The 144,179-nt window shown below is 41.2% G+C and overlaps 1 protein-coding gene and 1 long non-coding RNA gene across 2 annotated transcripts in view; both read left to right on the forward strand.

Annotated features, from left to right (window-relative positions):
- Positions 1–35,097: 35,097 nt before the first annotated feature.
- On the forward strand, positions 35,098–102,063 carry ston2 (stonin 2). The gene is made up of 7 exons (XM_078289374.1): positions 35,098–35,117; positions 61,068–61,216; positions 70,490–71,892; positions 72,503–72,835; positions 73,804–74,026; positions 95,018–95,220; positions 99,102–102,063. Exons 2-7 carry the CDS (start codon positions 61,120–61,122, stop codon positions 99,180–99,182), a joined length of 2,340 nt encoding a protein of 779 aa, XP_078145500.1. The 5' UTR covers positions 35,098–35,117; positions 61,068–61,119; the 3' UTR covers positions 99,183–102,063.
- Positions 102,064–138,153: 36,090 nt separating this feature from the next.
- The window catches only part of LOC144542642 (uncharacterized), a 15,122-nt gene continuing 9,096 nt past the window's right edge, over positions 138,154–144,179 (forward strand). The window contains exon 1 of the long non-coding RNA XR_013507347.1: positions 138,154–138,253. This is a non-coding gene — a long non-coding RNA (uncharacterized LOC144542642). The remainder of the gene's footprint in view (positions 138,254–144,179) is intronic.

Raw genomic sequence — 144,179 nt, forward strand, 5'->3', positions numbered from 1 at the left:
TGAAGTTCTGACAGACCCGTTTCAGAGGCGACATTTTATATGATATTGGCAACACAACAAATAGTACAATTTTCACTGTTTTACTATGGACAAGGAACATCCAAGAAGAACAATCTATAAAAGACATTACATTATCAATTTATAAAGGCACTCTCTTTAAAACACTTGTACTTTTGTTTCCCTAAAAAGGCTTGTTAGTGGAGAGAGAGAGAGAGAGAGAGAGAGAGAGAGAGAGAGAGAGAGAGAGGTAGAGGGAGAGAGGTAGAAAGAGAGAGAGAAGGGGGGAGAGAGAGAGAGAGGAGAGAGGAGAGAGAAGGAGAAGGCGAGAGAGGAGAAGGAGAGAAGGAGAAGGGGAGAGAGAGAGAGAGAGAGAGGGAGGGAGGAGAGAGAGGAGAGAGATGAGAGAGAGAGATGAGAGATGAGAAAGAGAGAGAGAGAGGAGAGAGAGAAGAGAGAAGGAGGAGAGAGGGAGAAAGAGAGAGAGAGAGAGCGAGCGCCAGCATGACTAATTGAGAGTGTGTGTATGTGTTCCTACCACCACTATGGCAATACCAGGTGACACTTTCCCTACTGGGACTGTGCCCCGTCTTCCATCAGTTTTTCTTCAAGCTCTCTCTGAGCTCTTACTGTCCTGTTTCCGCCTCTATCACGAGCTATATCGAAAACTATGTGAACTGCAAACAGTGGCCTCTGTTCAGATTTGTTGTGCCCCCTTTCCACCAGTTACGCCAGCTGTATGCTGCGACATGCTTCTACTTGTGTAGATCAATTTTTTTGTCAAACTACAACATTTAAAGTTAGAAAGATAAAGGAAAGGTCAAGGAAAAGTTACATCGGGCAATTAAAAACTCAAATTTACCATATACAACATCAAAAAGACGCAGCTCTCGGAACTTGTTCTTGCTATGACGTCCAAAAAGGTTGTACTGGAGTGCCAATTCATGGGACATGAGGAACGCCATCATTCTTCTGGTCGCATCATCCAATGAAGTGCCTCCTATGTCTCCAACCATGGCAACCTGAGAGTATATGGTGAAAGTCACAGGAAGGAAATTCCATATTAAGTGAGCAGCTAAGATATCAATGCTAAGATATCATTCTATCTTTACCCCTCTTACACTCAATTGTCCCCATTCTCCAATTCTGTTCTACGGCACCACCCTCACCCTTTATGAATTGGTTTACCCTGCTGTTCTTTCACAAGCCCACCCTCCTCTTCCTGGCACTCCAGCCCTCTGCTATCTTCACCCTCCAATAGCAGAGCCCCAAGAGGTCCCGCCTTGTCGCTGCCCACTACCTGCTCCATTCTCCCCACTCACATGTACAGCCAACTCTTAAAGGATAAGGCTGGTGTTTTTTAATGCATTGCTTACCGTCAACAAATCCTATGAAAATAACAAAATCAGCAATGATTTTGTTTTGCCAACAAGTCTCGTCCATGTAGCCAGTGCCCAATAAAGCCATGTCCCACCAGCCATAGAATTCCATTGTATTAAAAAAGTGATTAAAAATACGTCAAAGAGCCATGCCGTTGCTCTGGGCAGCATATTTCATCATCACGATGCACCGGGCCAGCCGACTTTTTCCTCAAACAACTTAATAAGCCGGCTGTAGACACGTTTGCGATCTCAGGAAAGTAGTTCCGTAGCACCGAAAATAGTCCCTGGCGTAATGAAGAATTTGTTCCCATTTGAATTTGATTTGGTAATAACTACAACAGCCTGAGTTTTCGTGGTAACAGTTAGTGATTTTTAAAATTGAAACTATGACTTTGTGAGCTGTATTTCAAGGTTTTTAGCTTACAATTGGAGTCAATGACTTCCGGGTTGACGGCTAAAAACGGTACGTGGGAAGTCAGAAAGTAACGGGAGTAGAGCAAATGCATTGTTGATCTTGTTATTTTCATAGGATTTGTTTATGGTAAGCAATGCATTAAAAAACACCAGCCATATCCTTTAATGTATTAGACTGATCACTGTAGCGTAACTGGGTGGAGGCCATGAATACGGGTTTTCTCATAATTGCAGGTACAATATACAGACGAAAAGGCATCAATAATAATCTATAAGATCTAATAAAATCTATAAAAATGAAAAAACACCTCAATCTATAATGAAAACTAATTGGTATATAACAAATCCGACTGGGACTTCTCTGTACTCACCAGGGACGAGCGGGACAACATAACCATGATCAAAAGCTGTACCAGCAACCGGCAACTGCTCCTCTTGACAGCTCTACCGTCACTGCCAAGCCGCTTTCTGGCTCCTTCTGCTTGTTGTTAGAGCATTCAGTAACATTGCACGTCCAAAAAGATTGCGCCATGGTTGAAATTGAAAAGCTGTGACTGACAGAGAAGTGGAGGTACTTATGCTGCAAGCCCCCCCCCACAGGCCAATGGTTAAAGGGATTCTTGAGATTCTTGAATTAGCATACCGTTAAATAGTAGGCATTAGGAGCTTTGTCATGTAAATTTTCATTTTCGTTAGCTGTCTTCTCTATTTATAGAGATAATTATAATTCAACCATGATGAGGATGCAGCAGTGCTCAATAGAAGATGTCAGTGCATGGTTGAGGACCAATGAGCTCTGTGACCGTATTCCATCATTTGAAGGTTATTCATTTTTAAAAATGTCCAGATTGTTCAACTGTCCCTTGTGTAACATACACACTTTTTCTCTGAACAAACTTCTTAAACATGTCAGCCTTTATCATCAACATCAACCAAAATTTCAAATAACTTGGACTGGGTGGTTGTGGAAAAACAAGCAGATGTTACAGCTCGTATTGCACTCACAGAAAACACAGGGATATTTTAGCCAGTGATGTGGAAACAGATTCACCGGAAAGGAACCCTGAGACTAATTAGGTGGATGACTATGACCATGATGATCATGATTATGCAGCTTTCAGCTTAGAGCCTGAAAAGGTTGTGACTTCATCAGATCTAAATGTTGAGCAATTAGTGTGCAGCTTCAAAAGGAATCTTTGTCTTTTCATATTGAAAATCAGAGAGAAGCACTGCATACCTGCAGTAGTACAGAGCAGTATTGTAGAGGATATCCAAACAATTTTCAACACATTTATGACATATTATGGTGAAGCCCTCAAGTTTCATCTGTCTAGAAAGGAAATACACATAGATGAGGAAGATGATCTCAGGGAGTGGAGTGGTTACTTGAGCATTACTGTGCAGATAAGTTAGGAATGGTAAAGCCAGTCGAAGTAACTCTGACAAACAAAGAAGGAGAGATGACCAGAAGTTTTCAATACATTCCCCTGATTTGTGTTCTGCAGAAGGTTGCAAATAATGAAGAGTTCTGGGCCACTTTGAATAGAGAACAAAAGCCAGCCAAAGATGATATCCTTGTAGATTTCACAGATGGAGAGTTGTTCAACACAAATCCACACCTGTCAAGTGAAAGCCTCCAGCTCCAGTTTTATGTTGACGAGTTTGAAGTTGTTAATCCATTGGTATAAAAAAAAAGGCAGACACAAACTAACAGCTGTGTATTTTAGACTAGGCAATCTGGATTTGAATGAGACATTCGATCGTTTCCTATCCTGAATTTCCCCAAGGGGATTAATAAAGTGCTATCCTATCCTATCCAAGCTTCAGAATATATACCTGTCAACTGAAGTAAAAGAGCTAGAAACACGCAGAGTTAAGTTCAAATGTGGCACAGAAGAAAAAACATTCCATGGCACCATTACATCAATTTCTGCAGACAACCTATCTGCCCATGCTGTTGCAGGATTATCCAAAAACGTCTCTTCTGGTCGGATTTGCAGTTTCTGTCTGGCAACCCAAGCTGAAATCAGTGGGAAACACTCAGAGGATGCATTTGTTATGCGAGACTCACAAAATTACAAGTATCATCTGCAGGCTATTGAAGACAATCCTGAAAGTGCAGCAGTGTATGGTGTGTTGACCCCGTGTTGTTTCTCAAAACTGGACCATATCCCAAGTCCCATCACTTACTTGTTCCCACCTGATGTAATGCATGACCTGCATGAAGGCATAATTCCAGCAGTGCTGAAGCTCACAGTGAAACAACTAATTCAAGATTCAAGGCACATAACACTCACTCAGCTCAACTATGACATAGAACATTTTCCCTATGGAAAACACGACAGATCATCAAAGCCTGTGCCCCCTACCTAAAACATAACTGGGGCTAAAACGTAACCGGGAGCCGGCTGTGTGAGGCGATCTAACCATCATCTCTCCCTAGCTGGCTGTACAGTACCGGGGAGAGCTAGCCACTCTGGCCGGGTAAGTGAGCAGGGGCGGGGTGTGTCCTACCGGCTGCACCACACTTGTTTTAGCAGTTGTTTTTACAGATTTTATCCATTCGTTTTAAACTCTTTTAAACTCTCCTCTTTTATTCGACGGACACACGTCCGATCGTTTTAGCCATGGCGCTGCACAGCTCTCCAGCCGGTCCGGAGAGCGATAACTCGAAAGTGATGAAATGTGAACTATGCGACATGCTACCCGACATGACAACTAACCCTAGTAGTACCTGAAGAGGGTTTTACTGAAAGTGCTTTTACCTATCCAGTTACAAGATCTAAAAGGACAAATCAAGTCGCTAACTGAGCAAATGGCCATTTTAAAGGAGCAATCCAGAATGCAGGACAATTTTAACAGTACAGTTGGTGCCCCTGGGCTCGTACCTCTTCACTCTGGTCTTTTAGCTGCTAACCTCCCACTCCAGGACCCACCTGCCATCACCACTGCACACTCAACTCTCCAGGACCCTCCTGCCATCACTGCTGCTCATTCAACTCTCCCACATCTCCCCCGCTCACCTCCCCATGGCTGCCTCAACAATTCCACCCCCCTGCTTCCCTCCTGGAAGAAGGTACCGTGGCGCCAGGGAAAAAGGTCATAAGGACAGCCCTCATCACACCACCCCTCCCTCCTCGAACCAGTTTGAAGCACTGGTCTCAGATGAGTACCGGCGCTCTCAGCTCCCCTTGCCCTATCCGTCCCACACCTCCCAATGCATCATGCCTCAGCATCACGGTCATTAACACAGCAGACACTAGGGATGTTCCACTACATGCACTACCCAAAGATTTTCAGGCTGCATTATGCTCAAGACTGACTTCAGGAAACACACCTGACTGTGTCACAAAAACAAGATGTATTACCATCAACAGTGTATCCTACAATGATGGAGACTACCTTGTCATTGATTTGGCCCACTCAGAGGAGATTCCAGTGTTTATGGAGGTGCGGGGAATCTACTGTATCTTTGGATGTTGGTACTTATGTGGCAAAGTGCTGGCCCATCCACATTTCACAGTCATAAACACACTTACATTGTGAAGGACATGCAGCGTTGGATTTCTCTGAAGCCTGGTGAAGAATGTAGGCACCATGGACTTGATGGATATAGGCAGTCAGACGAGAGTGTGTCCATTCCCCTTTGTCACTGGATTGCTGTTAGATAAAGTTCTCTTTTATTAAATCTAATTAGCCCACATGTCATAGGTGTTAAATTATGTGATATGTTAAATAGATGTCAATTGTTACTGATATCTCTGAACATTATATTCCTTTACGCAACAATGTGACTGTTTCATGAACACCAAATGTCTTTTGATTCAATATTCCACAGAACACCAAGTTGATGGCAAAACACTAATGGCCCTGGACCACAGGATGTCATAAAAATTAGAGTGAAGTTTATAAAGCTGTTTGAAAGCCTTAAATCTGTACATAGGTAAGACAGCATTTCTAGGATACACAGGCATTGTTTTTTTTTTTTTTACTTAAATTACTTTTAAATTACTTTTTAATTTTAAATGACTTTTTGTAGTGTGAATTATTGTCTCAATTTTTTGTCTTTATTCCAGTTACATCTGTTGTTTTTTCTTTTAGTTCACCACAACCCCAATCAAGTCAGCAGAATTACACATTTGAAGAGGAAGACACAACCACAAATATTGCCATGAAGAAAGAATGGCCAGCTGTCTATAAGTTGCCAGAATTTCCAGCTTTATTAAAGGACAAGCTTGAAAAAAACTCCACTGTGCGTTCAAAGTGGAGGTCTCTCATGGCTGGCTGGCACAGGGGTCGCTGATGTTGTTGTAGTCCAATGGCAGCCGGCACAGCAAAGAACAGTGCGCTGGCTACTACAGACTGGTAAAACATCTGCAGCAGCCTGTTGCAGGACCTGAGTCTCCTCAGGAAGTATAGCTTTCTCTGTCCTTTCCTGTAGAGGGCCTCAGTGTTGTCTGACCAGTCCAGTTTATTGTTGAGCTGCACTCCTAGGAACCGATAGGAGTTCACCATCTCCACCTCCTCCCCCTGGATGGTGACAGGGTTTGAGGGCCTCCTACTCCTTCTGAAGTCCACCACCAGCTCCTTGGTCTTTGTGATGTTGAGCTGGAGGTGGTTGTTGTCACACCAACCTACAAAGCTCTCTACCAGGTCTCTGTATTCCTCCTCATTGTCCTCCGTGATGCAGCCACAGTTGAAGTGGAAGTCCGAGGTGTAGAGGGTGAAAAGAAATGGTGACAGTAGGGTTCCTTGGGGTGCGCCGGTGTTGCCCATCACCACATCTGATAGACGGCCCTGCAGCTGGACGTACTGCGGCCTGCTGGTGAGGTAGTCCATAATCCAGTCCACGAGGTTGTGGTCTACCTGCATCTCAGAGAGCTTCTCTGCCAGCAGGAGGGGCCGGATGGTGTTGAAGGCACTGGAGAAGTCAAAAAACATGATTCTCACAGCGCCCCCTGGCCTCTCCAGGTGCAAGTAAGCCCTGTGGAGCAGGTAGATGATGGTGTCCTCCACTCAAATGCGGGCCTGGTAAGCGAGTCCAGGGAGCCAACCACCAGGGGCCTGAGGTGCTGCAGAATCAGTGTCTCAAAGGTCTTCATGACGTGTGAGGTCAGAGTGACTGGCCTGTAGTAATTTAGAGCACTGGGACGTACGTTCTTGGGCACCGGGACAATGCAGGAGGTCTTCCACAGCTGGGGCACCTTCTTCAGCCTCAGAGAGAGGTTGAAGAGGTGCTGGAACACTCCTAGAAGCTGCCCAGTGCACGCCTTGAGCACCCTGGGGTTGATGTTATCTGGACCCTTTGCTTTGTTTATCTCATCTGGCCAGATGTGATGAATGGGCTGGGGGGAGGGAGGGGGTGTGTTGAACTGTCCTCTTATGTGGAAGCTGCCGTCCAGTGTGGAGGACAGGTGGGGATGGGTGACCATGGTGCTATTGGGGGGGGGGGGGGGGGAGATGACGCTGCTCTCAGTAGTCTGTGATGCAGACTATATCCGCAGACAAGGAGCTGTTCCAGAAGGAACAGTCTGTGGGCCTCCTCAGCCTCCTCAGACCACACCAACATAGTCTTGGTGGTGGCTGACTGCTGCCTGACAACAGGCTTGTACATCGGTACAAGGTGTATCAGGTTGTGATCTGATCTGCCGAGGGGGGGGGGATGGCAGTGCAGCTGTAAGCTTCCTTAACACTGGCATACAGCAGGTCCAAGGTCTTGTTCTCCCTTGTTTTACACGTCACATACTGTGTAAAGTTAGTCAGGGTTCTGGAGAGCGGGACATGGTTGAAGTCACCATTAATTGTCATGAAGGCACTGGGGTGATTTGTCTGTAATCCCGCGACTGTAGAGTGGATGACGTCATTAGTGCGCGCCGCCACTGCCGACGGTGGGTGTGCAAAAACTCCTGGGGCAAGTAGTATGGCCTCAGACCCACAGCCAACAGCTCAATATTTGGAGTACAGATGTGTTCCTTCACAGTAATGAGTCCTTGGTTACACCATCTGGAGTTAACAAAGATGGCTAGACCTCCTCCTTTCTTCTTACTGCTTTGTTTCTCCCTGTCTGCCCACGCTAGCATGTAGCCGTTTAGTTCGAACCAACAGTCTGGTATGTTCCCATTCAGCCATGTCTCCGTGAAGCACAACACACTGCTTTCCTGATACTCACGCTGACTGCTCACCAGGCCTGAGAGTCGGTCCATCTTGTTGGCCAGCGATCTCACGTTTCCCATGACCACCGATGGAAGGCAAGGTTTAAATCTCCTATTCAATTTACAATTACAATTTCCCATTTGGCAGACGCTTTTATCCAAAGCGACCTACACATGAGATTTTAATAGAACACAAGCAAGGATCTAGTCTAGTCTAGTATTATTAATTAACTGATTGAATTAATCTCCATGTTTGGACCCATATCTCACCAATGGTGCATTATTAGGGCCCGAGCACCGACCGGTGCGAGGCCCTATTGAAATGCAAGGAATTAGGGCCCGAGCACCAACCGGTGCAAAGCCCTATTGAAATGCAAGAAATTATTAGGGCCCGAGCACCGACCGGTGCGGCGGCCCTATTGTATTTCAAGGAATTATTATTAGGGCCGAGCACCGACCGGACGGTGCTCGGTGCGAGGACCTATTGTAATGCAAGGAATTAGGGCCCGAGCACCGACCGGTGCGAAGCCCTATTGAAATGCAAGGAATTATTATTAGGGCCCGAGCACCGACCGGTGTGAGGACCTATTGTATTTCAAGGAATTATTAGGGCCTGAGCACCGACCGGTGCGAGGACCTATTGTATTTCAAGGAATTATTAGGGCCCGAGCACCGGCCGGTGCGAGGACCTATTGTAATGCAAGGAATTATTAGGGCCCAAGCACCGTCCGGTGCGAGGACCTATTGTAATGCAAGGAATTATTATTAGGGCCCGAGCACCGACCGGTGCGAAGCCCTATTGAAATGCAAGGAATTATTATTATTATTATTAGGGCCCGAGCACCGACCGGTGCGAGGACCTATTGTAATGCAAGGAATTATTATTAGGGCCCGAGCACCGTCCGGTGCGAGGACCTATTGTATTTCAAGGAATTATTAGGGCCCGAGCACCGTCCGGTGCGAGGACCTATTGTATTTCAAGGAATTATTATTATTATTATTATTATTATTAGGGCCCGAGCACCGACCGGTGCGAGGACCTATTGTAATGCAAGGAATTATTATTATTATTATTATTATTATTTTTCCCTCCAATGAATCGCATTTTTGAGGGCCTAAACGTGCTGGAAAAGTTGCGAAACTTTGCACACACGTCAGAAGTGGTGAAAAATTACATATTTTATGGGTCTTGCGCATGGGTTTGGCTAAATGGCTCAATAGCGCCCCCTACAAAATTTCAAAAAAATACTCATCGCTCTACGTTTCACCTACATGTACCAAATTTGGTAGGCACATGTATCATGTCCAGACCTACAAAAAACATCAATAGGTGCCATGACCTAAACCCAACAGGAAGTCAGCCATTTTGAATTGATTGTGGCATTTTTGTGCGTTTTTGGCCATTTACAGGGGTCATACTTTAACGAACTCCTCCTAGACGGTTCATCAGATCCATCTCAAACTTGCTCAGCGTACATAACAGACCTTGACGATCAAAAGTTATTAAAAGCTTGAGTTTTCCTCCAACGGTGTGGGCGTGGCCTGGCGTTGAATTTCCATGTTTCGCCATGAAACAGGAAGTGCCTGTAACTCCACCGTACATGCTCACATCTGCCCCAAACTTCACATGTTTGATAAGTGTCCCGGCCTCAACATTTCTACATGCCGATTTTCAATCACTGTCATAGCGCCACCGACTGGCAACACAGGAAGTGCTTTGTAACTCGGCTGTACGTGGTCACATCTGCCCCAAACTTCACATGTTTGCTAAGTGTCATGGCCTCAAGACATCGACATGGCAATATTAATTTATAGTCATAGCGCCACCTGCTGGCAATACAGGAAGTGCTTTGTAACTCCACTGTACATGGTCACATCTGCCCCAAACTTCACATGTTTGATGAGTGTCCCAGCCTGAACACATCCACAGGCCAATATTCAGTTATAGTCATAGTGCCACCTACTGGCAACACAGGAAGTGGTTTGTAACTCCACTGTACATGCTCAAATCTGCACCAAACTTCACATATTTGATGAGAGTCCCGGGCTGAAGACATCGACATGCCAATATTCAGTTATGGTCATAGCGCCACCTGCTGGCAACACAGGAAGTGGTTTGTAACTCGGCTGTACGTGGTCAAATCTGCCCCAAACTTCACATGTTTGATGAGACTCCCGGCCTGAACACATCTACAGGCCAATTTTCAATCATAGTCATAGCGCCACCTACTGGCAAAAGGAAATGACTTGTTTTATACTGAAAATTCAGAGCCGCGTCGACCGGTCGGTGTCCAGTAATGATGCCGCGGCTGCGGCACACCCCGACGTGCGCGGAGTGCGAGGGCCCGATCATCGCTGCTTGCAGCTTTAATTATTATTATTATTATTATTAGGGCCCGAGCACCGACCGGTGCGAGGACCTATTGAAATGCAAGGAATTATTAGGGCCCGAGCACCGTCCGGTGCGAGGACCTATTGTATTTCAAGGAATTATTATTATTAGGGCCCGAGCACCGACCGGTGCGAGGACCTATTGAAATGCAAGGAATTATTATTATTAGGGCCCGAGCACCGACCGGTGCGAGGACCTATTGTAATGCAAGGAATTATTAGGGCCCGAGCACCGACCGGTGCGAGGACCTATTGTAATGCAAGGAATTATTATTATTTTTCTGCCGAATGAATCGCATTTTTGAGGGGCTAAAGATGCTCGAAAAGTTGCGCAACTTTGCACATGCCTCCGAAGTGGTGAAAAATTACATATTTTATGGGTCTTGCGCATGGGTGTGGCAAAATGGCTCAATAGCGCCCCCTACAAAATTTCAAAAAAATACTCATCGCTCTACATTTCACCTACATGTACCAAATTTGGTAGGCACATGTATCAAGTCCACACCTACAAAAAACGTCAATAGCTGCCATGACCTAAACCCAACAGGAAGTCAGCCATTTTGAATTGATTGTGGCATTTTTGTGCGTTTTTGCCCATTTACAGGGGTCATACTTTAACGAACTCCTCCTAGACGGTTAATCGGATCCACCTCAAACTTGCCCAGCGTATATAACAGACCTTGACGATGAAAAATTATTAAAAGCTTGAGTTTTCCTCGAACGGCGTGGGCGTGGCGAGGCGTTGAATTTCCATGTTTCGCCACGAAACAGGAAGTGCTATGTAACTCGACTGTACATGGTCAAATCTGGCCCAAACTTCACATGTTTGATAAGTGTCATGGCCTCAAGACATCGACATGGCAATATTCAGTTATAGTCATAGCGCCACCTACTGGCAAACAGGAAGTGCTTTGTAACTCGGCTGTACGTGGTCACATCTGCCCCAAACTTCACATGTTTGATGAGACTCCCGGCCTCAACATTTCTACATGCCAATTTTCAATCACAGTCATAGCGCCACCTACTGGCAACACAGGAAGTGGTTTGTAACTCAGCTGTACTTGGTCACATCTGCCCGAAACTTCACACGTTTGATGACAGTCCCGGCCTGAAGACATCTACATGCCAATATTCAGTTATAGCCATAGCGCCACCTACTGGCAACACAGGAAGTGGTTTGTAACTCCACTGTACATGGTTACATCTGCCCCAAACTTCACATGTTTGATAAGTGTCATGGTCTCAAGACATCGACATGGCAATATTCAGTTATAGTTATAGCGCCACCTACTGGCAAAACAGGAAGTGGTTTGTAGCTCGGCTGTACGTGGTCAAATCTGCCCCAAACTTCACATCTTTAATAAGAGTCCCGGGCTGAAGACATCGACATGCCAATATTCAGTTATAGTCATAGCGCCACCTACTGCCAACACAGGAAGTGGTTTGTAACTCCACTGTACATGGTTACATCTGCCCCAAACTTCACATGTTTGATAAGTGTCATGGTCTCAAGACATCGACATGGCAATATTCAGTTATAGTCATAGCACCACCTACTGGCAAAACAGGAAGTGGTTTGTAGCTCGGCTGTACGTGGTCAAATCTGCCCCAAACTTCACATGTTTGATGCCAGTCCCGGCCTGAACACATCTACAGGCAAATATTTACTTATGGTCATAGCGCCACCTACTGGCAACACAGGAAGTGCTTTGTAACTCCACTGTACATGGTTACATCTGCCCCAAACTTCACATGTTTGATGAGTGTCCCAGCCTCAACACATCCACAGGCCAATAATCAGTTATAGTCATAGCGCCACCTACTGGCAACACAGGAAGTGGTTTGTAACTCGGCTGTACGTGGTCAAATCTGCACCAAACTTCACATATGTGATGAGAGTCCCGGGCTGAAGACATCGACATGCCAATATTCAGTTATAGTCATAGCGCCACCTACTGGCAACACAGGAAATGACACGTTCTATACTGAAAATTCAGAGCCGCGTCGATCGGTCAGTGTCCAGTAACGATGCGGCGGCTGCGGCACACCCCGACATGCGCGAAGTGCGAGGGCCCGATTATCGCTGCTTGCAGCTTTAATTAGGGCCCGAGCACCGACCGGTGCGAGGACCTATTGAAATGCAAGGAATTATTATTATTATTATTATTTTTCCCTCCAATGAATCGCATTTTTGAGGGCCTAAACGTGCTCGAAAACTTGTGCAACTTTGCACACGCCTCAGAAGTGGTGAAAAATTACATATTTTATGGGTCTTGCGCATGGGTGTGGCAAAATGGCTCAATAGCGCCCCCTACAAAATTTCAAAAAAATACTCATCGCTCTACGTTTCACCTACATGTACCAAATTTGGTAGGCACATGTATCATGTCCAGATCTACAAAAAACGTCAATAGCTGCCATGACCTAAACCCAACAGGAAGTCAGCCATTTTGAATTGATTGTGGCATTTTTGTGCGTTTTTGCCCATTTACAGGGGTCATACTTTAACGAACTCCTCCTAGACGGTTAATCGGATCAACCTCAAATTTGCGCAGCGTACATAACAGACCTTGACGATGAAAAATTGTTAAAAGCTTGAGTTTTCCTCGAACGGCGTGGGCGTGGCGAGGCGTCGAATTTCCATGTTTCGCCACGAAACAGGAAGTGCTATGTAACTCCACTGTACATGGTCAAATCTGCCCCAAACTTCACATGTTTGATAAGTGTCACAGTCTGAACACATCTAAAGGCCAATATTCAGTTATAGTCATGGGCGGGGCGTCGCATTTCCATGTTTCGCCACGAAACAGGAAGTGGTTTGTAACTCCACTGTACATGGTCAAGTCTGCCCCAAACTTCACATGTTTGCTAAGTGTCACAGTCTGAACACATCTAAAGGCCAATATTCAGTTATAGTCATGGGCGGGGCGTCGAATTTCCATGTTTCGCCACGAAACAGGAAGTGGTTTGTAACTCCACTGTACATGGTCAAATCTGCCCCAAACTTCACATGTTTGCTAAGTGTCACAGTCTGAACACATCTAAAGGCCAATATTCAGTTATAGTCATGGGCGGGGCGTCGCATTTCCATGTTTCGCCACGAAACAGGAAGTGGTTTGTAACTCCACTGTACATGGTCAAATCTGCCCCAAACTTCACGTTTACTAAGTGTCACAGTCTGAACACATCTAAAGGCCAATATTCAGTTATAGTCATGGGCGGGGCGTCGCATTTCCATGTTTCGCCACGAAACAGGAAGTGGTATGTAACTCCGCTGGACGTGGTCAAATCTGGCACAAACTTCATATGTTTGCTAAGTGTCACAGTCTGAACACATCTAAAGGCCAATATTCAGTTATAGTCATAGCGCCACCTACTGGCAAAACAGGAAGTGGTTTGTATCTCGGCTGTACGTGGTCAAATCTGCCCCAAACTTCACATTTTTTATGAGAGTCCTGGCCTCAACATTTCTACATGCCAATATTCTGTTATAGTCATAGCGCCACCTACTGGCAACACAGGAAATGGCTTGTAACTCGGCTGTACGTGGTCTAATCTGACCCAAACTTCACATGTTTGATGACAGTCCCAGCCTGAACAAATCTACATGGCAATATTTAGTCATAGTCATAGCGCCACCTACTGGCAAAACAGGAAGTGGTTTGTAACTCGGCTGTACGTGGTCAAATCTGCCCCAAACTTCACATGTTTGCTAAGTGTCCCAGCCTGAACACATCCACAGGCCAATATTCAGTTATAGACATAGCGCCACCTACTGGCAACACAGGAAATGACACGTTATATACAGAAAATCAGAGCCGCGTCTACAGGTCGGTGTCCAGCAACGATGCCGCGGCTGCGGCACACCCCGACGTGCGCGAAGTGCGAGGGCCCGATCGCTTTAATTATTATTATTTTTCTTTTTTAAAAAAAAACGCATTTTTGAGGGGCTAAACGTGCTCGGAAAAGTTGCGAAACTTTGCACACACGTCAGAAGTGGTGAAAAATTACATATTTTATGGGTCTTGCACATGGGTTTGGCTAAATGGCTCAATAGCGCCCCCTACAAAATTTCAAAAAAATACTCATCGCTCTACGTTTCACCTACATGTACCAAATTTGGTAGGCACATGTATCATGTCCAGACCTACAAAAAACATCAATAGGTGCCATGACCTAAACCCAACAGGAAGTCAGCCATTTTGAATTGATTGTGGCATTTTTGTGCGTTTTTGGCCATTTACAGGGGTCATACTTTAACGAACTCCTCCTAGACGGTTCATCGGATCCATCTCAAACTTGCTCAGCGTACATAACAGACCTTGACGATCAAAAGTTATTAAAAGCTTGAGTTTTCCTCCAACGGTGTGGGCGTGGCCTGGCGTTGAATTTCCATGTTTCGCCATGAAACAGGAAGTGCCTGTAACTCCACCGTACATGCTCACATCTGCCCCAAACTTCACATGTTTGATAAGTGTCCCGGCCTCAACATTTCTACATGCCGATTTTCAATCACTGTCATAGCGCCACCTACTGGCAACACAGGAAGTGCTTTGTAACTCGGCTGTACGTGGTCACATCTGCCCCAAACTTCACATGTTTGCTAAGTGTCATGGCCTCAAGACATCGACATGGCAATATTAATTTATAGTCATAGCGCCACCTGCTGGCAATACAGGAAGTGCTTTGTAACTCCACTGTACATGGTCACATCTGCCCCAAACTTCACATGTTTGATGAGTGTCCCAGCCTGAACACATCCACAGGCCAATATTCAGTTATAGTCATAGTGCCACCTACTGGCAACACAGGAAGTGGTTTGTAACTCCACTGTACATGCTCAAATCTGCACCAAACTTCACATATTTGATGAGAGTCCCGGGCTGAAGACATCGACATGCCAATATTCAGTTATGGTCATAGCGCCACCTGCTGGCAACACAGGAAGTGGTTTGTAACTCGGCTGTACGTGGTCAAATCTGCCCCAAACTTCACATGTTTGATGAGACTCCCGGCCTGAACACATCTACAGGCCAATTTTCAATCATAGTCATAGCGCCACCTACTGGCAAAAGGAAATGACTTGTTTTATACTGAAAATTCAGAGCCGCGTCGACCGGTCGGTGTCCAGTAATGATGCCGCGGCTGCGGCACACCCCGACGTGCGCGGAGTGCGAGGGCCCGATCATCGCTGCTTGCAGCTTTAATTAGGGCCCGAGCACCGTCCGGTGCGAGGACCTATTGTATTTCAAGGAATTATTATTATTATTATTATTATTATTATTATTTTTCTTTGTAAAAAAAAAACGCATTTTTGAGGGGCTAAAGCTGCTGCAAAACTCACCAAACTTTGCACACGCATCAAAAGTGGTGAAAAATTACATATTTTATGGGTCTTGCGCATGTCTGTAGCAAAATGGCTCAATAGTGCCCCCTACAAAATTTCAAAAAAATACTCATCGCTCTACGTTTCACCTACATGTACCAAATTTGGTAGGCGCATGTATCATGTCCAGACTTAAAAAAAAGGTCCATGGGTCCCATGACCTAAACCCAACAGGAAGTCAGCCATTTTTAATTGATTGTGGCATTTGTCTGCGTTTTTGGCCATTTACAGGGGTCATACTTTAACGAACTCCTCCTAGGAGGTTAATCGGATCCACCTCAAACTTGCTCAGCTTATATAACACACCTTGACGATTACAAATTGTTAAAAGCTTGAGTTTTCCTCGAACGGCGTGGGCGTGGCTAGGCCTCGAATTTCCATGTTTCGCCACGAAACAAGAAGTGCTATGTAACTCGACCGTACATGGTCAAATCTTCCCCAAACTTCACATGTTTGATAAGTGTCATGGCCTCAAGACATCGACATGGCAATATTCAGTTATAGTCATAGCGCCACCTACTGGCAAAACAGGAAGTGGTTTGTAACTCGGCTGTACGTGGTCAAATCTGCCCCAAACTTCACATGTTTGATGAGAGTCCCAGCCTGAACACATCCACAGGCCAATATTCAGTTATAGTCATAGCGCCACCTACTGGCAACACAGAAAGTGCTTTGTAACTCCACTGTACATGGTCAAATCTGCCCCAAACTTCACATTTTTTATGAGAGTCCCGGCCTCAACATTTCTACATGCCAATATTCAGTTATAGTCATAGCGCCACCTACTGGCAACACAGGAAGTGGTTTGTAACTCCACTATACATGGTCACATCTGCCCCAAACTGCAAATTTTTTATGAGAGTCCCGGCCTCAACATTTCTACATGCGAATATTGTTATAGTCATAGCGCCACCTACTGGCAACACAGGAAGTGGTTTGTAACTCCACTGTACATGGTCACATCTGCCCCAAACTTCACATGTTTGATGAGACTCCCAGCCTGAACACATCCACAGGCCAATATTCAGTTATAGTCATAGTGCCACCTACTGGCAACACAGGAAGTGGTTTGTAACTCCACTGTACATGGTCACATCTGCCCCAAACTTCACGTTTGCTAAGTGTCCCAGCCTGAGCACATCTACAGGCCAATATTCACTTATGGTCATAGTGCCACCTACTGGCAAAACAGGAAGTGGTTTGTAACTCGACTGTACATGGTCAAATCTGCCCCAAACATCACATGTTTGATGAGAGTCCCGGCCTCAAGACATCTACAGGCCAATTCTGAATCATAGTCATAGCGCCACCTACTGGCAACACAGGAAGTGGTTTGTAACTCGACTGTACATGGTCAAATCTGCCCCAAACTTCACATGTTTGATGAGAGTCCCGGCCTGAAGACATCTACAGGCTAATTTTGAATCATAGTCATAGCGCCACCTACTGGCAAAAGAAAATGACATGTTTTATACTGAAAATTCAGAGCCGGGTCGACTGGTCAGTGTCCAGTAATGATGCTGCGGCTGCAGCACACCCCGAAATGCGCAAAGGTGCGAGGGCCCGATTCATTTGTATTTTTTTTGGTTTGCAGTGTTTAGTATTTGTTTGGTTTGCAGTGTTTATTTGGTTGTTTTTCATTGTGTAGTGTGCACTAACTGCATGGATTAATTTAGAGTTGAACATTGCATGTTGCCACTGTCTTGCTTGTCTCCTCCCTTCCTCCTAATTAACCACAATGATTCATCCACACCGAGCCCTGCCCTTTGATAAAGGCAAACAAGATTCACCTGTGGGTGGCTCTTCCCAGGGTGAGAACACAGTCGGACTGCAGGGTAGTCCCGTCTCTGGTGGTGCAGCAGCTTCCTTCAACAGGATCAAAGACCAATAATGTTGGGCACATCATTCCCTTTAATGAAGGAAAGTAGTCAATGCACGCAACTGGCGTGAGTGTGTGTTGATGTTGCTATGTGTTTGTGGCACTGAGGATTCCTCGGTTCGTTACAGCCCCGGAGCGTGCGCCGGCCTGCACCTGCTTGACCAGACCAGAGGGAGACGAGGAGAGGGGGACCGAACCGCACTACGCCGACGAGCCTACAGTAAGTTCCCCCGAGATTTGTGTGGAGCCGCGAGATGGAGTGGTTGCCAAGAGGAGGCTGGTACAGAGCTGACGGTACCCCGTGTTTTCACCACACAGCAGAGGGTGCCTGGAACAGAGGCGGACGATCAGCTTGAGTATTACAGCAGCTTTACGATTGATAAAGCTTGAACGCTCATCGCCTGGTATTTCTGGAACTGATTTTACAATACGACAATACGCCCAGGGCAAGGGAAGACTATAGCCACTACGATTCTATGGACTATTTTATATTTTGTCTTTTAATCATTTGATTTTATAGATTGGTCTGAGATAGTGACTTTTTACCTGCATCACTGCCAGTGATAATTTGAATTGCTTTCGTATCTATTTTGTTGTTGTTAATAGTCTTGGTTTTTTTTACAATAAATAACTCCTTGTGAATTTAAACCCATCCCTTGTGTCTGTGTTGGTGTGGCCTCGGAATCTTGCAACCTGTTTGGTGTAACCTCGTGACATATATATATATATAAAACAAAGCTCATATTTTCTGTTTTTGGTACATTTTAAATGATTTAAAAATGACGGGCGCTCTTGGGCGCTATAGTGAAATATAGAAAGGGCGACGGAGCGTGCATGGGGACAGCAAACAAGAGGTTACATCAGACCCACTAGCTGAGAAAAAAGACAAGAGGATATACATATTTTATTTCAGTCGCTCTTTGAATCATCGCGACCAGTAATGTTATTACAGTACTTACAAAAGTAACTGTAATATTATTACTTGATTTAAAACAGTAACTCGTTACACTACTCCGTTACTCAGATAAGTAATAATATTACGTAACACGTTATATTATGTAACTCGTTACCCCAACACTGCCGGCAATATTTCTCCGTAGGTACGTTTATTTTAGCCATTAGCCTTTATGCACGGTTTGTCCTAAAGGGCTTCCGTCGCAGTAGCTTTGCTGTGTGTGTTTACAAAATGTGTTGCGGTTGCTGTCACCCTCTAGTGGTCAGAAAATATCGCTTAGTGTAGCTTTAACCTCTTCCTCCATACTGCCCCCGCCACTGGGTCCAACATTACAAACGCAGGTTGCACGGCCAAGCTTTGTTCAAACCCACAGAACTTCATTTAAAATTCTAGTCAAGATAACAAGTAGGCCTATACCAAAGACACCAAATATGTCATGCTGAATTACAGGGAAATGTGTATATAATGATGCACAAACATCTAGATTTTTTCCATTTGATGTAATGGTGCAGCCATAAAAACATGGCGTATTGTATTTTAATATTTCATTCAATATAAGCAGCTAGAGCTTCAAGAAAGTGTTGGAACAGCAGATACAGAATATGGATGTGTCATTGTTGTACGGTTAGGATTTTTTTTTTTCTAACTTTGAAGCTACTTAAGGGGAAATTTAAGGGTAAAGTCAGGGTACAAGGGGTTAAGCTGGTCACCAGCCTAAACCAGCAAAAACCACCAATCAAAACCAGGTCGACACCAGCCAGAGATGCTCACAAGTCATTTTTTGCAAGTCCAAGTCAAGTCTCAAGTCTTTGAGGGGCAAGTCCAAGTCAAGTCTCAAGTCTTTGGTCACAAGTCCAAGCCAAGTCTCTTATGGTTGTAATGAGCGTTCTATCATCTGCTGCATGCCATCTGGTCTGCTTAGAACACTGCATAGCTATATCTAAGGAATTCAAAGCATGTACTGTATTATCATCACTCCTTTATCTATTAGCATACAGTATTCAGCATTGATTAGTTGTTTGGTTTTTGCCTTGTAACATGAACATACAGCTACAGTATAGACCACGTATTGAGGTCCTACTTAAAGAAGAAAGGACTCGCTTGTCTGTTGCTGAATCATGTGTTGACAGACCTTGCCCCCTATTGTGCAGGCTCAGTGGGCCCATAAGAACAAATATAGAAAATGTTACACCTCACACTGTCAAAGATGTCATAATTAACATCCTTCCAATTAGTGCAAAACATCACACTATAGCTAAATGCAAAACACTATTGCTGCCAAATTATCTGAAATATACTGTAAGTCCACAAACTGGTGATATTAAAACATGAACAGTTTTGTTGTTGTTATCTACCATTTGTGAAAATTGGCACCTTTCTTTGTGTGACAAAAATGATTCCTTGCATAAAACTAAAACTCATGATGGAATATCATTGGAGTTATTGGCTATCTTGAGTCCTTTTCTTACAAAACAGTAACATTTTTGTGGATACAATCGTCTGTGTTGTTTAACAGTGAACATCAGCTAACTTTTATTCCTAAAGGGAATTGTTGTGTTTTGGAATGAAACCCATCAAAACCATGCTTTTCTCTAAGAATTTTTGCTTGCCATCAGTTCTAGGTTTACATGTAAGTAGCACAATGTACTAAACGTGTGTAGCAGCGTTGGTTTCAAGTCACTTACAATTAAACCAATTTGAAATGTAAAAAGACACTGCAGTTTACTTCCTAATGATAGAGCATCAATTATCAGTAATTTACTTATTGGCTGGATAGCACAACCTTCTCATGCTTAACATTTTTCAGTGTTTAAATTTTGAAGAAAAATTCTGAATTGAAAGTGAACTGACCCCAACCATGGTGCAACAAAAACTGATGACAGATAATTTGCCAAGAACAAAATATTTAACAATATTAAATAATAATAAAATAAAATAAAACAATTACAACGATAAAGCCTGCAATAAGATCAGACTGGTTGACCTTCTTCTCTTAATACACTGGGTATGGGCCACAAAACATTTCCGGTAACAAGCTTCGAGGTGTCCTCCAGTGGTCTAAGACCTAGAAAAGTTTTATGCCACAGAATGGTTACATTTCAAAAAGATCAAGCTTGACAGTGTCATTGCACTAAGCCTGGCTTGGTGAGGGCACATTATAAGGCCTCCGTGACTAAATACCCTCTCCACTGGTGCACTGGTAGCAGGAACAGCAAGCACTCTCATAGCCACAAGATAGAGCCTTGGGAAGACCTTTGCATGCCTTTTCCAGAAATCCAGGCAGTCCACTTCTTCTTCATCAGAGGACACCTGGATGTAACGAATAAGCTCAGCCTTGACAGATGAGCCATGGTCTACATTCTTCTTGTTGCTTTTCTTCCGGTAGCCAGAGAAAAGGCGTGGAGTTTTAGCAGGTGGCTCCTCCTGATCGTCTTCTCCACTACTGCTCTCAGATATGGTGACTTTCCGAGCCTCAGCCAAGACAAGGTCTGAAAAAGTTCCACAAATATCATGGTTAGTTAGAATATTATGACGTTGATATACACTACACACAGTGGTGATGGTCAAGTTAATGAATCAATGATAAGTAAGCATAAATAAGATTTTATTGATGTTAGTGATGCATAATGTGATGATAATGTGTTTGGAAATAGTGTGTATTTATACCTACCTATTATCATCTCCTTCACCTCACTCTTGACTTCATCTGGTGTGAGGACATCTTGCTCTAGCCAAAAGAGGCAGAATGATGGGTCTAGTAGTGCAGACATCATGTAGACCATATCTCCAAATGGAAGATCTACTGCGAGTTGAGCTGGGTCATCCATTCTGACATTCGCAAAGATCCCCTGAAAACGGCGTTGGAGTGACTTCTGCAGTGCTTTCACTAAACCGACCAGGTGACGAGTCGTATTCAGCATACTGATGAGGTGGCTGTTGAGTGAGAGTACGCAAGGGAGAGCCGCACTGAGAGTCACCACTTTCTCCCCTTGTGTGAGGTCTGTTGCTTGAAGAAATGGGGCCAAAATTTCCACAAGCTCTTTCAGCTGACTCCATTCTCTGGCTGATAAGCACAGGCCTTTATGTCCTTGGAGTCCAGAAGAGTATTTAGGCTTTGGGGATCCAGGTCAGTGATTGCCTCCACAAGGTGGAGAGTTGTGTTCCATCGTGTTGATACAGCAGAGGGGATGCTGCGATTGGCTCCATATTCTGCCTCAAATGCTTCCTTCAGCCCACAAGTGGAATGAAGTAAACTGCAGAATTTTGTCACCTTTGCCATTGCACTGTTCAGAATTTTTGTCTCCTTCAGTCCATCTTGCACAACAAGCTGCAATGAATGCGCAAAGCACTGTAGCTGCTGTTGCCGGCAGCTGCTCTGGATGGATTCCACATCATCCTGGTAATCCTCACTTATTTCCTCCCATAAGTTGCTGTTTTCCAGGTCATCTTCCCCATCTTCACTCTCAGTTGTAGCCGAGGGGAAACAAACTGTGAAGGCTTTCTTCATATTTGAGGCATTATCACAGATAATGTAATCTAATTTGTGTTTTGTCACATATCTCCTCAAATTTCTCACTTATTCTTTCTCCAGTGTGTGACCCTGTGAATCGTTCGCAACTTAAGAGAACTGTCTGCAGTCTTGGGCTGTTTTTCTCCATTTCCATGAAGTGGGCTGTTACTCCTAAAAAGCCACACATGCTCCTGTTAGTCCAAATATCCACAGTCACAGACACAGTGTCTGTCTTTTCTAGTTTGGATTTTATCTTGGACTCTTTGTCTGCTGCTAGCTCACTCAGACGTCTGGTTACGGTGCTTTGACTTACTGGGCAGTATCTCTCCTCTACCACTGACATGAAATTCTTGAAGATAGGCTTGTCAATCAAAGACAGAGGTAGGTTGCATGAAATGACGAGGTCCTGTATTATGGATTCAGTAATGGCCTTCTGTCTGGGATGGCCCTGGCTGTATACTTGCACACCTCTTGTCTGAGTCAAGAAAGAATCAATGCTGCTCTGTCCCTCTGCACTGGCTACTTTTTTTGCTTCGTTGAATTCAGTAAACCTGTAGATGAACAACATGGAAAATTAATTAGGTTGCTAATTATAGTACTAAGAACTGGATGATATAGCTAACATTTTTTATGTCTAGCAAAACCCATCTGGAACCACAGGGTTCTGAGAGAAGAACTGGTTCTAAGCTAATGTTGCAGGCTATATCAATCTTTTTTTCTGAATATAGAGAGGGTGGCTAAACAATGGATATAGACTAACGTTACTCAGGGTAACAGGAAAATATTGCTAACATTATTAGGCATGCAATAATAACTGTAACCTATTTTTCAATAACAGTTAGAGTACAACAGTATTGTATAATTACACTGGGTCTCCAACTAATGACAGTTTATAATCTACTGTAAATTATCCCTCTAGCCCAGTGATCCCCAATAGGCGGCCCGCGGGCCAGGTCCGGCCCGCGAGAGCCAAATGTCTGGCCCGCGCCGACCCATTGGCACTTACGTGAACGCACCTGTCATAACATGTTGATTTACTGCTGTTCTTTCTGATAAAGCAACAGTTTTATCACAACATACGACTCCATTAGTGTCAGAAAAAGACGTTTTGTTTTGCCCCCCGCACTGACTGGGTCCATTTGTAATTTTCACCACCGTACACCGAAACTGGCCCGATTAGGCGGAGTCAGCACTTGATATAAAAATGGGCTGCGCCGCCAACATCAAGCCCGAATGCCCCAGGGTAAATAACAAGCACATCCATTCAAATTCTCCCGGAAAAACAGAGAACGTAATTGACGTCATCATAACATTTATTTAGCTTCATATGTTTTTGCCAGATTTAAAGATAAGAGTCATTTCAGGTCATGATTCACACTTTCAGACCCATGTTTGATAGTTTGATTAGATGGCATTTTACCAAACTAATCCCATGTCATAACTCAATCCTAAAACATCATAACTCAAAATACAAGTCTTCATTTTCTTGTGTGACCCAATCTACCCAGGCCTAAATTATTACTACTACCACCACCACCACCACTACTACTACTACTAATAATAATAATAATAATAATAATAATAATGGTAATAGCAGCAACAACAACATCTGCACATAAAACAACCTTTATTGGCGCAATGGAAAAACCCCCCCGGACGTTTTGGCCCTTGGCTTGGCATGCTTGACATCATTTGGCCCTTGGGGAAAACTAATTGGGGAACCCTGCTCTAGCCTCTCAAACCCAGTGTAATGGTAACCTAATAACTGTAACGTTACGTGGTCAACAATAAACCTGTAACCTGCCTGTAGCCGACGTTAATAATTAACGTGGTCTTTCTCTCACTTTAACGTTAGCCAGCAGATGGTGGCAGCGGAACGTGGATGATTAAGTTACCCGACCATTTTTATAGTCATGGCAAAGCCGGCACTCTATGCGAACAAGTGTGGCAAGCAAGCAAACACTCACTCATCTTTTCAAATATTAAGCGAACGCCAATCTAATCAAGTTAACCTCCCTTAGCTACAAAGCTAGTAGCAAGCTAACGTTAGATAGCTGATGCTGAGCTAAACATGTTTGCTAACCGTCCATAGGCGCTAACATTAACTTTCACATTACCAAGTGACTGACCTATCCAGGTGCGTTTTCAGGTGCCACATAAAGTTTGATGTGGTCGATCCAGCATCCTTTATTTTGATACCGCAGACGTTGCATTTAGCAATTCTTTTGTTTGGGCCTTGTGTGAAGTTATTATAGCCAAAGGTTATGACAAATGGCACAGCAGCTGCAGGTGTGCTCGCCATGGTGTGGTTGCTGCAGCTTACAGTCATCTGTGGCCGCGCGCACCAGATGCGTAAGGTTACGCATTATAATAAGGGAGGGAATGACATTCAGCTCGTCAGACATTTCCTTAATGTTAATGCGCCAAAAAAAATAAAAATAAAATAAAGATTGTTCACGAGTCCCAAATCTCGAGTCCGAGTCGAGTCTAAAACCCAATGTCCACCAGATGCGGTACGGCTCCAGCACGGAAGCTGTGCGTGTGCCGGAACAGACTCATGCCCATGTGAATCAACGCTGCAATCCCAGCTAGAACATAACGTTCCCATAACATTACATAACGTTCCCTACAAGTTCCGAGAATGTTACAGGAGAAACGTTTTGACTGCAATGTTCACAGAACGTTTTGAGGATGTTTATAACGTTTCTGCAACGTTACATGTTAACAAAGGTGGAACGTTCTCACTGCAACATTCCGAGAATGTTTTGTGAACGTTGTCTAGGGCATAGGTAACAGAAGGTTTTTTACAGAACGTTTCTGCAACGTTACACGTTAACAAAGGTGGAACGTTCTCACTGCAACATTCCGAGAATGTTTTGGGAACGTTGTCTAAGGCATAGGTTACAGAATGTTTTTAAGAGAACGTTTCTGCAACGTTACATATTACCAAAGGTGGAACGTTCTCACTGCAACATTCCGAGAATGTTTTGGGAACGTTGTCTACGGCATAGGTTACAGAATGTTTTTAAGAGAACGTTTCTGCAACGTTACATATTACCAAAGGTGGAACGTTCTCACTGCAACATTCCGAGAATGTTTTGGGAACGTTGTCTAAGGCATAGGTTACAGAATGATTTTTACAGAATGTTTCTGCAACGTTACACGTTAACAAAGGTGGAACGTTCTCACTGCAACATTCCGGGAATGTTTTGGGAACGTTGTCCAGGGCACAGGTTACAGAATGTTTTTAAGATAACGTTTCTGCAACGTTACATATTACCAAAGGTGGAACGTTCTCACTGCAACATTCCGAGAATGTTTTGGGAACGTTGTCTAAGGCATAGGTTACAGAATGTTTTTTACAGAATGTTTCTGCAATGTTACATGTTGACTAAGGTGGAACGTTCTGACTGCAACATTCTGAGAATGTTTTGTGAACGTTGTCTAGGGCATAGGTAACAGAAGGTTTTTTACAGAACGTTTCTGCAACGTTACACGTTAACAAAGGTGGAACGTTCTCACTGCAACATTCCGGGAATGTTTTGGGAACGTTGTTCCCATAACCTAAACATTTGTTTTGAAGGTGTCACCATGGCACTGTCACAGTGAGTGTTCCCCTCAGTTCATCTATAGCGCTTTAGCAGTAAAGCACTACATTATTGTCTAATACCATGCAGCTACTGTGTGGCCATATAGTAGATTTTGGGGCATTGCAATTGCAATTGCAATCAGAGGCATTTTGCATTTTAAAATATGTTTTTGTTTTTGACCTAAAATAATATGTGTTTGCACCTTGTAATTCCATTGTAATTGTGTATTTCGTTTTGTCTCCCATAAGTGCAATAACAAAAAAAGATAATAGGCATAGCAATATTATATAGCCTACGCAATAAGGGCGTACAATAGTGTTTTTATGTTCATCTCACTTTTGTATTTACAAAACTGTTTTGAATATGAATTCGAATGCAATCTAGTATCCCTACATATGTTATCATCTTTCAAAAAAGATAAGCTGATAGGCTTCCACTTTCGTTTCCATTCTCACTAGATTAATGGGTGTGTTAGGTAAGACTATTTTATGATTTGTTTAGCCTTCAGAGGTCTACCTGCTATTTAATTTGCAATATGACTTGCATTCAGTTGTTAGAGTTGACTTAAACAGATTCCAAAATTATTTTTAGATAGGCGTTTTTCTAACGTGCTGTTGGCTTTGAGTGTGTAAATTCTGAGCTGTAAATCCTGAGTTGAGATTCAGGTGATATTGGCTCTGCGTATACTTGTGCTGTTTACTTGTTGCAATCATTTCTTGTTGTGGTAGCATGGGGGTGGGCCTTAGTAGGTATCTGTGCCCTGGGGCCCTTTGTCTCATAATCCGCCTATGGTTGTAGTAGGCCTACTATTAGTTATAGCAGTAATAGTTGTAGTGGTAGTAGTAGTAAAGTTGAAGTTGAAAAATAACAATGACCCTAAACAGGGTGACTCGCTGAGGGAACTATGAGTCTTGTCTTTTTATGTTGTTTTTGCCCGCCACTATATGTGCTGCTGTGTTATAGGCTACTTTACGTATTGTTACTGCCTGGTAGCCTGGGGTTAGGGTTAGGGTTAGGGTCATGGTCAGTGTTGTGTGATGATGTGTGGAAGGTGTATTGTTGGTTCTCCTTGTGATGCACAGTTACTGTCTGCTATTGTTGTGTGATGATGTGTGTAAAGTGTATTGTTGGTTCTCCTTGTGATGTACAGGTTTGTGGAAAAGAATTCCTTATTATATTTATATTTATATATATATATTTATTATATAGTTATATATATTTATAATTTGTCTTTACTTTGTTATTATGTTAGTCTTCAATGTACCAATTCAAAGAGTAATGTCTTGTATGTGCACATGTACTTGGCAAATATATGATTCTGATTCTTTTTTGTCTAAACCCAATGCATTCATTGCAAGTTCATCCTTAATTTTGATTGTTGAAATTGAGCTTCTGTTGTATGTGGGGCGATGGGGGTGGGAGGTTGGGTGTCGGGCCACATTACGTGCAATAAAAAAAGGTTTTCATTGGCTCATTGGCTCCTGATATCAACTTCATTGGCTCCCGATACGTCAATCAAAAAGGACAGTTTAATCCCTCATCATTGGAAGGACACGTCAGAATGGAGTGGAGAGTGGAGAGGAGTCCCTTCTAGAATAAGGTAAGGGTAATATCATGCACTGTATATATAATATAAATGTCATCTGTGTGAGAAATTACAGTTAGATATGCTTTTAGAAAAAAAAAACCATGATTATCGCCTAACACAATCTTATTGCCACCGTGTCTTCTGCATCAGTGAATGGTATTAAATTAACGTTAGCCCACATTAGCTAACCATATGTAAGTTTGATTTTAGCAATCTAGCTGGTTAGCTAACACACGTCAGTGCAGATGAAATTTGGATAGACTGGTCACCAAGCTACAGTGACATTATACACCTGCTATTGTTTTATGACAATGAATAAATGTAAAACTGCTAGCTAGGTAATGTAAGCTTGTTAGCTAAGTTGGCCTAAGCTAACGTTAGCTTGTTAGCTAAGTGGTAGCAATAGTAAAGCTAAGGATTAGTTATAGGCCTATGCGATTATTTTGACCGTCAGTGGTAGCTAATTTATGTAGACACAAGTACAAGGCTGTGTATATAATATATACTGTATGTATGTAGCTAAAGTTATATTAATGTATGTAGCTAACGCTAACGTTTATTTGAATTTTTAAATTTCCCGCTCTGAAATTCCGCTCTAAACCCACTGCGCATGCTCTAACGTTTCACACCGCCTTCTACAAAACGGAGGTCGGATAGGCAAACATCAATGGCTGCACATCTCTCGCTGTCGCTCTGCTTGCTAATGTATGTGCCCTGCTCCACGAACTCTGTTGTAATTGTTCAGCCCTACTTGGTATCAACCAATTTTAGACTTGTTATTGCCTTCCATTATGCTCAAAGTTGTAAGGATTTGTGCTTGTATAATGGGATCGCGCGAAATATAACAGCGCTTTGATGTACTATGATATGCTTTCATATACATATAAATATTTTGGTGACTGTGGGCTAGAAATGAAATTTAAAACGTGTAATAGCCAGGCTGAAGCTATGCGTTATGAGAAACGGAGCTCAGTTAGGCTTGTTGCAAAGCTAGCATGAAAGAAAGGGCACTGTAGCCTGTGTGAAGTGCAATCAAGTGCTCCCAGCTCCCAAACTCAGTCCCCTTTTTTGCAAGAGCTAGGTTTCTCAGGTTATGCTGCCCAACAGACCTATTACTACCTCCCGTTTTATCCGAATTATAACAGTGTGACTCATCTTAGTAAGTGTAATTGCTGAAAAAATAGCTTGTACATCATTTGTAGTGTACATGCAGCTGTTTTGTCTCTTTAAACAGTAAAAGGAAGGGTAGCCTACGTTTTTGAGTGGGCCCAGATGCTTTTGATTCTGGGGTCAGTGGCCCCTTGCCTTGGGTAGAGTTTTAGTTTTTGGTCTTGGATGGATGTTACTCAATGAAGAACTGTATGACAGAAATCTGAGTAGGCTAGGCATTCTTATTAATATTGTAAATAGAAACGTTTACCTTCATAGTGTGTAGATAACCCTCAAAGAAAGTTTGTAATCATTATTGAGCTTTGTTGCTGTGCAACAGAGTCCTTATCGACTACCCACTCTTTAGTGCATGTATATGTGTGTATGTATGTATGCGTATATGTGTGTATGTGTGTGTGTGTACATATATATATATACTGTATGTGTGTGTATATATATGTATGGATGTATGTGTATGTATATGTAAGCTATGTATTCTTGTATGTGTTCCATGTATGCAAATAGATATTTATATGTATATTTTACTCTTTTTATTTAGTTACTTATTTTTCTCTCTTGTAAAGCACTTTGTAACTATGGTTTTGAAAGGTGCTATATAAATAAAGATTTACTTACTAGTGTTACATAGATCAGTGGTTATACAAATGCAGAATAAAGGACAGTAGGCTATGTCTTCTTTTCTTTATCAAAATTCTCCAAAAAGTGCATTTTCTGTTATTTTCAGTTATTGCTCAGCAGTTTACAGTCAGTTATTAAAATGATAATTCATTTACTTCTCTCTTCTCGTATCTCTTTTTGCAGTGCAAGACGGTAATGGACTCGGACATGGTATGACTTTTTTACTAGCCATTTTTTGGAGGGGGTGGGCATTTGCATGCTTTTGCATGTTTCGCATGTTTTGATTGTGTACCTCTGTGTAGACAGCTGTGTCATTAGATTCCAATAATTAGTTTCCAATTAGGTTGGCATTCTAACTTGGTATTGACGTGTTTTATTAATGGTGTGTGTGTTATTGTAGACTTGTAGATGTCGGGTAAGTCTTACACTGCCCATGTAGAAAAAGAAAAAAGTGCAGGTCCTGAAACACTTTCATCCGAGTCTTTGCAACCAAGCAGTGATGATTATCAATGTCATGCACTGCTGTCCCCTCAGAAAGAGCATACACCTGTAGTAGATGGAGATCCTGTGCATACTGCATACTGTGATGAGTATGCAGATGATGATAATTTTACCTCTTTAAAGTAAAAAAAATGCACTGTAGGCAGGGCTGTACGTTAAGTTTTTTTGCACATAGCACTGGTGCTACAGAGGTTGATAGTTTTGTAGCACAGGCCACAAAATTGTAGCACGCGTATAAAATGTCTGTTACCATCTCTAAAAACAACCACAAGTAGTGCAGTTCATCACTTAAACAGGTATGTGACTGGCAAAGGACATTCATGTTGCATACAGGGCACACAAAATCCAAACCTTAACAAGAAATGTTTTCAGACAAGCATTTTCTTTCGTAAATTGTGTGCTCTCTCCATATAATCTTGAGTTGCGCTGTTGTAATGTTTTTTTCAGATCGACTATCTGAGTCTCCTGGGAGGTAAAACTCCTGGGGACTCAGTCAGACGGATCATGCGCAAACTTGGCACCATGCCCTTTGGGCCAACTACAGTCTTAAAGGTCGTAAGGGGAAAAAGAAGTTCCAGGACCTGGATGTATATGAAGTCATAATCCGTAAGTGTTTTTACAGTGTTTCTAGTGTTCTAGTTGTAGTTCAGAGTTCTAGTGATTTATCAAGATCTTTTCTCAGAATTATGAGAAAAGATTTCACTTATCAAAAAGGCAGATTTTTTTTTTTTTTTTTTGAGGCGAGTGCAATACCCTTCCGTACATGAACGTATTAAGTCTTGAACTTTACCTTCTTTAATACAGAGACCGGCAGAAAAGCTCAGGCATTTGGGACAAATTTGAAGATAAGTTCCTGTTTCAGGCACATGACCTGCAACTAGGTCAATAGTAGTTGACTGACAAGCAACAGTGTAAATTGCATATTGTATCTTTAGCTTATGGCACAGGTCATGATATGTTTGAACATTCATCCATAGTAGTTTTTTAGCCTTTAACCCAAAAATGCCCACAATTGTTCTTTTTATTTTCCTTTTGTACAATTGTTCTCTGTGGTCATTTATGCACAAATCTGAAATCAGTTGAAGCGTTTGTCTAAAAAGTGTTTTTTTTTTTTAAACAAACATTCATAAAACTTACCAGCAGGTTTAGCGCGACGTTAGGGGCAGATACCGTCACGGTAGGGTGTTTCCTCATTCATAAACGTGAAATATTGGGACGTTATTCTTCCACCCCTTTTGATCATTTACATATTGGGAAAGCGATTCATAAAAGCACACCGCGCTGCAAAAAATATCACCTGTTCTAGTCAGACGGTATATTGTAGAAATTAATGTTAACTAATGAAATGAAACTAATGAAATTTGTTTCATTAGTCATTAATTAATCATTTTCATTAGAAACTAATGAAAATTAATGTAAATTATTTAAAAATCAATAGATAAAGTCACATTGTGTCCTAGGGGATTAATTATCATTGGAAACGTGAAAATGTTTGAATGTTTGAATGTTGAAATATTGGGACGTTATTCTTCCACCCCTTTTGATCATTTACATATTGGGAAAGCGATTCATAAAAGCACACCGCGCTGCAAAAAATATCACCTGTTCTAGTCAGACGGTATATTGTAGAAATTAATGTTAACTAATGAAATGAAACTAATGAAATTTGTTTCATTAGTCATTAATTAATCATTTTCATTAGAAACTAATGAAAATTAATGTAAATTATTTAAAAATCAATAGATAAAGTCACATTGTGTCCTAGGGGATTAATTATCATTGGAAACGTGAAAATGTTTCATAAATATGACTCGCACACTGGCTCTGATTGCATTTGTAAACGCCAGTTTCCATCTGATTTGATTCAGTTTATCATGATAAAAAGAGAAGATGACAATACACACGTCCCATAAACTTTTTAGCAGGTGCTGGAGTGTAGCAGAGCTTAAGTATTTAAGAAAGAGAACGCTGCACATTGCTGCCAATTCTGCCATATATTTACAACGTTTTGATAGGTCTTCATCAGGTGACGATCACCACCGATCAATTTATAATTTCAGTAAGTGACATCATAAACATTTGGTTTATCATGGCCAACATTGCAGTTAAAGCAGTAGGAGTGACTGAGAAGGAAGAGGTTTATCTGCCATTCTAACGTGTCTCTGCTGCCCATTGACACACAGGCGTTGCATATGTAAATCTTAATTAACATGTTGGTTTTGATTGGTTGTCACCTGGGCTACAGCTGAGGATAGCACAGCAGTAATGTGGCTCCGTCATGGTATTCACGGGTGTGGTAAATTTAACAGAGAAAATTACCGTGGTGCAGATTTTGCGTCCCGCTATTCTGTTATCGCAGAATTTTATGAATTAGCCCCAATATGTTTAGTACATGGGCACAAGGGGTAACTTTTTGAATGACTGCTGTTAATATTCCACCTGTTATATCGGGAGTGGGAGGCAATGCAAAAAGTGATGTTTTCTCCTCAAACAATTATTTTAATTAAATTCAGCTTAAGGTGTGTTTGTGCTGCTAATCATCATTGTGATTTTTTTCAGTAGCTCCAGCCAGTAAAGAATGACTGCTGTTAAAATTTTTAGCAAGATATCTGAAAAACATAAGAGATAGATAATTGTTGAATTACAACAATCAGTAATGGAATTGCTGAGATTCTGAGCAATATGTTTGGGGGGAGAAGAGAAGTTATCAAAATGAAGTTACTCCTTGTGCCAATGCACTAATGTATATAACAATATTTATGATACAATAAATATGCTGATGTAATTATTATTTATTTTATTATTTTTTAAGTAGTATTTTGTCATAGACAAAGACACATAAGGACTGTGTGGTTTATGAATTGCGTTTTATGTTTTTAATTTCTTTCTTTTTTCTAAGATGCCTGCCGTCAGACGCATCCAAAGGTCACAGAGCATGTGTTTGACAGCATCATTGGGGAAACACTAAAGTATTCACCCCATAGAAGGACTCTGGTGAGTGTAAAGGATTCATGAAAGAGCTTCTGTGATGTTATCATGTCATCAGAATTTTAAATAAATATTATTATGATTATGCAGGTGGATAACCGGAATCCAGTGGTGCTCTCTACCTCTGCCTGTCCAGGGGACTCTCCTTGATGGAGCATCCATGGCCGAGCAACTGCTACCACTACACATGCGCACACACACACACACACACACACACCACCTTGCACACATACATTCTGCCACACAGCCATATCCCACCCCATTCCATCCCGCCACCACACGTCCCACCCCATTTCTACACAAAAACACACTCACTCACACATCCCACCCCACCCCCACATACCAAAAAATATATCTTAATAAAAGAAATGTTTTTTTTAAATGATTTGTTTTGTTGAATGAATTTGTTGAAACAAATGAACTTTGTTTTACTGGTGTCAGTTGTAGTCTAGCATAGGTCTGATTAATCTAGGAGATATTTTAAGTTATTAACATTTCATGTACATATTTTGTATTCAAACAAATGTTCTAAGAACCTTTTGGGAATGTTAAGTAAGGTTAACATTAATGGAACGCTATTGAAACCAGGTACAAAGAAGGTTAGGAAAGCATTCAAAGAACATTCATAGAACTAAAGAGAATGTTTTTGGAACAATTGAAAAACTTACTGTAAAAAACATTTTGTCAGAATGTTATAAGAATGTTGTGTTACATTATGTTTTAAGAATGTTTTCAAATAACGTCATAACTAGGGAAATAACATTCTGGGAACATTTAAAAAACGTTTTAATTGTGTCAGAACGTTAGTGGAATGTTGTATTACATTATGTTTTAAGAACGTTTTCAAATAACTAGCAAAAGAACATTGTGGGAACATTTAAAAAACGTTTAATTTTTGGTCAGAACATTAAAGGAATGTTTTAAAAACGTTTTCAAATGTTCTAACAATAGAAAACATTCTGGGAACATTTAAAAAACTTGCCGCAAAAAACGTTTTAATAATGTTGTATCAGAACGTTATAGTAATGTTTTCTTTTAATGTTTTAAGAACATTTTTCAAATAACGTTCTCCTAACTAGGGAAAGAACATTCTGGGAACACTTAAAAAACTTGCTGCAAAAAACGTTTTAACAATGTTCTATCAGAACGTTATAGGAATGTTTTCTTTTAATGTTTTAAGAACATTTTTCAAATAACGTTCTCCTAACTAGGGAAAGAACATTCTGGGAACACTTAAAAAACTTGCCGCTAAAAACGTTATCTGAACATTCCAAGGTAACGTTTTCATAACCTAATGGGAATGTTAGGGGAACATTCTTGGAACCTAAAATTGCCAGCTGGGATGTCCACCGGGTGCAGATGCGTTGCGGTAGCGGCACGGAAGCCATCCAGAACCTGCACAGCAGTTTGGGCCACTCTTTTTCCGCGTCTGGTCTATTTTTGTCGGATCCGCTTGCGTCTGACAAGCGTGGAAATGCACTTTATTGACTTGCGGGTGATGCATACAACTCAATCAAACGCGTGCGGTGTACATTGCCTTCCGTTCCGGAGCCGTTCCGATCCCGTGCCCCGGCCGTTGCGCTTCCGTGCTGCATCTGGTGGACATTGGGCTTATGTCTTTTGAGGACGAGTCTCAAGTCAAGTCTCAAGTCACTGTGTGTGCGACTTAAGTGCGACTCGAGTCCAAGTCGCAAACTCGAGTCTCTGACACCAGTATAAACCATCAAGAACCAAGCTGGTCACCAGCCTAAACCAGCTGGTCACCGGCATAAACCAGCAAAAACCAGCAAAAACCACCATTCAAAACCAGCTGGTCACCAGCATAAACCATCCTGAAGGTGATGAATTTCCTACCTTAAGCTGGTCACCATCAAAAACCAGCATGACCATCATAAACTGGACTAAACTGGGTTTTTTTTTTTAGCAGGGAGATAGCTCTGTTGTACATAATTTCATGATTTTAACCTTGAACAAATTGTTGTTCCAATATTAAAAAAATGTTCATAAAAGTTTAAATTTAGCCGGACAAGCTGTTTTAAAGGTACTACATGATAAAACAAAATAGAAAAACACACAAATCATGTAATCAATGCATTTGTTTATCACTAAACACTATCTGAACATACACAAAAACTCTTTAAGTCATATTTTGTATTTACGGTATTTTTTTAATCCAAGCAACATGTGGAACACACTTTGCCACTCGATCCAAACTATCGTGTATAGTACAGAGCGTGCAATATATTGATGCGGCAAACTGCTGGGGAAATAAACACCTGTATGTTGTGATTGACGTTGCAACGTTAAATACTCAAACAGCAAAGATGCGTTCTCTGTGCTTGTTTCCTTGAGAAGTTAGTTCTCCCGGGAAGAACGCTCTCCACACAAATTTCGATTTATTCTTGGATTTGATAATCAGCCTGTGTAACCCGAGTTTGACTGTAAATATGCAAATCCAGAGCTCAACTCTGACCAATCACAATCCATAACAACAACTCGTGGTTGTTTGTTCAGCCCTGCGTTATGGGCCGGTCGGGCGGGTCTTCCCTCATTCTTACACTGTGGTCGGCAGGAATATAGAGCTAAGTTGATTCGGTACGTAAACATTACTTTTTATTTTTTACGTTGCTAAATGTTCATGGTCTGTAAGTAACTGTCCCGTCGGTTTTCAGAGTTAGGCGACATTTTGTTTTGACTGCAATGATTTCAGACAGCCCAGCAAACTACTAGGTGTAATTTTAGCCCCGACATGTCCTGTTACCAAAATCCGTTCAAAAATCTTGAAGTTTCGTGATTCCTTCCTAAACGTCAAACTTACATACCTCGTAGAACATGATTTTAGACGTTTTACGAATTATAAGGATACATTAGTAAATTCGGCATATAGATAACCCACCGAACACCACTTGATTTCAATCAAATATCTACTTTTAGGATTGGACCAGACTCAGTATGGTGAAAGTGATTTTGGTGGAAGATGATGTTCCGAATACAGGTGAAACAATTCGTAACGTTGAAATTTACCCTAACCCTAAAGTAAGTGCTGCTTGGAGGATTATACTTACGCCGAATTTTCTAGTGGAGCCTAATGATACAGAAAGTGTCTTCGTTTGTGTTTTACATGTATTTGTGTTTGTCAGTAATCAAGGGCGCATTGAATTGCCAGATTTTTAAACGGTCTCTGTTGTAACGGTCTGTCCATACAAGAAAGCGGAACGTGTCGAGGCTATCACTCAACAGGTTCCCTGGAGCCTGGGAGCCTGGAGGATACAGTCTTTGGGCCACTCGTATAACCATGAATAAAGTGAATAGACTGCGCATTTCGTGACTCAAGAAAACATCGATAGTAGTCTACTTTTTAACGTTTATTTATCCAGGAAAGGTTCACCACAGTCTTTTACTGTTGACAATTGGGAGCTGCCCATTACAACCACAGTATTCTGCTGGTGGGCACCGAACAGCTCCAGTGGAGCAGTTGCCCTTGCTCAAGGGCACCTTGACAATAACGTTAGTTATTGAGGGAGGGGAGAGTGTTACTTATTCACTTTACCAGCAGACCAGGGATTTGAACCGGTGACCTTCTGGTCCTAATTAAGCCACTTCTCTAATTGCCTCCTCTGTGAATCACAACTTGATCACAACTACTAAAGTTATAGTAGACATTATAATAGATATAATAGATGGTCAACCAATATCAAAATTCAAACCAATCATCTCAATATGGTTTGAATGTATACAACTGCTCCTTTAGGCCATTTTTCAGTACATTGTGCTGGGAAATTGCTGTATTCACTTAAGCGCGAGTAATGACAGCGTGTTGACATTTTTGGAAAATTGACATTTTTGCCAAATTAAAGCATCTGAATCTTCTTTTACACACACACACACACACACACACACACACACACACACACACACAGAGCATGTCTCATTGCTGGGCATTCACTGTCAGACGTCTGGTGTGTGTGTAGCTTGGCCCTGGAGTCAGTGTTGGACCTATGGTTTGGACAGAACAACCCATCTTTCAGTGCTCTATCTCGCTCTCTCTTTCTCTGTCTCTCTCAATTCTATTCAGTTCAATTCAAATTTATTGTCATTATATTGTGCTGAGTACACATACAACGAAAAATGGACTGGGACCTACCATATATCAACTAGCAATGTAAAAGGATCTAATAAAATAAAATACCCTGGGCAGCAATATATTGTATCTTTATAAATAGTTAAAATACCAAAATATATAATAAAGCCTACAAAGAAAGTAAAAATCTGACAGATGAGGAGGCATGTTATTTAAAAAACAGTAGTGCAAAACAGTATCTGTGAGTGAAGTAGTGTGGGTGAGTGATATGTGTGTGTGGTGCGTATGTGTGTGTGTGTAGGGGCAGAGTTAGTGGGTGGCAGTGTTCAGCTGGGTAACTGCTGTTTGAGCGGTGGTGTTGGTTGAGTGTGGCCACAGTAGACACAGTTTTTAATGTGGGCCCGGACCAGTCTCTCAAAGCACTTCATTATAATGGGGTGGAGTGCAATGGGGCGATAGTCATTTACACATGCCATTGTAGGTTGTTTCAGCACAGGAACGATGGTTGTTGTTTTGAGGCATGTAGGGACCGTCGGCAGGTCTAGTGACAGGTTGAAGATGTTTGTAAAGATCACAGACAGATGGTCAGCGCCTGGCAGTCTTGCATGTTGTCACTCTGTGTAGATCTCTGCGTAGAGCTTATATCATAGGTAGACAGCAGTGTTTACCACAGAATTGAAATCTATTTGTGGTGGTAGGTTGGTTGGCGGGGGGGAGAAGATAGTTCCATTTGTCAAACAAATAACATTTGCCTTTTTATTCTTGTATTCTCTTATATTGTCAATATATAGGCTGTTATCAATAAAGGATCCCATTACCTGGATGACTGAAAATTATCTAATGTATTCAATTTTAAATAGTTCCATTTGTCAAACAAATAACTAACCTGTATATATCAAAAGTGCTCCCTTTCAAGTACTTTGTGTCAAAGATAACATAACTTAAAAATATAAACAGTGCTACAGTGCTACACTGTTCTGTTTGTTGCTTGCTTTTGTCTACAAGGTACAGAAGAATAGAAATGAGGCCCCTTTTACAGAGAAATCTGCTTTTCTGACCCTCTGCCCTACTACATCTCTCTGCTGTCAGTTTCACCTGTATCTTTACATAGTTAAATTACTAGCCTGTTACATTATCTACTCTGTTTTACCTGTTTTTCCTTATTTTAAAATATTTTTGTAATATTAAATAGACTTATTAACAGACGGGTCCGGTGAGAGAGCGAGCGAGAGGGAGAGAGCGGAGCAATTAGGGGCTGAGCGAATCAATGCGCTACACGCAGTGCTACAATTAAATAGTGGAAAAAAAAAACATTGTGGCAGTCAGTGCTGATATTGTGACGGGCCGCCACAAAGTTGTGAAACCCTGGACAGTGTGAGCACGTCTGGGGATAGCAGGGCCTTGGTGGCTGGCTCCCTGTAATCGTTGTCAAAGCGAGGGTAGAAGTTGTTAAGCTTGTCAAGGAGGGAGGCGTTGCTGGCCAGAGGGCAGGTGTTCTTGCTCTTGAAGTCAGTGATGGTCTGAACACCATGCCACGTGTTGGGGGTCGGTGGTATTGAGGAAATGATCCTCAGTCTGCAGGGTGTAGCTGCATTTGGCATTTTTGGTGCCCTTTTTCAGGTTGCCTCTAGCCGCCACAGCGTCACCAGATTTGCTAGGTTGGTCCGAGTTTTGACAAGCTTTAGAAAAGAGGTGAAAACACGGAAATCTCCACATAGCATACATTAGTTTCAGGATTGGTTATAGGGTCTGAAATCACTTAGTGCAGGTTTAATAATTTATAACAAATTAGTACATCATTAGTAATGACATTAGTTAAATCTTTGTATTTGATTTATAAGTCAAGAATACTTTTGCTAATTTGTAAAACATTACCTAATGTACTGTACATGTAACCTCCTAGGGAGCATGTGAAATAATTATTATTCTTAATTAATGATGAACAAATAATTTGATGATAAAGTTGCAGCAAATAACATTCATTAAACATTTGCGAATGTTTAGTAAGACATTTGTTGCCATGACTGTGACAAAGGAAAGACTAACAGAAGTACAATGACAGTAATTATAATTTATTGTTCACTTCCTGCAGGAAAATTACAAGACTGCTCTCAAACCGACTGGATTTGACCAAACAGACCAGTGTAATACCACACCAAATTGACACAGTATACCGTAAATCCTCTAATATTGGCCCGGGCCTTTATTTACCTCAACTGCAGAGGGTACCAGGCCTTTATTGGAAGCAGGCTTATATTAGAGACAGGCCTTTATTTCTAATTCCCTCTGTTTGATGAGTATATTTGCTCATATTTTAGCACGAAGCCTCCTTGTTTTCTGATCTGCTTCTGTTGGGGTACGTTAGGTAGACGTTTTTTTGTTACTGCAATGCATTACGATAATTACGGTAATCGACGACGGCATGCTCCAGAGACTTCCGCCGGCCGAGCCATCTTGTGGCACTTGTACGTTACTACAAACTACAGTTACAAACAGGCACCGGTATCCACCGTTGTTTGCATGTAAACTGAAGCTAACTGAAGCTAAGAATAGAATCTATACAGTTATTTCATATTGCCGTTGGAGGTTTCGGGGCGCCGAGGGCTAGTCTTGTTTCCTTTGTTTTTTTCCCCGGCCTGCATTTGAGGCCGGCCTTTATTTGTTCGTGTCGACCACGCCCCTGGCCATTATCGGAGACCCGGCTTTTACAGTTTTTTCTGAATGCTTAAACACTAACAGTGATTCTTGAAGCACTATCTCTGAAACCATTAACACTTGTAGCCAATGCATTTACCAAGTGTGCCAAACTGAATGCACGTTCTCTGCTTTACACTCAGTTTGTAATTTTATAACACACTTTTTGCAAAATTGTAAACACAACTCACTGCTTTACACTCAGTTTGCAATTCTGTAAAGTTTTGTCATACATGTAGTAACGTAAACACACATACACACAGGTATCCATATGTGTAAAGTATGGATGTGTATTCCGAACATAACACACTATCAATACAAATAAGGGGAAAAAGTTTTTTGTTTTTTTTCTTACAGTAAGAAAAAAACAAAAAACTTTTTCCCCTTATTTGTATTGATAGTGTGTTATGTTCGGAATACACATCCATACTTTACACATTTGGATACCTGTGTGTATGTGTGTTTACGTTACTACATGTATGACAAAACTTTACAGTACTGCAAACTGCTATGCCTGCACACAGAAAAAGCAAAAGCCACAAGTGTTTTTCATACTATCAGTGCGTAGTTGGTGCTTCGTGTGCTTATTCAAATGATGGTTTGTGTGTTTGTATTGACGCAAAAACACAATGTTTTAAAAGAGTTTGAAGAGTTTTGCAAGAATTGTTTACTTTTGCAAGAGATGTATAATGTTTTGCTGGTTTGGTGTAAGGTTTTGTGGTTAGTGTGTAGAGTTTTGCAAAAATAGCCTATAGTTTCAAAGATAGTGCCTAAGCAATCAGAAAAAACTGTAATTGACTACAGGCCACTATTAGAGGATTTACGGTAGTTGACATTTGCACCAGTCTAGAGTTGGACAAGAAACGCTCAGCCTATTCCAGTTGTTACCATCTAAAATGTATCAGTTTAGAAAATCTATTTACCACGAGCCCTCCTACAATTGTAGTGGTTTGATCACCATCAGCAAAAAGACCTACTGGAAATAACTGCACTTTTTACCTGAAATGGGGTATCATTACAAAAAGTGGTGAATAATAAGGATGGAGTACTTTACCCAAACTGGGTTGCTTTCAATTCAGCAGTTTGTGCAAATGTCAACTATACTGTGTCACTTTGGTGTGGTTTTACACTGGTCTGTTTGGTCAAATCCAGTCGGTTTGAGAGCAGTCTTGTAATTTTCCTGCAAGAAGTGAACAATAAATTATAATTACTGTCATTGTACTTTTTTTTGTCTTTCCTTTGTCACACTCATGGCAACAAATGTCTTACTAAACATTCACAAATGTTTAATGAATGTTATTTGATGCGACTTTAGATCGCGGGCTGCAAAACATCTCCAATTGTTTAACAGATTGTTAATAAATATTCTAACAAATATTTTATAATAAATTAATAAAACCTGTGTAAATATTTTGTCGAGCATTTAGATATCATCTGTTGATGATGAACAAATTATTTGTTATTATTTGTGTGCTATGTGGAGATTTCTGTGTTTTCACCTCTTTTCTAAAGCTTGTTGTCAAAACTCGGACTGACCAATAGCTTTTCATTCTTTTAGAACTAGCTTGTCTCCTCCCTCGCTGTTTAGCAGCGGCACTCTCCTCCTCCCATCCCTGAAAAAAATTCTCGTAATGGCAGAATCGATAAAGCAAGCAAGTAAACTTGTTCAAATAGTAAACTTGCTACCTACCTCTTCACTTGTCATTGTGGGACATGTAACCTTCAGTGGGAGAAAAATCTGGCAAAACGAGACTGATAACTGGCGACACTTCTCCGTTCTAGCATTGACTGGAACATGTTTGCTCGAGAGGCCAACCAGGACTCTCACATTGACATTGAAGAATATGCCTCTCGCTCTCTCTCTGTCGCTCGGTCTCTGTCTCTCTTTCTGTCTCTCTCTCTCTTGCGCTCGCTCACTCGCTCACCGGACCCATCTGTGCACCTCGCATTACACATGCGGGCGTGATGGATTTTTTTTTTTCCATGCCAAGAAGACGGCCGGCTGAATTCCCGAAAAGAAGAACTACCAGTTATTAACGTTATTTGGAATACAGCTGGGTTTCCGAGATTAGCATATAGCTGCTAGTCAGTATCCACTGAGTGGACTGATAACGTCAATTAGGGCTGGGCGATGTGGCAAAAATCTTTATCACGATATAAAAAATGTTTATCAGTCGATATCCATATATATCACGATATAAAGTCATTTTTGTCGGGCTTAAAAATTACCTTTTGAATGAAAGCTGAAGATACCAATGTTATTTGGAGGCTTTTTTTATTTTCAATCAGAAGAGAACATGAAAATGCGGTGTACTGTTAAGTGCCTGCCAAAAAACAAATGCAAGACAGTACAATTTAAGACCTGTGAGGTAGAACATTCAGAAAAAAAACTGTAATTTCTGGTCAGCTTATATCCTTTGTGCAAAATAGAATAGAAGATATTGAATGCCTGAAATCTAAAATCTGCCATCTCGCATGATTTATAAAGATTCCTTCTGAGCCGACGCTCTTACCTCTCTCCTACGGTACATTAATTTCTTTCTTGCACGTGTAGGATTTGTACAGCAACCTAACACCGCAATGCAAGGCAGGACTGCGCTTGAAGTGCTGGTGCTGAGCGCTTTGGCAGCGGCAGGTGAGCACTGGAGCGGGGAGCTGACAGCCGAAATACATGGGACACGGACGCAACGTGTCACGTAGGCGGGGCGGAGCAGGGTTTTTTACCTGCTACACAGACTCCATCTTTGTAGCGTGTGGTTGCGTGCCAGCCGTGGTTTTCTGAGGAGATATACATACTATATAAGTAGGATACTTCGGAAAATGGGTGCATTTTCCACTTAAAATATTACAAAAATATGACCTGTCTACATGTGTACTGTTTATTTATTTTCATCTGTGCTTTCAGCTGTGCGTGATCCTATCCATATTGCCTATTAACGTTATGTAAACAAGTTGACCGAGCGTTGCCAAGTTTGAAGTTGCAAAAGACAGAGTACTTTACAGATTACTTATGTTATTTTCACTGTTTTTGTTCACTGTTTTTGTTCCCAACATATTTGCATCCCTCCTGCCGCTACATTGCCAGTATTTTTCCACATAGATGATCGGCTTCACTGTGTGCATATTGAGTTTTGCCAAGTGATAATGCAGCTGGTTATGCAGGGTTTGGAAGTGTAGGCTATATTAACTGGTACTGAATTAATTAACTAGATCGTTTTAACTACAGGATCATGGATACACATTGATTTGATTGATTTATTTTAATGTGCAATGTAAAAACACGCACAAGGTTGCTCTGCTGCATCACATTGCCTCTGGTACAATGAGGTATTTATTTTAATCAGATTGTACTAGTTTTTTACACAGTTCTATGGAGTTTTTTTGAGGACCGCGTAGCCGTGCGTAGAGGGGAAAAAATAGGGGGTGTGACTTTGTTTTTTTTTTTTTTATCTTGACCCTCCCCGGAGCTACAAATATTTTTCCTTGAGCCTCCCTGAGTGACTGGGGGAAAATGCATAACCCTCCCTCCACCATAAATAACCATATTTTATTATATTCACACCAAAGGTAGGTAGTATTGGAGAAAATAAAAAGCAAAGGCTGACCTTTTCCAACCATAGATGTTGATTGTCAAATTATGAATTGATAAAATAAAATTAGAACTGATGACTTTTTAAATATTATTTTTTAGAATATAATAGGCCCTGACGGTTCCCCTCGCGGTGCGCGTGCGTTCACCGCCAACGTAGCCAACGTGCACTCTGGGTATGACAGCTGCTGAGAATCTGAAACACAATGAAAGATAAACGTGGAATTTGGGGCCTCATGTATAAAAGACTGCGTAGATTTCATACTGAAAGATGGCGTACTCACAAAACTTGAAAAGTACGTAAGCACAGAAATTTTCAGATGTATAAAACCGTGCACACCCCAGGTCCTGCGCATCTTTCCTTTATACATCCCAATCAACAATTGAGTGCACATGCACGAGCCTCTCACCCCGCCTTGTCTCCTCCCAGAATTAACTATGCAAATGACTATAAATACGCCCCTCTTGTCACCTTCTTGTCAAAAACGATGGTGAATGTGCATGTGTTCAGTGCTCCCCTCTCCAAATATGTCCAATGTGCTTTTACGCATGCAGTGTTTTTGTAAATAAAGGTGAAATTGCACAATTGAACTGATTCAAAGATTAAAAACAAAACCATATAATGTGACATGTCCAGTGTTCGCAGTGCTGCCGCTCCAAATATGACAATTTGTGGCATTTTTTTCTACACTGTTTTTTTTTTGTTTTACACACGGGTGGCCTTTCCTTTCTTACCATTCAGTCCCGCAGTCGGCGCACAACTTCGGTGGGCAGGTACTACACACAAATCGTTTGGACATCACACAGTTGTTCCAGGACTTATTCCGAGTGCATCTGCCCACCCAACACTGCGTTTTCTTCCCAGGAGAGATGGATCTGTACGCCTCGCCTCCTGTGCGCCATAGATCTCTGTGCGCCTCGGCAACTGTACAGTCCCCGACGTGCGTTAACATCTCCATGTCACATAAACAAAGAAAACTGTCCAGTTTACTGGTGATCTTGGTTTTGGCACTGTGAGTAAGGCCTGATGTCATCTGTGGGAAATTAGTTTGACTAGGTTTTCATTGCGCTCAATAAGTCAGACCTACTTGAAGCGAGCCGGAGGAGAGAGAGACGCGCATTCACACAAACCAACGTGGCGATATAGCAGAGAGTGCCTGTATCTATTTCCTAAGTGGCTTTTTTCATTCATTTAAAACCCTCATATTTAGGAAAAGTCATGGAGGGAGGAAAAAATACCATTTTCCTCAAGTGTTGGAGGAACTAAAAATTGAAAATAACAATGCCAGATGGGTTTAATAAATAATCAAACTATTATGGTGTATCAGCGGAAATAATAATGTTTTTTCATAGACTACTTCATAGACATAGCACAGTGAATTGAGTGAAAACGTTATTTTGAAACATTTGGAGAGTTTCACTACTTCGTAGTTTGGCGTCGCCAACTGACAAAGCCAGACAAATGTGCGTACGCATGGTCTAAAGTTTGCGGGACGGCCCGCACATTCTCACGTTAAGTTCATTTTTATACATCCCGACGTGTGCGTGAAAACCAGCGTACACAACCTTTTTGTACGTGCGCAACGTTTATACATGAAGCCGGTGTCTTTCCTGTAGGGACTGTGAAGAATATGAGCCCGGACACGACGCAAACCCATGTGGGTATTGTGGCTGTCCACCGGGAGCTATCTCCGTACTGCTGATGAGTCGGGCGTGAGGTCCAATGAGGTTAAGGTAGGGGTGGGAGATACCAAGTTTAGTGAGTCCCATCACCATACAGCGGTAAAACACGTATTTTGAAAAGAAAAAACGTATTTAAAATAAATGCAAAATACAACCATTTAAAGTTGTATGTCCCTCCCTTAAAGCCAAAATAAAAAACATAAGTCCCTCCCCAGTGCTTAAAAAATTATTTGACGTGCCTCCCCCGTTTTGCACCACCCCCTACCCTCTCATAAATAACGACCAGTCCCTAACTTTGTTCCAAGCCTTTCTCTCGCTGTGTGGAGTTGCTTACTTAACCAACCAAGCAATGATTTCTATCAACCGTTCTATCGAGCATGTATTATGTTTATATTGAGTATAAGTTCTATCGCAATAGATATTGTTGTATCGTTTTATCGCCCAGCCCTAACGTCAATATTAACTTTTCAACTCTGACTTTGAATGTTTGCTCCCTCAATCCAGAAGGAAAAGGACTTGTTCTGAGGAGGAGCAGGGACAGTGTGGACCAGAGGAGCTGCTAAGCAGTAAAACAGAGTAGATAATGTAACAATGTTAAAGGCTAGTAATTTAACGATGTTAAGATACAGGTGAAACTGACAGCACAGAGAGATGTAGCAGGGCAGAGGGTAAGAAAAGCAGATTTCTCTGTAAAAGTGGCATCATTTCTATTCTTCTGTACCTTGTAGACAGGACAAAAGCAAGCAACAAACACAGAACAGTGTAGCACTGTAGCACTTAATATTTTTAAGTTATGTTATCTTTGACACAAAGTTCTTGAAAGGGAGCACTTTAGATATAGGTTAGTTATTTGTTTGACAAATGGAACTAATTAAAATGGAGTGCATTAGATCATTTTTCAGTCATCCAGGTAATGGAATCCTTTATTGATAACAGTCTATGACAATATAAGATATTACAAGAATAAAAAGATCTTGTACAGTTTATTTATTTGTTTGACAAATGGAACTATTTAAAATTGAGTAGGCCTACATTAGATCATTTTTCAGTCATCCAGCTAATGGGAGCCTTTATTGATAGTAGCCTATATATATATAAGAGAATACAAGAATAAAAAGATCTCCCCGTTGTTCATTTGTTTCCATCTGAAGATGAAAACAAATTAATTAACTTGGTGACATTCTAATGTTCCAACTAATGGTCATACAATCACGATTGAGACTTATATTTAGAAGCAGCACATCTCTGTAGGTCGTGGTGGACAGATGTTTTACAGAACATTTCAGAAAATCCAAATCCACCTTTCTACTGTTGTACAATGAGATTGAACCATTTGCCAAGCCTACATCATTATTTAGGCTATTAGAGAAATGTGTTTCAATTGCTGTTTATCACATAATTCCTGTATTGACAAACATTTTGCACTTCAAGTGCTGACATTTTCATTCAGCTTTTCTAATTTGATACAACATAATTGGAAAAGTTAACGAGAAACCATTGACAAGGATATTGATAGTTGATGGGCTCTACCATCATGCAGACTGGAGGGATGTTATAGACGTGAAGAATTTGTATCACGCACCAACACGTAGAGCTCTCCATCACCATGTCTCAGAAACAGCTCTACATTTTAACTTATTACATACACAGATTTTATATCTATTCTCACTACGGATGTAACAATACATTCTGCCCACAGTTCGGATTGATACACGGTACTGGGTTCATGGTTTGATAATATTACAATATTTTGAGCAATTGACAGTTATGACTGAAGTAAAATGTACTGTACATCTGCACAACCAGGGAATTTTCTCACTAGAAATCAATCATTGTGATGTGGTTGTTTATTGTGTAGTGTGTTGCTAGTGTTAGCTACCTGTAAGGCAAGGCTCTCTTACAACACCTACAAACTTGCAGTCTTTGTGTTGTCAGTTGTCTTGTTGCTGTTTTCTTCCTTAATTTGAAAGCCACAATGCTGCCACACAGAAGACTTAGGCTAAAACTTGATGGCGTGACCTCAGTTTCACTTTGTTCCTGTGTCCATGTTATATCCTATTATGTCTACACAATAGTGAGTTCAGCTGGGCCCACCAAGCTAAAACTCTTGTGTATTTTAAAAAAATGTTCAAACAATGCAGAAGAGAAAAGACCATGCTGAATGGCATTTCTTATTAGACTGCAGCTGAAATTGCGAAGATTTTTCCTTGATGTATATCGTCAAAGTTTTTGTATTGTTTTTGTATAGTTTTTGTATCGTGAAATTTCGTGTCACCAACTTTTGTTACATCCTTAATTGCACACTTTATATGCAGCCCAAGTGCATGTTTTATATCAGTATCAAAAGAATAGTTCACCCCAAAATTCAAATTTGGTCATTAACTAGGCCTACTTACCCCCATGTCAGCTTGTGCAGCATAATCCAAGTGTTTTGTAGCCAAATAATTGCACTGTGGGTCCAAAAACCCATTGACCTTATTATCTCCTATATTTTCCTCACTGACAATGCTCTGGTCACGTGCCCTACAGTGCTCTGGTGGAAGACTTTACTTCCTACTGTAGGGTCTGCTCGCAACAGTGTGTGTGGTGGTCCTATGAACTTCAATGGAGTTTTGACTGATGTAGAGGTGAGTAGATAATGATTACATTTTCATTTGTGGGTGAAGCATTCCTTTAATGTTTTGTTACCATGAAGCAAGAGGCGGCCACTCCTAGGCTCTGTAGAAATAACAACTAAGTGTTATGTGGGTGTAACTGAAACCAAACATTGGCCTGCTCAGGCCAACAACAAGCAGTCAGTCATAACTGAGGGTGTGTTAGGCCAACCAAGGGATGGAGAGAAAGAATCCTCAAGAGAGAGGGAGGGGAGCAAAATCTGGGTCATTGTGTGTGTTTCTGAGTGCGACAGAGAGGAATGGTGCATGCTGCAGGAATGGTGGTTCATGTGCGATCTAGCCTATACGTCGGAAAAACAAATTTCCTACTTGGTAGTTCGTCAAGGCAAGCAGATTTATTGTCATTCAACCATATACAGTGCACAGTATATAGACGAATGAAATGTCGATACTTCGGGACCACAGTACAACAGGACAATACAATATACAAGACTACAATACTCCACACATTTAATTTAGATGTATACTATTTATGGCGCACTATTTATGGCGCACTATTTATGGCGCAGTGGACATGACAATGTAAACCTGATATAATAATTACAATAAGGGGAGTTGAGAAATCTGACTGCCTGGGGGAAAAAGCTGTTACAGAGCGTTGTGGATCTGGCCCGAATGCTGCAGAACCTTTCTCCTGATGGTAGAGGTGAACAGTCCATGGGAGGGGTCTTTCACAATGCTGGTGGCCCTCCTAGTGCAGCGATTGTGATAAATGTCTTGGCTGGAAGGGAGGGGGCGCCTGATGATTTTTTCTGCTGTTTTTTTCTCACTATCCTCTGCAGGGTCTTGCGGTCTGAGGCGTTGCAATTTCCAAGCCAGGCCGTAATACAGCTGGTGAGGATGCTGTCGATGCTGCCTCTGTAGAACATAGTGAGGCTGGGGGGAGGAAGTTTTGCTCTCCTCAAGTGGCGCAGGAAGGACACTGCTGCGCTTTCTGGGCCGTAGAGGTGGTGTTGTGTGACCAGCTGAGGTTGTTCATGATGTGGACTCCAAGAAACTTTGTGTTCTTGACTGTCTCCACAGCAGAGCCGTTGATGAGCAAACAGCCGTGGTCAGCGTGGGCTCTCCTGAAGTCAACAATTATTTCCTTGGTTTTGTCCACGTTCAGGCACAGGTTGTTGTTTCCACACCAGGTTGCTAGCTGCTCCACCTCCTCTCTGTATGAAAATGTGATTCGAGCTTTGCAGAACAGTCGTGTGTCATGAGCGTGAACAGCAAGGGGCTAAGCACACAGTCCTGGGGAGCGCCGGTGCTCAGTGATGGTGCTGGAGATGTCCCCAATTCCGACTAGGGTCTAGGGTCTTTAAATCAGAAAGTCCAGGAGCCAGTTGCATAGAGGGCTGATCACGCCCAGCAGGGCCAGCTTCTCAATCAACTTCTGGGGGATGATTGTGTTAAATGCTGAACTGAAATCAACAAACAGCATTCTCATGTAGGTGTTTGTTTGCTCCAGGTGTGTCAGAGCAATGTGAAGAGCAGCAGATATGGCGTCGTCTGTGGATCTGTTAGGACGATATGCAAACTGGTAGGGGTCCATTGAGCTGGGAAGTCCGGATTTCAACTGGCTCATGACTAGCCTTTCAAAGCACTTCATGATGATTGGAGTGAGTGCAACCAGACGATAGTCATTAAGACAGGATACTGTAGACTTCTTCGGCACTGGGATGATGGTGGTGGTCTTGAAGCAGGCTGGAACGACCGCGTGGCTCAGGGAGCTGTTGAAGATGTCTGTGAGGACCTCTGTTAGCTGGTCAGCACATTTTCTGAGCACACAGGCCCAGCAGCTTTGCTGGATTATTGCTGGAAAGCATCCTCCTGACGTCAGCAGTGGGCAGGCAGAGTGCTTGTTCACCAGGGAGAGGAGTGGACTTCATCGCAGGCATGTTGGTCTGTGCATCAAACCTTGTGTAGAAGTCATTCAGCACATTTGGAAGATTAACATTTCTGTCACAGACTCGTGGATCAGGCTTGTAGTCAGTGATAGACTGGATGCCCTGCCACATGCGCTGAGTGTCTTTGGTGTCCAGAAAGTGACCATGGATTTTCTGTGCATGTGTGTGCTTTGCATCCCTGATGGCACGGGACAGGTTGGCCATCGCTGTTCTAAGGGTTGCTTTATCTCTGGATTTGAAGGCAGCGTTCGAGGATTTCAGCAACGCACGGACCTCAGTAGTCATCCATGGTTTCTGGTTAGTACGCATGGTGATGGTCTTGGAGACAGTGACGTCATCTATGCACTTGCTGATGTATCCAGTCACATATGCAGCGTATTATTCCAGGTTGGTGTGCTGGTCACAAGTGGCAGCCTCCTTAAACATGATCCAGTCTGTGCAGTCGAAACAGTCTTGCAGTTTTGAGGCAGCTCCCTCTGGCCAGACTTTGATCTGCTTCAGAACCGGTTTGGCACGTTTGAGTAGGGGGGTGTATGCTTGCATTAGCATAATAGAGATGTGGTCAGAGTATCCCATGTTGGGGTGGGGTTCTGCTCTGTATGCATCACAGATGTTTGGGTAGACTAGATCCAGTATGTTTTCTCCTCTGGACGCAAAATCCACATGTTGGTGGAATTTTGGGAGAACAGACTTGAGATTTGCATTATTGAAGTCCCCAGCGTTAATAAAAAAAGGCATCAGGGTGATCAGTTTGCAGTCCACTAATGTCTTGGTAAAGTTCACGCAGAGCCTCCTTGGCGTTTGCGTCAGGGGGAATGTACACAGCCACTATGATGAGAGAGTTCTCTTGGCAAGTAGTAAGGGCGACACTTCACTACCATAAACTCCACCATCAATGAGCAGTGATTTGAGATCATCCCAGAATTTCCGCACCATCCTTTGTTTATGTAAACCGCCCCCGCCTTTCTTACCAGATGAAGCAGCATCTCTGTCTGCACGGAAGGAAGTTAGTCCGTACAATTGTATGGCTGCGTCTTGGATGAAAGCCACGTTTCTATGAAGATAAAAACGCAGTAGTCTTTCATGTCCCGCTGTGTAGTTAGATGCAGTCTGACGTAGTCCAATCTATTGTCCAGGGAACGAACATTGGAGAGGAGGATGGAAGGAATCGCAGGTCTGAACGGGTTAGGTCTTCGCCTAGCCCGCATCCCTGCTTGCTTCCCTCTCTTCTGTTTCCTGGCACAATGCCTGCGTCGGCGGTGCTTTCCACAGACAGACGAGTTAGGCAACACCGGGGTCGCTGGGCCTGCTCTGTGCAGAAGCCCGTAGGTGGCTAATGTTTCCTCTGGAAATGATTGTGGGTGAGTCAAGCTTACTTTCCTGATTTCCAGCAAGGTCTGTCAGTCGTAGGAATATATTCCAGTGTTCTGAGCGTATTCATGTCTTGTCATGTCTCTAGACTTTGATGACAAACAACATTAAAACAACATTTAGCACTATTTCGGGAGCCTGAAGTGGTCGCTGCGTCCGTGCGCGCTGCCATCTTGGATAAAAAGTTAGCCAAACTATCATCATTCTTCTTAAAGCAAGAATCCACATCCACATCACCAAATCCACATCATCCTTTTCTCGATGCTCATGTTTGCTTATCGTTTGTCTTCTGGTTTGATTTTCCAACCAAATAGCGTGTGAATGCAAAGCTGTTTGGCAGCCGACTTTGTCCCGGATGTTGGAGCTTCCCACCGGTATGTGAGAGCACCACAAGACATGTAGACTTTTCAAATCAATGTGGGCATTACACTAGTAACTTTGACAAAACTAAGTAAAACTAAGTAACAAAAATAAACCCAGGCAGTATGTTCACTGTAATGGATTATTGGTATCTCAAGCTAGTTTAAAGTCCCTGCAAGTTGATTTTCGCACTGTACTGAAATGAATGGAAATGAATGGCTACCTGGAACATAGGAAAAATACATTCTAACATCTAAACAAGTATGGTATGCTTTGCAAAATGGTCGGTAGTAATGTCAACTATACATGAATTGTACTAAATGGGCTAAAACATGCAAAAACTTTGGTATGGTCCTTGATCTGCTCTTATCTTATCTCTACACAATGATCTGCTCTTATCAGTCCATCTCTAAGATTTTGTCCTCTTTTGAAAGAAAAAAGAGGAGACTTCTTGAAAGAAGTACCAAGACGTGTCTGAAGAGGGTATATCCCAGTGTTTTTTCACAATAGTTTGGATTGCTCTACTGTGTGCATTTTAAGTAAGGTGGCCTCATCAGGACAACTTTTTAGGATAACCACACTGACCAAAACAATACTTCATGTCAGCAAGGTTCTTTTTATTGAGATTTATTTACAGTTTATTGAGGAAAATTGCACAGAGAAATACACTTTGTTCCTCAACTCTTTTTTTTTAAGATTTATTTTTTGGCATTTTTATGCTTTATTTGACAGAGTTAGTGAGAGAGAGAGAGAGGGGAGGACATGCAGCGGGCTGGATTCGAACCCGAGTCGCTACAGGAAGGACTGAGCCTTATGGTACGCGCTCTACTCGGTGAGCCACCGGGGCACCCTGTTACTTAACTCTTATAGAACATAAAATATTTTATCAAAAAATAAAATAAAACCAGAGTACATTTGGTAAGCCCAATCCTCCTTGAGAGTGGTGCTTCTGCAGTAGGGATTTGCAGATCCTAGGAGAATTGCCTGCCCAAATGTAAGAGGATATCATAGAATCTATTCTTTTAAAGAAAAATATAAGGAGAAAATGAGGCAAACATTGGAACAAATACAAATATCTGGGCAAAATATTCATTTTCACGGTCTGCACCCTACCTGCTAGAGAGAGGCAGACCGCTCCATCTTTGTGGGTCGTTTTTAACCTTTTCTGTTAAGGAAGAAAGGTTATGGTCATGTAACGACTTAAGAGATTTAGCCACATTTATTCCAAGGTATTTGAATCCTGACTTGTTGAGGTGGAAAGGCAGTTGAGATTGTGATATATTCATGGCTAGTTGGTTAATGGGACAGCATTCACTCTTTTGTATGTTTCATTTATAATTAATATTTATAAGGCCAAATTCTTTTAACACTGTTAAAATGTGCGGGATGGATGTCAATAGGCTATTATCAGTAAAGGGTCCCATTAGCTGAATGACTGAAAAATTATCTGATGTACTCCATTTTAAATAGTTCCATTTGTCAAACAAATAACTAACCTGTATATATCTAAAGTGCTCCCTTTCAAGTACTTTTTGTCAAAGATAACATAACTTAAAAATATAAACAGTGCTACACTGTTCTGTTTGTTGCTTGCTTTTATAAGGTACAGAAGAATAGAAATGAGTCCCCTTTTACAGAGAAATCTGCTTTTCTGCCCCTCTGCCCTGCTACATCTGTGTGTGCTGTCAGTTTCACCTGTATCTTAACATTGTTAAAGTACTAGTCTTTGACATTGTTACATTATCTACTCTGTTTTACTGCTTAGCAGCTCCTCTGGTCCAGACTGTCCTCCTCCTCCTCAGGATGAGTCCCTTTCCTTCTTTGAAAATATTTTTCAATATTAATCTGGATTGAGGGAGCAAACATTCAGAGTCAGAGTTAAAAAGCTAATCTCAGAAACGCAGCTGTATTCCGAGTAACGTTAACTGTTAGTTCTTTTCGCGAATTCAGCCGGCCGTCTTCTTGGCATGAAAACAAAATATCAATATGCAATAGAGAGCCTAAGTCCCTCCCCTTCCGCTGTCCCCCATGGGACCTTATTTCGGAAAAAATATGTACGGTAGTCAACGGCGAGAGACAAATAATTGTTTGATCCCGTTTGAATTGTGCCATGACTTACACATATGATGTTTTGTCAATTTAAAAGATAATTTTGCAAGTCAAGAAAGTCGCAGTTTGTTGTAAAACACTACAGTAACATTTAGTTTTGTGTGAAACCGCTCAGTGAACTACATCTCTTGTCTCGCACAATATACGTCACCAACACCAACATGGAACGAAACATACGAAACACACAGGCATCGCGTTAACGTTAGCCCCCACTGTACTAAAACTATCCTAAACCAGTTTAAATCCGTTCTTACTGTCTACCTTCCAGTTTGTGTATAAATACTCCTGCTATCTGAGAGGGACTTAGCTTCAGTGGCTCTGGGTAGCTTGTGGAGAGAGGAAGTTACGTCACTTGCGCGACTTTTGGGTGTGTAGTCTTTCTAATTACGTATTTTTACAGTCTTATAGTTCAACAGTTTTACGACAAACTGCGACTTTCTTGACTTGCAAAATTATCTTTTAAATTGACAAAACATCATATGTGTAAGTCATGGCACAATTCAAACGGGATCAAACAATTATTTGTCTCTCGCCGTTGACTACCGTACATATTTTTTTCCGAAATAAGGTCCCATGGGGGACAGCGGAAGGGGAGGGACTTAGGCTCTCTATGAGAGGCGCACAGACGGGTGGGGGGGCAGTGTCTTTCTCGAGAGAGAGAGAGAGAGAGAGAGAGAGAGAGAGAGAGAGAGAGAGAGAGTGTGACGGTGAGGAGAGAGTATGAAGTTAGCTGTGAACGCAGCAGTGCAGTGTGTGTACAGTTTAGGCTATTTGTCAGTGAATAAATGTACAAATGTATCTACTGTGCATTTAAAAATGTTTCTGGTGGAGCGGCATGTCCGCCCACTGAGCCCCGTTAATCAGCACGAGTGACGAGTGAATTTTAAATCTTTAATTACAAACCAGTTTGCCGTTTCTTTTCCATGGATCTGACACCCCGCATCTCCGTTCTCCATATGCCTGGCTGCTCACCAAAACTTTGCTCTGCGCTCCATAAGAGTAGTTAACGTTATGGATATGATTTGGATTGTGATATTAAAGATGAGATAATAATGTTAAACTGAACATGATGCTGTGATATGATCCAAGTATATTGCGAAGGAGATGGTCTCCTATCATACAGTTGAGAAGGCAAGTTTTAGAGAACTACTCCAAACTTTCGACAAACAGTACGAGCTGCCGGGACGCAAGTACTTCACCAACACCGCTATCCCCGATCTGTACAATAAAACGAGGGAGAGCATCACTAAAGATTTGAAAGTGGCTGACTTTGTCGCTTTGACCACAGACATGTGGTCAAGCATAAACATGACCCCCTACATGTCTGTGACAGTCCATTGTATTTCCGAGGATTGGAAACTGGAGGCGAAATGTCTCGAAACGACATTCATCCCGGAGAACCACACTGCAGAGGTACTGGCTGAGGGGCTGAGAGAGGCTGTGCACGATTGGGACATAGAAGAGAGCAAGATCTCGTGCATCACCACTGACAACGGGGCCAATATTGTTGCGGCCGTTCGAGAGCTCAAATGACCATGGCTAAACTGCTTTGGCCACAACTTGAATCTGGCAGTCAATAATTCAGTACAGAAGGAGAAAGCAAAAACTGATCGGGCTTTTGGCGTCTGCCGCTCCATTAACGCCGCATTCTCTCACAGCTGGCAGAGACGATGAGAGCTCCGCAAGGCGCAGGAGCAGCTGAATCTACCTCAACACATGCTGATAACGGTATGTCAACTATCTTAATTTATTGGCTTAATAATTGAGCCCGTACATTAATGTTAGTAAAAAAAAATAGAAGAATCAATGTCAGTCAGACTACTAGAAATAATCCTAATGACAATATTAATCATCATTATTATTATTATTATTATTATAGGATTGTGCAACTCATTGGGGATCGACGTATGCCATGATACAAAGAATCCTGGAACAGCTCCCTGCAATCAAAAGGGTCTTTGCTGATGACAAGAGCCGTCGCCCACTCCCAAACTTGACTTGGCAGGACATTGCTGTCCTAGAGGCTGTCAAGGATGGGTTGAAGCCTGTCGCAGAATTTACTGATATTTTATCAGGTGAGAATTACGTGACAGTCTCATCTCTGCTGCCCATGCTGCATCTTATGGAGGATATCCTGAAGGAGGCGAGAGAAGGAGACTGATGTGAAGATGACGGCAGAAATAAAAAGGGGGATCCTGGAGAAACTCGACTCGAAATATGACGACAGAACCCTTCAGTTGATGCGCAAAGCCACCCTCCTTGACCCACGCTATAAGGGGGACCACATCGATGCCCCGCACCTTGATGTGATCAAAAGTCAGCTTGAGGTTGAGATGGTGACATATTGGAAAGATAAATCCAAGCCACTTGTATGCACCAGAGAGAGTAAACCAGCTGGTTTTCTTAGCTAAAAATCTGTAGGCAACTAGCCATACAGATGCCTGGCCTGCCTGGCATAACTCCAGCATAAGCATAGAAAATTGTGATCTTATATTGTTTCTGGCCTTGTGTTTATTTTAATATATATTTTAATTTTAATTTATTTTTATTTTTATTTTAATTATATTTATTTTAATCACACAAGTAGGCTACTTATTCATGGACATTGGACAATTGTTTGTGTAGGATTAAAGGCTGCCATGTAAACTGAGATTTTATAATTATTTTAGTTCTTTCATTTTTGCTTTTTGTTTATTAAGTTTATTAAATTTGGTTATTTATTATTCTTTGTTTAGGGTACGGTCGGCCTGGCGTCACAGACTGTCATTAACGAAAAGGACAATTTATTTATGTAGCCCTACAGTAGGCCGAAGACAAAATATTTTTCTATCCATTGTCTGCTGACATTAAGGTATTTCATTGCACTTTAACGAGTAATCTGAATGGCCTAGTTTATGTGCAATATTTTGTGTTAAACATGTTCTTGTTTTTTTAAGTCAGTGTTTGCAATAAAGCTGCTTTTGACTTTCATCGTTGACTGATGTTGACTGTTATAAGGCTATTATAGGCTGTTATTATTGTCATTATTAACAACAGAAAACATTAGTAAACTAATATGGGTTTGAGCGACTAGCCTATACAAAGGAGCTATATGACTATAAAGAAATGTTAATACTCAAATTGACCACAGGGTGGCTCTCTAACATCACAATATGTGCAGCATCATAATACAAGTGGCAAAAACAGATAATTATCATACAAGATAGGAGTATTTGTCATAACATAATCAAACAAACTAATAGCAATGTGAGTCAATGCTGCACCGAAATTATAACAATAATAATAATAATAATATTCTTATTATTATTAATATTATTATTATTATTATGAGTAATAGTAGTAGTAGCAGTAGTACATTTATTCGTTTTTATTAAATAATTTATCTGTTAGCATTTTTAAAATTATTATTGATGTTAGAATTTAATTTGGATTGAAGATTTTGAATAATCAGCTTGAGCGTGGCTCAGCGTCTGACGGAGCTTTGAAATAATCGAACCTTTAATATGGCTTTATGAAAGCAATACAGTTAAAGTTACGTGAATAAACATTTACAAAAGAGTGTGAACATTTTATTTAAAATATTTAAACATTCAAAAAATTCTATTTAATAGCAATGTCTCCTCTATTCAAGCAACGGCTCCCTTTTAAAAGTCTGTGTGTCTGTGCTTGGTGCGACAATTTCACAGCATCATGTTCAGTTTAACATTATTATCTCATCTTTAATATCACAATCCAAATCATATCCATAACGTTAACTACTCTTATGGAGCGCAGAGCAAAGTTTTGGTGAGCAGCCAGGCATATGGAGAACGGCGATGCGGGGTGTCAGATCCGTGGAAAAGAAACGGCAAACTGGTTTGTAATTCAGGATTTAAAATTCACTCGTCACTCGTGCTGATTAACGGGGCTCAGCGGGCGGACATGCCGCTCCACCAGAAACATTTTTAAATGCACAGTAGGAGCATTTATTCACTGACAAATAGCCTAACTGCACTGCTGCGTTCACAGCTATATTGCTAACTTCATACTCTCTGCTCGCCAGCCTCACCATCACACACACACATGCTCTCTCTCTCTCTCTCTTCATTAAGTTGCAGTGGTGTCTCCAGATTGTTACTATCCTCAGAGGAGATCTTTGGAGTGTCTAAGTTTGAGAAAAGGTTTGACATTTTGGTATCATCACTTGGTGACTTGGTGATGTATATAACTGGGAATAAAATGACTTGAAGACTTCATTGATTTGAGCGGCATCTGTTGTGAGTGTACCTGAACTATTGCGGCTTTACGGTATTACCTGCGAGGCTGATCTGCTCTTCAGTTGATGTGCTAATAGACAGCCTGCTCTGTCCCCGTGCTCATACACCACCCCAGTGCTCTAAGCAGCATTCGCTCTGCATCTTTAGTGGTGATAAGATTGAATTCAGTCTGGAGACCAAGTGTTTCTGGAGATGGCGCTATGCAATAGCGACGGTCCAGGTCTGCTATTAGGTCTACTGATTCCTCCTGACGCTGCTTTTGACATTTGTTAGCGTGTGCCATATAAGAAATTATTTTCCCCCTGAGAAAAGCTTTAAAGGTTTCCCAAAGGAGGGACGGAGATATGTCGGGGGTCTTATTGGTTTCCAGAAAGAAATCGTTTGATTGGAATACAAACTCACAAAAACTAGCATCGGAGAGTAATGCTGGATCTAGCCTCCAGGATCGCCTGCTCTTGTACCGAGATCAAGGATCACAGGGGAGTGATCGGAGGTGACAATGAAGAGATAGTTTTTACCAAATGTCCCATAAAGGAATATTTGGAAACCTTATGAACGTATTCTATGAATGTCAATAACAAATATTCATTAGCTAGCTCTAGGGCTGCACGATTAATGGAATTAAAATCGCGATCTCGATTCATACCTCTGTGCGATCTCATTCCTAAATGACGATTCTGCCCCATGTTCATTAGGGACATCCGTTGCAGCAAACCAAGTGCTCCTAACAAATGACAACACTTGTTCATAGGTTGTGTTCTAAATAAGAGAAGAAGAGAGATGTAAGTTAATTGTTTTTCTGATAAGTGTTGGATTCATCAAGCATTTGAATTAAGCTATTTTGTCTGTTAAAAAACAACTGCATATCTTTGACAGGCCGACAGCGCTTGTGTTGAGCTCAATTCAATGCATTGTCACACGGTTATCAATTAAACTACCTAATTCCACTAACGTTACTTAAATACCACAAGGTAATGATGCTACCTACCGTTAAAATTTGTAGGGCAGCAGATTACGAGTTATCAGGTTACTGTTTACATTAGTGATGCGCCGGTCAGGTTTTTTTCAACCTGCGACCGTCCGATCCGACGCATGTATCCGAACCCGCCCATCTTCCGAACCCATCTTCATACACATAAAACAACGACCTGAAACCAATCCGCAACCCGAAAAAAAGATTCAGGAAGCAAGGTAATTTTCCAAAGACTTGTGTAACTAAGGCTGTACTTAATGCTGCACTGTGCTGCTGTGTGTGCAGAATGCAATGTATGGATGGTGGGATAAACCAGCTGGAGATTGGAGAAGTTTATACCATTAATTAAATTTAAATTTCATTGGAATTTAGACTATAATTACATTGTGTGTGTACTGTGTGTGTAGCCCATTTAATCGCAAAGTTGATATGACAGTCCCATTACAGTCATTATCATATTTTTTGTTGTCAGGCAAAAGAGTGCAGTAAAAATTTATATTAAAAATTGTTTTGCTTAAGAATCGTGAGAGAGAATTGTGATCTCAATTCTAAGCAAGAAAATCGAGATTCTCATTTTATCCAGAATCATGCAGCCCTAGCTAGCACAGTAGAAATATTACTAGGCTTCATAACCCAATTTGCGAATAAGAAAGAAATTAACAAGCAAAACCAGTCAAACATGTAACATTGGTCGGACCGTGTATAACAATGGATTAACTAAAACTAATTGAACAGGGGCAAGTTCAACCTTACTGTAATGTACCTTGTCAGTCCACATGTCCATAGAATATTTTGGGCAACGATATCCTAATATGGGTCCGCGTAATCCAAAAAGAGGGGATGAAAGGGCAGTACCTAGAAAATCAGGCAGGGTAATCAATCACGCCACATATGAATTCAAAGACTGTCCTCAACAGTCAAAAGTTGTCACAGCAAAGAGAGAATCTTTCAGTCATTCTGGATTGAAGCACCGTTTGAAGAAATTCTCAGCCTCCACTGCTGTGTTGAATTTATTTTCCATATCTTCCAGTAAGAGTAACTTGCAGCTCTGCGGGGTGGTGAAGAGTGAAGCCTTTTCATATAACTTTGCCTTGATTGCTTTGAACATAGCCCGTTTCTTAGTGAGGTGGGCGCTTAAATCAGGAAAAATTAAAATATTTCTTCCTTGATATAAGAGCTGTCCTTGTTTCCTTGCTAGCTCCACCACTCGCTCTTTCTACTGGTAACAGAGGAACCGCAGTAGAATGGGCCATGGGTGCTCGCCCTCCACTGGCTTAGCTCTCAGTGTACGGTGGGCCCGGTCCAGCTCTGGAGGTGTCGTGAACATGTCGTCTCCCAGAACATCCAAAAGTAATTTGGCCATAAACTCCCTTGCAGAGCGTCCCACGCAGCCCCCACGGATTCCAATCAGGAGCGATTTTCCAAGTCATCCAAGTTTTCTTTGAGGTTGGTGTTTTCCCGTTCAAGTCCAGCTACTGCGGTTTCCAGCTGGGTGAGTCTATCACTGTGGTCAGAGAGGGCTGTTTCCATTTCAGTTAAGCGGGGGTCGTATGATTCGACTGTAGATCAGACAACATCTAGAGATGACTGATTGGGCTGCAGGGTCGTTTTCAGTGAGTTCACCATTTCTTCAGAGAGAGCAGTCCTGTTCTTCTCCAGCTCAGCAATTAAGGAGACCACTGTTAAAGTGTCACCAGGATCAGTCACAGCGGCCATTTTAGCAGAGGACATTTGGTTTAGGGGTCGACTGATTTTCGGTCTGACCGATAATCAGATCCAATATTCATCATTTTTCCAATTATCGGAATCGTTATTTTGTCTGATATGATTGCCAATAAAATACATAGGAGCTTCCTGCACTTTATTTTTCAAAGTATAATGTTGAAATATTCTGTTTTCCAGTATTTACAGGAAAAAAACTGACAAACATTGTTTGTAAAGAGTAAAGTGTACCTGTTTTGGGGAGCTATTTAGTTAATTATTTTTATCTATTTAAAATTTCAGTTCAGTTTACAAGAAATGCTGCTAGGAGCTCCCTGCCCTTTATTTTTCAAAATATAATGTTGAAATGTTCTGTTTTCTAGTATTTAATTAAACATATGTTTAAAGGCATTTAAAGGAAGTTTTGTGTTGGAGTTTGTGTTACTGTAAATTTTGACACAAATATTGGTTATCGGTCTCCTTGATTACTAATAATCGGTATTGTTATTGGCCCTGAAAAAAACATATCGGTCGACCTCTAATTTGGTTAGCCTTATTTCCTCTTGCTAGACTTTACTAAAGGTCCCATATTCTCCACTTTCCAGTGTTTTATTTTAGGTCCATTAAAAGCTGTTTCTGTGCTGTCATGTACCAAAAACACTCTCAATCTATTTTTACACATTCATTTTCCAGCATCTCTCTGAGTCTTACCAAGATTGTTTCTGTTGCTGTGTCTTTAAGGCTCATTAATATTAATGACCCCTCTGTTCTGATTGGTTAACTGTTTCAAGAGTGAAACCACAGACTGGCAGCGACAGGTAGGGAAAACTGTCCAGTTAATAAACAATAACAACCGCTCAACTGCTTTGAAAAAAATGCTTTGTTAGCATATTAGGCTATTTCTTACAAAAATGATAATGAGCGTACCTTTGTGACGCCACAAAGTTACGGAAGTCCATACGGCTTGTTTAGAGGCTCGGTTTTCTAATATGGATTGTGTGGATTTAGTTGGCTACCGTGCGTTTTGATACTTGTGATATTGATATTTGTTACTGATTGGCCCAGAGAGGGACCGCATCATTTGTGGGGGAAAACATGTTTACTGTTGCCTTGTTTTAGAAGAGCATTTTAAACGTATGTTTTCTTTTGTCTCCTCCACAGCTCCAGAAATGACAGGAATCCACTGGTGAAGAAAGATACACACACACTGACCATGACAACTGCTACCAACTGCCGTGTTGGTACAGGGAGGGTCGGCTGGGCGGAGTTTACAGAGGAAACTTTGGGAAGCAACAATGAGCATCAAACGGGTATGAGTCTTGGTCTGGTCTTGTGCCACATTCATGTCATATCAGAAGAAGTGGTGGAACGGGATCTTATTGCTACAACTTAGTTGTGTGTAAAGGATAATTGTGGTTATTTTCAACCTGGTCCTTATTTTCCTAGTTTTTGCCATCATGATGATTGTTGTGTCTACAGATTTTCTATTATGGACATTTTATAATTGACTGCTATGCTTTCCTCGGCAGTAGAGGTCACTAGAGGATTACTGTTCATGAACGCTTGTGCTACGTGAAATCTAGGAAAATATCACATGGCTAGAGATGTAGACAAGATGGTAACGTCAAACCCTAGGCTAACAGTTCAGTTGATTCATCCACCAAATAACAAATTGGCGACAAGGATGAGTGCATCAGTACTGACCCTACCTCCGTTTCTTCCACATGTTGGTGAGCCGGCGATTCCGTTTGAAACGTGTCAGAAATTTTTCAACAACTCCATGTTAGTGTAACATGAAACTTACGGAAGTCCAAACGGTTCATTTAGAGGCTTGGTTTTCTAATATGGATTGTGTGGATTTAGTTGGCGACTGTGCGTTTTGATACTTTCACGATGTTTAGATAGCACATCCAACTCCTTTATAATCAAAGAGGCAAGGGAAATCCCGTTTTCCACAATATGGGACCTTTAATTGAACACACGCACTGTGGGCCTGTATAGGATCTGTTCTTGTTACCTTTAAATGTCAGGATTTACATAGATTTGGGTTTGGTGTTAAGTTACTCTTTAAGTATTAGTATGCTTCTTGAAATAAGCACACATTTTGCCTTTCAAGCCACACTTCACAGCCAATTTTTTAAAATTGTGTGGGAATGATCAATTGTGGTAAATTCTTTTCTAGTGGGCTTTTACCCAACAGATGCTGGGGAGAGGAGAGAAAGAAGAGGAAGCATCAGATTGAACAACATGAAGTCCTTATGCAGGTAGAATTCAGAGCAAGAGGCAACATGTAGATAGATCAGCTATCAGACAGACAGGCGCTGAGGGGCAGATTAAAGGGCAGGAAGATTAAAAGGTTGACAGATTGTTCAGCAGACGAAGAGAGGGGTGTTGGAGAAGTGGAATGAGAGGAAAAAGTGTATAGAAGAAGGTAAGAACAGAGACAGTTGGCAAAGAGTTATGGGAAATGGGAGAAGAATGGTAGAGACAAAATGGTTTAGTGGGAAAAAGATATTGAATTGAAAAGAGGTGGGGAAAAATATGACATGTGGGTCGGCTGCAAGCTTGGACAAGCTCTTATTCCCTCTGGCTATGCAGAGTGGTTTATGAGACTTGCCATTGCTATCAACCTGATGGAGAAGGAGGGACTTCTGCCCTTTTTATTCGATACAGAGCTTTGCACATGAGCCTGGAATAATACACATTCACACACTTTGCCAATACACACTCCCACCTTGCTTCTTTGCATCTTCCAGTGAGTTTCCTTCTGTTCTATTCTTTATTGTTGTCTTTTGGCCTTGGTGTGTGTGGTTGTGTGCATGGATAGCATGGATATGTGAACATTTGTGTGTGTAGGGCAGGGCTCTTAACTAACTTTTTTCACCATCCTCCCGGAACCGTCCCGAAATACAATCTAAGCCGTCCCGAAATGACTGTGGGCCGTCCCGAATTTAAAATCTTACGTTTGGTGTAATCATCGATAAAAAGTAATCATATGGATCACTTCATGGCACTTCACACTCTCTCTCTGTGGGCCTGATCTAGGATGTCGGTAATCAAAAGGAGTCTCCTCCCCTCAGAGCTCTTCCTTACCGCCTCAGTGGCTACCAGCTTGCCTGTCACCTCCCGCCGGCCGCCACTCCCTCCGTTCAGCCCCTTTGCCGACCGGGCCAATCCTGCCTTTATCCGCTTCATTTTCCGTTTCATCATTAAACATTTCCTCCAATTCAACAAAAAGTCTCCCTCAGCCTCAGCCATTTTTCTCGTATCGTAAGTTGCTTGTTCATATCGTAAGTTGCTAGTTAGCTTCGTGAGTTTAGCTTTGTCATGTCCGTTACATTACATTACATTAATACTAGCAAGCTTAACGCTGCCTACCTCATTGACTTGGGTTGAATTCCCCGTTGCAGCTGCGGCTGTCGTGAGGTCAGAGGCTGGCGGTTCAGGGTCTGGCTCTGCTGTGCGTTTTCCTGATGTTTGCTTTCTTGATGTAACGTTAACGTTAAAAAATTGCAGTATCCCACTACGGGACGCCATTGCCATTGTGTATCACTCTGACAGTCAATACCGGCGGTGACAGGCGTCTGACAGGATTTCGCGGGTCTAGATAACGCTACTTAGTAACGTTTGTGCGCGTGTGTGTGTGTGTATGTTGTCAAGAAGGTTTAATAAGAACTGTGTGTGCTACACAAAACGTGCAGTCAGTTTCATTTTCATCGCCGTTCATTGTAACGTAACGTAACGTTAGCAGTTTTTTTTTTTTCAACTCTCGTCCCAAATTCGTCCCAAAATTAATTTACATCCTCCCCGATCCTATTTTTATCGGCCCCGGGACGACGGGAGGTCCTTAAGCTCGAGCCCTGGTGTAGGGGTTTTTGTTTGACAGGGCAGGACAAGGGCAGGAGGTGTGTTTAACATGTTTGCACAAGGAAAGGCTTGGTGTATCTAATATACAGAACCTACTCTCAACATTTTTGTCCCACCGCAGAGTGACATTTTTCACTTCATGACAGGCTGTTAGAACGAAACCTGAAGTAACAGTTTCACGTTAACTGGAAATATCTGAGGTGTGGGGGAAAAGAGAACTGAAAAAGGAAAGGATTGTCTCAACATTTTTTCTCCTCCTCATATATGTTATTGCTCTTCATTGTCATCTTGGTGAGAAATAACCAGATAACCTGGTACTTAACAACACTTGCTTCAGCTTCCCAGAGTCAGAATTTTTAATTATCCCTTGAAACCTCCTCTGCCAATCAACCTTCCCATTCCTCCAAATCATGTTGTGCTAAGGGTGTGAATGCATACAATTTCCATGGGTATGTTTTGATATGCATCTGAGTGGCCAGTTAGTCAGACTGATTGACTCATGTTTCTGATAAGCTCCACCATTTGGCAGGCTAGCTACTGCTGTAAATTTCCATTCTCCCCAATCTAGGGTTTAACATGAATAGACTTGTCAAGCCAGGCACCACAGTAGTAGTAGTGAGGCACTGGTTTAGCAGCATAAAGATTACATCCCTGGTAACAGCCATTCTGGTTTGACCTGCCTTGGTTTAATAAATTTGGCTTGTTGTTTTCCCATAAGCCAGTGGAAAACAAGAGAACACCCTTGCCCACTTGGCAAGCCCTCTGCTATTTTATATTTTTGCTATGTACAAGCTAGATAAAGAACAACCCAGCCAGGCTTGTCAGGTCAAGCCAGAAATATCTTAACTTGAAATCCAGCACAAAACAGTGCACCATTATCATTGTCTGCCACTGTCTTTGGCTTCTTCTAGCAGTTTAAATTTGTAGTCCATTCTCTGGCCAAAACGTGAATATACATTTTTTGCATTTTTCTTAAATTTCAAGTTGTTTAACTGTGTTAAACCATGTTTAACCATTTGTCTTTCCTCGTGCATTATAGCGCCAATTTATTAACCAAAAGAGAAGCCACCTATTTTGAAATCTCTATGCTGCAAATTAATGTCCAAAGCACTTTGTGAATCTTGGTGATATTTGAATTGCCATGTGACATTCCAGCTCTTTTGGTGAATGGAGATTCTGGAATAGTCAATTCTTGGTAGAATTGTTTGAAGGCCACAAACTTACTTGGCCATTGAGACAGTTTAGTCTAGAGCCTAATTGTATGTTCTGTAGGCAATCCTAATGAGCATATCAAATCCAGGATACATGGCTATCATCAGCCTTTGTGTGTGTGTGTTTTCTAATTTAGAAATTATATTTGAATATATGTGTTATAACACTATTTCTTACCTCAGGCCTGTGTGCGTGTGTTCCAGTAGCTTTGTCTGAATGTCTTCCCTTGGGTAATTAGTATCCCAGCCCCCAGCACTGCTGTCCAGCTCTATTGTCTTCATTAAAATAATAATAATAATAATAATAATAATAATAATGATGATAATAATAATAATTGTAGGAAATCATAGCTCAAAGATTATATTATTTTATAAGGGAATTTATAAGAGTTATTAGACATATCCAAAATAGACAATTATTTGTCCAGCGAACCAATTTCTCTAAAGGGACGGATAATAACACAAGGGAAAGCCCACTCTGTTGGCCAAACACAAGAGGTTAAGTTGTTATTATAGTTATAACTTTTATTGTTATGATTTTAGGATTATTAATACTACAGAATAGTTATTTATAAAAGGGTAGCATGGATCTTTTCCAGTTTAGTGATTGTTATTGTGAGCAAGCAAACACAGAACAAGTTACTTTTAGTCTCAAACACATTTATTTCTACCATTACTATCTACAACTACCACTAAACAGCACTACAGAGAACAAACACAAAAGGGAAAACACAACACAGTATACAAGAGGTTAAGAAAACAACAAAGCAGTATAACTTTGGGAGAGTTATAGACTGGAAATGACATCTGAGGCCGTATCCACAAAGCTTCCTAGTACTAAGAGTTGGTCCTAGCGGTGAAATTCTAAGAAAATTCTTAGTGATGACGTTTTCTAAGAATTTCCCCTTAAAAGTAAGACTAAATCCTAGTAAATATAAAAGCTATTAAAACTGTTGAGTAGAGAGGAGGACTTTTAGGAGGCTTAGGAGTTTCTTAAGGAGAGGAGAAAATGGCTGAAAGACGCAGAAAAGACGCATTAATGCTATTATTATTATGAAAGTTATCACAATGTTAAGATATTTAGCAATAGGCAAACAGTGCAGCAGTGATTTAGGTCTATGCAACCACATATTAGAATAATCACACAAACAATCACAGCTCCTTCACAGCCTCATATTGTGACGCAACCTATTTAATTCCCACTGGACGTGCACACCTTGCGCGCCGACAAGACAGCAGCCATGGATATAGCGAGTTTTCTCTGTATTATCTGGTCACTGATGGGGACACGTCCGCATCATCGACAATATACTCTTGTTCAAAAATCCTATTTGCCAATATAGTCTAATACTAATACTACTAAATCTTGAGCCATTTTCACCAAATCTTAACATCAAATTAGTAAAGTATAATAACATTACTGCATCCACCCAAATGAAGGCGTAATGCGTCAACCTGTGTGGATCATACAAGTATTAAAAAGTACAGTTCGTACGGTTTTCAAAGATTTTGTCCAATCAGCTCTATTTTTTTTATTTTTTTATAGTGTAAGCAAACCATACGTTAATATCGAGTAAATTGTGTTTTATCTTGTGTGATTCCTTGTGTGCGTTCTGGATGACAAAAAGAGGCGTGTTGATTTTTCTTGATCAACCAATGACAGCGTCCAAAAGAGAGCATCATACCTAGCAACGGGGTCAACCACACCTCCTCATTAAGATAAAAGTTCTTGTCCATTCCTTGCTCAGAGTTGCTCTGAGAACTTTCCTAAATCACTCCTAAACTAGGACTCCTTGCTAGGAAGTTTTAGGCTTAGATAAGAGCTCTCTGAGAGGATTCTCAGAATGTTTGTGGATACGGCCCCTGGTTATCTCAGTCTATCCATAATCTGGGCCTGTATCCACAAACATTCTGAGAATCCTCTCAGAGAGCTCTTATCTTAGCCTAAAACTCTCTTAAAAAAGAAAAGAAAATAACATGTGCGGTAGGGCTTTATATGTGCTCCGGCAGTATGCATATTTGGTGTATGTGTATATGTTACAGGGTTTGTGTAGTGGGGAACAGGGCATGACGGGGAAATGTTGACTTTAAACGGCCATTAGGAAATAGGGCTGGGTATCGGTACTCGATACCTTTAAGGTATCGACTGAAATAACCCAGTACCAAGTAGTATCGAAACTTCTCCAGTCAAACGATACCTGCATTCGATACTTTTTGTACACAGATCTAGAAAAAAATGACTATTTGTATGGTTTTGCCCACTACCGCAGCAGCTACAACCCATACAGTCTGTGGTGAAGTTGAGTGCGGTGTATGTGACGGAGTTGGCAGTCGAATGAAGTACTCTATTGGTATCGGTATCACTTTAAGGGTACTAGTATTGGTACTGGTATCGTAATTTTTTAAACGATACCCAGCCCTATTAGGAAATCAGTCCGGGCTTAAAATAAATTTGTCAGTTTTTTAGTCTTAGCAACTCTTTTACTTTTTTAGCTCCTGCAGCATTAATGATTGATTTCACATGATTGTTTGCATGCTTGACATAATTTTGTTGTGCACAGTCTTGGGCAGTGAGAGAACGTAATAGTCTATGGGCAAAACACCAAGCTTATCATATCACTGTATCACTATGTAGCATCATATTTTCTGGTATTTCACAACAGCATCTTCATTTGTAATTTACAATTAATACTAAATTTACTTACATAAATAGTTTAAACCTGCAATAAGCGATTTCAGACCCTGTAACCAATCCTGAAACTAACGTGTGCTACATGGAGATTTCCGTGAGACATAATGATATAAACAAATAGCCACACACGCGGGCCAGCTGTGTTGTTGTTTTCACCTCTTTTCTAAAGATTGTTGTCAAATTCGTCCCGAGTCGTAGCTCCTCCCGACCCATTCAGTAGATTTTAATTTTTTTTAAACTAGCTCGTCTCCTCCCTCACTGTTTGAAAGTGAAACTCTACCCCTCCCATCTCTGAAAAAAATTCTGGTAATGGCGGAATCAATGAAGCGAGCGAGTAAACTTGTTCAACTAGTAAACTTGCTAGCTACCTCTTCACTTGTCATTGTGGGACAAAAATCTGGCAAAGCGCGACTGGTACCCGGCGACATTCCTCCGTAGGTACGTTTATTTTAGCCATTAGCCTTTATGCACAGTTTGTCCTTAAGGGCTTCCGTCACCCAGTAGTTTTGCTGTGTGTGTTTACAAAATGTGTTGCGGTTTCTGTCACCCTCAAGTGGTCGGAAAATCACTTAGTGTAGCTTTAAGTTTGGACTGACTCTTTCAGTGGACGGGTTGCTAAATAACTTTAATAATATCTGCAATTCCATTCTTGATGAAATAAGCCCAGAAAATCCAAACTTGTCTCTTTGCCTTGGATAAATGAAAATATTTGTGCACTAAAGCGCAAATGTCATAAGGCAGAGCATCAGTGGAAGGTGTCTAAGCTCTCCATTCATCTGAACAACCTCAAGACACTGTTGAAGCTTTTTAATGCAGAGGTTAAAAACTCTAGACATGCCTATTTTACCAGCCTTATCAGGAACAATCTCTCCAATCCCGAAGCCATATTTAATATTATAAGCCGTGTTACTGATGCACCCCCTGAGACCTGTAATAAGCTTTTAAACTTTTTCACCCAAAAGATCTCTCTTATCAGACAGAGCATCATCCCGCCAGAAAGGCCAACCTCAGTCTGTCTACATGCTACCGCCTCACTCTGTTTTTCCTACCCTATTTCTGCTCCTGTTTTATCAGAAATTATTAACAAAATGAAACCCTACTCTTGTCCCTTGGACATTCTCCCCTACCATATTTTTAAAGATGTTTTTAGCACAATTACTCCTTCTATTCTGAAAGTTTTAAATTGTACTCTCTCTTCTGGTATTGTCCCCATCTACTTAAAAAATGGGGACCTTCTAAAAGGCTTAATGTGAAAACGGCTTAACGAGGCAAAACAATATTTAACATTGATGAAAAAATATGATTTTTTTCCCAGGTATACAGCAACATAAGAACTAGCAATGGTAAAAAGAAAAAGAAAATTTATATCAATTTGATTTTTTTATGAATTAATATAGTGAAAAAATTGCCAAAAAAGGGGGCTTAACGTGGCTTAATGAGCTAATATTGAAATGAAAAACTCTGAAAATTTATGATCCCTGAATTAAAGATGATTTTTTCTATTTTGATTTTAGGTCTTTAAACCACATTAAGCCCTCGTTTTTGCCTAAATTCAGACAGATGATTTTTTAAAAATGTTTCCCTATTTCTTCTAGACATTCTTTTTGGGCTCTTGAGTTTTTCATTTCAATATTAGGTCATTAAGCCACGTTAAGCCCCCTTTTTTGGCCATTTTTTCACTATATTAATTCATAAAAAAGTCAAATTGATGTAAATGTTCTTTTTCTTTTCACCATTGGTAGTTCTTATGTTGCTGTATACCTGAGGGAAAAAAATCATATTTTTTCATCAATGTTAAATATTTTTTTGCCCCGTTAAGCCGTTTTCACATTAAGCCTTTTAGAATGTCCCCAAAAATGCCGTAGTTCAACCTCTGTTAAATCAGATATTACGATATCCTAAAAGCAATTTGTTTACTATAATTTGAGAACTGAGAGGCACCAGAGGTGGAACACATCACAAACACAAATTTGGAAATGAATGAACTGAAAATAAATAAATAAATGGATTAAATAACCCTATCAAAAGAAATCTTTGTTGAAAGTTTTGAGTACTAAAACCCAGAAGTGAATTTAGCGTTTTTGAGACATGGGTTCCCTCGGCTGAAAAGTGATTACGATTTGAATGGGGCTTTGGTTAAAAGCCTGAAATAAGGTCTGTGGTTAAAACAAGCTTAAGATAGTTTCATGTTTCATTCTGTGAGATAAAGTAAATGATTAAACATCCTATTTGTGAATTTTGAAGCTTTTATGTGCCATAGTAAAGTAAGTTGCTAATTGTCTTAGAAATTGAACTACAGTGGGTTTGTCGCAACATCATCTCCTTATTATGCTGAATAGGCCGGCTTAAAGCTTCTAAGCTCTAGTACTCCTGCTCTTTTCAATTGAATGATATTCCATTGTACCATTTAATACATAAATGTGCATAAATGTTCCATTTACCAATTTGTGTTTCTTCTAATTGTAGGTTTTTTTAATTGAAGGTTTTTAAATTAGCTAGTGTAACTTAGCCATTAGCTGTGACATTGAAGAAGTGTAACCTCTGCTGTAGTTAATTTTTTCACAGGTTAGCCTAGCATTAGCTTTTACTAATATTGATTACATTTATGCTTTAAAACTCATAAAAGCAGTGTTGATTTGTGAAGATTATCTCATTACAAAACTGTCATAAGCCTGTATTACACATGGCATCAATCCAAAACCACATTCAAAAACCATTACAGTTATAGTGGGACTGCAGCCAACGAACCATGCCAACAAAAAAATGTCATCGCTGGACCGCACCCTATAATGGTGTGCCTCTTGTCTTGGCAGACTCATTGGTCTTCCCAGAGGATGAACGCATAGACATGGACTCCATCAACTGGATCTCCAGCACCAAGCGGACCAACAGCCAGCCAGAAACTATCCCTGTCAGCCGCTTCACTACCTGGGTAACCTTTGATGAAGACGAGAAACCCACAGCCCCCATCCCTCCTCCGGGACGGCCATCCCGCATAAAACTGGACAATGTCAGCCACTTCCAAGACACCAACAGCAACTTAGTTGGCCCTCCCACTTGGAACCAGAGTAAAACCCAAAATGGCAGCTTTGAGTGTCATCTCTTAGAACTCATCCCAGATGGCTCTCTAACAAACGAGCTTGAACCGCTGGTTCACAACAGCAACCCCTACTCAAAGAAGAACCCATTCTTTGATGAGGACTTCGATGACATTAAACCCTCCCTAATTAACCCCTTCAGCTCTTATTTTGATAGTAGACAGGAAGTGAAGTCATGGGTCCAAAGTAATGGTTGTCACCAGGAGAGTTCTCCTTTCAGCTTGCTTATTCCCCAAATACAAGATTCCCAAGTCAAGCAGGAGCCTGATTTGCTCTTCTCCAAGCTCCAACGCTCTGATGAGGTAGAGAAAGGAGGTGAGGCTGGGGCAGTCATCCACAACAATCCTCAGAATAACAGACTGGAATTGAAACAGCTGAAGAACCTCCAAATCTCAGATCCAGATGACCCAGGGAGTCTAACCCTTTCAGATGACACTTTGGATGAAGACGAGGTGGAGGGAGAGGAGGGACCAGAGATGCTGGAAAGCCCCTACCAACCCAATCACATGACTGCTCAGGAGGGCTGGCCAATGCTCCTCCGCATCCCAGAGAAGAAGAACATCATGTCATCGCGTCACTGGGGGCCCATCTATGTTCGGTTGTCCGATGAGGGCCTCCTGCAGCTTTTCTATGAACAGGGATTGGACAAGCCCTTCCGGACCCTCCACCTGGATCCCCAACATGAAGTCTCTGAGCACAGGCTCCAGAGCTACGAGGAGACCAGCAGGGTCCACACCATCAGTGTGGACCTGGTCCAATACCGCGAGAAGCGTCGTATCCAACCGAAGTCACCCATCACGCACCAGCCAATTCGAGAGCAGCTGGTCAAGCTTGCCACCACAAGTTACCATGACTACCTGAGCTTCAGATACTCTTTGGTTGAGCTGCTAAGACATTTGCCAGCTAATGCTGCAGTATCAGGGTCAGCTGGGCCAATCACACCAACAGGGGGTGGACCCTCAGAGGAGGAAGTCCAAGTGGAGGTGAGGGATGAGTTTTATGGAACTGTTGCAGAGGGAGATGGGAGGATTTTGAAGCAGTTGGTGATCACACGAGTCCATGTGCTCGCTTTCCTCTCAGGATTCCCCAGATGCCAACTTGGACTGAATGATGTCCAGGTAAGATGCCAAAGATTTTTCTACACTGTCTACAAAAAATGAAAAGAATATTTTTTATTAGGCCAAAAAATGTATGTTACAGAAAAAATTTCAATGTGCCAAGTACCTGTCAATTTGTACATTATCCAATGTTGTGGTATCAATTTGTATTATTACCAAAGTGTGGTACATGTATACATGGACTGGTCAGTTTGTACATTTACCAGTGATGTGAGTAAATGTAGAATTGTTAATAGATGTAGAATTGTTAAGGAATAAATTGTGATGCATCTTAGAATTGCTTATCCCCCACCTCTAGAGAGGAGTAGAGGATATACAGTTGGATTGCACTCTTGGTTTTGCATTATTTATACAGTACTGTTAAATATTCCATCTCAAAAAGTTACCAGCCAGTGTGGTGGATGACCCTTATTGATTTATCCACCAAAGACAAATTTAACCAGCATTTGGCGCTCTGTGGGTGTTTATTTTGGACCCTGTGTGCATTTTATTGATAGCTAATGCAAGGGTTCATTGCATTGCTAGTTGGAAGAATCTTGTGAAGTCTATAACAAGCATGTTTATTAAACCATTAATGTCTGTTGTAATGACTTACTTTTAACTCTTCCAGCTCAAAGGGAAAGAAGTGGTTTCCAGGCATGACATCATTCCTAACACCACCACTCACTGGATCCGATTCCATGACCTTAAACTTCATGACGAACATGCAGACGAGCTGGAGTTCCTCTCATCCGGTATCATTACGTTCACACCACCACCTTGCCGACGCTTTGAGCTACTACGTTTCCACACAGCTTTTGCTGAGAAGGCCCTCCCCTTCATGCTTCGCACGGTAGCTTGCATCAAAGGTGCAGAGGTCACTATCCAGTCCTGGCTACTCATGTCGCAAGGCTTCTCGTCCAACCGGGATGTACTGAACCTGATCCCCTGTGAGAATGTGGCGGTAAGAAATGATCTGGACATTCTTGGGTTGCAGCAGCACTCAATCTTTATTCCCTCTGTTAATGGCTTTGGGTCTTTAGATGAGATTTAAGTTAAATCTCATCTAAAAAAAAAAAAATTAAAATTAATATACTGTCACTGCCACAACTTTGTGGCAGTGACAGTATATTAATTTTAATTCAACTTTGTGACTATGCTGTATTTTCGAAAGGCTCCCAATTGTTTAACTTTCAACAGTTGACACTGTTATAAACTTTGCTTTAACATTACACAGGGTTCCCACTGATCATGGAATTTCTGTTATATGGCATTTTGAGGTGTGTATTCCAGATGGAAAGTCAGGGAATATGATTAATTGTCTGGGGAAGTCAGGGAATATCAGGGAATTTTACATTTATAGGAATATCCAACTTGTTTCACACATTAATTTGATTAGATGGTGGTTTTGAGCCCAGCTTGAGTAAAGACCAGACTGAAAAACATTTTTAGGTGATGGAAGCGCTCAGACTTTGCTATGGAAAAGTAAAGGAATTTGACATCAGGGCTACAGTGGAAACCCTGGTCACAGCAAATCATGCAGTCTAGGGATGCACATTTTAAAAAACAGTCTTGATTGATTTGCACTGAAGTTAATGATCAAATATCAATGTAGAGGTACTGCTGTGTTACTGTTGTCAGCCTCGGGAATCCTACTTGGGTGGCTTTCCACCAATCCAGTAGATTTGTATCAAGTGGTGGAGGAATTTTTTGCAAGTAGCCCTCCACTTTGGTTTCATGGTCATTTTGGGCTTCATGGGCTAACCGGCTGGGATGACGCAATTCAAAAAGTCGTTTAAGCTGTTAAGGTTAATCTACGTGATACATAACAAACAATAAATTGATCGTCAATTTTTTGTGAACATCCCTAATGCAGTCACATTCTTGGTAGCAATGTGATTGCTGAGAGTGACTTGTGTTGAAAATTCCCAGGTGCGGTATCCCATTCCTGAGATCTGGGCGAAGAATTTCCGTCGGGAAGGGGTGATGGGGGAGAAATCACTCAAGGCCCTATTTAATAAGGGCGCCAGCCTCGGCACAGCAACCACCTCAGGGTCAGAACCAGCCATGAGGGTTACGCTGGGGACAGCTAAATACGAGCAAGCCTTCAAAGCTGTGGTTTGGAGGATAAGCCGACTTCCGGACAAAAATTCTGGTAAAATATTGTTTGTCCCTTTCAGTACTGTACCAGTTGCTTGTTCATAGGAGTGTCTAATGGAATGAGTGATGGGCTTTCACATCACTGTGACCTTTGACTTCTCTGCCTGTGGTGCTCTTTTAGCTAGTTCTAAGACAGATTCACCATTTCTATGTTGTCATAGGAGGTGTGTGTGTGTGTGTGCGTGTGTGTGTGTGTGTTGGTGTCTTTATTTTACACTCATGTCAGGAATGATCTTGATGATGATGAGTTTGGGGCAGATTCCATCATGCTAGGGTGATTTCTCATTCATAAAGGGGAAATACCGGGTCGTTATTAGCGTTAACCTTTTCCCTTTACTCCCACCCCTTTTGATCATTTGCATATTGTGAAAGCGATTAATAAAAGCACACCACAGCACAAAAAATACCACCTGCTCTAGACAGACAGTATATTCTAGAAATTGTTGTTAACTAATTAAAATAAATGTAAATTATAAAAAAAATAATAAAGTTTTTATTATTATTACAATCATTATGTCCCAGGGAATTAATTATCATTGGAAACGCGTGAAAATGATTCACACACTGGCTTTGCAATTACTAATTACCACTCTGATTGCGGTTATAAGAGCCAGTTTCCATCTGATTCAGTTTATCATGGCCAACACTGCAATTGCAGCAGTAGGAGTGCATGAGGAGGAAGAGGTTTTCTCTGCTGTTGACAGGTCCATGCGGTCCATTGTACTGACACACAGGTGTGGATGAGGTGTTAAATATGTAGAGCTTAATTAGCATGTTGGTTTTGATTGGCTGTCACCCGAGTTAAGGATAACAGTGGTAATGTGGCTCAGTCACGGTATTTACAGGTGTGGTAAATTTACAAATGAGGTAAAATTACCAGATTTTTGCAGATTTGCATGATTTGCAGATTTTGTACGCTGCTAGTCTGTTACCGCAGAATTTTATGAGCCCCAATGTGTGCTTGTGTGTCTGCATGTGCATATGTATTACAATGACAGTAATGTTGTGTGTGTGTGTGTGAATGTGTGAATTTGTGCGTGTATTTACTAGGGTTTGACCAATATGGGTTTTTGAAGTCCAATACAGTAATTCTGGATTGAAACTACCGATAGTTTATATTTTGTGCAGATATTTGATATCTTGAAAAAAGATGCAGATGCATTCGAGAACCCTGTAGCGGCCATGTAGGGAGACCACCACGTAATTCCAGCATAACTGCCTAGTCTGACATGCTGCTGTCAACGCTGCAAACACCATGGTCAGCTTTTGTTATGTGGTTGGCTGTTCCAAAAAGGCAGGAAAAACACTGGAGAAGAAATAATTTCATAGGCTTCCAAAAATCAAGGAGAAAAAACAATTATCAGAAAAAGATTACATCTACGGATAGCCTCAATTGCAAAGAAGTCACAGCAATCAGTACAGCTTTTGCTCAGATCATTTAATATCTGGTCATTTTAACTAGGTATAGCTTTACAAATATAAGGCTTTCTATCCAAGTCAACAAGAAATCTTACTCAACTTTACAGAGAGAAATATCTGAATAACTAGCACACACTAGCGCACACACCATCATCTACTTTCATTGCTTAGTAAAGCAAAAGAAATACCACAGATTTGTTTGCACAGCTGTGATTGGTAACCAATTCTAAATCATTAGCATGATTATAACGTTACTTCCCTAAACTTTGACTACAATTGCTATTTTTTCTTAACACTAAAACAGATAACATTTTCTTATTGTGAAAGAGTGTGAACTCAGTCAAACTGAAATGTCATAAAAGTCATAAAATTACTTATGCAAATTCTTATAGACAAGTTATTCATGTGTAGCCTACATGTAGGTTCACCAGCAAGCCTCATTAAGTTTTAGAGTTAAAGTTATAGTATAACAACGTGGTGCTGGCCTTGCGCTAACTTGTCAGTGATCTTGGCCTTGGGTATGGTTGCTAAGGTATTTAGAACACTTTGGCAAAAGGTCTATTCAGTGTTTCCCCCATAATTGTATTCTTAGCAGAGCAGAAAAGCCTCTGAAACAGCATTCAGACCACTAGACACTTAAACTCTCCTTTGAAATCCATAATAATAAAAATAATCATGCATAGTTGTGTGGAATTTGATAAAAATGTTGCAATATAATCAATTCAGGTTAAGCCCTTCCCATAGACAGTGTAGTGTTGATCAATTCTACAATAAATATGTAATCAATCAAACTGCATCATATCCATCATATCAGACTAGACCGGATCCCATTTTATAAAAGGACAGTATTGACCTGATATATCGGTCAAAGTCTAATGTGTGTCTGTGGTTTGGTATGTCTCTGTTAGAGTCCATGTGCCCTCAGGCATTTTAAATGCCCGTCGGCATGGCTGCCTGTCCTGTGCTCCCATTGGTTGGACAAAGCAATAGCTGTCACCATTAGTTACTTCACAAACCTAGAAGGATTTCTCAGGCTATTGTGGGCCTCATCCCCCTTTCTTTAGTCCCCTGCCCCTTTTTATTTTCCTATACACCACTGCCAAGCCTGCATTTCATTTTCACTCTTTCTCTTCTCTTTCTTTTGTTTGCAGTCTGTTGGCTTTGCCCCTATTCTCTCTCTCCCTCTCATTTTGCCTTATGTCTTTTTATGTTCAGTCAGTCAGGAAACCTCATCTCTTTCTCTGTCCTTATATGTTATGTTAATGCAAGATAATACTTTTCTTGACTGAAATACTACTTCTTAGGATGATCAACTGATGGGAAAGTCTCCTATAGTAAGTGCAGATAGAGAGGGAATAAAAAGAAGAGAACACTTAAGATTGTGATATCTGACGTGTCTTCCTGTGTTTGAGGTCAGCCTAAGGCATCCTTATACTGGATTCAGCCACTTTCAGTTCTGGTTTTAGGCCAAAAGTGCCAAACCGCCATTGGCGCCAACCACCACTACTGTTTATCAAAAAACATCTCACAGCTGTGGCTGTCAGAAGAGACTAGTAGAAAAATATTGGTTGTCACTGGACCAATATATGAACAATCTTAATAATTTTTCTGCAAAACCTATGCCATTGTAGACCTTGGCATCAACAATTTGAGTCATTAGTTTTATTGTTCCGTGGTCTAAATACTGTTACAGAGGCTTTTCTACACTGATAAGAACAGAACTGAATGCTTGTCTTTTTTTTTTTCATGGGCATAAACATTTTCAAATTTAAAGACAGTGAATATTGGCTATTGGCAGGCTTCAGTCCAAAAATATAGATATTGTTGTCTGTCTTGTGTCTGTCTCGTGACTGGTGTCACCGGCAGTAGGGGGAGGTTGTTATCTGGGTGAGGATGTGTCCTTTTTTTTAAATAATTTGTTCTTTTGGGAAGCAAAGGATCAGCGTTGTTGCTGTGCCTTGTGAGGGAAATTCTTCTAAATTTTTAAGAGAGTTGATAAGTTTCAGAAGAATAATTCAATGTAGATGTGATGAATCATTTCTTTATTACATACAGTAGTTCAGTAGTTCTCTGAAAGGGATTGTCAAAGTTACAGCTTTTATACAGTGAAACAGTCTAAAGGCATGGGTGGGGGCTGCAAGATACAGGATCTGTATCACAATGTTTCTTCCTTTGACTTTGTTAAAGCTTCCACTTCCATGGGAGTAAACATACTATTTTCTACTAAGTCTGCTGAGATAAGCACATTGTGCCAGACACCTGCCAGGTGGGACAAACACACAGTTCACCCAGAGGTCTCCTTCTCAGGGACTTTCCAATATAAAAAAACACACAGATACATTTCACAGCATATAACAATTTAGCAATCACACGTCCCTAAACTATTCATCCTTCATTATGACAACAGGACATAAGGCATGTTTACTTCTAAATGTTACAATCATAATGAAATGCAATATTTTTCCCACATTCCCTCCTTTTGACACTCATGTGGCAATGAAAATATAATATAGAAAAATATGCAATAGCCAAGCAAAAACTCAAACAGAAGAATTATCATTCAAATCATCATCATCATAAGGGGAACCTGGGATCCAATCAGGGACAGGATAAAGGTCAGGGAGGTCAGGTATAGCGAACTATGAAACTAAGAATCTTTAGGAAGTGCAGACAATTTACTCTCGGGGTCCATGTTAGGGAGCATGTTCTACTACATTCAATATAGTCAGTCCTGTTACAGTTGTAATGACTATCACACTCATAAGTTTGCATAGTGAGAGACTTATGCAGCTATGGCACAACTGGAGGCATTGTAATTATGGGGGTGAATATCAACTTTGAACATTGTAGAGGAACCATGGAGCACAGTCCAACGGTGGGACTTAAACAATAGCCGCTCCACAGATGACTGGCTGGACACCTTCATCTGTGGAGCGGCTATTGTTTTAGTCCTGCCGTTGGACTGTGCTCCATGGTTGAGCGATGAGGAGAGTGGTTACCATTGATGCCTATGATGAGTGCTGGAGCTAGGAGTCTGCAACAGGATTCTTCGTCAAATCCCCAGAGGTTGGGTTTATGTCGCCGTCGTGGTGGCGGTTGCTGCATCTCTGGGGAACGGATTACACTGGGATACGTGTATCCAGGTGTCTTTCAGCCACTCTGACTGCAGTTGGAGTGGTCAGCAGCACCTGGGATGGTCCTGCCCAATGGGGTTGGTGCCAGTGCTTCCTTCTTAGGTCCTTTACTACCACCCAGTCCCCTGGTTGCATGTTGTGCGCTGTTTGTGCAGACAGGGGATGTCTGTGCCTCTGCCAACATTGTTAGTAGCACAAATTTCACACTTTACAAACATTTGGGGTTGAAAAACCTGGTGCATACCACAATCTATTTACAATGCTCAGCATCCCACCTTTTGACACATGGTCAAGACCATGAGTCAACTTAGCCAGGAAAGGGAAGGCAGAGCGTGGGAGGACTGGGAGCCCGTCCGGGCTGACCCATACTCCAGAAGGGAGTTGTGAGCACCCTTTTTTTTTTTGCCTCCAAGAGGTCTTTTCGCCACCGTCAGCTCCAGCCTGAAGCAAAGAGGCATCATCCTGGGAAGAAAGATGCATCTGCAAAATGGGGGAGACAGGAGAGAGGGCGGCTGCTTTAGCTGCTGCATCCACGACAGCATTTCCCTGTGAGACAGGGTCAGTGTTACCTGTGTGAGCCTGACATTTGTAAACAGAAACGGTAGTGGGCTGAACCATCTACAAAGAACACAGAGTCAGGGTTAGGAAGGGGTGTGTCAAGATCTTCACATGGTTTTTGATGTGGTTTCCACAACCTCCAGGCAACTTTATTTTGAAAGAGGTAGTTAGTAGTTAGTAGTGGGAATGGATGTTGCCTGCTACAGTTTAAAGCCCTTTGCACACTGAGCCAAGATATTTCCATGCACTCACATTTTTAAATCATAATTTATCTAACTTTTGCTGTAAAAAGCACGAATAAATGGAAGCGGGTAGAAGGCTGAAGAGCGGACTGCCAGTACGATTTGATTGATTGAATTATCTAGCCAATTGTATTGTTCGCAGCCATCCCAAGGAACCTGATTGGTCAGAATTTGAAGGTCCAGCCCTGCCTTGCAGATTTTTTTTTCCTTTACAAACCACAGTTTACAAAACGTTACCACGTGGTAAACCTGTCAAAAGTCTGTGAGTGCGCAGACGGACATCCGCGCGTGACAGCGGGTAAAACTGAAACTGTAAGCACAGAACTGAATATAGGGACTTGCAAAACAGAGTTTACAAGCACGGAACTGAATGTACAAACCTGCAAAGTGGAGGTTACAAGCACGGACCTGAATGTACAACCTTGCAAAATTAAGCTTGCAACCACGGACCTGAAGGTACAAACTTGCAAAACTAAGTTTACAAGCACATACCTAAGTGCAGGGGCGTTGTTAGGATTTCAGAACATCCGGGGCTCAGCCCAGAGGAAGTCACAGAACCATAGTAGGTTCTGTTTTTCTCCCCCCGGGAGAATTTTTTTAAAATTTAAACAGCAAAATGCATCAATCTGGTGTAATTTGACATGAACATACATGGGTGTAAATGAAGCAGCATAGTAAACAGTTTGAGCAGCAGTCTGTACAGGCCGACAGTGATACAGTATATTGTAGTCTGTCTGTCTCTCTCCTCAGGCCTGCCTCCTGAATTCTTCTCTTGACACTTATTTGTCTCCTCCCCTCATCTCTCTTTGTCTCTGTCTCTTCCTCTCTCTTGTTCATTTCAGGTTTTGCAAAAAATGAACAGACACAGTTTTCAATTAATATATAAAACTTTAAATATATATGATATACAGTATGTGCTCCTCACTCCTCATCTGTCTCTTTACTATAAAAAAAAAAAGATCCAATCCAATCATAATCCAGTGAGTTATATTTAATCAAAAGTTATATTTCTATATATTTCACTACCTATATCACTATATTACTACAACCTAAGAGTGAGCTACTTTGGTTTGTTTGTTATGTATGGAAACTTAACTTTAAGCATAACTAATTTTAAGAAGGAAATTATTTAACCTGTGATGTCCCTCTGTTAGGAAGCTGATATTTTCAATGCCACATCAAAGATCACCATGAAAAGCCTAATCCATTCTGAATGGCTGGAGGAGTCTACCAGCATAGTAAAATATACAGAGGCACAAATTAAAAATTACATTTTTAAACATTTTCTCACGTTTAAGGGAAACAATATTTTAAGTTGAAAATAATGTTTAATGTGAAGAGAATTAGTTAAAATATATATATAAAAATATAAATATAAATAAATATATATATATATATATATATATATATATATATATATAGCCTATATATATATATTTATATAAAAGAGAATTAGTTTTTGCATTTAATGTTCAGCAGCCCACATAAGTAGACCTGAATGGGAGGATTCAGCTTGTAGGCATCTAACCATGAAGCTATCAACCAAGTGTCAGTCAACTCGCCACCACACAGCTGCCTGATTTTTGCTGTCTTTCCAGATATGGATAATCAATCACTTGATTAAACTAACCTATAACATATCTTCCCTTTCTTCCTCTTTTGAAAACGTGAAGAAGATCCATAATCTGTCTTGTCTTTTCCTGACATTGTGTTTCCTGGCTGTTATGGCTGGCTGTATGTAGCCTACCTTGCCTTCTCTGACCTAGACTAGGACCGACCGATTAAAATCATCCATAACATAGCCTATTCCTTTAGTTCGACTCAAACTACACGATGACAGATTGACAGAGCCCCCTACCAAACAGACACACGTAGCAAGCAGCGACAGGTAAGTTCGATTTGTGTCCCGGCATGTACCTCGATGCACCCAAAGCCGGGCTTCAAAGCTGGCTCATGTAAAATAACCGGCCACTCTGACTACTAACTCAATTTTTTTTTTTTTTTTTTTAGATCCGGGGCTATTCATAAAACATTCGGGGCTGTAGCCTCGGACACCCAGGCCTAACGACGCCGCTGCCTAAGTGTACAAGTACACCTTTTTGAATGATTTAGTATTACATACGGACTCACCCTTAGCCTGTTTTGTGTTGTGGATTTCAGGCCAGTTGGTTTCTACAAGCTTCACGTACTGCAGCATAAAGACCCTCCATCTGAGTGGCAAAACCCTGGTCATCTGGGCATGGTCTGGTGTCCCAGTTTCCAGGTCTGATGTTAGCCCATCTAAGTTTGAAGCACCTACGACACTGTTTCCACCTCTTGAAGAGTGGGGTTATACATTGTCAATAACTGTTTCATAACTGTTCCATTTCTCACCTCCAGTCTGGGGGTCCAGCAATTCACTGGCCACTTCCTTTAGCTCGTCTGGTTGCCATGGCCTGTAAATCATCACTTCTGCTTGCCACTGGGTGTTCCCGTCCGCAGGTCGTGGCTGGGGGTTCGGGAACACCATCATTGGCAGTTGGTGCACCAGGATCTCCTGTTTTGAGTGAAATAAGGACTGGTGGCTGGAACGAAACCTGGGCTTAAAAGAACATGGTCAGCTTTCTTTTCTTTTTTTTATTGGTTTTTCATCCAGGGAAGGGTTCCCTGGACTAGTAGGAGGAGAAGAGTAGACAGACAGGTCAGGATACAGGTTATTGGGTGGGCCGTCTTCACCATCACTGTCTGGGTCTGCTAGGGGTGGATCAGCAGGAGGAGCATTCAGTGGAGGAGGAGCATACGGAGGAGGCAGATTCCTTTCTCTGGCCCTACTTCTCTGTCTGTCCTTTTTCTTTTTTTCGCTTACACTTAACTCTTCCGTTTTCTGTGATACCATTAATCCTGCTGTAGTTTTTTTGGCTGGACCGCAACAGCGGGGCCAGTCCTATAAACGCGAATGTCTGTCACTCACTGACTGACTGAGTGACTGACTGACTGAGTGACTGACCGAGTGATGAAGTTACACCGTTGGTCGGCCGTGGCACGTGGCACATCATAGGATCACAGAGCCAGAAATGTAAGTTTCGTTTTCTCCGCCATCTTGTTTCTCCGCTGAGATCGGGAACCCGTTTCTCCCACACAGTAAGCAGGCTGACATCATGCATGTAAGCTGAAGCTAACTGAAGCTAAAGTAGAATCTATACAATTATATCATATCGCTGTTTATTTCTATGCATATGTGCGAGCTCAGTCCACCTGACAGCCCTCTGTTCTGTCGGCAGAGAGAGAGACACAGACAAGCATGGAGGTTTTCGGCGCACGGGGGCTTACTGCCGACGTTTTTTGCGGGAGTTTCCCGGGGGCACGGTTCCGGCCAGTGCCGATAGCTGGGCGCCGATTTGTTCCCGGTGATCCGACCGACATTTCGGCGGGGGTCCCGACGCCGATGCGTTTTTGGCACCGATGGGTACCAGAGCGACGGGGCTTGGATCGGGAGGATCAATGCGGGCCATTGGTCGGCCGTGGCACGTGGCACACCCATACACGGTCCAGCCATATACTAGGTTTTGACCTAGTCTTGTTTAGTTCTATCCTTTTCAGCTCTAATTTCAGCTTCTCGTTCCCACTTTCTGAATGAGTGCCAATCTATCTTCTCTTTCCTACATTTCTTTCCCTTTTTTCTCTCTTCCTCTTCTCTCTCCTCTAACATCATCCTACTTCTCTCTAAACAATCCTTACTGAGTGTACCTGTCATGGGGAATATACTGTTACACTGACATTGCCAAGATCTTATTGATTATTCACATCATACATCATTCATTCTGTAAATCAGAGTGATTTTCAGCCGGGCAGCTTGTATGATACTTGCGTTCCGAGCAGCGTGCCCCTTAGTGTATTATCTGTACACTTGACACTGAATCAATCACTCAGAACCTTATTTCTTCATTCACACAACCTGTTTGTATAAAACTTTATACTACTTGCTTTTTATTTTTTAATATTTATAGACTAGTCTTTCATTTATTCTAACTTGAGCTTGAGCTTGTGCACATTATTGAGTCTGCCACACACTTATGATAAAAGTTACCTCCCAGAGGAATTACACTCTCAATATTCTTAACAACTGTATTGGTTCTGCCACACAGGTCTTATGATAAAAGTTACCTCCCGGAGGAATTACACTCCCAATATTCTCTAAAGTCTGATACTACACATAGAATTACACAGATTTAATCCAAGTTTGATACCACACAGGAATTACACAAACTTAGTTTCAATACCACGAAGGATTTACCTGAAACTGGCATATTCAAAACCACAAAGGAATTACATGAATATGGAATATTCAATACCCCGAAGAAATTACATGAATATTTATCCACTACCACACATGAATTACGTGAATTTACTTAGGTTTTACAGAGAATGATTCATAACATCTTACTCACTTAATCAAGTGGATGGAGCGTCCACTGTCCGTCGCCCGTGCCTGACCTCAGGCGGGATTCCAATTCCACGTTTGTTGGAGCGGAACTTTCCCTGAGTCTCTCAGAGACTGTCGGCCGTTTAACCCTCAGTCTAGGCTCAGGCGTCGATCAGTGAAGCGTCCATCCCATCCTCGTCACCAAAAATGTGAGGGAAATTCTTCTAATTTTTTAAGAGAGTTGCTAAGTCTCAGAAGAATAATTCAATGTAGATGTGATGAATCATTTCTTTATTACATGCAGCATGGGAGAAGTACATAACAACAATGTCAGTAGTTCTCTGAAAGGGATTGTCAAAGTTACAGCTTTTATACAGTGAAAAAAACAAGTCTAAAGGCATGTTTACTTCTAAATGTTACAATCATAATGAAATGCAATATTTTTCCCACAGCCTCCTGTCAGTACCTTCCTGCAGGAAAGCTAATGATCCTAAAACAATTAAATGACTCTTCTCTATTTTATATACCAATAGTATTATTCACTCTGATGATTAGTTTTATCTACAGTATAAAACGTGGAAATCAAACATATGCGATCGATTTAACAAACGTGGCGGTGTAGGTGCTCAGATGAGAGACAGAGAGAGTTGAGAGAGAGGGAGAAGGTATGCCGGGGGGAGACCTACACTACGGCCACCAGCGGGTGGCGCAAATTATATGCGCTGAAGTGTTTAGCTTATTGCTAGCAAAAATACTGCTTAGACTAGAAAACGGTTAAAGAAATCAACGGACCCAGTGCCATTAGAGACATAAATATACGTAGGTAAAAACGGACCGACTTTGAAAATCCTGCATTAGACGTAGACTGTGACAGAGACGATTATGTGAAACCCCATTCATTTTCCCTAGGGAGAAATCACAATGGAACCGGAATTCCATAGCGATTTCTGCAAGCAAGCACACTTACGTTGTTCTTAGTCTAACTTATTGTGTGATTACTGAGTCAGCAATCACAGGTATAATATTCTTGCTCTTTATTATTAGTGTGCTTGCTTCAGCAACCAAACTATTGTTATCCATCTTCATACTATAAAATGAGGAAAACTCTGTCCGTCTGTCTGTCTGTCTGTCTGTCTGTCTGCATCCATTTTGCTCCTCAATGGGTTGGCCAATCAATCTGAAACTACACATGGGCATTGAGCATTGGCATAGGCAGGGACTGACAAAGCAGATTTTTCCATTTTCCCAAATTTACGCTGTTTATGCGCATTTTTGAACTGTTGGAGCTATCGATGCCGTTCCAACTCTCAAATGTTAAGCATGTTCGGGAATAGTGTGCTATTACTTTTCTAAGCGTTCGGAGTTATAGTTTTTTCACAATTTATGTTTACACATGATATTTTTCCCCATAGAAATGAATGGAGAATGTTCAGCCCATAGAGATATAACACTATGGTTATATCTCTATGGTTCAGCCTGCTATAGAGTGGATGATGTCATCACACACTCTAGGCACTCTAGAGGCTGTGATTTTTACTAAATATTCAAAGTTTTGAAACTGTGGTAGCTCCCACATTTTTCACCCTAGAGACACATATTACACATCAAACTGTTCTGCTACTTCTTGTGCCACTCACAATGTAAATATCTAATTCATAGTTTATAGCTTTTGAGTTACGAACGTTTGTTTAACATGAGTGCAAAACTGTGTTTTACAGCACTTTTCTCTCATTTCAGCAGCTTTGTCCTTTACACATTTTTAAACTGTCACTATTCCCACAGTTTTCACACCACATACATATATTTGACATCAAACTGTTCACATACATCTTCTCTCTCACACAATGTAATTGTTCAACACTAGTGCTTTACAGTAATTTTGCCTTTTTTCAACAGCTTGTTCATTTTGCACATACAATATTTGATCTGTAGTCATTTCCACAAATGTAACACTACATAGACATATTACACACCAAAATATTCACCTACGTCTTCTGTCTCTGACAATGTAAATATCTAAGTGATAGCATTTGTGCTTTTTGAGCTATGGACGTTTGTTTTCAGAGTATTCCAGTCCAAATTCTCAGTCTCCACACAGCCTTTTTTTTCCTTCTGTAGAGATTGTGATTAAAGGATCCAGAACACCTGGTGACTGGTGGGAGACAGGGAGAGAGGCAGAGAGAGAGACACACATCTACAATGACTGATTCTACTTCCATTACAACTACTGCTGCTACTACTACTACTACTATTTCTACTTCTAATACTGCTACAACTACTACTGCTACTACTACTACTTCTAATACTGCGACTACTACTACTGCTGCTACTACTACTACTACTACTACTATTTCTAATACTGCTACTACTACTACTACTACTACTTCTAATACTGCTACAACTACTACTAGTACTTCTAATACTGCTACTACTACTACTGCTGCTAATACTGCTACTGCTACTATGTCTAATACTGGTACTACTACTATTTCTAATACTGGTACTACTATTGTTACTACTACTGCTACTACTACTACTACTTCTAATACTGCTACTACTACTTCTAATACTGCTACTACTACTTCTAATACTGCTACTACTACTACTTCCACTACTAGTACTTCCACTGTTACTAGTAGAATAGTGGTATTATTTACAGTAGGAGTTGTAGAACTACTACTGTAAATAATACCACTATTACTAACTCCAACAGACTACCCCTGCTACCTGTACTCGTACTATTTCAACTACATACTACTGTAACAGTTACTACTGCAAATACTACTGCAAGTACTACTACCATAGCTATCACTACTACAGCAACTTCTACTGCTGCTATTGTTATTATACAACTACTAGAATGACAAATGCTTTCACTACTACTGCTGCTACTACTACAACGTTGCTACTTATATGGTTTCTAATACCGATAGTCCAAATACTACTACTACTGCTAATTGTATTACTTCTACTACTACTACTAGTGCTACTTTTATGACTTATGACTTTTACATGTCCTACTACTACTGCTGCAACTACTACTACTACTACTAATATTATTGCTACTTCTACTACTATTGCTACTTCTACTGTTACTAATACTGCTACCATTTTAAACTATTAATTCAACTACTTCAAACACTTAAACTACTACTACTATTACTGTTGTACTGCTACTGCTGCTACTACTACCACTATTGCTACTTTTACTGTTTCTAATACTGGTAGTCCAAATACTACTACTGATAGAAGGCTTCTCTCCTTTCTCTACAGACACTGTCAGCAGAGCTCCCCCTGGTGTCCTATTCACGACACTGTTGATTCTTCCTGTACTGTAGTATTGTGTTTATGACGCCAGGGGGAGCCCCACAGACACAGTCAACAGAGCTCCCCCTGGTGACCTATTCATGACACTGTTGATTCTCCCTGTACTGTTGTGTCATGTTTATGACGCCAGGGGGAGCTCTACTGACATTGTGCCCTTAACATTGAAGGCTTGTATTCAGTAATTTCTTATAGTCACTGCCACCTAATTATTCAAAAGTTTTTCTAAAGTGATCCAGTCATTTGCTTTAGTCAAACATGACCATCTACAGTGTATGTAACATGCACACACAGCTCTACTGCTACTACTACTACTACTACCACTACTAGTGCTACTTCTGTTTCTAATACTGACAGTCCAAATACTACAACTACTGCTGCTAATTATATTACTTCTACTACTGATATTACAACTGCTGCTTTTACTACAACCCATAATACTACAACCTTCAAAAACATTATTAGGCCTACCTATCCTTCCATGTATTGATAACTACAGGACTTTTGGCTGTTCAAATAACTTGCATAAGATCCAAATACTCAAAATGTAAAGACATTCAAACTCTTTGTAATGAATTCAACTGTCTTCCACCTTCCTTCCTGAAGCAAGCCCACAAATTTTCTTCAGTAACCTTTTCTAGTTATTATTTTTATTCTTCTGGACGGAGTTTTGCCTGTTAATGCAGCTTGAACCGTTTGATCTATCGACGCGGTTCAAACTCAATTTTTTGTTTTTTCGTAATTTTTTTGTTTTTTCGCAATTACGTTTAAACATGATTTTTTTCCCCATAGAAATGAATGGCGGAATGTTCAGTATGCTAGAGTGGGTGATGTCATCACCCACTCTAGCCACTCTACAGACTTTAGAGGCTGTGATTTTTACTAAATATTCAAAGTTTTTAAACTGTCATTATTCCCTTCGAAGTCATAGCGTTTATACTTTTTGAGTTAGGAACGTTTGTTCAACACTAGTGCAAAACTGTTTTACAGCACTTTTCTCTCTTTTGAACAGTTTTGTCTATTACACATTTTTAAACTGTCACTATTCCCACAATTTTCAGACTACATACATATATTTTACATCAAACTGTTCAGCTATTTCTTCTTCCACTCACAATGTAAATATCTAAGTGATAGCATTTGTAGTTTTCAAGTTAAGGATGTTTGTTCAACACTAGTGCTTTACAGTAATTTAGCCTTTTTTCAACAGCTTTTTCTTTTTGCACATACAGCATTTAAACTGTAATAGTTTCCACAATTTTTACACTATATACAAATATTACACATCAGAATGTTCATCTACTTCGCCTGTCACTTGATGTATGTACATATGTACAATGTACATACCTAAGTGATGGGATTTGTAGTTTTCTCTCTAGAGTCTCTCTGTAGGTGAGGGCTTTGTTATGGAGCGTGTCAGGGTCACTTTCTATTAGGTGATTATAAAATTTAAATGCTCTCATTTGGATTTTGATAATTAGTGGGTCTCATCCTAATTCTTCCTCTGTCTCTCTCACATTGTCGGACACACACACACACACACACACACACACACAGTGGCGGGGGTGGGAGGGGGGCACACAGCCAGTTCATGCACGGATTATAGAAGTTGCATTCTTTCCAACTCTCTCTCTCTCTCTCTCTCTCTCTCTCTCTCTTTCTCTCTCTCTCTCTCTCTCTCTCAAATTCAAATAAGCTTTACTGTCAGGGCAAGACAATTTCTGTTGCCAGAGCATTAGCAAGAATATAATCATCAACAATAAACAATCATATTAAGAAGTCAAATATTATACATATTAAAATATTATAATAGCACATATCACTGGTCACTGGTTTCTCTTGTCATTGGACATGAGAACAGAAAGTGTATTTCTGTCTCTATTTCCATGAGATTGCAGTGCTGCAGAGCCTCTGGTCTTTGGTTTTCCAGTTTTTTCTTCAAACCTGAAAACCCAAAGACCAAACCTGGAAGGTTTTTTTTCAATTTCCAGGTTATGGTCCCCAAGTCTGTATTTCCTAAGAATGTTTCTTTCTTTAACTTCATGAATGCTAAGGTATTTAGCCAATTTCATTTCTCTGTCTTAAGTTTATTCTGGTTTTTAATTCCGTTATTTCAATTATCTGTGTAGCGCTGTTTTAAGTGGAGGTCAAGGCACTTTATTGTGTCTCTTTGTAAAATTTAGCATTTTCTAGTTATTATTATTATTATTCCGCTTATTCTGCCCTAAAAGTATCTGGATCTCAGAAACCGTAAGAGCTACAGCAACCAAACTTGGCAGATAGGTCCAAAGTCTCAGCCGCTACTCAGGCAACGAAACCCACGTCAATTTGCCTCATGGTGGCGCTATAACAAGCAACTTTACGTTTTGGCCACTTGCATGGTGCTTTATTATATAAATGTAATAAAGCCATGCCCGTGTAGATTGTTTTACAAAGGAGAAAAGGAAAATCAAGTCCTTTTATATATTACATATTTATTACATAAATGTAATAAAGCACCATGCAAGTGTAGACAGTGTGTGGGGTTATATATTTTTTTCCTTACACACCAATGTAAATTAAATGTTAAACTAATAAGTAACCACAACACTGACTGTTCATACAGAATACAATTATTTTATTATAGAAAAGGCATAAAAAAGGCACATGTAAAAACATAATATACTGCTTATGCAGGACCATAATGGGGTGCTGTTATGTTACAAAATCTACATCTGTGAGTGTACACAGGGGTGTGTTCCACTGTGGCAGGTATTGCAGTGTAGTAAAGTAGTGCAGTATCAATAACAAAAATGATTTATAATTTGATGTGTTTAGGTATCTGTTACTTATTCGTGGAAAACACCCAACTACATCCTGACCTCATGCCAGTTAACCAAAACCAAGGAAGAAGAGGCAAAGTATTCAAATGAAACATATTGACAGTATGTGTACCGTTGCTCAGTGGTTACAGGTATGTAGCCTACAGATCCTTTGTCAGCTAGTGCTGGGGCATTCTAGGTCGCAGGGTAAGGGTAGTGATACCAGTGTGTGTGGTGCTCTACTGTACCCAGCTACGTTGGGTTCAGACGCCCTCTTGATTGAACTGAGACATGTGGCTGCAATGACATCCTTTTCTGGCCTGTCAGACTGGGCGCACAGGTCTTCTGGAATGGGGATCTTCAAAACCTGGCTCACATAAGGTGCAGGGTCCTGGAACACGTGATCAAATATGAGGTCAATCAACTCATCGACGTAATCTGTGGAGTAACAGAAACACAGAAATCATCAGTTGTTCCATTACAAGAGAATGTACATCACATACATACTTGTGTGGCCTGACACTGGCAAGTAGCAAAATGTGCAATTTTGATTTATAGATTATTTCATACTATAGTTCAGGGGTACTCAAACTTTTTTTTTAACTTATGAATTTTACACAAGTTCAATGGTCCGGAACAATGCCAGTAAACGCGGCGACATAAATCAGTGTCCATAACTTGTCCATAACATAACTTAAACATAACTTAAAGTACACACATTCAATAGCACAGTCTGGTAGCTTGAATCAGTGGGAGAAATGGCACTGTTTGCCTGTAACCAATAGCCCTTTTCACACATGAAACCCGTAAAAGTGCCAGATTTTCCAGCAATGGTAGCAGTTTGTGTTGTTCACACGACATGCCGTTCCGCCTTTAACGTAGTGCTGCCATTCACACAGCACTGGTAATACCGTTACATTCCACTGTTGTCATTTCCCAGAAATTACGTTTAACCGCCGGAGTCTCTGCAGTTTGAAAACACGGCGGGTTAATCTCTCTGTCCACTCGATCCCAGGATCTCTCTTATTTCACCGTCTGTCCAATTCCACATTTTCCTCAAAAAAGTAAAGCTACAGCCTGTTGTATGATGGTTTGTATTCCCTTCCTACAGTTCAACAGCAGAGCATCCTATAACGTTGTGCTTGTTCAATCCGTGTATTTTTTTGGTCATTCTATTTTCTTTTCAGAAATGGTGATTTGATTGTCATTGAAATTTTATTTTTCATTTAATCTACAAATTAAAGAAGACATTTCTCGTTTTCCTGGTCAGAAACAGCAGATAAAACATAAAGGACTTGATTGGTTATCTCCTTTGTAAAACATGGATCACTGTTCAATTCAGTAATAAACTTTATTTCATTATTTCATGTTTTTTGCCAGAAAAATCAGACTAGTTCATAATAATAGCCTGTTGATTGATCACACATGATAGGTCTAATTATGATCTGATATGCGCGATATTCTAATATCCACGTGTTGGAGCTTTCTCAGCTCTCAGGAATAGGAAGGTGAAATTATTCCAGACAGGACGATGGATTAGTAAAATGGTCTTGAACATACTTTTTTGTTATTGTTTTCTTTATTTAGTTTTTTTTTATTTTCTGTTTTACAAAGGAGAAAAGGAAAATCAATTCCTTTTATAAATGTTGATTCTGCCGTTTGCTGACCAGGAAAATGAAAAATACCTTCTATTTCCATTTTTCAGTTGTGGATTTTTAAATGAAAAATAATCACCATTTGTTTTTCATTTTTTAATTTCTGTTTGTGAAAAGAAAACGGGGTCAGCTCAGTTGACTCAGGGTCCTCCTCATCCTCTTCCTCCTCCGTTAGGTCAAGACGGGTCTCTTGGATGGTCTCTTGATAGGTGGGGAGGTCAGACTAGGTTGTGGAGTAACAAATGGGACAGTTGAAGTGCCAACTCTGAAATCTCTGCAGGACATTGCTGCTTGGGTACCTTGTATGCACAGAAGCAGATTTTGAAAATCCTGTCAGTGACAGACTGTGCAATAAGTAATGAAAATGTAGAGCTGCAATGAGTCATTCCTGTAAAAAATTCTGAACACACTAACTGGTGTATTCAACATATGATCTCGTCTGCCAGACCACTAACCTGTACTTCTGACGTGATGCTGCAGAGTTTTCAGTGATAGCTGTGTGCCAAGCGGTCTGTCACTGGGGGGGCAGTCTGGCAGCCAACATGTTGTACCATTGGGAATGTCTGAGATGTGCTGGCCTAATAGCAAGGAATATAAATGTTTACTGCAACCAATTATCTCAGATTTTTTTTTAGGATATTGCATCATGACTAATACCTACACCTTACAATATACTGCAATCCAATACTACATTACCACAAACTACAGCCTCAATAATTACTATGTAGTTGATTCTAAATGTCTCCAACACAGTCTCAAGTAGAACAGGGCATCATAACCTCCAGAAAGTTAGTATTTATTGTAGTCTTGGTGTTCAGGTTTTCTAGTTATTTTTTTCCACAACCCCAGCTGACAGTGGACTAGAGTTACCAGAATAGGTGCAAAGACAGAACGGGAAATGTTACATCTCATCAGCCAATCCATTCCATTCATTTGGCGTTAGAAGTGAAATGTTCGTGGTGACAAAAGTCCCCGATAAACAAAGTACTGTTCGAGTTTTGCCACGTTACAGGTGCGGCTGTCTCGTTTAAGGAGATGTGTCCGCAAAGTGAGCCAGAGGAGCTAACCTTAGCTAATGCTAGATTAGCTAGCTGCTAGCGGCACTAACCCCTAACCTTGATGATAGTAGGTTTGTCCTAACGGCACCGGGTTAACAAGACGAGGTGCTCGTTTTGGCCGGCTGAGGTACAGCTGACTCTGGCTGCACATGTTTTGCCCCAACTGACCAACAGGCGTATTCATAGGCCCGCAACAAACTCCGTCTCATCGGGGCTGGAGCTAAACCACTACCCGATGCTAATCGGACTGAAATACCATAAACTACCGTACCCATTTCTCATTCTCAAGCTACGTATTAAAACATAAAGAAGAAAACAATGTTGCAAACAAGCAAATGGAACATAACTTTACACACGTTAGCAAACCGTGACATGTTCTCAAGCCCAACTGACTGTACTGTAAATATTATTACAAAGTGGCGACACTTACCAATTGCACGTTTCCTGTGGCCACGTCCAGTTGGGATAGATCCATCTTTCACAAACCACCAAAATAGCTCTTTTGATCGGGACAGTCTTGCTGCAAATCCTGCTTTGTACTGACACTCGTTTAAAAAGCAGTCCGAGTGAGGCAAAGCCATTAGCACAAACATACAAATTTGGACTAAGTTAACTGTAGTCGGAACGTATTGTCAAAAATACATTCCAACCACTCTTTCCTTTTTTTCTTGAGATGCTGAAGGGAATGTAGAGATTTGTGTTCAGCTTTGCATCCAACAAGACATTTAGCGTGCTTTGCTCTTGCTCTCAACATCTTCTAAGCTGTAGCAGCGAAGTCTCTCCCCGAATCCACAGACAAAGCGGAAGTTCACTGTCAGCCTGTCTGGGTTGTTGCCAGATCTGATATAAGTATCAGCTTAGATTTATAGTTAATATCTCAGAAATCTCAAGACAGATCTCTTAGAAAAATACAAGCACACTTGCCCGACGTAGGGCGCACATTTTGATGTATGATATGTCTATGTAACATAAAAACTGTAGACGAAGAAAGGTGCCAAAAAAACGTCCGGAAGAAAAACAATAATAGTAATAGTGTGCTTTGCCTACAGCAAGCACACTAATTAAATCTAACTAGTCCCACATACTTTGCACAAATTACATGAAAATCACTACAGAGCATCATTAGACCTGCCCACATAAAACTATTGTGGGGTTTTTCATTTAATCAAAAATTGAGCCCACAGCTCATCAAATGTCTGGCTGTAAATGGTACTGTACACAGCCACGGTGAATTGCTGCTTACTCAACGTCCAATCTTCATGTAAAAAATGGAAAATATTTTCCTGTCTTGGTAGATGAAACTACAAAATTTCAGACGTCTATCTCAAAAACAGACTTTTTTTAAAATGATTTGAATTCTGCCTTTATGGAAACCATTGTAGTCAATGGAAAATATAGCATCTTTAAACATCAGTTATTTGCTTATGGAGCATTCACTCCTTGTACAAATACATTACAGACATCTCTATGTTGTGTAGATAAAGTACACAAATTCTCAGAATTTTATCTTGAAAACTGAATATTTGGCACTAGTTTGAAATCTGTCTTAATATGGTTGGACAGATTATATCATGCACCCTGCTGGTTGCCTCAGTCATAGCGTGACGCCTCCTCTCTTCAAACCACCAACAGATAGCTCAACAAGTTCATGACTTGCCCTTGGTGTCAAAGGTTGTGAGTTCGAGTCGTTGGTGATGCTGAGTAAATGTGCTTTGTTTGCTGTGACTGTCTTTTTCCTCTTACACTACATCTGGCCGGCCCCGTCCATGACTGCTTGCGGTCCTAGTTATTATAGTGTATTTTTTTTATAATGTTAAATTATTGTGTAATACATTATATTAGCACATATTATATTAAAGAATACTGTGTAATGTAATGGCCAAGTTGCTCTCTACATAAATAGTTAAAGGAATAGTTCACCCAAAAATAAAAATTATTTTCCCTCATGCCAGTTAAAATACAGGTGAAGGTTGTTAGTCCATATAACACACAGGGAGGTTGCCAGCACAACTCTGTAGCAGCAATCTCCTAAACAACTTAAGTCTGTGGTGACCAGGAGAATCTGTAGATTTGCACTAAATAATGGTGTAAATATACAGTAGGTCTTTTCCACTCAGTGCAATCGTTTGTCTTCTGAAGACTTGGATTATGCTGCACAAGCTGTATGGAGTAACTTTAAGGTAATGTTTTGCTCCTTTTGGAACTCTAAAATCCTGGTCACCACAGACTTCAATTGTTTTGGAGAAGGCTGCCATGGAGGTGTGCTGGCAATCTCCCTGTGTGTTGTATGGACTGACAAACTGGCATGAGGGCGAGTATAATTTTCATTTATGGATGAACTATTCCTTTTTAGGTTCAGGACTTTTTTTCATGTCTTTCCTTTCTTTATTCAGTGTTAAGTCATCCGCACACCTTCTTCTGTCGTCTGGAGCTGGGTTCAGACCGGGAGGTGCCGGAGTCCTTACATCGTCACCTAGAGGTGGAGTTCGACATGCCAGCAGCGTCGGCCTCAAATGCCACTGTACGATCGCTCTCTGTGGGCGACAGGACAGACATCAAGAAATGGATCAATTACAAATCTCACTACTTTTACCAGGTCAGCAGCTTGGACAAACTGGTTGTGGATGTCTTTCATCTGGCTCTCAGTGAATGGGCATACAAATACAAAAATATGCAAACACACACACACACACACACACACACACACTAATCTTCTTTCTCAGGTATTTACTTTCCAAACATACCATTAAGGGTTAGGGACAATATATGTATTATTAGGGGCCAGCAGCAGCTCCGCTGCCGGTCCCTGTTGTATTTGTATGCATTATTATTATTCTATCTTACTAAAACTGCCTTCCCATGCATGAAAAATCACCAGACTTGGCACTTAGTTCCAGTTCCATGCTAAATGACACTCACTTAAGTATGGGGCAAATAGTCCAGATGGTGGTGCTACAGCATAAAAAATAATAATACATGCTTCAGCTCTGTAATTTTCTAAGGTTATCGACCCAAACAAGACAAAAATTTCATACACTGGTACCTATACCACATTATGAAGTCCACCACTCTGTTTTTATTAAAAACTGTAAAACGAATTAAATCTAACTAGTCCCACATACTTTGCACAAATTAGATGAAAATCACTACAGAGCATCATTAGACCTGCCAAAATAAAACTATTGTGGGGTTTTTCATTTAATCAAAAATTGAGCCCACAGCTCATCAAAATGTCTGACTGTAAATGGTACTGTACACAGACATGGTGAATTGCTGCTTACTCGACGTCCAATCTTCATGTAAAAAATAGAAAATATTTTCCTGTCTTGGTAGATGAAACTACAAAATTTCAGACAGATTTTTCAAAAAATGATTTGAATTCTGCTTTTATGGAAACCATTGTCGTCAATGGAAAATAGAGCATCTTTAAACATCAGTTATTCGCTTATGGAGCATTCAATCCTTGTAAAAATAAACTACAGACATCTCTATGTTGTTTAGATAAAGTATGCAAATTCTCAGAATTTTATGTTGTAAAACTGAATATTTGACACTAGTTTGAAATCTGCCTTTGTATGGATGGACAGATCTTATCATGCACCCTGCTGGTTGCCTCAGTCATAGTGTGACCCCTCCTCTCTTCAAACCACCAATAGCTCAACAAGTTCATGACTTGCCCTTGGTGTGAAAGGTTGTGAGTTCAAGTCCTGGATGATGCTGAGTAAATGTGCTTTCTTTATTATAACTCTCTTTTTCCTGCCGGCCCCGTCCATGACTGCTTGCAGTCCTAGTTTATTTTGATTTTGCAGGCAACTTTTCAAATGTTCTAACCCTGCTGGAATACTATTGGCAGCTCCACTTCCAGCAATCTGCCATTGGGAGAAAAAGTCAGGAAAAATGCTGTTAGATTAGATTCTATAATTATGACCTTTTCCATTTAAAATTGACTGTGTGTTTTATTTGTAATTTGGCCAATGTTGATGCAGTCTCTCCTGGGCAGAGCTGTGTTACTTGAAAAGTATAAATACTACCATGTTCAGAATCAGTATCACTTGAGAAAAATAAATGGACAGGAATTAGTCTTGGTGACATTGGTGCAGAGACATGTTGACAATTATGGAGTTGCACAGTGCATACTGACACACATGGTAAAGACACAACAGGACAGGACAAAGGAACTGTATACAATAGACTATACATATTTCTCTACATATATGTATTTCAATTTCAGTATTCTATAGGTATTTCCATACAAGCAGTATAACATGGAATGTACAGTAGCTGTGTCCCCGTTAAACTCATTATGAGGTATGATCACTGCTTCAGCAGAAATTTCAAGAGAATTAGCAGAGCGAAATCTCAGCATTTAAACGTAGACATGGATTCAGTAAAACATTTGTCCCAAATTAAGACTGAGTTTAAAAGTGTGGATTCTACAGAAGACCTAGCACAAAACACAAGAATTATACATTAAGAACATCATCATCCATAGAACAGCATTAAAATGAATGAAATCCTAATAATAAAGTAAGAGTTTAGCAAGTTATTGGCACAGGAAATAAAATATCTCCTCAATGTGACAGAAATTAAAATTCCCCTTAAAAAGGGGAAAACTCCAGTATGGCTCTGGCTCTCCTGACAACCTGCTTGTCAAAGATATTAGCAGCTGATGCAGCTTGGTGTCAAACTGAGCTAGATTAGGGAGAAGTAGGGTGCAGGGTTGTCATGATACCAACATTTTGACTTCAATACTGATACCAGCTACAAGTATCACTTAAGTATCGGAAAAGTAATGGAATATTATATTAGATAACACAACACGGAACTTAAAATTCTTTATAAAATTATTTAAATAACAACCTATTTTGACACTGTTGAAACTCAATCAATAACAACTATATAGTATAATAGTTAGAGCTGCTGAGCTATATAGCTATTGAACATGTTTGTAATCAATAAATGAAATTCATTAATATACTTAATCAAATAAGTTGAGCCATGTGTGTGTCTTATAGGTACCAAATATGAATACTAAACCTGTCTATTCTGTAACAATAACATCATTGACATCTGTGTGTGAAATTAAGAATCCAGTCTGCAGAAATCCAATAGGTCTACAACAAAAACATTGTCAATCAGATCAGAGGATGCAACACAGTCTTTAACTTTCTCCTCACCCGAATAGAATGGAATAGCCGCTATAAAGTAAAAGAGGACGGGCAGCGTTAACCGGTGAAGAAATCCGTGAGGTGAAGTTGTGAATGGATGTGTACAAGCTAGTTTGATTTTATGGAGGATAAGTTTAGGGCGATCTAAGCAGGCACAGTATTCCCTTCTCCTCCATGGATGACAGCTGTCTAGTTTTATCCACATAGAAACGTTTTACAAAGTTCAGATTAATGTGTAATTATCTATATATAAGATTATCTGTGTCAACCCCTAATGAGCCTTGTTTACCTCATGGAGGTAGAACACGTAAAATACATTTCTTAAGATGATGTGTGTCTGTGCGTTACTGTCGGAATTTTATGCCTTTGCGACTTGGTTTAGGCAATGACCCTGTAGGCTATTTGCCATCTCACCAGCAATGAACCAAAGTTTCATTCTTCTTATACCCCTAAATGACCATAGCTGTAGCTGTAAGAACATAATGTGCAAAATAGACAATGAAATGCTGTTAATGGGTTTTAGTAAGAATTTTTTCTCCCTGAAGAGAAATTCCATGGCAACCCACACAATTCACAACAAAGAAAAATACAGAATGAGAGATACATCAAGGCTGCTTACAACTGAGGATGTCTCTCCCCCCGCAATTTAACTTATTCATGACTATGTAACCACTTGTTATGAAAAATACGATTTTTCCTGTGAATGGAAGATGGAACTTCAAAATAAGAGTTACCTTGCTGTGTTTACTCACAGCTCGTTCGCCTATACTCTGAGAGGCATAACTTGCCTAGCCTTCCATGGGTCTGACTCATCGGGCTATGGAGAGATGAACCTTGAGTCTCCACTGACATTTTCACTTTGAGAAGTTTCATTCATTTTCAGTTTTCTCGTGGGCTGTGTTTACTCTTTTAGAATTGGATCTGTTTATGTTGTCGACTCGACAAGGCTACTATTATATATATATGTATAAGGCGACCATTGCGTCTGATGCAAGGTGTCACAAACTTGTTACCATAATGTACAATGTAGATGCGCACTCCATTTTTGGCATTTGATATCACAGTCCTTTGCAATGTGTTTATCGCAGAAATTCATACCGCAGTGACAATAAAAATACAATATATTGTGCAGCCCTACCAGAAAGGGTGTCTATTTAGTAAAATGACTGCTTCCAACCATGAGTGAGCAGGTTTTCCTTCCAACCAATCACTACGATTGGTTGGAAGGAAAACCTGCTCACTCATGGCCCTGATGCCACATGGTTGAGTTTATGCAATTCCCTCTCAACTCCTTTTTCTTAACTTTCAGGTACCTATAGAGCAAACAAGAGATGGTATAGCATCGGGCATTGCAACTGCTGACCAACCTGGAGAATGTGCACAACAGTGAGTACCAGCAGACTGACGGATTGACTGAATGGATAATTACTGTAAATGATGTCTCCTTTTTCTCAAGAGGACGCAAAGCAGGGAATGTCACCATCTGCACTTTGACATAAAAACATAACCATGGAGGGGATTGTTCATCTGGAGACAGCATAGGGAAACCTTTAAAAAACTGGAGTTTATTCTTTCTTGCTTTGATCTTTAGCTTTCTTATTAATGGATCTGACTCATCCTTTTTAATGACAAGCTGGTTTTTGCGTATTTTGATTAACTTAATGGATTAAAATGGGCATGGTATGACTAAAAATAGACTGTTCCTGTGGTGTGGAGGTGACAGAGCGAAGCAGATTGAGACAAACCCACCCAGGAGAAGATGCACGTTGGGCTACACTATATTTGGTTTGATTATGTAGACTACATCTTGAGCCTTATTCCAGTAAGGCTTCTGTCCGTTTCAAGACAGAAATTTGAATAATTTAAGACATAAGTAAAATCGGAGTGCCTTTAATCTAGAGTCAAACAAAATGTATTGACATTAAAGCAGAGGTGGGGACTCGAGTCACATGTCTTGGACTCGAGTCAGACTCGAGTCACGGTTTTAATTGCTTGAGACTTGACTTGATGCATGAAGAGAAGACTTGAGACTTGACTTGGGTTCTGCTGACTTGGGACTTGACTTTGACTTCTGCTTTGATGACTTGAAAAGATTTCTAAAGTCTTGACAAAAGATCTTGGTCTGGATCTACTAAACGTTTGCGCCAGTGCAAATCGCATTGCGGGTGCTAAAACCTTGTTCTCTGCACAGCACATTTTGCGCCTGAAATCATGAGTTGATCTGGGTGCGCCTTTTTTTGCGGTTTGATATAATTGCATATGCATTTGTGGGTGCTCCAAGGATGAAGCGCAAAATTAAGGGAGGGTTTTATGGAAATTGGCAGAGGACGTGATTTATCAAGAGGTGGTTGCCGTTAACACCTGTTGATTGCGCTCGGAATTTAAGACCTAGGAAAAGCATGTCTTATCATTTTGCACACAGAATGGCTCCAACGAGACTGGCTCTGGAACCGGCTCTAAGATCAAGGTGACACAGTCATCTACACAGCATAGCATGCAGACATTAGATTGCATCCCTATTATAATTCCAATCAGGTTTAAACAGGTATGCTGATTTAAAAATACACCATTTATGCGTCATTGGCAGAGTAGCAGAATGCGCACTCAATATGCATACTATTACCTAAATATACAAAAAGGAAAACGCATGCTCGCACACTCTTCTCTGGATTTGCTGACACTTATTATAAGCCAATATCTGAGCGGCATAGCCTTGATGTAAACAATGCAGCTAAAGCATGTGTGCGTAATAACCTCTCCATGGAGAGGTGTGTGTGCGGCTTCATACATTCACCAGGTCTCCATCCCTCTCACACTGGCACCTGTGTCTCAGTCAGGCTTTCCTGCTGGTCCTCCAAGGGAGTTAAGGCTCCTCTTTGGCTTTATTTATGGTAAGCATTTTGGCTCACCTCCTCATATCATACCAGCGCTTTTACCTCCGGTAAATCGCGCTTGTGGCTAACCAACTGCATTCACTTTATTTGTTATATCGTTCCAGAGTGACTTTTTACGCACAGGTAAAACATCTCTCCTTTGCAGCTCTTTGTGGTTTTCTCTGCCACCAACACTTCCAGCTCCACTGGAGAGAAATTTGTGCTTCTTTTGTCCATCATTACGTTGCCGCAAATAGGCTATTGTGCGCATTGTTTGGCCCTTATATTTGTGCAGTCGCAATTATAATTAATTATCTGCGCCTCCGCTCATTTGCGTGCGCTACTTTAGTAATACCATGCGCTGGCAGTACAAATTTCACCCGCAATTGCTTTTGTGCTGCGCCTGGAATTACGACATGTTAGTAGATCCGGGCCCTTGTGTTTGTGTAAATGACTTAGATTGAAAGTGATGAGATTTGTTCCAGCAGACGACTGAATTTAAATTCTGTTTTCTCAATTTGTATGAAATGATTGAATATATTGAAGTTGAAACTGATTATAGAAATCAAACTCATGATGCTCTTACCAAGTTTTTATCCTATTAAAACCATATTGCATTGATAAGTCCTAGATATTTAGTTTTCTTTAAGATATTAAATTGATACTGGACTCTCGATTTGTTCTGACTTGCTGTTCTACATTTAGACTTGAGACGTGACTTGAGACTTGACATAAATGACTTGGACTTGACTTGGTAATCTACATGTAGACTTGAGACTTGACTTGAGACTTGTGCCTCAAGACTTGAGACTGACTTGGGACTCGAGCAAACTTGACTTGGTCACACCTCTGCGTTAAAGTGATTCATGGGGTGTGACAGACAGATACTGTGTTGATATTTTTGTATTCATTTTCTCAAAGTTGTGTACATTTCATATTTTGTGTACATTTCATATTTCAACTATACCTTTCATAATAGTCATAATTGTTAAATTAAATTGTATTTTTCTGCAAATTAGTGACCCCTTAGTGACCCCGAGCGGTTTGGATCCTACTTTAATATCCACTGAATCAGTTTTCTGTTTGTCAGTATACAATCTTTGTATAAGCTGTCATCAGTGTACAATCCACGGCCATGACAGGTTTTCTTTTAGTGGGCCATTTACAACTTATGGCTAGTACTGAATGAAATATAGCTCAACAATCTTAAGATGAAAATCTTGCAAGCTGCCATGTAATATGTGCAGTGTGATGCCTTCTAGTGGAATTATGCTTTCATGTAACTTCTACATGTGAGTTACTTGTACAATGTGCATCTGTACTACTAACTTAAATTTAATGTAAATGAGATACTGTATGAACAAAGGTGTTTGCTGCTCTGGATGTTAACTTGTAGAAACAGATTAAAAACGTTTCTAACTCTTCTGATGTATTGTGATCCACTGCAGATAGAACCAAAAAGTTATGATGCCATGAAAAAGTATTCATCCCCTTCATTTTTCACCTTGATTTTAGTCTAAACTTTTTCTAAGTTCTAGTAGTTGTTAGTGGGAGTCTGATAGAAAAAAAAAAGACATCTAAACTTCATTACAATACAACATTTTTTATTAACAATAGTTTGGTTATTGATCAGGCCTGATTTGGACCAGCCATGACCAATAAAAATCTGACAAACTTTGCTTACGATGTGACTGAAGTCATGACCACACAGGCGTACAGAATAGGGAGGTCAAACATGATTCTGCGGTCTCAGAAAAAAACCAATAATAAAATCAACGGTGCAGACAATCTTTTAACCGTTTCCACTTTTGAATTGAGTGGCTACCAATCACGTTCCACATCACTGTAAAGATCCTCCTCTTCCACCTTCAAGTCCCTCCACTGCCAAGCACCTAATTACCTTTGAACCTCCTCTACTGTTACACTCCATCCCTCAGCCTGCCCTCCACCTACACCAGCAGGCTAAGGTCTATGGGTGATAAGGCCTTTGGTGTCTCTTCCCCTAGTGTGTTGAATCCCCCACCCTGCTGTTCTTTTTGTCTTTTATTATTATTGAACTACTACTGCTACTACTACTAAAGCTAATATAGCTACAACTACTGCTACTGCAGCTGGTATTACAACTACTACCATTGCTACTACTAGTCTCAGTACTACTGGTAGTCCAAATGCTACTATTGTGATCGACTGCTAACACCACCACTACTTAACCAGGACCCCCTAAAAGGACATTTCTATCTCCATGGGACTCACCTGATGAATGGCATAAAATGTGTATCCCTTATTGTTTTTACTCCCTGAAATACATATTGTGACGCTTTGGCTAGACAACTGGGGTGCCAGTCAGGTCTTTCTCCTGACAAAATTGTTTAATTGTCATTTGAAGTCTATTGTCAAGTCAAACCACACAAAGGATGCATTCATCTCTGTCATTGTTGTGGGGAAGATTTCATATACCTTAAACCACAGCAATGCACGAGGTAACAAGTAAAAATAAACATACAACACACTCAAGTTCAAATGGGAAATCCAATATATTATAAGGCATGCATAAGGGTGTGGGTGTGTGCGTGCGTGTGCGTTGGTGTAGTAACACTCAGTCCAAACAACAAAAAGAAACAAGTTCAATCCAAAACTCAGTTCAATCCAAAAAAACTCAGTGTCCGTTCCAGGTTTTCCAATTATCTTAGTTCATAAGAGAGAGGAAACAAAAAAAGAAAGAAAAAAATGATAATGATCCTCTTCAATAATTAAGTTCAGTTTCAATAATTAGTTGTACAACAATCCCCCAAGCGCTTTAAATGAATAGTTCACAAAAAAACCCCACAAAGTTCAGTACTCACGGTACCAGAGTCAGTCAACCTGTTAGTCAGTCAGTCAGAATCCATGCTCCAGGTTCTCCAAACTAGCCAACTTTTTCCCATCCACAGTAGAGATCGGTAGAGATCGGTAGAGATCGGTAGAGATCAGCTCCCGGCCACAGGATTAATTTACCCCGGAGTCTCTGCTCAAGAATGCTGAAAAAGGGATTAACGACCTCGATCGGACTACATTCGAAACTACCGCACTGCAACGAGAGGTCGTCGGAACAGTTTCCTCGGACTGCCATCTTGGATATCACCATATTGAAACGGGGCTGGGCTAACGAGCCACGGGAACCGGTGAATGTGAGGAATTAACTGAATGGGTGTGTAGGATGAATATGGCGTGTATGATGCTTGATACTTGGTGCGACTATGGGGTCGTCACAACCCTGGGAAATGGGCCCATGAGGTCCACTTCAAGCATTTCCATGGATGTTGGACAACAGTCTGCTGCAGTTTCTCAGGAAGATGTCGATTCACTTGAGAGCATTGGACATGGTGCTTAACATCCAAGCTCATCTCAAGAGCTTGCAACCTTTTATAGGTCTTGTATCTCCCCAGATGACCAGATAGAGGGTTTTCATGGAAGACTTCCAGAAGCTGCTGACGAAGGGATGATGGAGTATACACTTGGTATAAAGTCTTATGAGATAACTGGACCACTCGATAGACTTTGTCTTCCAATACAGTGAATTTGGTGGTAGGATTTTGAACCACTTCTCCTGTCTCCATAATTTTCTCATACACGATATGGATATCAGAGTCCCCCTGCTGAGCCTTCCAGATGATCTCATCTGAGATCTGTAAGTCATCTGACATCTCCCTCTTGGAGTGCAGCATTGTGGTACACGTGGCAGGCTGTTGCTTGATGTCATCAACAGGAGCCCTTGACAAAGCGTCAGGTACGGTATTATATTTTCCCTTCCGGTATTCCACCGTAAAGGAGAACTCCTGTAGCCGTAGGGCCCACTGAATGAGCTGAGAGCTGAGCTTCTGAGTTAAAGACCCACATAAGCGAGGAATGATCAGTCACTACTTTGAAATTCCTTCCCTCTAGGTCAGGGTTCCCCAATTAGTTTTCCCCAAGGGCCAAATTATGTCAAGCATGCCAAGCCAAGGGCCAAAACGTCCGGGTTTTTTTTTCCATTGCGCCAATAAAAGTTGTTTTATGTGCAGATGTTGTTGTTGCTGCTATTACCATTATTATTATTATTATTATTAGTAGTAGTAGTAGTAGTAGTAGTAGTAGTAGTAGTAGTAGTAGTGGTGGTGGTGGTAGTGGTGGTGGTGGTAGTAGTAATAATTTAGGCCTGGGTAGATTGGGTCACACAAGAAAATGAAGACTTGTATTTTGAGTTATGATGTTTTAGGATTGAGTTATGACATGGGATTAGTTTGGTAAAATGCCATCTAATCAAACTATCAAACATGGGTCTGAAAGTGTGAATCATGACCTGAAATGACTCTTATCTTTAAATCTGGCAAAAACATATGAAGCTAAATAAATGTTATGATGACAGTTGACCATATGCGGCACTGTGGGTGGGCCTAGGTGGGCCCACCCACCCACTTGGAATCCAATCACGAGACTTAACACGTAAAATTTCGTCATGTAAACACTCATTCCGATCACTTTCTTTGGTTGGACTATCTCGCCTCTTTCTGCACATGCTCGCGCATTTGACGTAAGTAACGTCAATTACGTTCTCTGTTTTTCCGGGAGAATTTGAATGGATGTGCTTGTTATTTACCCTGGGGCATTCGGGCTTGATGTTGGCGGCGCAGCCCATTTTTATATCAAGTGCTGACTCCGCCTAACCGGGCCAGTTTCGGTGTACGGCGGTGAAAATTACAAATGGACCCAGTCAGTGCGGGGGCAAAACAAAACGTCTTTTTCTGACACTAATGGAGTCGTATGTTGTGATAAAACTGTTGCTTTATCAGAAAGAACAGCAGTAAATCAACATGTTATGACAGGTGCGTTCATGTAAGTGCCAATGGGTCGGCGCGGGCCCGACATTTGGCTCTTGTGGGCCGGACCTGGCCCGCGGGCCGCCTATTGGGGATCACTGCTCTAGGTAATATCTCCACCTTTCCAGAGACCAAACAACAGCAAGGCACTCCTGTTCTGTAGTGGAGTAATTCCACTCTGCATGATTCAAACTCCGGCTGGCAAAGGCAAGGACCTGTTCTGTGCCCAGCCCAGTCTCCTGAGCCAACACTGCACCTAGCCCCACATCACTGGCATCAATGTATACGACGAAGGGCAGGTTGAAGTTAGGATGGCCAAGAATGGGTGGAGACACTAGATGTTCCTTCAGAGCCTCAAATGCGGCTTGACATTGAGTCCAATAAAATTTGGCTCCCTTGCGCTTCAGGGCATTCAACGGCCAGCTGGGAGAAGTTAGGCACGAAGCAATGATACCACCCTGCCATCCCAAGGAACCGTTGCAGCTCCTTGATGTTTTTGGGGTTGGGGAATTCTTTTGCTGCTTTCGTCTTCTCAGCATCAACTTCCACTCCTGCCGAAGAAACCATGTGGCCCAGAAACTTTAAAGAAGTCCTGAAGAACTGGCTCTTTTTCATGCTGATGGTTAACTTTGCATGTCCCAGCTTGTCAAGGACAGCCTGCAGGTCATAATAGTGCTGCTCCAAGTTGGGAGAGTAGATGATGATGTCATCCAAATACACCAGACAGATTTTCCATCGCAGCTCACCCAAGACAAGCTCCATCAGTCGCTGGAATGTAGCTGGTGCATTTTGTCTCTTGTCTGTCTTCATGCATCTTAACTTGCCAGTACCCGCTGTTAAGGTCCAGTGTCGAGAATACGGCAGATCCAGCCAGTCTCCAGGATCTCTTGGATGTTCAGTATCGGGTATGCATCGGTTTGTGTAGCTGCATTCATCTTCCTGAAGTCTACACAAAACCTTGGCTTTGGATCTTGCTTCTTTGGCACCAGAACCACTGTAGCTGCATAGGGAGAGCTAAAAGGTTCAATGATGTCTTTAGCTAATATCTCCTCGACGTGCTCTTTGATGATCTGAAGCTTGGTTGGTGATACTCGGTAAGGCTTCTGCTTGATGGGTACGTCGTGAGTGAGGTAGATTTTGTGTGAGGACATTAGTACATCCCAGTGTTGACGTGCATATATCAGAGTTGTCCCGCAGCTCACTCAAAAGTTGTTCTTTCCCACAGCTATCCAGGTGAGCATTCTCGGCAGCCATGTCCAGAAGATTGGGGCATAGTGGCAGTGAAACCAGGTCTCCAGGCGCTACTGCAGAGAAGAAAGCAAGTTGTGGCTGCAGGCCAGCCCCAGAGCGAGTCTTAAGGCTCACTTAAGAAGTGGAATTACTGTTTTGAATTACAGTTACTGTACTAGGCTGGGTTGTACTTTGTTTGTGGGTTGGCTGAGAGGAGTCAGTGGGAAAGGAAGAGGCAGCAGATTTCTGAGTTTGCTCATCACATTTTTCCTCTGTTCATAATGCAGCTGATTCTCCCGGTCCTTCTCCAGTTGCTTGCCAAGGCGAACAAGCACATCCACCGAGGTAACCCCACTACTCCTCAACTGGCTGGCTAGCTGGGGGTTAATATTTTTGAGGTCAGTTTGATGATTTCGTCCTCCGTAATATCTGGTTTCCAGCGCATGCTGTCACAACCTGGCTCGTAAGGCCATGACAAAAGCGGGAGACACACCGTTTTCAAAGGTTAAACAAAGTCATTTATTTTAACAAACTGAAACCAATTAAACTCACACAAAAACATATGGAGTGTGGAGGCGTCAGTAGTGTAGGGTGTGCATGAGTGCAGGTAGTGTGTGAGTGTTGAGAGGTGCATATAAACAAAGTAAAAGAAAGAACTAAAGAGAAAACTAAAACAGCCACAGCCAACCGGGAGCCTGCAAGGAAAAAGAGAGACAGAGAGAGAGAGAGAGAGACGTCAACCCAGATATAGCCTAGAGACACCGGGCCCAGGTGTTCCCAGTTGACGCTGACGATCCCCTGCCCCTCCCACCAGGTATCTGAAACACAAATAGTCAAGACAGATGGCAGGAAAGGGCAGGGGTCGTCACAATGCACAGAGACCGATACATGTAGGCAAAGTCACGGATGCCTTCACCCTCTCCCTGGACACGAGTGCGGACCCTTTCTGCTAGCTCATCCTGGTAATCTTCTGCCAGAAAAGCAGCCCGGAACTGTTTTTGAAACTCCTGCCAGGTGTGGATGTTAAGGCGTGCCACATCCCACCAATCCCGCGCAGTTCCATGAAGGACATTGCAAGTGTGGCTATGAATTCCTCATCAGACGGGGGTTAAGGGCCAGAAAGCCCTTACATTTTTCCAGGTACACAAGGGGATCTTGTGTATCTTCTAGTCTCCCAAAGGTTGGAAAATGGACTTTAATTGGGGTCCTCCCAATAAATCGGCCTCTCGTGTCTCCATGTATTGTTGATCCACCAGGAGAGCACAAGTTATCATCTATTCCAGGATGCATGGTAGATTGTAACCTTGGACGGTATGGGACCACTGGCTGACTTGGCTCCAATAGGTCATCAGCGAGGGTTTGCACTGCAGTATGACCAAACGATAGTTTCGAGAGGCAGAGTCACTCTCCTTGCTGTCATTTCCTCTGGCACTGTGTTAAGGTGTTCCTTGTAATAGGTGAGCTCAGCCTGCAAGTGGTTTATGTTATCAGACATGGGTGTGAGAACAGAGTGAAGATCCTTTAGGATTTAAGTGTGATGGTGGGTTAGATGCCAGTTTAATGATGCATTGACTTGAGATCTGAGATATTCAAATTGTTTATCTATTGTCTTCGCCCGTCGCTTACACCTAACAGCACCGCCATTCTCATTCACACCCTGATTACATCCCGTATTGACTATTGTAATTCTATCCTCTTTGGTCTTCCTCTCAAGTGTCTTCATAAACCTCAATTGGTCCAGAATTCAGCTGCCCGTATCATTACCAGAACTCCTTCCGTAGATCATATCACTCCTGTTCTTCAGCAACTTCATTGGCTCCCTGTTAAATACCATATTGATTTCAAGATTCTGCTTGTCACCTTTAAGGCCCTTCATAACCTAGCACCTTCGTATCTTTCCGAACTCCTTCATATCTACACACCCTCTCGTACTCTCAGATCCTCTTCTGCCATCCAACTCACTACACCATCTGCCCGCTTGACTACCATGGGGTCTAGAGCCTTCAGTCGTTCTGCCCCCCACCTCTGGAACTCTCTCCCACAAGACATTCGCAATATTGACTCTCTCCCCACCGTCAAATCTCGTCTCAAAATGCACCTTTTCAAACTGGCATATTCAGTCTGATCCTGACTTTAATGGTTACACCCACATTGAGTTTTGCACTGATGATGATTTTATACCTATTTACTGTATTAACTTTTATTGTATATCATTGCTTTGTTTGATTTTATGATGTCTTGATACATTGTTGCATGTTTTTAACTGTGTCTTGTAAGGTGTCCTTGAGTGCTTTGAAAGGCGCCCATAAATAAAATGCATTATTATTATTATTATTATTATTATTATTATCTATGTCAGGCATCACTAACTGGCGGACTCCGGGCCGGATCCGGACCCAGTGACGGTTCTGTGCGGACCGCGACCCATTTCTGATCATACGGTAATCAGCGTGTGTTGAATAGCCACACTGATCCATCGGTAAACGGACAGAATTGACGGATTGACGGCAGGAATACAGAAGCCTAGCTTCGCTCATAACGGTGCTACTTCATAGAAACAAGTTGAATTCACTTGAACACATTGGGCCTCATTCACAAAACTTTTCTTAAATTGTTCTTACTTTTGTTCTTAAGAAACATGCCTACGCAAAACCAACGTGGGATTCATGAAGCATGCGCAGTCTCGATTTTTGCGTATTCCAGGTGTATCTGATGATGAATGCCACTTATTCCTTAATTGGATGCGCGTGCCTGTTGATGCTGATTAGCATAGGTAGACGCCCTGGCAAATCCATAAAAGGCCTGCTGTCTGAAGGGTCGTGCGCAAATGGAAAGCATTACTGGAGTGGTGGAGAATGGCAAACAGACCCAAGAAGAAAAATTCAAACTGAAATAGAAGTGTTGTTGTCGGGAGTGAACTTTTTAAAAGTGTAAGCGGTGGAGTGACAGCAACTGAGAAAAAAAAAAACATGGCAAGAAATTACTGATGCTGTCAATGCTGCAACATCAGAAACACACACCTTGAATTAAATGAAAAAAAAACGGTTTGACTTAAGTTAGGTTAGGGTTAGTCTAATTCCAAATAGATGCAGTTTATTAGCTACAGGCAGACAGCAGGGCGCTGTCAAAAGGATTGGGGGAATAATATGGAGACTGTGCTGTCAGGTGTTCAGTCATCAGCGGAGTTGGACACTGGTTTAATTCAAGCAGCATCTCCATCTGATGGTAAGCTCAGACTTTAGACTGTATAATAATACTGTTGGTTTGACTGTAGCTATTGACAGGAGCTTTCTTCCTGCAGTGTCCAAGCACATCCAACAGCCTTCCAGCTCAGTATGCTGCGCTCGCTCTGTGCGCATATGATAATTATATGATCGCTGCTGAGGGGTCTGAAGGTTTATCAGTTGTGGCTTTAGCAACGTGGTCAAGGCAGAACCACTATCACCTAGAGAAAAACTGTTTGTCTTGAGACTGGTTAATTTAACTTCCATTCAGTCCAATATGCGCCGTGCATCTCCAGCAGCACCTGCTCAAGACGCACGACCACTCTACTGTTCTGCAGCACCAACGAGTCATGGCTCCCTCCTGGACAGGGGAAACCACATGTAGGAGGTTTAGGTTGGCGTCACAAATTAATTGAATGTTTATGGTGTGTTATTGTTTGCAATTTAAATAGGGAAATGCGTTTGGAGACGGTGCTTTGATGCACAGTCTATTTTTCTTGTGGTAAGATAAGATAGAACTTTATTGATCAATAAATAATATAATAATGTGTATGATTATATATATACGATAATAATTAATCACTTTAATCACTTATGTTTACAATTTAATAGAATTGCCTATGAATTTGTTCATATCGGCCTATAGCTTTGTTAATATGGTTATTATCACCAGACTTACAAATGGAAACACATTTTGTTGTTAATATGAGGTCTGGAACTGCTTTAATAGATTTCACTTAAAGAATAAGGCATTCTAAGTAGAAACCACTTCATGCGTAATGCCCCCACGCATGTTTCCAAACACATGTAGATTTTGATCGTACCAAAGAACAAATTCGGGTAAGAAAAAAAAAAGATGAATGCCGAAATGTTCGTGGAAACGTTTGTAAGTACACTTTAAGATCAAATCTGATCGTACGCACGTTTTGTGAATGAGGCCCATTGTACTCACATTGGGTTGAAAATAGGAAAGAACGTCTAGTTTCTTCTTTCTCGACATTTTCACAACACAACCTGTCAGCTCCGCGGCTCAGACTAAACTGTCTGTGCTTGTCATTTGATTGTGCGTTTGTTAAACGTGGCCCGGCATCCCAGTTGAGTGGAGTTTTCTGTTTTTAAGCACTGTGATTGGCCCGAAGGGGAAAAAGGGACATGAAAGTTCTGTTTGCACTATTTCAAAAAGAGGCACTATCACAATCATTGTGATACTTTTAATTATGTTTAAGCTACTGATTTGTTTTCCACACATGTTCAATGTGTGTGCATGGGAAAAGTTCTTGACATTGATCAATAAATGTTGAAATGATATTGAAATGTACATGGTTAATTTTATTTGATAAAAACTCATACAACAACTATATATAGGCCTCCGAATCATAGCACAAGTTAGACATTATGATACTTTGGACCTTTGATGGGAAGACATTTTAGTGACTGGACCTCCTTGAATTTTAGTTGAATATCCCTGATCTATAGCCTGGTAAGACCATCCTGATCACCTGACCTCACATTCTGTTTCGCTCCACGGATCAGTCTGGATTTCTAGCCGCCCACATCGATTTCAGTGGGCGGGAGTACTTGCCTTGACAGACAAACTCCTTCAGCCAATCAGCGAATCCAAATTCAAATCCACTCGGAAGAACGGCGAAAACGTCTTTTCCGCTGAGAAACTCCGCTAGTGCTCTTGTTTTTGTTTAAATGTTGTTGTTGAGTCTATTTCTGCAATAACTGCACTTATGGCTGTGTTTACTCTACTAACGTTAACGTTACCGCTCGTTGCTTCGGGAGACGCCATTACTGTTTTGCCAGCGGCGGCCTGTATTTCACGTCATCAACGACAACACAGTCCCTGATTGGCCCGGTTACGTCATCAACTACGACGCAGTCCCTGATTGGCCCGGTTACATTGTAATTTCAGGAAATCGATGTGGGCAGCTAGAAGTCCAGACTGATCCATGGAGCAAAACAGAATGTGAGGTCACGTGATCAGGATGGTCTTACCAGGCTACCTGATCTATGTATTTGATGAATCCTTTTTGTTGTTCTTGCCACTGTTGTTACTGCTGTTGTTATTTGTTCCATTTGATTTGTGATTGTTCTATTTATTTGCACCATATTGCTCTTTATCTCCTCCTGGTGGTGTTGTCGGTCATCAGAAATCATCTGAAGCTGTTGTTGCATTCCAGATCCTGGACCAGGGCCCAAAGATTCAACTTCCTTCATGGGAGAATTCAGAGGCTGAGTGTCATCACTTGCTCTGGTGCCCCCTTGTGGCACAGCAACTTGGGGAGTTGGAGGGGAGGCAAGCTCAGAGCTCATACACAAGTCCATGTCCAGTAGTACAAGGTACCTCCTCAGATGGGTAAGCGGTTAGGGCAGGTGCCTCCTGTGATCCACTCTCCATCATTTGACTCAACAGCAAAGAATCCAAGTGGGCAGCCATTTTGTTTTGCTTAGTCATTCACTATTTCCAGCTTTTTTCCCCAATATCCGTTTCTTCTTTTCTTAATGCAAGGTTGAGGTGTTTTTTTTTCTTTTAAGAGTGCACACTAATAGATTTTGCCTTGTAGTTTTGCAATTTTTATCCCACACAATGTTGTTTAGCTTAGTCAGGTCCCATCTGGGGTGCCATTTTTTATGTGACCGTTTGGCTAGACAACTGGGGTGCCAGTCAGGTCTTTCTCCTGACAAAATTGTTAAAGTCATTTGAAGTCTATTGTCAAGTCAAACCACACAAAGGATACATTCATCTCTGTACTATGTACCCCACAACAATGCATGAGGCAACAAGTAAAAATAAACGCACAACACACTCAAATTCTAATGGGAAATCCAATATATTGTAAGGCATGCATGAGGGTGCGTGCGTGTGCGTTGGTGTAGTAACACTCAGTCCAAACAACAAAGTCAGTCAGTCAGTCAACCTGTTAGTCAGTCAGAATCCATGCTCCAGGTTTTCCAAACTGGCCAACTTTTTCCCATCATCGGTAGAGATCGTAGAGATCAGCTCCCGGCCACAGGATTAATTTACTCTGGAGTCTCTGCTCAAGAATGCCGAAAAAGGGATTAACGACCTCGATCGGACTACATTCGAAACTACTGCACCGCAACGTGAGCTCGTCGGAACAAATTCCTCGGTCTGATGCCGGTCTCCGCCATCTGGGATAGGCATCACATCACCATATTGAAACGGGGCTGGGCTAACGAGCCGCTGGAACCGGTGAACGTGAGGAATTAACAGAATGGGTGTGTAGGATGAATGGGGCGTGTATGATTCTTGGTACTTGGTGCGACTATAGGGTCGTCACAATATGAAACAGCTGTGGGGGGCGGGGGGGGATAGTTGGAAACCTGTGTAGGTACATTTGATATACTAAATGTTATGTATTAAAAATACTATAACTACTATTCACTGTATAAACTGACTTTCTCCCCAAAGAGCTGCAGGTATATCCCATAAACAGCCTGCACATAGGGGTTGAGGGCAACAGGTTCAAAACCTGGGTGAATGTTTATACAGGCTGCACCCCCAATCTGCTCACACCTATGCATCACCTGCATGTAATGAAAAGTAGCCTATTATTTTTGTGGTGATGTCATGCGTGGATAAATGTATTATAACCAGTACAGGTGGGTAAATTGCTTAGGTGCATACTACTAGAATGTTTGAGCAAATGCAAATATGAACTGTGATAATACTTGGTTGACCTGTTTTTTGGACATTGACCTACTGTATTCAATACACATTAGCTAATGATGCAATGCAATCTCTATGTATTCATAGACTTGGCAGTACTGTCAAGTCACAATATCAAATATTGATATAGCTTTTTTAGGGCTCTTGGTGTGCTGTTACCTTTGCCACCTCCTTGCAACAGACATTCTCTCTAGGAGAGAGCTTGCAGTGACCACAAGAGCACCTGTTGCAAATATTTAAAAAAATCAAAGTGGCGTGCCATGATATATGCCTATGGTAAAGTGCAAAAATGGGGCTATTTGTAGTACTGACTGTATAAGGTCAAATCTCACGAAGCAAGAAAAAAATGTCAATTTGTTCTGTTAGACCAGTAAGTAGCCACAACATTCAAATCCTGCATCTACCATTCAGAGACGTCCCCCATCCTCCATGGCCTCAGCACCGGCTGCCTCGGCCCCGGCTGTCTCGGCACCAGCTGCCTGTGCCAACGGCTGGAATTGGTACAGCTCTGGACCGCCATGGTCTTGGCCGACAGTAGGATACTCCGGAGGCGAGAAGTCCTCCACTTCATACATATGAGCCAGAATACACAGAAGAATTGAGCTGCGGATCCGGGCAGCGGTATCTGGCCAAGAAGCAGCTACAACACGGGGGAAGAGGCAAGCATGGAGACAGCAGGGACAACAGTGACTGGATGACCGTAGTAGATAAAAAAGTAATCCCATATCTTTTGTTTGTTCCTTTGTTCTTTGTTCACCCACCAGTCCCCACTGTTGTAGAAAACAATGAATAGTTGCAATGTTATGATTGTTCGCTCGTGATTCAATCCAGCTGGACACAAAGCTTGCTTACGTAACTTTGAGGTGGAGTTTTTCCTGAGAAGGCTTTAAATGTGTCATTTTGTATCCTTTGGCGCATTGTTTTGGTTGTGATATTGTCTGGGGAGTCAGGGTAGGATTAGAAAGTGATTCAGATAACTGTAGAGGAGTTGGTCAGCTACACTTGCTATTTTATTGATGTCTGGCTAACTTGCCAGTTCTGCTTTGTGGCAAACATCCATTTAGTTATCCTGTCTTTATACACTGAACAAAAATATAAACGCTTTTGTTTTTGCTCCCATTTTTCATGAGTTGAAATAAAAGATCTAAGACATTTTCTATGCACACAAAAGGCTTATTTCTCTGAAATTTTGTTCACAAATTTGTTTAAATCTGTGTTAGTGAGCACTCCTCCTTTGCCAAGATAATCCATCCACCTGACAGGTGTGGCATATCAAGATGCTGATTAAACAGCATGATTATTGCACAGGTGTGCCTTGGGCTGGTCACAATAAAAGGGGGGAGGGAGGGCAGCGCCAGACCTGGAGCTCCAGGTAGCCCCACGGATTGATCAGCTTGAAGAGGTTGCAAAGATGTTTGTGACAGTGTCTTTTTTTGCACTACCACTAGGAATCGCCAAAATCAACAATTTTCAAATTCTACACATAGCCCCTATGTGTAGAATTTGAAAATTGTTGATTTTGGCGATATTAGTTGCTTATTAGTTGGGCTTGCTGAAGCCCAACTAATAAGCAAGCCCAACTAGTAAGTATGACGGATAACAATAGTTGAGCTTGCTGAAGCAAGCCCAACTAATTAACTTGACAGAAGTCACGGGCCAACACAAAAGCCGGTGTTAGACTGCATGTGCATCTTCACATGTCAGTTTTTGTGTGTGTCTTTCTACCTTCTGTAATGTTTTTTCTATCTGTCTGTCTTATCAAATTGTGCTTGGACCCCGCAATCGCCGCTTGTGGCTATATTTTGTATCTACAACTACTACTATATATGTATGTGTGTGTGTGTGTATGCATGTATGTATGTATGTATGTATGTATGTATGTATGTATGTATGTAGAGATATATATATATATATATATATATATATATATATATATATATATATATATATATATATATATACATTCAATTCAATGTGCTTTATTAGCATGAAAGTTCACAGACAATATTTCCAAAGCATCAAGATGAATATCAGTCTAGGTGTGTGTGTGAGAGAGTCAGCGCCTGGACAGAGGAAGATCTGGGTTTCTGCGTGTTCAGCTCCTGTACCCACAGCCTGCACCGCAGAGTGAGGATCAGTAAACTATGTGAAGGAATTAATGTTTGCTGGTAACAAGGGTTACACACATTTTATATACAGTACACAATAACATTCAAAGAGAAAATATGTGGGGTTTCAAGATATTGAGAAATTAAGATTATGTTAATAAAAAAAAAAGAAAAATTAAATAAATAAATGAATAAAAAAATAAAATAAAAAAAGTGTATTGGTCACTCACTGTTCCTCAGGTTGTGGCAAGTTTCTACAAACTGTGCCGCTAGGTCTGCTGTGTTTCCCTCTTCTAGTAGAAGTCGTAGCTTTGATTGATCATCAAGCTCTCTGAAGTGGGAGACTTGGGAGTTGAACTTGTTAAAGTAGATTTCTCTGGCTGAGTTAAATTTTTCAGATTTTAGGAGGAAGTGCATCTCCGTCTCGACCTCACCTGTCCAACAGTGACCACATGTTCTGTTGTCTTTTGGTTGCCATGATTTCTTATGTCTTCCTGTTACGATTGCTGTGTCTTCAACTACAATCAAATTAATGTTATTGCTCTGTGAGAGCTTTTCTTCAATAAATTCATTGAAATGTACTTACAGTGTCCTCATCACTGGTAAATTCTTAAGCTCGTGCTAACTGAACGTTTTGAATGTAGCTAGAGCTGTTGGCTAACGTTAGCGACCGTTGCTGCAGTTGTCAACATCTTAGCAAGCTAACAAGCTATCTCACTGTCCTCTCAACTTTAACCTAATAAGCTATTTTTTGTTGGAACAACTAATCTATGCGATCAACACTCAGCCAAGGTAACTGGTGGTAACGTGTAATATATAGCTGAAATAGCTGACATAACGTTGTCTGTTAACCTTTTGTATTTATAATTTGGTAACGCTAGTTTGTTAGCCTTCAGTCCAATATCCACAGTTAGCGACAGTAATAGCAAGACAAGCAAGTAGTATTTGCTCAGAAATAAAATATCTAAGACTTTTTCTATGCACACAAAAGGCTTATTTCTCAAATTTTGTTCACAAATTTGTTTAAATCCATGTTAGTGAGCACTTCTCCTTTGCCAAGATAATCCATCCACCTGACAGGTGTGGCATATCAAGATGCTGATTAAACAGCATGATTATTGCACAGGTGTGCCTTGGGCTGGTCACAATAAAAGGCCACTCTAAAATGTGCAGTTTTATCTTGAAAAAAGACATTTATTAGGCACTGAACTTTGGATCTCACATGACTAGGGCTACAGATATGCATTTTTTGAAAACCAGTCAGTATCTGGTGTGACTACCATTTGCCTCATGCAGTGCGACACATCTCCTTCGCATAGAGTTGATCAGGTTGTTGATTGTGGCCAGTGGAATGTTGGTCCACTCCTCTTCAATGGCTGTGCAAAGTTGCTGGATATTGGCAGGAATTGGAACACGCTGTCGTACACGCAGATCCAGAGCATCCCAAACATGCTCAATGGGTGACATGTCTGGTGAGTATGCAGGCCATGCAAGAACTGGGATGTTTTCAGCATCCAGGAATTGTGTACAGATCCTTGCAACATGGGCCGTGCATTATCATGCTGCAACATGAGCTCTGGTGGACATTCCTGTAGTCAGCATGCCAATTGCATGCTCCCTCAAAACTTGCGACATCTGTGGCATTGTGTTGTGTGATAAAAACTGCACATTTTAGAGTGGCCTTTTATTGTGACCAGCCCAAGGCACACCTGTGCAATAATCATGCTGTTTAATCAGCATCTTAATATGCCACACCTGTCAGGTGGATGGATTATCTTGGCAAAGGAGAAGTGCTCACTAACACGGATTTAAACAAATTTGTGAACAAAATTTGAGAGAAATAAGCCTTTTGTGTGCATAGAAAAAGTCTTAGATCTTTTATGTCAACTCATGAAAAATGGGAGCAAAAACAAAAGTGTTGCGTTTATATTTTTGTTCAGTATAGTTAGGGACATGTATTATTAATATACTGTTAAGTGATAAACCACCTAGTTTTGACACTTTACAGTGGTAAAGCCAGGGTGTGGGAGCTGAACACGCAGCGACCCCGGCTCCTCATTTTTAAGTGTCCTTTTTTTTCCCATTTATGTGCTCCCTTAAGATGTTTGCCATAGTGAAATTCACTGAGGACGATAGAGTGGCTGTTGAAATAGTCCCAGATACTTGGCTGAGCATTGATAATAAGGTGGCATTTTGGCCCCCCTACAAAAATGGCCAAGACATTTCAAGGGCTGTTCAACAGGGCAAAACACCACAAGAAGACTGGGGTGAACATTTTGTAGAGGTTCTCAAAAAGTATGGTAAGTACAATATTATGGTCACCACACCACATACACAAAACATAACTGAGCAAAGCATACACAAAGTGTAACTGAAAAACAAATGTTTCAGTGTCATCAATTCTCAATTGTGATCTGAGCTTTATTTACATTTCAAATGAAATAACTTATTTTACTATTTACAGACACCTATGCAGATGCAAGAAAAAGGCTCCCCAAAGCTGAGAAAAGGGACAACCTCGACTCTGATGACAATGGGAAAAGATTGAGAATGTAAGTGTTGTCATGGGGCTAAACTGTGTACCCTGACCACATGTTCTTTCAGTCCAGTGTTCCCTCAGTCAATTTTTCTGCAATTTTAAGCCCTCTGTCTTCCTTCAGTCCAATGTTCTCTATGCAGCTTCATCACAGTGATTTTCAAACCTGACTGTGATTATAGGCGTGCCATCTGGCTTAGGGCAATACCCAGATGGCATCAAACAATCACAAAGTCTTCCATTAGTTTGTTGTGCCCATTGTTTTGTTATAGACTGTACTGCAGCCTAATACTGTAACAATCAACGTCCTTCCTTCCACAAAATACAATGTCATGGGGCTGTTAGACTCTTAGTTTTGTTGTCATATGTCTATAACATCTTTGCTCTTGTCCTCAGGCCATCTGCAAAAATCATAGATAGCCAACTGAGCCATCAGCCGTCTACATCAGGCATGAAGTGTGTGGCGCCAGCTTGTAAGATGGGGCCAAAAGCCAAAAGACGGCCCGCACCTGTTCGCCCCTTGATAGCTCCTCCACCCTTTATACCCTATTCTCCAAAGTTACCATCGCCACCACCACTACCTACTATTGATACACGTGGTAAATACCTTTTTCACACAGTTTTTATTAAGGGGATCTAGGGATCTAGGCAATTAGGAACGGCGACTAAATTGGAATCGGTTCTCTACACCCAGCCCTAGGGCCTACCCTGTCATGCCAAAAAAATAATGTTTACTCATTTGTCATTCTCATTACTCATTACATTTGTTCTGTCTTTCAAAGAGAGGGATCAGGTAATTGTCAGGGCTTTGGAAGAAATAAAGGCCCAGGTTCGACAGAACACCCTCTTGTTACAAGCCTTGATGAAGCGCCAGTCGACTGAAATGGCAGTTCCCAAACTCTCTGAGGAGTTCAAGTTCCCAATCCGTAACTATGAGGGCCTAAAGAGGGTGGAGGAGCTATTGAAGGACCCAGTGCAAGAGAACGCTCTGGTGAGTATTTTGATTGATTTTAGTGGATTATGGCAATCTTAAAACTAGGCTAATGTAACATTTGTTACATTTTACAAGTGGGAAGCGGATATTGTCCATATGTATGTTCTCCCAAAAGTTTGTCTTTTGTGTTCCTGCTCTCTTTACAGAAAGTACATCTGTCAAGCATCGGAGGGAAGGGGGTGAGAGACATCACTTGTCGCATGATGGGTCATGTGATGTCTAATACTGTTGCCGTGAATTTTAACTGGCTTGGAAGGGGGGACAAGAACAAAAAAGGCTTAAAAGTCCTCAAATTGGCCACAGTCATCATAGGTATGTCATATAATAATTCAGTAAAAAGGAATCAGGTGTTTTAACCAAAACCATTTGTTTGGCAATTGGAATTTTCAGTGGAGCAACGTTAGCTCCACAATTCAGTCCCATGGCTGTGTAACCGCTGTGTATGATGCTCCTATTGATGTCATTGCACTGTGTTGACTTCTGGCGTGATTGCATAACAGGAAGGAAGCAGGACTGGGTCTCTCTGGTCTTTAGTGGCAGCTGTCCTGTACTGTTAACACAAGCATACATGGAAACATATGCTGTGTGTGCGGCAAATACATGTAGGCTGGTCTCCTTGTTCTTGATTAGGAAAAGCATTTTAAGGGCTTATTATATAGCAGTAATGATAATAACAACTAGAAAAGGCTAAATTTTCTAAAGAAAATTTAAGTGTGCTTGCCGCCCTTGCAATGCCCCTGCCCTTAGACTTGGCGTTCACTAGTTTTGCTAAGCGGTGCAGCATTGCAATTGTTAGCATTTTGCTCCGTAAATCCGTAAGCCAATTGTATTTTGTCCAAACTGTGTCTGATCACAAAGAGTTTTAATAATAATGTCCTAAAATATTTTTTTTATTTCCTTTATTTAAACAGGTAAGTCCCACTGAGATCGAGATCTTGTTTGCAAGACAGACCTGTGTACACAACAACAAGAAAACAAAACAACAAACAAAATCCAAGACAAGTTATTTCCAGACCATCCACACGCAGACAAAATAAGAAAGTCTATTAAGAAAAAAAACAAGAGCAATCCCTATAAAATGCATCACCCAGCAGCACCCTAATCAAGCACTGATACAAAATGTTGCTTATACAATCTGCATCCTACTAGTCATGGTAAGGCATTGCTTATTTCTAAAAAAGACACCCAGTTTAAATTGTAGTTTCTTAGGCATTTCATTGACATGGGTTTTAAAAGACAATTTTTCATCTAACCAGATACCTAGGTAATTGTAACACTAGCCCCTTTCAAATTTGACAGACTCAGTAAATATAAGAGGCAGTTGCGTTGAAAGGCACGGGGATACTTTTCGTATCACTCCACAACAACATGCTTGGTATCGAACGAAACTAGAGATTCCCAGCTTTCCAAGGACCCTAAACGCATCACAAACACGGCAGCCCAGGCTGACAGAAAGCGCATGTGGGTAACTCATGGTCTTTGTCGCCATCTGCTGGCTGTGTCGAAGCACTGACATGAATGAGCTTGAGCATTGATTCATCATGCCACTTTTTCCACTCTCCCCCGTCTCCCTGTGCCGTCAAGAAAGAATGCTGGAGTTGACGTGGCTGGTTCTGTTGTTCCAGCTGTCATTTATCCGTGCAAGAGAGCCGGAAATAAGCTTCCATATGTAGGCTAAAGACTATATGTGCATGCAGTGGAGAAACGCACATAACACAATATTTGCTCAGAGGAACAGCAACAACAGTGCTGGCACAGACAGCATAGCCTACTATTCATTAAAGTAATTATGTATTTTCTTTAAGGGATCAATTGTTGTAGCCTAGTAAGGTGTAGTAACCGAAAGTAATGTTAAAATGGGAAAATATCAATATCAAGCCAGAGATTGGCAGCTGGGTCTTGCATTCCCTAAAGCAAAGAAATGCAAAATATTGTACACAAAAGTTACATCTGCTAGCTTCCTATGTCTGGTTTACTGTCACCGTACAGATTTAAGGCAGTTTGTGGAGGATAAAAGCTTAGGATGTTGTATCGTCTGTCGTAGCCCCACACCAACTGCAAATAATGCACTGTAAGTTTTAACAGGTGCAACGGCATGTGAAGATGAGGTTGCATTGAACAGCATAGCATTGCAGGGGGAGAGCTTGTAAAACGCTGTGGTATGGTCGTACAATCATTGATTCCCCGCACGCGATTGGACAAAAGTAGGCTAGTTGAATCTAGAAAGGGACCGAGTCAACATGGTCTAGAGTGTGTGTGTGTGTGTGTGTGTGTGTGTGTGTTGGGGCAAAGAATGGCATTTGCCTAATCTGAAAAACCGTATAATGAGAGAACGTAATAGGACACTCCTTATGAGCCACACACTTTGAGCGGCGTCTTAACCATTTCGGCCGGCGGATGAGGTCCAGATGGCAGATCCTTCGTAAAGCACGGGGAATCAGTCGCCCGCCCGGCTCGAACAAGAGGTCGGCCCCACGCCTGTTGTCTCCGACGGCGGGGTTGATTTCTCCTAGACGCTGGCCAGCGTATACGGAGTGAGAGCGGACGATTTTTCAAAATACTTTGTTCCCCCGCTCATTGGACCATTCTGCTGACGTCATCGTTGCGTCGCCTCAGAGGCAAGCGGACGTGTGTGAGGCCAGTGTTTGTGTCAGCGTTGGCAACGCCATTTTGTGTGTGTGTGTGTGTGTGTGTATGTTGGTTGAAGGAATGGCATGTGCCTAATCGTGAATATCTGAAGAACCGTATAATAGATCTTGTGGAAAAGTAATAGGACAGTCCTTATGAGTCACACACGTTGAGCGGCCTCTCAACCATTGCGGCCGGCGGATGAGCTCCAGACGGCAGATTCTTCATGAAGGACGGGGAATCAGTCGCCCGCCCGGCTCGAACGAGAGGTCGGCCCCCCGCCTCTCGTCTCCGACGGCGGGCTTGATTTCTCGCCGGCCAGCGTATGTGGAGCGAGAGCGGACGAGTTTTCAAAGTACTCTGCTCCCCCGCTCATTGGAGCGTTCTGCTGACGTCATCGTTGTCTCCTTGCAGAGGCAAGCGGACGTCTTTCTCATAGCGTTGTCAACGCCGTTTTGTGTGTGTGTGTGTGTGTGTGTGTGTGTGTGTGTGTGTGAGAGAGAGAGAGAGAGAGAGTACAGGAGGAGAGTAGCGTGGTTCTACTCTGTGTCCTTTTTCTATTAGGATACTGGCCGCTATTAATTCATTTCAGTCTGTTATTGACTGACACAGAAAATACTAACAATCCCCCCACCCCCACAACCCGGTGCCATCACTGTCTGTGTGTTGTGTGAAAAAATGAAATGTAATTGTGAATACCTGAAAAAAATAATACGATCTATTAGAAAAGTAATAGTACACTTTGCCTCATTGAGCCGCACATTTATAAATCTGTTATTGTGAGGTTATAGCCTATTCCAACGGTCTACTACGCTACAAGTTTGAAATGACCGCCAGATAGAAAGCAACGTCACGTGCGCATGAGCGACTATAAAGGTGCGTGCGAATGTAGGATTGATGAGATTCTTCAAGATCACTGAGCAGCATACTACTGACATGTCACGCAACGAGATGCCATCACCAACAAAGCTCCCAAGAGGGGTGTCGTTAGAAGTGGAAATGGTGCGGGAGAAATTTAAGCTGCTAACTGTAAGTAGAAGTCTAGATTTCAGAATAATACATTATTTAAATGTGTGCATCATATAGATAGAATGTGATTAGCGTCATCACGAACGCTGTGTCAAAATGTCTTTTTCTTTTTACAGTATGCTTGTGGAGATGAGATGGTCAGCCGAGTTGAGTTGGCCAGGCGGGTGGTTGCTGCTGGCAGCGTGGTGGTGGAGGTTGTTGACCGGGTGGAGAGACAGAGGAGTGCTGGCGTCCAACGCGCCGATTTTCTACAGAAGAGAGTGAAAGAGTTGGAGAGGAAACTCGACGAGATGAAGGGCAGAGTGGAATGGCTGGAGTTGGCAGCCTGTGTGGAGAATGGTGGGTGAAATGTATTTGTTAATGTTGAGTGGTCAGTGGTAAATGTTTGATTGTAGGCCTATAACAGGGCAGTCTGGACAATGTTTTTTCTCTCTTTCAGATGATGTGCATGCTGTGATTGGCCCTCCCGCTGCCGCCGCCGCTGTCGTGTCCCCCATCTCTCCCGCCGCCGCTGGCGTGTCCCCCATCTCTCCCGCCGCCGCTGTCGTGTCCCCCATCTGGCCCGCCGCCGCCGCCGCTGCCGCTGTCGTGTCAGGCATCTCTCCCGCCGTCGCTGCCGTCCCCCCCACCGTTGCCATGTCCCCCACGGACACTGTGTGAGTCCCTGATGTGGAGGGAGAAGGGGAGGTTGTTCAGTCTGCACCAGGACACCAGGCGGTCGATCTCCCGCCTGTAGGCTGACTCATCCCCACCAGAGATGAGCCCAATGAGGGTGGTGTCGTCCGCGAACTTCAAGAGCTTGACAGACTGATGACTGGAGGTGCAGCTCTTGGTGTACAGGGAGAAGAGTAGAGGGGAAAGAATGCAGCCTTGAGGGGAACCGGTGCTGATGGTCCGGGAGTCCTGTTTTCCCAGCTTCACGTGCTGCTTCCTGTCCGACAGGAAGTCTGTGATCCAACTGCAGGTGGAGTCAGGCACACTCAGCTGGGAGAGCTTGTGCTGTAGCAGAGCCGGGATGATCGTGTTAAAGGAAGAGTTGAAGTCCACAAACAGGATCCTGGCGTAGGTTCCTGAGGTGTCGAGGTGCTGGAGAATGAAGTGGAGGGCCATGTTTACTGCATCGTCTACAGACCTGTTGGCTCTGTAGGCGAACTGCAGGGGGTCCAGGAGTGGGTCAGTGACGTGTTTGAGGTGTGACAGCACAAGGCGCTCAAATGACTTCATCACCACAGACGTCAGGGCGAGGGGTCTGTAGTTGTGAAGACCTGTAGTCCTTGGTTTTTTGGGGACGGGGATGATGGTGGAGGTCTTGAAGCAGGCTGGTACATGGCATGTCTCCAGTGAGGTGTTGAAAATGTCTGTGAACACCGGAGACAGCTGATCAGCACAGTGCTTCAGGGTGGATGGAGAGACAGGAATCAGGTGGATCATGACGTGGTCAGAGTATTTTCTTATTTACTAGTAATAATAAAATGCAATATACACAGAATAAAAACAAAAAGTTGAAGTAGGTGATTTCAGTGGGGAGGATGTCTGATGTAATGAAGTACATCTGTGTTACAGTGGTCTGGTGTTGAATGTGTTCTTCTGAAATTAAATGAAAGGAAATATGTGTTAGTAACTAGAATAAATACAGAAAGTTCTACACTACCTTGTACACACTGAAAAAAAAAGAAATACATAGCAGAAATCTTTCATGAATTTACCCACACAGTCACCATCATGTACAATACAGGTGGTCTGTAGTCATTAAGGCCTGTGATCCTCGGCTTTTTGGGAACGGGGATGATGGTCAATGTTTTGAAGCAGGCAGGTACCATGCATTCGTCCAGTGAGGTGTTAAAGATGTCCGTGAACACTGGAGACAGCTGGTCTGCACAGTGCTTCAGTGTGGAGGGTGAGACAGCGTCCGGTCCAGCTGCCTTGCGGGGGTTCTGTCTTCTGAAGAGCTTGATAACGTCTCTCTCCAGGATGGAGAGAGGTGTGATGGGGCTGGGGGGGGGGGGGGCTATCTGGGGGTGTCTGGGTCTGGAGCAAGGGGGTGTCTCTGTCCTGGCTGGAAGGAAGAGGTGTAGAAGCTGTTGAGGGGGGCTGAGTCAGGACTGTTCCATTGTCTGTCGAATCTACAGTAGAATTCATTCAGGTCATTTGCAAGTCTGAGGTCATTCATAGAATGTGGGGATTTGGTTTTATAGTCTGTGATCTCCTGTAGTCCCTTCCAGACTGACGAGGAGTCGTTGGCAGAGACTTGTTGTTCCAGCTTCTTAGAGTACTGTCGTTTGGCCTCCTTAATCGCCTTGCCAAACGTGTATCTAGCCAGTCTAAACCCATCCCTGTCTCCACTCTTGAAAGCCCTCTCCTTCTCCAAACGCAGCTGTCTGAGTCTGGCTGTGAACCAGGGTTTGTCATTGTTATAACTCACCCTGGTGCGTGTTGGAATACAGCTGTCTTCACAGAAGCTGATGTATGATGTCACAGCCTCTGTGTATTCGTCCATGCTGTTGGAAACAGTCCTGAAGATGTCACAGTCTGTGTTATCCAGGCAGTCACGCAGTTCCTCTACTGCTTCTCTGTTGCCCCAATTCTTAATTCCACGCACAACAGGTTTAGAAAGTTTTAGTTTCTGCCTGTATGTCGGGATCAGGTGAATAAGAGCGTGGTCAGATAGTCCCAGAGCCGCGTGGGGGACTGTGCGATAAGCTCTGCTGATAGTGCTGTAACAATGATCCAGAGTCTTCTCCTCCCTGGTCAGGCATTTAATTAGCTGTTTATATTTGGGTAGTTCGTGGGTTAAGTTGCCCTTGTTAAAGTCCCCAAGGACAATAACTGGGGAGTACGGGTTCCCTCTCTCCACTCCCAATATTTGTTTGGCGAGTTGGCATTGAGCCTCTTGCACGTCGGCTTGCGGGGGGATGTAAACGCCAGCCAGTATAAAGGAGGTGAATTCACGGGGAGAATAAAACGGTCTGCAGGTAATGAGAAAAGATTCCAGGTCAGGAGAACAAGTTTGTGAAATCACTTTCACATCATTGCAGCAGTCTTGGTTTATATAGAAACAAATCCCTCCACCTTTTGTTTTGTGTGAAAGCTTCGGGTCGCAGACATAAATCTGATGTTGTCGAGTCCCTGATGTTTACTATCTGGTCCCTCGTGTAGATAGTCTGAGTGGAATCACAATAAACGGAATTAAACACTAAAAACAAACAAAAAACAGCGCACCAACACACTGTGGTGACTGGTCGCAGCGCCATCTTGGAGATATTGGAGATATAGCCATTGTTGAGGCTGACTACTTGACTAATCATTTGGACAACCCCCCAACCACTCCACCTTGAATAAATGGAGTTTTGTATGTCCCTATGAAGTGTTCTCTTTTTCACAGCTGTATTTCATTATTACATTGCAGGGTCACACCTGATAAAGCAGCTCAGGAGACAGCTTTTCTAGTGTTTGAACTTCTTGTCTTGATGAGTGTGTCACAGGGTCTTTGACCTCTCACATTACTGTGTCATTCTATCTTCATGCAATATGGTAAATTGTCATTACAGATACAGTGGCTTGCAGTTAAGGTCATTGTTAATCTGCTGAGTAAAAAGTAATGGTCGTTCTTTAAATTGCTGTTTCTTTTTGCAGGATCCCTGTGTTTACCGTCTACCAGAGAGAACAATTTGAAGCTTCAGTCTTCAATATTTTACATACATATATTATATTACATTTCATTAGCAGAGTTTTGCTAGGCCACAATTTAGCAAGAATTATTTAATAATTACAACATTGTTTGACATTTTTGAAGATGCCAAGGAAAGGCAAGAGATCCCAGGCTGCAAAAACCCGCTGGACAAAGATGGACCTGGCAGATCCACAGACCAGTCCGCCCGGCACCAGCAAAGAGGTACATTGTGAAGAATTGTGTATCCTTCTTCTGCATTTGACAATAATATCCAAGATATATTTGCACCTTTGTCTGCTAATGTCTGCTTAAAGGTCCCATATTCTACACTTTCCCGTGTTTTACTTTGTCTTGAGGTCTATTAAAAGCTTGGCGACCATGCGTTTGATACTTTCACGATGTTTAGATAGCACATCCAACTCCTTTATAATGAAAGAGGCAAGGAAAATCCTGTTTTACACGATATGGGACCTTTAAAGCGCAAACACTCATGAACACTCACACATGAAAATGTTACTATTTGTCATCAGATACCTGAAGGCCAGACAGATCAAGGGCCAGCAAAGCGCCGGTGTAAGATGGACGGGCCAACTGTACACGCACCAGCCAAACAGGTACATACATTGTCCTACAGTGTACAAACAGCATATTTGCAGCACACTCAGTTATATCTTTGCTAACTCGTCATTACCACAAAGCGCAGTGGCAGCAAACAATAACACCAAAGATATGGCTGGACAGCCAGGGTTATATATTTGTTGGCTGCTCATCATCACATAATGTGTGAAGTTACATTTCTTTCAAATTTGATTGAAACATAGATTCTGCTACAATTTTTATGACAATTCCTCAATTAATCACTATTTGGCAAATGCTCAATTGTACAGTGATGTTGCATCTAATGTGGATTTAATTTACACTAACTCAACCATATGGTTTAGAGACTGAAACAATGAAAACTTACAAGAAGAATAATAAGACTGTCTAATACCATTTCACTCAGACTCAATGTGTGATCGGTAATGCATTTCTCAGGTTTTCTCTCTCAGCCTTGGTTGCTGCATGTATCTCAGCATGTTAAGATCTCACCTGACTGATTGTAATTTAATTCTGTTTAAAGCTAGAATTTTAACATAGATTGCCCCTCACACGCATTTTAGCATCATGTACCTGCACTATTTAGAATGTAATACCACTGTATTTGGTATAAAAGTATAGATTTGTTATCTGCAGCACTCACATTTTAGTTGCTTCTAGGGCTGTCCCTGAAAAATCAACAATTCAGAAGTGTGTATCCTTCTTCTGCATTTGACAGTCTTAGCCACTTCTAATGAAGATATATTTGCGCCATTGTCTGTTAATGTCTTCTTAAAGAGCACACACTTTGCAAAAATGACATAAAAATGTTGTCATTTGTCATCAGATACCTGAAGGCCAGAGACCTCAGGGGGCAACAAAGCGCCAATGTAAGATGAACACACCAGCTGTGCATGCAGCGATCAAACAGGTGTTTTCATATAGTGTAAGACAGGCATATTTGCAGCACACTCAGTTACATCGTTGCTAACATGTCATTATCACAGAATACTTGAAAGTCCAGTGGCAGCAGTTACACTGGAGATATGGCTTGACACCCAGGGTTATATCTTATTTGGCTGCTCATCATAACATAATGTGTGAAGTTACTTTTCTTTTAAATGGCTGTTTGCAACATATTCTTCAGTCTTACAACCCTTTCGTTACTGCTGTTAATATGTTCAAACCTTTGATTGAGACATGGATTCTGCTACAATTTTACTACAATTCCCCAATCAATGACTGTTTGGCAAATGCTCAATTGTACAGTGGTGTTGCATCTAATGTGGATTTAACTTACAGTAAGTCAAACACATGATTTATAGACTGAAACAATGGAAACTTCAAAGAAGAATAACAAATTATAACTCCCTAATACCATTTCACTCAGACTCGAGTGATCATGTGTGATGAGATCTCTCTCAGCCTTGGTTGCTGCATGTATCGGAACATGTTAAGATGTCATGTCACTGATTGTAATACAATTCTATTTAAAGCTACTATTTTTCACACAGAATGCCCCCCACATGCACTTTGGCATCATGTACCTTCCTTATTTAGAATGTAACACCACTGTATTTGGTATAAAAGTATAAAGGTGTTGTCTGCACCAGTCACATGTTAGTTGCTTCTAGGGCTGTCCCCGAAAAATCAACAATTCAATGGATCAAGCAACAGACCCCATATCAACTGCACTGATCATAGTGAAATCATCCAACTAAATTCCTAAATTACCCACTTGATTAATTCAAATGACCGTATATGCTGTAAACCAGCATTTTACTTAAAATGAATTTCACCTGCAAAGCAAAGGCAATCAAACAGATAATTACACTGTTGTGTTTGGAAGGGTGACAGCAGCAAAGCTAATTACAATACTACTAATTAGGGCTGTACCGAATGTCATTTTTTTACATTCGAAGCTTCTATTGAGGTTTTCGCATGAAGCTTTGCATGTCTGCCATCATATTTTATGACGTCATCATAAAAAAAAAAATAATAATCCGCGAACAAAATCCTCAATTTGAATAAAGTGATTCATTGGATTAAATATGAGTTAGTCTTTTTTTTATTACATCAACTTTCTTTAATGAATATAAGTCGTCTGTTTCGTCAACATAAATAGCCTACATGTAGGCTAATCCAATAAGGGCATAAAATAATGATGAAATAATAATCGCGCCATTAGGCTTATAGCAACATTATGCTATGACAGAAATGGCAATAAACAATGAAAATGACTTTTGCAAGCTGACTTAAACCAAATATGTTAAAACAAAAGATATATGCACAATTTTTCAAGTCTGTTGAAATGTTGATTTAAAATTCGAATGTCAGCATTATGAACAAAACTATTCAGTACAGCCCTACTACTAATTTAATTGGGTATTTGAACAAACACTATTTGATGGAGTACAGCAAGATCCCACACAATATGCTAGCTAACAACAAGAATATACTGAGGCAGCAAACAGGATGCAGTTAAAAAAGAAAAAAGAAAGAAAACAAGAGAGGATTATCATTGAATTTTCGGCAATGGATGACCATCCCCTGTGGCCTTTGGCTGTTTAACATAGCATTTCCAAAAAAACTCAGACACTGCCTTTGTACTACTGTACAATCTGGTATTTGAAAACCTTTTTAGAAAGATGGGACCACAATTACTGTCATTACAGACATTTGGGTGTTCAGATGTCTGCTCCATGTCATTGCTAAGTTTGACCATGCACTGGATTGATTGCAGCTTTAATTTACAAAGTGCAGCATTGAAAAATAAACACTGACATTTCAAAATGAAAATGCCTAGTTGAAAAAAACCACTGGTAGACTGGTTTGTTTGATGAATCTTAGTCAATTAGGAACAATCTTAGTCGGGGACACCCCTAGTTGCCCATCAAAAAAGAAAGATATTCTATAATTGTGCTCAATCCTACGAACATAACGCATTTGCACAAGTAGTAATGGTGTCACACCATTATTTGATATTTTATTCAGCTACCTGATCAGACAGATGAAGAGTCACAGATTCAAGAGCCAAGCAACAATAAACCTGTTCAGGTTTCTGGCACAGGACATGCAAAAGCTGTCATCACACCCAGGATTACATCTGTGCAGGCATCTCATTGTCAAAATGATGTCAGATATGATCCCTTCTCAAGAAATCATCAGTGCACATGTGTAGCTCTAACATTTCTGGCCTACCACAATGAAGGAGCACAACTGAAGACACGCGACCTTGACAAAATACTACAGGAGGGTGATTCTTTGTACACCTGTGTTAAGGCAAACCTTCTTATGGAGAGCACATTTCAAAGCAACCACTTGAGCATGGAAGAACTGCCACAGAGTGTTACAACACATCAAAATACATACAGTGTACTCAAGTCTCCAGTGGTGATGGGATACCTGAGAGCCACACCTAGTGATTGCATGCAGAGTTGGTGGCTGAATCTTTCCGACAGACTTCAGTGTCTCTCAACAACTGTCAGCCACGCATTACTCATTGTACCTCCTGAGTGCATTGCTGTGTTTAGGGACAGCTCTGGACGGTATGGCTTCTTTGACTCTCACTCAAGGACTCCCAATGGACTGCCCCACCCTATTGGTCATGGAACTGCTGTGATGTTGACTTTCACACACCTGAGTGACATGATTAACAAGATACACATGTTGTTCCAACATCGTGGTGATAAAACCCAATATGACTTCATGCCTGTGTCATTTCAACTGGAGCCCCAACCCAGCCAACATTGTGGACAGTCAACTCATGTGCAAATCTCACAAGAGAATTCAACTGTACCACAAGCAGAGACAAGTGTGGAGCCCCAACCCACCCAACATTCTAGACAGTCAACTCATGTGCAAATCTCACAAGATAATTCAACTGTACCACAAGCAGAGACAAGTGTGGAGCCCCAACCCACCCAACATTCTAGACAGTCAACTCATGTGCAAATCTCACAAGATAATTCAACTGTACCACAAGCAGAGACAAGTGTGGAGCCCCAACCCACCCAACATTCTAGACAGTCAACTCATGTGCAAATCTCACAAGAGAATTCAACTGTACCACAAGCTGAGACAAGTGGAGAGCCCCAACCCAGCCAACATTCTGGACAGTCAACTCATGTGCAGATCTCACAACAGATTTCAACTGTACCACAAGTGCAAATAAGTGTAGGAGCCCAAAACCCACAAAACAAAGGACAATCCAGAAAGATGACCAAATTAAATAAACAACGGCGAAGAAAAGAAGCAATGCACATGGAAAGGAACATGAAAAAGCAATGTGCAGGACATAAAGACGCAGCTGCCTCTCATGAACAAGAAGAAATAGAAAAAAACGACAATTTGACAAAAACAAATACAGTTGTTCAGTTTCGGGCAAAGAAATTACATGCTATGAGCAACAGGTATGTACATGACTCTGACTACCGATTTAAAAAAACATTATCAGTCAGAAAGCATGCAGATAATCTTGGATTCAAAATGATGAAGAGAGTATACTTCAAAACTCGTTATCACATGGATCCTGATTTCCGAAAACAAAAGAAGGCATATATGAACAGGAGATATAACAGAGATCCTGATTTCAAAAAAAGACGGAAGGCATACATGATCAGGAGATACAACAGAGATCCTGATTTCAGACAAAAGCAGAAAACATACATTACGTCAAGGTATCAAAATGACCCAACTTTCAGATCGCATCACATACAACGCTGTACCCTAAACAAGAGGAACAAATGTGCCAACAACGCTGCATTTCACATCCTTCATAAGATGCGGTGTACATTGAAAATAAAAACATACAAACAATTCTACCTTAACCGCCAGCAAATACTGCAGCTTATTGATCAAAAGCAGCCCACAGAGAACTGTTTGATGCAAACTGCCATATCTGTGTTCCATTCACGTACTCAACATGGCCCCACCCGTATCTGCAGTGTCTGTCACAGAACCCTGTTCCCTAATCAAGTTCTACTTTGTAACCGAACAAAGTACATTAAAAATCCTCATGTGGTAGCTACTTGCTTGACAGGAAAATATGTTCATATTTGTGACAATGAATGCTCATGTCCAGAAACATGTACAGTTCCCCCAGAGAGAAGAGAAGAATGGATTTGCCATACTTGTGATAACCATCTGAAGACAGGGCATATGCCATCCATAGCAGTGGAAAATAAATTAGAGCTGTCACCCATCCCCCCAGAATTGTGTGACTTGAATGTGCTTGAAAGACAGCTTCTAGCAAAAATCCTGCCATTTGCAAAAATTGTTGCATTGCCCAAAGGACAACAAAGAGCTATACATGGTGCTGTTGTGTGTGTGCCATCTGAGGTGGAAGCAACAGTGAATTGTCTGCCACAACCTAACAGTGAATCCCAGCTCTTGAAGGTGAAGCTAAAATGACACCTAAATTACAAAGGACATCAACACTTCCAGACAGTGAATATGACAAATGTGCTAGCAGGCTTATCACAACTGAAAGAGATACATCCAGAATACAAAGATGTAACAATAAATGACAATGCCACATTTGACGATGAAAATAATCCTGATGAACAGCCAGAGGAAATGGAGGAGCCAGAAGCAGTCAATGCAGAGGAAGACAGGGATGAGCTTAGACCTGGTCTTACCCTAGACACATGCATGCAGCCCGCTGACATAGGACAGGAAACTTTATCATACGGTGAGGGAATATTCAGTATTGCACCTGCCCAAGGAAACAGACCTGTTGCCTTTTTCTCAATCCCAAAACTAGAAGCAATGTCGTTCCCTGTTCAGTTCCCCAATGGACAGAATACACTTGATGAAGAAAGACAAATAAAACTATCCCCAAGCATGTACTTCAATGCAAGGCTGTTCTCTGTGGATTCTCGTTTTGCAAGGGACCAGAGTTACCTCTTCTATGCCCAGTTTGTAACAGAAATACACATGGCTATAAATAGCATGTCTATCCAGTTGCGGAAAGGGAAACCCACCACCAGAGATGGACGTCCCATTTCCAACAGCATGCTACAGGATAAGCATGAGGTTGAGAGACTGATACACAACAGAGATGCAACACGGTTTATGCAACCACTGAGAGGGACTCCAGCTTACTGGCAAAAAACACTGAATGATCTGTTTGCCATGATCAGACAGCTGGGGAAGCCTACCTTCTTCTGTACATTTAGTGCAGCTGAAATGAGATGGCCTGAGATCATAACAGCAATAAAGGCTCAACAAGGTGAACAGGTGGACTTTTCAGAGCTTGACTGGGCTACAAAATGTGAAATACTGCGAAGCAACCCTGTCACTGTCATGCGCATGTTCGAAAAACGTGTGGATGCACTACTGAGAGATCTGCTCATGTCATCGGCCCAGCCCATTGGTAAAGTAGATGATTACATTTACCGAGTGGAGTATCAGGCCAGAGGAAGCCCGCATATTCATTTACTGGCTTGGATAAAAGATGCCCCTGTGTTTGAAGAGGACCCTGATGAGAAAGTGTGTGACTTTGTTGACCGTTATATAACATGCCAAATGCCTGACCCCAGCAAAGACCCTGAGCTCCACAAAATTGTCACTGAGGTTCAAGTTCACAGCAAAAATCATTCCAAGTCATGCAAGAAAGGCCGCGTATTGTGTAGATTTGGATTCCCCAAACTACCCATGTCAAAGACCATTATAACCCACCCACAGCCCCCTGATGTCAAAGAAAAGTAAAAAACAGCAAAAAGCAACGCAGACGCCACAGAGTCACAATCAAATGACAATGATCTTCCAAAGTCAACAGCGGAAGCCAAGATGAAGCTCAAACCAGTGTGGGATGTGCTCAATGACCCAAGCGCCTCTTTGGATAACGTGTCAGACGTACTGTTGAAATGCAATTTGAGTTGCGAAGACTACATGAGATGCGCTGCAGCAGTATGTAACTCAAGTGTCATTATCATGAAGCGCAATCCAAAGGAATGTTGGGTGGATACAATCCAGATTTGCTAAGAGCATGGAATGCAAACATGGACATTCAATACATTCTTGACCACCACAGTTGTGTCATGTACATGTTGTCTTACATATCCAAGCCAGAGCATGAGATGAACAATACTTAAGGATATGCGTGCAACAGATGTAAATGAAAGGGAGGAAATGAAGCAAATAATGCAGGCTTACTCTAAGCACAGACAGGTCAGTGCTCAAGAGTCTGTGGCAAGAACATGCAGCTTACCAATGAAGATGTGTTCACGCACTGTTGTATTCATACAAACAGATGACAATGCACTAAAAATGAGTCTCCCCCTAAGTGCCTTACAGAACAAAATGCCAGATTCTGAAGATGTGTGGATATCAGGATTATCAGACAAATACAGAGCAAGACCTGAAACGCAAGAGTTTGAAAACATGTGTCTGGCAGAATATGCTTCAAAATACAGGATTGTCTATGTTTGACAAGGTAAGAATGTCGTGCGGCTACTAAATGACATGGGATACATTCAGAAAAGAACTCGAGGAAAGCCAGCAATCATCAGATATACCCGCTTCTCACAACAAAAGCACCCCGAAAAGTTTTACGGAAGATTGCTAAAACTGTATCTCCCAAACCGCTCAGACTCACAGCTAAAAAACCAGAGATACCCAACATATAAGGAATTTTACCAAAATGCCTTTGTTGAACTCCCAGGAACAAATTGCATCCAGTCAGTACATATGATAGTCAGAAGAAACAGGAAAGACTACGAACAACACAGCTCAGAAGTTGACAGGGCAATTGATGAATTTCAACAGAATGGGCCATTTGAGAATGCATGGACAGCTTTTGCACCTGAAGTTGAACTAGTTCGTTTGGAGTGCATCGAAGAGCAAGAACAGATACATCCCCAACAAGACAATGAACAAGATGACGTTCCAGACTACAGCACTCTTCCTCGAGAGAAAGGTGGAGTCATACCAGCAATAGAGGTACCCCAGATAACCCTTGCTGCTATGCAAAAGTTGTATCAAAGTCTAAACCAAGTACAAGCATCCATATTCTACACTGTCTGTGACTGGTGCTACAAGCGTGTGTGGGGCCAGAATCCCAAACAGTTCTTTTATTTTGTTTCTGGAGGTGCTGGCTGTGGCAAATCCCATCTCATCAAAGCAGACATGTCTACGCCCACAGTGCTACTTGCCTTTACTGGCACTGCGGCTTTCAACATCTCAGGAAAAACGCTGCATTCTGTTTTAAAACTGCCAAGAACTTTGAAGCCACCTTACCAAGGACTTGGAAATGCACTGGACGAACTGAGAGCGACATTATCAAATGCAGAGATTCTAATCATCGATGAAGTGTCCATGGTTTCGAAGAACCTGTTTGCTTATGTCAACTGGAGATTTCAGCAGATCAAAGGCAGCAAGAAACCTTTCGGAGGGATGTCGGTTCTAGCAGTAGGAGACTTTTACCAGCTGCCACCCCTCGGTAAAGCCAAACCACTTTGCGTGTATGAGGAGGACGTACTTGACCTGTGGCAAGACCACTTCCAGATGATCACCCTTACAGAGATCATGCGACAGAAAGATGATCTTGCTTTTGCAGAGCTCTTGAACAGAATACGAGTGAAGCAAAAGAAAGAGCCTTTGAGTGAGAGTGACAAAGCTTTGCTTGCACAGGCTGTAACTGACATCAAAGACTGCCCACCTGATGTACTGCACATATTTGCAACAAACAAAGAAATAGACCAACACAATGCTGCAACAGTATTTGCCCTCCATACCAACATCATAAACATTGATGCTGACGACTACAAAAAAGACCCACGAACAGGACAGATGGCGAAACAGACTACACCCATCAAAGGTCAAAAAGGAGATTTACCCGACACTATACAAGCCGCAGAGGGAGTTTGTGTCATGCTGATTCGAAATATAGATGTAGAAGACGGCCTAGTGAATGGTGCATTTGGAAAGATAGCCAAGATTGTGACTGAGACACAAAGTGGAACAAACGCAGTAAAGATGCTTGGACTTCAGCTGGACAATTCGAATGCAGGTCAGAAACACCGCAACAAGACACAAGATGGACCACACAACTTGGTGTACATTGAGAGAACAGAGGAAAGCATGAGCAAAAAATGAGTGGTTCGCAGGCAGTTCCCCATGAAGTTAGCCTTCGCGTGTACAGCCCACAAAGTTCAAGGTATGACACTGCAGTCTGCTGTGGTCTCCTTGAAATGTGTATTTGAACCAGGAATGGCCTATGTTGCACTAAGTAGAACAACGTCACTTCATGGACTGTATATGACAGACATCGATGAAAATAAAATATATGCTGATCCTAACATCACAACTTCACTGGAAAACATGAAAAGAGCATCATTCAGCAGTATAATGCCACTTTTGGAACATGTACAGTCCAAACATTCAAAATCATTCACCACAACACCCAAGGACATCAAACGGCATCATGAGTTGACACTTGCAGATGTTTTATGTGCTACGGAAACCAAGCTGTCTGGCTCATTTGTTTCTACAAACCTCCAGTTGGAAGGTTACAACATGTTTACACGCAACAGACACCTGTCTTACACAAACTATCCTGACATTGCAAGCAAAGATGGAGGTGGAGTCGCTATCTACTGTAAAAGCCATATTCAAGCCCAGGCCAAGCAGTACATACAAAATGTGATGGACCTAGAGTTTGTAGTCATCAAGATTGAGGCCCCAATCAGAGCACTGATTGCTGCTGTCTACAGACCTCCATGTAACAGTGTTGGAAATTTCCTACGAAACCTGCAAAGTCTTTTGGATTCTTTGGAAATTATGGATCACCATCCAATCATTGTCTGTGGTGACTTTAACAAGGATCTCTCAACCAGTGGAAATACACCCATATTCCAGCTGTTTCACGCAAGAGGATATGCACAACTCATCAGAGCTGCAACCACTGAAAAACACACACTCCTCGATCACATGTACATCTCTCAACCACAACTCTGCCTCCAGTCAGGTGTACTGCAAACATATTACAGCTATCACAGTCCTGTTTACTGCGTTTTAACCATGTGATGGCCCAGGATGAGGAACAATGCACTATTCTTAGCTCTTGGTACAATGATTTGCTTGTAGGTGTTCGGTTTCTGCACTGCTGAGCGGGCTGTCTCAAGCCAGCAGTGTCAGCCATCCCTTTAGCTTATTGTTGTGTAAATCGAGAGTGAGATCACAAATTATTCACTCATGTTGGGGATGTTCAGGGTACAGCGGGCTCATACCGTCACAATGATCTGTTTAGGCTCCAGTAGTCTTTTGCATTATTATTGTGCATTCATGTTTATACTCTTTTTTTTTCTGTTAAACCTTTATCCTATCTTATGATCAAGACAAGAGTCAAGTATCATATGATAGTACAGACATGTCACTCAGTGAGGAGTGATGCACTGTTCTTAGCTCTTGGTACAATGATTTACTTCTAGGTGTTCAGTTTCTGCACTGCTGAGCGGGCTGTCTCAAGCCAGCAGTGTCAGCCGTCCCTTTAGCTTATTGTTGTTTAAATCGAGAGTGAGATCACAAATTATTCACTCATGTTGGGGATGTTCAGGGTACAGCGGGCTCATACCGTCACAATGATCTGTTTAGGCTCCAGTAGTCTTTTGCATTATTATTGTGCATTCATGTTTATACTCTTTTTTTTCTGTTAAACCTTTATCCTATCTTATGATCAAGACAAGAGTCATGTATCACATGATAGTACAGACATGACAATGAATGAGAAGAAGCATCATGGCGACGTGCAGACAGGAAAAAAACAAATCTCAAGCTAAGTGTTCATTTTTTCTCTTCCTTCCTCCTATTTTGTTATAAAATAACATTTGCACTACTTTGACAATTTGTCATACAATTTGTCATCACCACATACCCCCCAAAAAATTTCATGAATGTAGATATAACTGAAGAATTAGCACTAATACAGCTGCTTATGTTCTGATTTTTTTCAGACACAGCACAGCTGTTAAACGAAGATGAAGACCACAGTGAACACCACAATGCCGCCGACAGCAGCTCCAGTGAAGAAGCAGCACACCAAAACAAGTAGACATTGAGGTAAAGGCTATGAATAATATGACTAGTAAAGACTACTGTTGCATCCAGTGTGTCTTAGCCAGTGTCATATTTAGTCATGTGCTGTGTGTAAGGACCTGCAGCCTTCATCTAGTTTACAATTTGTACGTGACATATTTTAATAGGGCATGTTTAAGAAAGCTTTTCCCAACCTTTATGAAATTGGTGGGATTCAGCAACTATGACATCATCTAAAAAAACATATACGAATAAACTATAGCACGCAGTGCTGCATGCCATTGTGCACAGGTTCTAAATATAGATTTAAGTTTAATTGGGTTATATAAAATTGGTAGATTACTTATTATTTAGAGTATTTATGATTTAATCAATCAGCCTGGTCAAGTAGTTGGCTGTTGACACTACTTGACTAGTCAACTATTGTGGCTAATCTTTACGACTTGCACAATTTTTTTCTTTTGCTCAATTACTTTCAAATGGATGTTTATTTTCACACTTCTGACCTGGAGCCTATGCCCAGATATGAGTTAAATTAGATGCACAAGTGGGTCAAAAATGACCCGACTGTGTTTTCATGCAATTTGTTTTGCAATGACAACATTTCGTCACTTAATATTCCAAATTTGTGTTTTATATCTCCCTATTAAATGTTTTACCTTCACATTTTAATTTTTAAGTAAACACATTTTTTCTATTAATATGCCAAGTTTACCTAGGTGGGTCAAAAATGACCTGTATGAATTTGCTATTGAATTGCATGGGAATATTTACTGTGCAGTACACTTCCAATGTCAAATGTGTCACCACTCACAGCATTTGCATTGCTTTTTTTTTTATGCCAGAAAATATTTAAAACATATATTTTTACATAATTTACCATTATATGAAAGATCATCTGTCTATTATATTAGTGTAATTCATAGCTAGCCAGTTTTACAGTTGTAGCTGTTGTAGATATGTTGACAATACTGAATAGCTTGATATGCATAACATACTGATAGACTGTTAATGTCATATTTGTAGTATATATGGCAGCTAACCTAAACTACATAATTTGTTAGGGAGCCAAAATAGTTGGTTGCTTCATGGGTTGCAAGTCTCGTAGATTACATTTACATGGAAATTCATGTCAATCTTCATTCTATATGCTCTGTGCAATTGAATTCCCTGGAAATAAGATTGACTTGCTGAAATGAATCTAGTTTATCTGGTAATCTGGCTTTATGGAATAGTACTCTGACTGCTGATGTGTAGATTCACAATATCAGCATCACTGGAATGATGCAACATTTGCCATAATGCCATGACAGTGTCCAAAATGTTTGTAGAAACATAGAACTTACTGAGACACGAAAATGCAAATCAGACGATGAGTAGTCTCCTGGATTCCCTTAGCAGGTGTGACCCTGCAAAGTAGTAAAAACATAAAGATCAAAATTACAGACAGCTGTAAGTTTAGCGTTGTGTACACTTGACATGTATTTTTTTTTAGTTACATGCAAAATGAGATTTCTAATTTGAAACTTTTGACCTGGCTGATAATGTGTGGATTTGAAAATAGTGCACCAACAATTTGCCATTTAATGGATGCTTTTATCCAAACCAGCTTTACTGCTGTAGCATTGGAACATTTGTTTAACAAAGAAACAAACTACTGAGCCTCACAGACATATAGTGATAGCAGCTAAATGGAACTTGATGGAACTCATACCACAATTCCATTTTAAAATGTTATTTTCATCCTTATGAACACAGGTCTTGAAAGAAGGTATTCAGTCACTCACCTGAAAAGTACTGGTGAAGATCAAACTGCTAACCTAATATGTAATAATATCTATCCTAATCTAATAACCTGTAATCTAATCTAATGCAATATAAACTAAACTAATATAATCTAAACTACTCAAAACTAATACTATAATATAAACCTAATCTATGAATCGCAAAATGAATATATAAAAGATTGAAGTAATTGGTCTCTCTGGTAGATGGTAAACACAGGGAGCCTGAAAAAAGAAACAGTAATTAATAAGAGCATCTTTACTTTCAGTACACAAAAACACACAATCATTTGTACGTCACAGTGCAAGTTCATGAAATTGTAATGACAACATGGCAAAGTCATGTTAACTATCCTGTGGCACACTAACCAAGATGTAAAACTGCAGCACTGTAAATGTGCAACTTGTCTTCTGGACCCCTTATCAGGTGTGACCCTGCAAATAATAGTGAAATACAACTATTAATTAGAGAGGACTTAAGTATTAAGGTATTTTTTTTATCAAAACACATGCATGTTGGAATAAAGCTACACACACAGAAAATATTCACAAAACTGTAATTTTAAATTTAAAGTCAAAGAAAAAGACTTAAATGTGTAAGTAAATGTTTGAATGAATATAATAGCAGTTGCAAACATAGTATAATATTTGCTTACATTTATTTTGTACAAAGACACTGCAGTCAGACAGCTGATGTGGCAAACATGGCCAATCTGAAGAGCATTTTTTTTTGAGTGATAAAGATCGAAGTTTTTAGATTGATAGGGACTTTACATTACAGTTATTGCATACATTGTCAGTGTGAGTCAGTGGGATTTGAAGGCTGGATCCTTGCAGGGTTGTTTCAATTGCTTTAACAGCTGACCTACCAATTATCCAACACAGGGCCAAATACCAACCAAACTGACCTTTAACATTTTGTGTAATGCTATGAGAGGCTGCAAAATGTGTTTAGAAATATGGAGGTGGCTTACCTGAAAAGGACTGCAGAAGTGGTGTACCACTGGAACAGTAGTCTAACAACAAAGAAACAAAGTACTCAGCCTTACAGACACAAAATGATAGCAGCTAAACACAAATTGTGTAACTGACTGCATAATGTCATTTTAATAGGGGTGTAATGGTTCAGCAAAATTATGTTTGGATGAATATGGTTTACTCTCATATACATAAGATAGCTACACCACAAAAACATGCAGCTGGGTCATTTTTTATACATCATATGTATTCTAGGGTTAACAGCATTGTTGGCGTTTTGATAGGCGACTGTGAAACAAACTTTTTGCACACAGAGCTAACTTGTACGATTATGGAGGATCCTGTAATTCAGGAGCTTCACCTCCACTCATCATTGTGAATTTAAGTTGGGTTAAGTAAGAGTTCATTGACGTTTTAAATTGCACAGTCCTGCCTATCCATTATGCCAATAAGACCATTTGAATGTTTCCATTTTAAACAGCGGAATTAATTTGTCTGTATAATACATTTAATGGCAAAAATACAGCATTTGTTGAGTCTGTGCATGTCTTGTAAAACAATACAACACCAAAAGTTTGTATTTTACTTTTTTTTTTTAAATTATGTACTCCAAGCTATGGAACACACCCTATACTCATTCTCTGTAGGTTATTTTTTCCATATAAAAACCAAATTTAAACCAAAAATCAAATTTTATTTGTAGATTGCTTTAGTTGAAATGATACAACAATGGGGCATATTTTGAACAACTTAGCAGCTGTTTTTCATGATGAATAATTTAAATAAGAAATTAAGTTGTGTCACAACAAGCACATAGGGCACTTAAACAATCAAATGGATATCAAATGGTTATCAAAACAGTAGTTCTTAAAAAAAACAAAAAAACGTGCACTTGCTGTTATGCACAGAGTTTGTTTAAGGGGCAGGTGTGTGGCAATAACCTAATATAGCACCAATAACGTTCATATTGATAAACCATGTTTTTCTTGTTGTTCTTGGTATTTTCAAAATATTTTAAGATGTTAATCTGTTGATTTTTTCACTACTGTGCAACTAATGTAAATTATATAGTCATACAGTTACACTTGCCTATAATACACGTTCAAATACTTCAAATGTCACCTGGCAGTTGTAACGTTAAAGCATTTGCTGCAAAGCAACATAGACGTCATCTGCAACTGCTTGAGCTGTCGCCCCCTAGTCAATTAAAGGTGTAGCCGAACTGAGGCCCTGTACCATATTAATATGTAGCCATTACACCCCTGTTTTAAAATGCCATTTTTATGAGCACAACGTTTGTCAGGTGACTAACCTGAGAAGGATCAGTGAAGAGGCGCAAGCTGTATCGTCAATCTATGAATACAGAGATAAACTGCTGAACACTGTATACACAAAACAGCAGTTAAAACTATGTAGCGATGCATAACCAGAACAGTTAAGTGAGCAGATTATTACATCATATAGTAGGATATACAATTTTCCAGAGCAGGTATTTTGTCAACATAGCTCTATCTGGTACAAATTGCCCGGTTTATAGGTTGAACACACAGACAAACACAAAAACTAATAACATGATGCCATTGTTATTGCCACACAATGACGCACAGCATCACTCAGTTCTCTCTCTCTCAAACACACACACGTTACCATGCAAAACTAGAAAAATACGATCATCTACTATGAACATTTGCACATTACTTCATTCCTGACATGCATTTACGCAATGTCAAATGCCAAAATCTACGTGTTCCCCTCACCATTACGCAATGCCAAATGCGCAACGTGCATGTCCCGTTTACCATCAGCACACATTGCCAATTGCTAAATACGCAACCTACAACCAAGAAAAACAACACAGTAAATATGTAAAAAGCACAGCCCAGCAAAAAGTCAGTGGACGCTCACGACGCCCAACTTACCCGACGCACACACATCGCCTGTTTGGTTAAAACAAACATTACGCAACATTCAAAACAATTTGTTAAATCCTCCCAGTTATGTCTCATGTCACTTAAATCAACCCACGTAGTGCATTTTTTTATTATTATTATTATTATTATCATTATTATTATTTTCTATTTATTATCTATTTTTTCCATTCCAGGACACTGAGGCTACCGGAGTCTCCCGGCCAATCCGCGAGGGCTGGCAACCCTACCCTAATCAGATTAAACGTATAGTAATTTAACTAGGCCTAACTCACATTTGAGGAGAAAATTGTGTCCTAGCTCTCAATACAAAAACAGAGAAATTGTGGATTAATGTAGCCTTGTTAGGGAGACAACCATACCGAGACTGCACCTTTGCTCAGACAACGTTTTCTAACTACCACACATATTCAATTCCATTTATTTATTTTTTTTTATTTTTTTTATTGATTTTTAAATTTAAACACATACACACCTCTCAACATAAACAGAAAAATGTACAAAACAGAAAAATCCCACCCCAAACCAACAACAGACGCTGCAATATGTAAAAGCTAAATTAAAAGGAAAAACAAGTAAATATAAAAAAAAAATAATAATAAATAGCACAAACAAATGGAGCAATCAGCCATTGCCTTCCAGGGACAAACAAGTAGGTCAAAGTCTCTGTAGGATGCAAAGGTTTCCAGAGTCTCCAGAATTCGTCCGATTTATGGTTGAGATCATGAGTCAATTTCTCCAGAGGGAGAAGGGCCGATATCTGTGATATCCACATGCCGACTGTAGGGACCTGCGGTGCGGACCAACGCAACAAGATACACTTTTTAGCCAAAAATAAAAGAATTATCAACAGAGATTTGGTATCTGTATCAAAAAGATTGCCCGGGGTATGGTTTAACAGGTAAAAAGAAGAAGTCAGTGTAAACCGTTTACCGGTAACCTCCTGGATCATAGAATGGATCTCTTTCCAAAATGTCTGGATGCGGTCACAAGACCAAAACAGATGGATAAACGTACCTTTGTGTGTTTTACATTTATAGCAGAGGTTTGAGCTGTTGGGGAACATTTTCTGGAGGCGAATAGGCGTAAAATAAATCCTATGGAAAAATTTTAAATTTTGTTCATGTATAGAAAGTGAGGTACATTTCGGGAAGATCCCATTGCAAATTTTGATCCAATCTGCAGGACTAAATGTTACCCCCAGATCACGCTCCCACAGCGGCTTCAGGGAATCATAAACCGAAGAATCAGAGTACAGTA

The sequence above is a fragment of the Centroberyx gerrardi genome, chromosome 17 (assembly GCF_048128805.1).
Source record: "Centroberyx gerrardi isolate f3 chromosome 17, fCenGer3.hap1.cur.20231027, whole genome shotgun sequence".
In the NCBI taxonomy this organism is placed as follows: domain Eukaryota; kingdom Metazoa; phylum Chordata; class Actinopteri; order Beryciformes; family Berycidae; genus Centroberyx; species Centroberyx gerrardi.

Bases quoted from the DNA above. Each gene is read 5' to 3' on its own strand.
- ston2 (XM_078289374.1), top strand. From the start codon at position 61,120: ATGACAACTGCTACCAACTGCCGTGTTGGTACAGGGAGGGTCGGCTGG. The intron at 72,836-73,803 runs GTAAGAAATGAT...GAAAATTCCCAG, and splicing joins TCCCCTGTGAGAATGTGGCG to GTGCGGTATCCCATTCCTGA. The intron at 74,027-95,017 runs GTAAAATATTGT...TTCTTTATTCAG, and splicing joins ACTTCCGGACAAAAATTCTG to TGTTAAGTCATCCGCACACC.